General features: G+C 40.4%; 1 protein-coding gene across 1 annotated transcript; it reads right to left on the bottom strand.

Annotated features, from left to right (window-relative positions):
• Positions 1-779: 779 nt before the first annotated feature.
• Positions 780-65,788, bottom strand: prss56 (serine protease 56). The gene is made up of 17 exons (XM_043702383.2): positions 65,625-65,788; positions 63,726-63,884; positions 57,326-57,520; positions 56,983-57,036; positions 45,562-45,748; positions 44,434-44,542; positions 40,658-40,817; positions 36,074-36,216; positions 30,443-30,602; positions 27,484-27,672; positions 18,844-19,014; positions 16,389-16,482; positions 12,743-12,902; positions 12,290-12,428; positions 10,593-10,682; positions 6,652-6,758; positions 780-3,124 (listed from the first exon to the last, which is right to left on the bottom strand). Exons 1-17 carry the CDS (start codon positions 65,722-65,724, stop codon positions 2,951-2,953), a joined length of 2,391 nt encoding a protein of 796 aa, XP_043558318.2. The 5' UTR covers positions 65,725-65,788; the 3' UTR covers positions 780-2,950.
• Between the last annotated feature and the right edge of the window lie 56,108 nt (positions 65,789-121,896).

Here is a 121,896-nt window from a genome sequence, read left to right as displayed (position 1 = left end):
GTTGCTTTCCTATTTCAGTCTTTGAAATCTGCATCCCCACTTAATCAGAATGAAATAACTGCACAGAAGCTGGTATCCCATCACAAAGTCACCCCTTATTTACTTGTGCACAGCACACTGGCTGCAGCCAGCCAGCTTGAAGTTGTCGCCTAAACTGAGGAGATTCTCACCTGGTTATATTTATTTCCAGCCAGCTCAGAGTCAGTCCTCAACTGAGGAGATTCTCATCTGGTTATATTAGTCAGTCAGGGCTTTCCAGATTTGGCCTCCAATCAATGACCTTGCATTCGATAATGTCAATCTGGTTCCAATCACTACATAGACCCTCCAAATTATGGAGTTCCTGGAATAAGTGTACTCCATAAATTCTGATGAACAACCAATCTTGTCCACCACCAAATCTGGCTTGACTGTCAATCATCAGTGCACCTCACTCTTCTTGATCAAATCCAACTACTCCAGAGTCAATAGAGTGGAGAATAAATGAGAATCTGTAACCCCTGTTCTGAATGAAAAGCTCTCTAACTTCCTTCACAGCTGAAGAAACTTTTTCAATATCCAAATCTGGAGCTAAACTTTCAATAAACATTCCTACTATGCTGCAAAGTAATTTGTTTGCCTATTGTCTCCTCTGTAAGGCATCTGGATATGGTTCCCACGACACAAAGCTATATAAATGCAAGTCAGTGGCAAAATGAGATGGCAGCATTATTTTAAGGAATAATCAAGTTTGGTCTGGGTGAAATTCAAGGTCAATTAAATTATCAAGACTGAGGACATTTGCTTTACTAACCCCTTTATTTTCAGTTATGATGGCTTTTCAGCACAAATGTAAAGAAATTGCATCAAATACATTGAACAAATAATAAATAAGTGTCTTCACAGCAATACCATCATAGCAGCAGTGATTCTGTCATGTTGCACTTCAATCTATCAACAATAGAATGGATAAGTACCATTTATACATATTTATATACACAGTTTTTTTTTACAAAAGGCAGAAATGCTTTGAGAAACATTGCCCTGCGCTGCCAGCCTGTGCTGACTATTGCATTTACTACTTCAAAATTTCTCAAAGTGACAAGAATTTAGCAGCTTTCTAAGAAAATAAAAACTAAACAAACCATAAACCGGGACTAATTTTCTGGCAAAACCAAACTATAATCCAGAGCTGTTTTGAGGATTGAAGTTGACTTGTTTTATGGATTGTATTTGTTGAGGAAGCTCAAATATATACATCCTTTTGAGTTAATGATCTGATGACTTAGAGTCTACTTCGATTGGATATGTTACCTGTGATCATCGGAAATCTGTGGAGCAACTGACTGATTTTCAAATGCATGAGTGTGGTTGCCAGTTTAAGGTGTGAAGAGGGGGTCTACTTGATGCAATTTTCAGGTGTAAATGCAGATGGACGAGCAACATGACCATGGTCTATTTCAATCGTCTTGGGGAGGTGTGTGTGTGTGTGTGTGTGTGTGTGTCCGTCCGTCCGTCCGTCCTGCGGTGAAGGAAGACAACTTCCAAACACACCCCAAAAGGTCTACTTTTAAAAATTCCACTTACATTAACATGATTATTCTCCCTCAATTCTGCCTGAGATCAACACAAGTGAAAAATTTTTAACCCAACATTAATGTTACTATATTGTACTTGAATGCATTTTGACTTATTAACCTCATCAACCAACTATAAATATACAAGAAGTTATATTTGTACAATGTAGATAGCCCAAAATATCTGAAAAATTAGTAATGTCAGAATATGTGGGTTGTAAGCATTTACAATTTAAAGTAGCAGGTAGATTTTTTTTTCACCATTTGTAGTCAATAATTTGAAGTTTGTCAAAAATTTAGGGTTATTCTACAGAATGAGGTTGATTAACCATTTTGGAAACATACTACAAAAGATCCCCCATCATCTTCTAAGTCACCAAGTTTAACCAACTATTTTCCACACTATTTCTTGTATTTAAGTACAAATGCAGGGAAAATATATTAATCACAAATTTACTCCACACAATGAAGTTATGTTTCTCATATCAAGGTGACCAAGCTTGTAACAGTACTTGTTTTAGGAAAACTAACAATACTGAAGACTAGCTCTGACAAAAGACATTTAACTGAATTTAAATTTAAATTTGTGCCATATTAATTTCTTCATTTCCCTTAATTCTTCCCACAAGATATCTCTAGTGACAAATAATTGTACAGCTGATGTATTTTGTGATTAAAGAAATGAACACAATTGGTGTTCCAGCAAAATAACTTCTGATGGCTACCCAATGGGTTTTGTTGGGTGGTAGACTAGCTCAGTTGGCTGGATAGCTGCCTTTCAATGTAGAATGATGCTAATGGCCTAAGTTCAATTCTTATACCATCTGAAGCTATCATAAAGGACTCTCATTCTCAACCTCTCTCCTTGCCTGAAGTAATGGCCCTCAGGTTAAATTCACCACTAGCTGTCACTCTCAAATGAGCAGGCAGGACTATGGTGGCTTTTCTATGGTTGACATTTTTCATAACTTATCAGGACCAAAAACGAGATATTTAAGATATTCCATTTTTGAATTTTGGTCAACAACATAATTAACTTTACTCCTTTAGGTTCCAAACTGAGTCTGCATTACTGAGAAGTTCTAAAATCTTTGAAAAGATAATCCAAACATTTCAATTTAATACGAAACCTGTTGGTACATTGTTTTTGACCACACAGCAGTCACTGCATTTGAAAGTAATTCTGTGAAAGGCTTTGTAATGTTTCATGAAAGTTTTAATTCCTTCCTCATTTTCCAACTGCTAAAAGTTGTGAAGGTGCTGCAACCAAAACAATATAGTAAATTCTCCCTACATTGTTGAATTTTTCATATTACTGGAAACATACGCGGATGTTAACATCAGAATCCCAACAAGAGAAACAGAGTTGCAAATACCCCATTTATAGCACTGCACTATGTTTGTAAAGCATCCAAGCCCTGGCCAATAACCCGTGCCATGCTTCTGTAAAAGGAGTCATTCTCCAATCCAATCAGACTGTTAAAGGTTGTAGGCCGATCTCCAACCATAGCTTTCACCCGTGCCTTAAACAGCCCTTTCTCATTTTTAGAAGCCATGTCTACCAGAACCTGGACAAGAACACAAATGCATCAAATAAAGTTCGATTGAGCAAAAAATGCATTTATCAACTGCTATTTAATTAATATAAAACTGACTGAGAGAACCATAGCTATTGTCTACAAGAATCTATGCCAGATGATTAGTGTCTAATTCAGTCTAGGATTGTAGAAATATCAGACAAAGCTAAATTACTAGAAAAGAGAAACAATAACACAGGAGAGTGCATACACACATTTATCACTCTGTAAAAAAGCTATAAATGGCAATGGAAAGGTGCCAGATGATGAGCAAGAAGAAATCATGATGATAGAAGAAAAAGCAAGAGATCTGAGAGGAAGGTAGCCTCTGAAAAGGATTTGCTGCTCCTCGGATGCTGCCTGAACTGCTGTGCTCTTCCAGCACCACTAATCCAAAATCTGAAAAGGAGTGGGTATAAGGGAAAGTATATTTGATTGTTTTGAGCTTGTTATAAGTGATGAAAGACAAAATGATGAATATATAAACTAACAGAATGTACAGTGAGGATAATTATAATTCACTCGATGCCATGATACAATACAGTGCCATGTGTCAGTATTTAAATACATGGTTTGTATGCATTAGACAACGTTTTGCTTTGAATTTGTTCATGGGACATGAGTGTAGCTAGGAAGGCCAGCATTTATTGCCCATTCTTAATATACAGGAACCTCTATTTATCCAAAAGAGATGAGCTTGCACTGTTTCGTTCGGATCATCGATTTATTTGGTTAATCGATTCAATGCCTTTCCTCTGGGGCTCAGAGTTTTCTGTAAAGTCTGCTCCCTGTTCAGACTAGGCAGCAGCACACTGTGCGTGAGCCCCCGCCCCCAACCCATCCAACACTGCCCCTCCGCCTGTCCCCGTCCAACACCGACACCCACCCCACCCCCACCCCATCCAACAACGCCCCCTGCCCGCCCCAAATCTTTCCAACACTGACCCCTGCCCCCAACTCCATTTGCTCCCCAACCCGTCGAACACAGACCCCGCCTGCCCGCCCTCCCAACCCTGCTCCTTGCCTGCCCCCAACCCTGTCCAACACAGACCCAGCCTGCCCCCCCCAACCCTGTCCAACACTGTGCCTCCCCCCCCATCCACCTCCATCCCCATTCCCACACCTTAAGTGCCCCTCCACTCCCCCCCACCCCCAATCCACCCCCTCTCCGGGGCAGCCGGACTGGACGCCAACAACAAGGCTACTGCTGCTGCTACTGCCTTTTGGAAGGTGAGTCTGCAAATAGTGTGTATATACACACAGACACGCACACTTTACTGCAACTTTTTGACAGGTTCCACCTTTGCCCTGTACAGGACAATGTTGAGAGATTATCTGGGGAAGGGGTGGTTTAGGGTACACCCCTGTGTAGAATTCCAGGGAAAATGTGGGGAGAGAAAGAGGGCGGGAGGTCCGTCATTTAGAGACGGAGCCTGCGCTCCCATCAGTCTAGGATTGTTTTTGGCAGCACTGAGTGCACTTTTAATCACTGTAACCTAAAGACGCGATCAGTGTTAGAAACACGTCTTTGATGTAATGTTTCTGTCGGGACCTCAAGATCTCCTTCGGATAATCCAATATTTGGATAATCGAGGTTTCACTATACTCCTTTAAGAAGGTGATAATGAGTTGCCTTCCTTTACAGCTACTGTCTGAGGTATTGATATATGTAGAACTGTGAGGAAGGGTTCCAGGATTTTGACCCAGTGACATGGTGAGGTGACATATTTTCTAGTCATGAAGGGTTGTGATTTGCAGAGGAAATTGTAGGTTATGGTTTTCCCACCACAATGTTCTAGATGGTAGAATTCATAGATTTGGGAGGTGCTGTTAAAGGTGAATTGCTATAGTGCACCTTGTGGATGGCACACACTGTGGCCATTGTGCATCAGTAATGGAGTAGGTGAATGCTTAAAATGAGGGATGGGGTGCAAGTAAAGCAGAATGGTTTTCATAGATGGTGTCCAGCTTCTTGAGTGAGAGCTATGATGTCATAGAGCATAGTGCTGGAAAAGCACAGCCGGTCAGGGAGTATCCGAGGAGCAGGAGAGTTGACATTTTGGGCATAAGCCCTTCATCAGGAATGAGGCTTGTGGGCCAAGGGGACTGAGAGATAAATGGGAGGGTGAGTGGGGCTGGGGGAGAGGTATTTGGGAATGTAATAGGTAGATGAAGGTGGAGGTGAAAGTGATAAGTTGGAGAGGAGGGTGATGCAGATAGGTTGGAAGAAAGATGGACAGGCAGGACAGTTCAAGAGGGCGATGCTGAGTAAGGAGGTTGGGATTGGGATAAAGTGGGGAGATGGGAAATGGGGAAACTGGTGGTGAAATCCACATTGATCCTGTGTGATTGGAGGGTCACAAGATGCAAGATGAGGCATTCTTTCTCCAGGCATCAGGTGGTTAGGGTTTGGCAATGGAGGAGGCCTAGGACGTGCATGTTTTTGGCAGAGTGGGAGGGGGTGTTAAAGTTTAGCTACAGGGCGGTGGGATTGTTGGTGTGGGTGTTCCAGAGATGTTCTCTAAAACAATCTGAAAATTGGCGTCCTGTCTCCCCAAAGTAGAGGAGACCACATCGGGTGCAACGGATGCAGTAGATGACATGTGTGGGGGTACAGGTAAATCTCTGTCGGATGTTGAAGGATCGTTTTGGATCTTGGATAGAGGTGAGGGGGGAGGTATGTTTGCAGGTTTTGGGGAGGGCATTCACTTGCTGTAGGGTTCACAGGCTGTCCATTTATGCTGCTCTTGGCCCTACAAATGTAAATGAAAACTTACCTGCAGAAATCCTCTTCAGTTGATACTGGATGGAGTGTGTAAGGTACACTAGACCCAGTAACAGAAAATACTTTAGATAGAAAATCAGAGGATGTCCAAAAATACTTCACAATTAAGTGCTTTTCAAGTGGATTTACTGATGTAATTTAAGAACATAGCTGCCAATCTAAACACAGGGCAGTGCCAGAATTAACAATTTAATGGTGACTATAATATCAGTTATAGTTAGTTGAAGGATGAGTATTGCTCAGGATATTGGATGTAACATCTTCACTGTTATTTTGAATAATATCACAGAATCGTTTATTTTTGTTTGAGGGGACCTTGCTCTGACATCCCTTGTGGAAATGCTACCTTCAACAATGCAGCAGTCCCTCCATACCACAGTCTCTGGAGCTGGAATTGAACCTAGAACATCTGGCTTAGTGGAGAAAGTGACCAATATCTGACGAACAGTATCATGCTGGAATGCTAATCAAGACCTTATATATGTCACAGGAATTAAGCTTACCCACTGTAAATCTATCACTTGACTTAGATGGGTGCTTAAATCGTAAGCCCTGAGAAGACATGGAGAGCCACACATTTGGCAGAAAATAGGCTGTAATTTATATCCCTCCATGTTCAAGGAGTTCTTTACCATTTCACATTAACAGGAAAAACTCATGAATATTTCAAATTTTAATTTGTACATATAAATCCTGTCAATTAAAGCTTTTATGCATTAAAATTGATACATACCTCTTGAAATCTCATTGACAATTTCTCTGTTGGTATAGATAGAATCCATTTATATTCATCCATCAATAAACTGACATTAAACAGTGATTCATTGATGCTCTGACAATCTAAACAGTGAAAAAATTAAAATGATTATTCTTTGTTACTGACTCAAATGGGAGAGTACACCAATTATCTCTAGTGAAAATGTGAGAGGGAAACTAATGGTATCAAAGGCTAATAAGTCCCTTAGACCTGATGGGATGCATCCTAGGATCCTTGAAATCCTGATATTCTGGAAAAGACACAGAATTGACAACCTGCTAATGTAACACCAAGAGAAAAAGACTAGTTATCTTAGAGTCTATTATAAAGAATGTGATGATTAGAAATGTGATGATTAGAAATGCTCAACATGATAAAGCAGAATCAACGTGGCTTCATGAGAGAGGTTACATGCCTAACAAAGTTGCTGGAATTCTTTTGAGATAACAAGAATGATGGATAAAGGGGAAACATTACATATAATACATTAAGATTTTCACTCCCTTCATAAGATGCCACACATTAGGCAACTTAATATGAAAAGAGTTCATAATATTGTAGACAGTATATTAGCATGGATAAAGGATTGGCTAACTAATAGAAGACAGAGTTGAGATGAGAGAGGTATTTTGAGGATGACAATTTGTAACGTGTGGTGTGCCACTGGGGTCAGTGCTGAAATCACAATCACTTACAAATAGAATAGGAAAGTGAAAGTACCTATAGCCAAGTTTGCAAATGACAGAAGTAGATGGGAAGGCCAGTGGTGAGGATGACCAAAATAGTCTGAAGGATATAGATAGGTTAAGTGAGTGGGCAAATACTTGGCCGGTGGAATATATTGTGGGAAAATGCCAAGTAATGTCCATTGTCAGGAAGGATAGAGAAGCTGAATATTATTTATATTAAGAAAGGTGGCAGAAAGCAATAGAACAGAGGGATTTGAGTCCTTTCCCATGAATCACAAAGAACTTGTATCCAATTTCAGATGGTATTAGGGAAAGCAAATAAAATGTTGACATTTATTGCAAATGGAATGGAGTTTAAAGGTAGGGAGGTTGTGCTGAAACTTCACCAGTTTCCTAATACTCCCCCCCACCTTACCCCAGTTCCAACCTTCCAGCTCAGCACCGTCCCCATGATCTGTCCTACCTGCCTATCTCCCTTCCCACCTAATCCGCTCCACCCTCCCCTCTGACCTATCACCTCCATCCCCATCCCCCTTCACCTATTGTACTCTTTGCTACCTTCTCCCCAGCCCACCTCCCCCCCCCCACCTCACCTCCACCCCCTCATTTATTTCTCCACCCTGGAGGCTTCTTGCCTCTACTCCTGATGAAGGGCTTTTGCCCGAAACATCGATTTTCCTGCTCCTCAGATGCTGTCTGACCTGCTATGCTTTTCCAGCACCACTCTGATCTAAACCCAGGTTTTGCTGAAACTATAAAGGTAAAGTCACCATAGTCCCAGAGGACCATCAGGCTAATATCTTATTAGAGAAAGACGACTGCTGGTAAGTTTAACCTGAGGGTTACCCCACCTCAGGCAAAGGGCAAGGTTGAGAAGATGGAACCTTCATGGTGAATTCAGCTGGTATGGGAACTGATCCTGTGCTGTTTGGTGTCAATCTGCATCACGAACTAGCCATTATACAGGCTACTGGTCAGAACATAGCTGGAATAGTGTGAACAGTTTAGGGACCCCTATATGAGTATTGGATGCGGTTCAAAGAAAGTTCACTGGGCTGATACAGATGGTCCTGTGAGGACATGTTGAGTAGATTGGGCCTGGCTTGTTGGAATGTAAAAGAATGAGAGAAGTCATTATTGACACATCTTAGATTCTTAGGGAACTTGACAGGGTAAATGTAGAAATGTTGTTTTCTCTTGTGGGAGAGTCTAGCATCAGAGGGCATAATCTCAGAATAATGGGTTGGACATTTAAGACAGCGATGAGGGGGAGTTTCTTCTCTCACAGATTTGTGAATCTGTGGAATTCTGTTGAGGCTGGGTCATTAAATATATTCAAGGCTGAGATAGATGGATTTTCAATCAGTAAAGTAACCAGGAGTTATGGAGAAAAGGCAGGAAAGTGGGTTTGAGGATTATCAGATCAGCTATGATCCCATTGAATGATGGAACAGACCCAATGACTGAGCTGAATTGTCTCCTCCAGCTCCTACAACTTCTGATCTTATAGCTATACCCATTCTTGCAGAAATGACACATTTATCTGGTTGGTCAACCAACATCTGTTACAAATCACAAAAAATATTGTGAACTATCAGCAGTTCTTGGTAGTTATCAAATTCCACAAAATATGCAAAACTGGATCAATTATTTGGTCTAATTGGTCTGTGCAGTGTTTATGCTTCACGCAAACCTCTGCTCACTCTTTTTCACCTAAATTTATCAGTTAAACCTGCTTTTCTTTAACACCTCACTTGTTTATTTATTTTCACTTTACATGTGAAATAACCTATTCATCTTAGTTGATGCTGAAGTATGGAAAGAAATATATTGTTTTAAGTCAGTTCTTTCTTAACTATTTAAGTGACTGGCCTAGAAATTCCAATGGGCAGATAACAGCTGGAGCAGCTTGGAATGGCAATGCATGTTAATACCAGGCAGAATTTCCTTTGCAGCTGACTCCGAAGGAAATTGAATGTTCCAATGATTAATTCCCCTACATCGATAATCATCTGAAATAGCCCGTCATTGTTGAAGGTTCCAGAGGGCTCTGACAATTAAGCTTAACAATAACCCAGGAAAAGGTAGAGGATTTAAAACTTGTCTAACTTATGGGTAACTGCTAAAGAGGTCCCTGACACACCATTAATACTCCTCTAAATGTTATCCTTCCCTACGTCCAACCACCATTGTGCCTGACTCAATCCTTTTGGAGCCAATGTTTTCCCAGCCTGACTCAGGTGGGCCCAATCATCACATCACCCCCACCAACCACCCCCCCACCACTGCCCATCCTCTTCCGTTGATCCAACTCCACTGAATCCAGTTGCTACCAACCCTCCCGGCCTGACCATGCTTAATCCGATCCCCAATGTATCCATCCAACCTGACCCTCCTCAGCTAACCTCTCACTACCCTCGATCCCAACCTGACCCACTGATTCAATAACTCTCTGCCCCTGAACCTGGCCCCAACCCACCACCACTGGCTCACTGATCTGACCTGACAAGATTGGCACCTACTGCCGTTGACTCAACTGACCCACCCAGTTCAGCCGTCTGGTCTTGCCACTTTTATTGCCAATATATAATCTTTTTATTCACAGCATTGGCCTTTGGCTATGTGCAGAATTTGTCTTTAGATTGAACAATGATTAGAGGTGTTAAATGGAAAATAACTGTTTAATTCTAAGAATTCTGAGGATGTAGACATAACTGGCAAGGCAATGTGGTTCATGTTGATGATATCACAATATCATTTATTTTTAAGAATTTTCGGGATTTTAATCCAACAAAGATAAAAGGATGGTGAAATCCCAGTGGTGTGTGACATGGAGTAAACATGATGATGACATTTCCATTCACCTTATCAAGGGAAGATGGATAGGCTGTGCGAAGTGGTCACTGGCTGACACTTGTGAGCCACAATGTTCTCTAGGATTTAGGTATTGGATTAGAAAGGCTTTTAAAACAAATAAATTCAAATATTCCTGCATTTTAGGGGCTAATTAGTTGTGCCTCCCTCTCAGTTAAGTAGAAAAGCCATGCTCAAGTTCACATTTAATGTTGTTCTCCAGTTTATGTCTAACTTTGATGCTAGTCTCACAACTCAGACCCAAGCAAAGATTACATTCAGATTTGAATTTCAGTGAAAGTACCTTTTCCTCTAAGTGATGATCCCTTTCAAAATTTGCTGACATGTTTGTTTGTATACAAATTGACAACTCACCGTTGGCTTTCAAAAACCCTGCAGAGTTTGGTACAACATTTAAATCATCTTGTTTCTTCACCCTCAAGTCATTTTTAGATGAATTCAGTCCTATTAAAAATAGTTGCTTTCAGTTATATTTCTTTTATAAGCATTTCTGAAGTATTTTCAGAAATAATGAAGCCATGGCTTTTATTTCAAGTCAGCAAATGAGTTGAATTTAACTTTACTAAACTTGCTAATCCTTTTGCTTTCATGTCATTTCACTTCTGCAGTTTAAAGGACAGAGAAGTGACCACAACCTTTCTTTATACAGTTTCTCTCTTGGTTCGAAAGACAAGTGGATGGAGACCACTCTGGTTGGGAGAGGAGGCCAAACAACCCATACTGTCCTCCAGCTGAAGAGAGGGATGACTAACTTCATCAAATCTGAGAACACAAATGAGACAAAGATAGTCTCCTCACTCTTCTGGTTAAAATTTCTCACTCTGTTACAACTAGGTAACAGGTTGGTGTGCCGCAAAGGGTAAAGGGTTAATTCTATCTTCCCTGTAAGGATAACCACTGAGTATATGCAAACGGAAGCATGTCACCATAATGCCAAATCACATGGAACTGAAACTTTGGTCTGTAGGGCATCAGAGGCATATTGCCCAATACCACACCTTGTAAATACCTTTGTTTAATAAAGTCTTTTGAAGTTCACTAATATGTGTGCAAACCTCTTGCATGCTTTATTAAAACAAAGTGTCAAATCTAAGTGGACAGTCCTGATACCTCACTCTGAAGAAGAGTCACATTTGACCTTTTCAAATTAATTTTTGGGATGTGGGTATTGCTGGCTAGGACAGCCTTTTTTACCCACCCTAATTGTTCTGGAGAAAGTGGTATTGAGCAGTCTTATTGGGCTGCTTTACCCACAGCGTTTGTAAGGAAGGGATTTTGACACAATAATAGTGAACCACCACAGTCCAAGTCAGGATGTTGTATGGTTTGGTGGAACTTGTAGGTGTTGGTATTCCTATTATGGTGATGACACAAAATGTTAAGTCTGTTTCTCTGTCTTCCCAAATATAAGCATATCAACAGATAGAAAATCCTTTATCTGAAATGCTCGGACCAGCTGTTTTTTGGAATTTGGAACTTTTCAGTTTTCAGAATAAGTGAGTTTAATGGTGAAATTTTAAAAATCTGACTGGAGGAGCAAACTTCTAAGTAAGAAGTTTGCTCCTTCCCCCACCCCATGTCGCATCTGAGTGACACGCATTGAGTGGGTGTCGACTTGGGGGCATTCAGAGAAACCCCAGGCCTGTTGGTGCTTGGCCACACCCTCACATCACATCTGAGTGACACACATAGAGTGGGTAAACTGTTTGCTTGCCATTAACAACTGTTTGCTTCTCATTAACAACCTTGTTAATGAGAAAAAAACTTCAGAAAAACCTTCAGATTTCCAAGCTTTTTGGTTTTTGGATGTTCAGATAAAGGATCTTCTACCTGTACTAACCTTTCCCAGCATGTGCAGTTTTAATTTCTGATTTCTCATTTGCCGTATTCAAACTTGATTCCTTCTGCCTAACAATAATACAGACTGATAAATTCACAAACCATCTTATCTTTATGTGGATGAGGCAATCTCACAAAAGAGAAAGAATGTAAATGTAGAGTTGTTGAATTAAGTTCAACAAATAGTGTGACTGGAAGTTTTTAAAACATACCATTATCTTTCAAAAGTGTTGGAGACAAACTCTCTGCTTCATTTGGAATTTTCTGCATATAGGATAGTATCTCATCTATCTCAGGCTGGGAGCTCAAGCTCCTCAACAGACTTTGAAGATCTCCTTTCAGTGATTCCATCTGTTTTTTGGAATTTTAAAATAAAATATTGGCAAACATCCTTCACAAACATCTTGTGATGAATAACCACTCCATTTACCACTTAAAAGGAATAATGAAGAGTTAGGAAATAATAGAGGGAAAAGAAAAGGAAATGGGATGAGGAAAACCAACACTAGCAGTGCCAAGGCAGACCTATCCGTCTTGCATGCTATAAACCTAGTGTCTATAAAATTTACAATGTTGCCAGATACTGGCTGTACTCTATACTTGTAGAATTATTTGTGTTCAATACTACTACTGCAATGGAACTATGAAATTCCTGGCTACTATACCTGGAAAAACAGTTGCCCTTCTTTTCTGCCTGTATTGTCCCGTTCTCTGTCCTCATCAGTGAAATCTATGTTCTCAGTAAAATATTTGATCCAATTGTCCAAATCAGGTCCAATACCTTTGAACAAGTTTTGAACTTCTATTGTTCCCATTTCTACAGTTCTTGAAAAGAGAGGAATTCAGGTAAATGTGTGTTTGTGTTAGCCAATAGTTACCAAATAAAAATAGTGAACAGTCTTCTACTTTATGCCACTAGACAACATAGAAATTACTTACATATAACAAAAGTAAAACTTGCATAAGTTGTGTACACAGCATTTTCTGCATAGGAAAATGACATATTCAGTGTAAATGAATTCCGTGCAGGCAATTTTGGGAGAGCAATCTTTGATCATTGTTCTATGTATAAGTTAAAACTTTTTGTAGAAGGTTGTGATTTATCGGATTGCAAGTTCTAGGTGCAAGCAAAGAAACTCCACCTCACAGTGTTATGGTCATTGCTAAGCAATGGGCGGAGCTGCCTTCCAACTGGAAGGGTAGTCCATTGTGCCAGTTCTCATAAGGTCAGTGAAGTCAGTAAGTGAAATTCAGCCTGGAGCTGATACCTCTCTTTCTCACCCAAAATGGGTGGCCTTTGTCCCTGCTTTGGATCTCTGCCACTATTCTGGAGATGCTGGCCTCAATAGGGTTACTGGCATTACTACAGCGACATTGTTACATAGAACATTACAGCTCAGTTATGTTCTATGTAATAATGTGCCCTCGATGTTGCATCAATCTGTGAAACCAATTTGAAGCCCATCTAACTTACACTATTCCATTTTCATCCATATGTTTATCCCATGACCATTTAAATGCCCTTAACATTGGAAAGTCTACTACTGTTGTAGGCAGTGCGTTCCACAACCCGACTAGTCTCTGAGTAAAGAAACTATCTCTGACATCTGTCCTATATCTATCACCCCCAGTTTAAAGCTATGTCCCCCACCGTGCTCGTCATCACCTTCTGAAGATAAAGGCTCTCACTGTCCACCCGATCTAACCCTCTGATTATCTTACATGTCTCAATTAAGTCACTTCTCAACCTTCTTCTCTCCAATGAAAACAGCCTCAAGTCCCTCAGCCTTTTGTCATAAGACCTTCCCTCCATACCAGGCAACATCCCATTAAAGCTCCTCTGAAACCTTTCCAACGCTTCCACATCCTTCCTGTAATGTGGTGATCAGAATTGTACGCAATACTCCAAGTGCGGCCACATCAGAGTTTTGCACAGCTGCAGCATTGACCTCGTGGCTCTGAAACTCAATCCCTCTACCAATAAAAGCTGACACACCATATGCCTTCTTAACAACCCTATCAACCTGGGTAGCAACTTCCAGGGATCTACGTACATGGACACCAAGATCTCTCTGCTCATCTACACCACCAAGAATCTTACCATTAGCCCAGTACTCTGCATTCCTGTTGTTCCTTCCAGAATGAATCACCTCACACTTTACTGCATTAAACTCCATTTGCCACCTCTCAGCCCAGCTCTGCAGCTTATCTATGTCTCTTGGTAACCTGTAGCATCCTTCAGCATTATCCACAACTCCATCGACCTTAGTGTCATCTGCAAATTTATTAACCCATCTTTCTACGCCCTCATTCAGGTCATTTATTAAAATGACAAACAGCAGTGGCTCCAAAACAGATCCTTGCGGTATGCCACTAGTAACTGAACTCCAGGATGAACATTTTCCATTAACCACCACCTTCTGTCTTCTTTTAGCTAGCCAATTTCTGATCCAAACCACTTAATCACCCTCAATCCCATGCCTCCATATTTTGTGCAACAGCCTACTATGGGAAACCTTATCAAACGCCTTACTGCAATCCATATATACCTCATCAACCATTTTACTCTCATCCACCTTTTTTAGTCACCTCCTCAACGAACGCAATAAGGTTTGTGAGGCATGACATACCTTTCAAAAAAACCGTGTTGACTATCCCTAATCAACGTCTACATTTAGAGCACAGTGGCATAGCCCAGTATGTGCAGATCTATTCCACCTTTGGGACATATGTTGTCAGTAATTGACATCACCATTTGCACGTTCACAGGCAGCCAGGTCAATGGCCATTTGTACATTTTGAGCTATTCACTCTATTTATAAAATTAGAAATCTGTGGTTTATTATAAATACCAGACCACAAAGAATCTATAAAACCATATCTTATGTCCCAATAACTCAGATGAATGGTTCTCAGAGATAAGATTTAGCATAGTTAATGTAAACTGGCAATAGTATAGTACTATCAACACTACCAACACAAATCACCGAAAGAAATGACTATTGTGTCTGCCCCTTACAGAAAACAGCTCCACAAGGCTGGAAAACTTCAGCCCAAATAATGGAACAAATATCAAAAGCATCAACGGTTTTTCCCTCCACAAAACCTGCCAGTCCTACTAAATACTTTAACATCTTCCACTTTTATTTCAGATTTCCAGCAGCCACAGACCCAGGTTGACTGCAGAGAGATGGAAGAGAGCTTGGCTCCACGAGACTGACCTTTAAAAATGGCTGCCTGGACATTGGATTTTTGGTAGGGTGGTGGGAAGGGCAGGGGAAGTTGGGGATGAGGGCCCCAGAGGTTTGAAGGCTGGCTACATGGCAGACCTAGCTTGGGAATCGTGCCCTGTGTCTTAAGTTTTGAAATAAAGAATAAAACATGAAACATCCCTCTACTCCTCTTTCTTTACATTACCAACATTCTTCATACCCTATTGATGTCAACACTTACACCATATGCCCCCATTTGCTCCAAAGCATGGTGTCAGTCATGCCAAAGTATTCCCCCTAAAGAGCCACAATGGGCGCCATGCTCTCAAGGCCAGGCCATGCCACCTTGTACTGCCCCTCATACCCTCCATGCCAAGGTACCTCTCTCCTCAACCATCCACATCCCACACCCCACATGTATTCTATGTCAATTTATGCTCCTCCATTCACCAGTTGAGATCTATATACCAACTTAGTTCTAAATTATGGCAACCCATGGCCCTCATCTAGTACATTTACTATCCATAAACTAAATAATGCCTATAACAATGTGAAAAGGAATGTTTCACCTGGTAATGAATTGTGATTGATATATCAAAAGTATTTTGAAATTAGGCAATATCTCAGATTTCACCTCTGTTGTTCTTGCTGAGCTCAGTGAAAGTAACAATAGGAAACTACAACTTTCTAGACAACGAGGCAGGAAATGTACCTGTGACACTGTTATTTTTGCTATCCAATCACTTCTGTTGGAAAGTTAGTTTGTGTGAACATCATAAAAGGACATAAAAACATCACAACTTAAATCTACAGAAGGCCATGTGAATCGTTGAACCTACTCCTCTCAATAAAATCATTGCTGACCTATTTCAACTCTCCTTTCTCACCTTATCCCTATGTTCCTTGATCCTTCTGAAATCCAACAAGATCAGAATCAATTCATATAATCCAACAAGATTAGGCTTTGTTGGGATGCCCTACATCATTAAATAACTTACTGAATATGAAGTCTAAATTCAAACATGAAGAAATACTGTTGGGGCCATTTGAGATGGTTTGGGAAGGGAAAGGAATTTAAGTAGTAGAAAAATGTGCTCACCTGTTGCTGATATTCTGCTGAATATTTGACTCTAAATTAGTTTCCAGCGACCGTCCATGTCTTTCTTCTAACAGATTATTTGTTTGTATCCATTCTTTTAATTATTTAAAATGTATATATTAATTAACAAATCAAACTTGAAGCATAATTTCACTTAATAAACTTTATAACTTGGTAACTGGGATTTGAAACTAGATTGTATATCTTATGGTGGCCTAGTAACAATGAGCAATTACAAATAAGAACCTAATTCTTTAGCTCAGCCAAAGCACTGATGGAATGGCTACTGGTTCTAATTATAGCAAAGGTCCTTTCAGATCATACAGAAGTTTCTGGACTCTAATTTATTTTTTAGCCATCCAACTCTGGGCAGCTGGAGGACAAAGTTCCTTTTTTAAATTATTCCAAATATTGGGACAGGGAGGAGAAAACGATTGGCCAATTATCAGTTCAACTTACTAGGAGTGTTTAACATTTCAATCCTTGACTTTACTATCCAATATTGGCTCCCAAATGCATGGGAAGCCTTTGAACCTAGCATTGTGTAATGACACTGGTGGGAAATACATTTGTTACATATTCTCATCGTTTCCACTGGTCAAAATGGCCTTTCTGTGCATGCCTCTGATGTTATAGAATCCCTACAATGTAGAAGCAGGCAATTTTGTCCAATAAGGTCACACCAACCCTCCAAAGAGGGACCCACCCAGACCCATTCCCCTGCCTTACTATTTTACATTTACTCCTGACTAATGCACCAAACCCACACATCCCTGAACACTATGGGCAATTTATCAGGGCCAATTCACCTAACCTGCACATATTTGGACTGTGGGAGGAAACCGGAGCACCCAGAGGAAATCCACGCAGACACGGGGAGAATGTGCAAACTCCACACAGACAGTCGCCTGAGGCTGGAATCGAACCCAAGTCCCTGGCGCTGTGAGGTAGCAGTGCTAACCACTGAGTCACCATGAGCTCTTATTTTAAAGTTTGGATTTTGGTGTATCTGAACATCCTACTGTGGAGAGAAAGGATGCTTCATTAATATATTTATATCATGTTCTCACAATGCATTTGAGATTGCAGTTTCAACTTTGTCATTACTGTACATAGTGTCCAGTGAAACCCAACAGTGAAAGGGAATATAATGTGCACCTTTTTTGATCCAAGGGAACAGCATTTCTTGTCATATGCCCTTCAGACATTTCTGATCTTCCACACCCCTGCTCACCAATAAAGTCATAAGAACTAGGATTAGGAATAGGCCATAAATATTGCTTCACCATTCAATAAGATTACAGCTGATCTGATTGTGGCTTTAACTCCACTTTCCTGCTTGTGTCCATTAAACTGATGATCAAAAATCTCTCCATTTCAACTTTGACTATATTCATTGATGCAGTCTCCATTGTTCTCTGGGGAAGATAATTCTAAAGATTAATAACTCTTTGAGAGAAAAAATTCTCCTCATCTCAGTCTTAAATGGGAATCCCCTTATTCTTAAATTGTGTCTTTAGTTCATCTCAAAATTTACTGCATTAAGCCCACTTAGAAGCTTATATTTTTCATTATGGTCATCTCTCAGTTTTCTAAGCTCCAATGATTATAAACCCAACCTGCTCAACCTTTCCTCAAATGAAAACTCCTTTATCTAAGGGATCAGTCTCCTCTGAACTGCTTCTAATACTCCTCGCTCCTCAGGTAAGGAGACCAAAACTGTACATGAGATATAAAGCGTGTCTCAAATACCATGCACAATTATAAGAAGACCTTTCTATTTTAAGACTCTGTCTTCCTTATTAGAAAGGTCAACTTTCCATTTACCTTCCTAATTACTTGTTGAACCTGCACACTAACTTCTTGCAGTATGTGTTCCAAGTCATATTTTCCCACCAGCTCTAATCGACACCCTCACACTACCAAACATGACAGGGAACTTCCCTCCAGCCCTCCAAGTGGCATGGTATCCTCCCTCTCCTGCTGTCAATGCATTGTTTCCCTGGACAAACTCACCAATTGCCACATTAAGGGATATCCCTAATGAAAGGCAGAATTGCAATTATATTGTGCCTTTTGTGACCCACGGCATTCCAAAATTCGTCACAGCCAATTAAATACTTATGAAGTGTATTCTCTGTTATAACACAAGAAATATATCATCCAACTAATTCAACATCGCTAGGGAAAAATTCTGGAACACTCTTCCTAACAGCATCATCTGTACGCACACCACATTCACTGCAGTCGTTCAGAATGTTGGCCTGCCACCACCTTCTCAAGGGAAATTAGGAACAGATAATAAATGCTGGTCTAGTGAGCATACCTACATCCAGTGAATGATTAGTAGAAGTATCAGAGAAGCTCTTTTGTTTGTGCAATTAATGTGCAAAATCTGAATTAAAACAAAGATTATCTTTGATAACCCACACAATCCCATCACTTCATTGTATACCTTTCTCATGATTTGCTAAGTGCTGTCCTTGGGACGGAAAAATGTTTGTGTAAATGTTCTCCATGAATTTTGGAACTGTCTCTGTGAAGAAGGAGAAACTGTCTCGAATGCGGATAAATTCTTCCACTGGGTGAAGCAGGTCCAGCAGTTTCTGCAAAAATGTCCTGAGTTCTGAAATAAATAATGTTGAATAAATTGAAAACCACATGAAGACTAAAGCTAACAATAATTTAAAATAGGTACCTATTTCTTTTCATGACTATATTCTTTTCCAAAAATATACCTTATTCATAAAATTTGTGAAAGTACATTAATAGACATTTTGATTGAAAATTCCAGAAAGTGCAACAGACAAGAAAGTACCGTCGCTATTATTGCCAAAAGTCAATAACATTACCAGAAATATGCAGAGGCTGCTATTCAAATTCTCGTGTTACAACCCAAGTATATTAGAATGTCTCCGTTATGTTTGCTGACATTAAAGACAATTCATGAAAGCCTTCTCATAATCTAAATTCTTAGTGTTATAAATACAATGAAATGTAGTCTTGGCATACATAAAGGATTGCACCCTTAGTAAACTGTGCCGATGATAAATGTCATGACCATAGGTCAAAATCCCAAAATACTAAGGACATTTTAAATTTTTAATTCCAAAATATGTGTGGATATGGGAATTAAGTAGCTGTCTGAAGAGATAGATACATAGAATATCACAAGTAAGGATGTGAAGCTCCACCAAAATGGCCACAGTATTAATCTGTTTTCACAATCACTTCATACATTGATCCATATATCTGCTTTTTATAAATTTATCCTTTTGGACTTACCTCTTATTTCTAATCTGTATCTATGTGTGTTGCATTACTAATTATTCTTGTGTGATGGGTGAATAAACAAGGAGGCCAGTTCACCCGGGAGCTTAACCATTTGGGGCATGCTGTCTGGAACCATAACAGATTGGGCAACCTCACCCACCCCAGTCTGGGAGCAACAACCATCATAATATTTGATTTCACTTGGAAGCCATTTTATTTCATTATGTCAATTGGCACATGTTGAATTAAGTGGCTATGAGGCTTGGATCCATTCAGAAATGCCAATTTATATTCTCAACGACTCTCAAATCAAAGGGTCATGTCATAAAGTAAGAACTGTGACCCAGTACACTTGCATCAGGGGCTGAATATTCAATTACAAATCACATTAGGACAGAATCCAGACATGCAACAATTAAACCAGAAGGTTTGTGTAAAGATTTGTAGCTTGGGTGTTGGTTGCCGTGGTTGTGGGTATGCTTGCTGAGTTGGGAAGTTGATTTGCAGATGTTTTGTCCCCTGTCTAGGTGATATCTTCACTGCTCTGGCACGGCCTGTAAAGTGCTGCCATACTGCGCCTTCTGGAATTTATTTGGTTCCATTCCTGCTGCTTCCAGTTGCTGGTTCCCATTGTTTGTTGTAGTGGCCGGTATATTGGGTCTATGTCCAAGTGTTTGTTGATGGAGTTCATGGATGAGTGCCATGCTTCTAGGAATTCTCTGTCTGCCCTCTGTTTTGCTTTTCCTGTGACTGTTGTGTGGTCCCATTCAAATTTGTGGTCCTTTTCATCTGTGTCTATCACTACTAAGGACGGCTGGTCAGGACATTCAGTGGCAAGTTGGTGTTTGTGGATGCGTTTTGCTAGTTGTCTGCCTATTTGTCCTATATAGTGTTTCGTTGCGTCTTAGCATGGAATTTTATAAATTACATTTGTCTTGCACATGATGGGTTTAGGGTCTTTTGAACTGGTGAGTTGTTGTCTGAGCTTGGCTGTTGGTTCATGGGTTGTCATGAATCTGAGTGGTCAGAGAAGTCTGGCTGTCAGTTCCAGGATGTTTTTTATGTAAGTAGAATGGTTAGTACGTTGGGTCGTGGCAAGCTCTCGTCATGTTGTTTGACTGGTAAGCATTTGCGAATGAAGTTGCAGGGATATCAGTTCTTGGTGAACATTCTGCAGAGGTATTCTTCTTCTCTTCGTAAGTTGGGAGTGCTGCAGTGTGTTGTGGCCCTTTTGAACAGGGTCCTAATGCAGCTTCTCTCAACCACCCAAACATACACTCCAATCACTTGGATTCATGATAGCTCATAATCCGACAGCCAAGCTCAGACAACAACTCACCCTGTATGCATCATGTGCAAGATAAATATAATCTGTGTGATCTTGCACTCAGCAGGACATAAAGAAGAATGCCAAATTTCAAACAATCACAGTACATTATATTACAAGAGCTCAAGTACAGTCTGCACTCTGCCTTTTATGATAAGTTGAATGAACATGTTGCCACTGCATAGTACAGTGAAAAACATGAAAAGTAGATGCAACCATCAATCTGAAAAATGTTCTGTCTACCACACAATTGAGAAAAGTCAATTATAAATTTCAGTGTCAGTGCAATACCAAACACATTGACCTTAATTCCAATGATTGGTTAACTGAATAAAGTAGGCTCCTGCCCCACTGAACTCATCGCTGCATACCTTGACATGGTCCTGTCCCCCTTAGTCCAAGAACTCCCCACCTACGTTCGGACACCACCCACGCTCTCCACCTCCTCCATGATTTTCGTTTCCCCGGCCCCCCACGCCTTATCTTCACCAGGGACATCCAGTCCCTATACACCTCCATCCCCCATCACGAAGGCCTCAAAGCCCTCCGCTTCTTCCTTTCACGCCGAAACAACCAGTACCCTTCCACTGACACCCACCTTCGACTGGTCCTCACTCTGAACAACTTCTCTTTCCAATCCTCCCACTTCCTCCAAACCAAAGGAGTAGCCATGGGCACCCGCATGGGCCCCAGCTATGCCTGCCTCTTTGTCGGATATGTGGAACAGTCCATCTTCCACAGCTACACTGGCACCACCCCCCACCTTTTCCTCTGCTACATCGATGACTGTATCAGCGCCGCCTCGTGCTCCCACGAGGAGGTTGAACAGTTCATCCACTTTACCAACACCTTCCACCCTGACCTCAAATTTACCTGGACTGTCTCAGACTCCTCCCTCCCCTTCCTAGACCTCTCCATTTCTATCTTGGACAACCAACTCAACACGGACATTTATTATAAACCGACTGACTCCCACAGCTACCTAGATTACCTAGACTGACTCCCACCCTACCCCCTGTAAAACCGCCATCCCATATTCCCGATTCCTTCGCCTCCACCGCATCTGCTCCCAGGATGACCAATTCCAACACTGATCAACCCAGACAGCCTCCTTCTTCAAAGACCACAATTTCCCCTCAGACGTGGTTGACGATGCTATCCACCGCATCTCCTCCACTTCCTGCTGCTCTTCCCTTGAACCCTGCCCCTCCAATTGCCAGCAGGACAGAACCCCACTGGTCCTCACCTACCACCCCACCAACCTCCAGATACATCGTATCATCCTTCGTCATTTCTGCCACCTCCAAACAGACCCCACCACCAAGGATATATTTCCCTCCCCTCACCTATCAGCGTTTCGGAAAGATCACTCCCTCTGTGACTCCCTCATCAGGTTCACACCCGCCACCAATACAACTCCACTCCCAGCACCTTCTCCTGCAACCGCAAGAAATGCAAAACTTGCGCCCACACCTCCCCCCTCACTTGCCTCCAAGGCCCAAGGGATCCTTCCATATCCATCACAAATTCACCTGCACCTCCACACACATCATTTACTGCACCCGATGTGGCATCCTATACATTGGGGAGACAGGCCGCCTACTTGTGGAACGTTTCAGAGAACACCTCTGGGACACCCGCACCAACCAACCCAACCGCCCCGTGGCTGAACACTTTAACTCCTCTTCCCACTCCTCCAAGGACATGCAGGTCCTTGGCCTCCTCCATCGCCAGACCATGGCAACACGACGCCTGGAGGAAAAGCGCCTCATCTTCTGCTTAGGAACCCTCCAACCACAAGGGATGAATGCAGATTTCTCCATCTTCCTCATTTTCCCTCCCCCCACCTTTTCTCAGTCCCAACCCTCGGACTCAGCACCGCCTTCTTGACCTGCAATCTTCTTCCCGACCTCTCTGCCCCCACCCCCTCTCCGGCTTATCACCCTCATCTTAACCTCCTTCCACCTATCGCATTCCCAAAGCCCCTCCCCCAAGCCCCTCCTCCCTACCTTTTATCTTAGCCTGTTTGGCACACTCTCCTCATTCCTGAAGAAGGGCTTATGCCCGAAACATTGATTCTCCTGCTCCTTTGATGCTGCACTTTTCCAACCACACATTTTTCAGTTCGTAACTGAATAAAGTAAACAATCAATTTGTACTTGCAAGCTCAAGACAAAATGTCTACTGTTGGAGGTGATTCCCCAAAAGAACAACACTTGCTTTCTCCATGATAATACTTTGGTCAATCAGTGTCACCCTGCCAAACAATCAGCACCCTTGTTCTCTAGTATAAATTGTAGTAGCTGTTTGAAATTTGCCATTCTTGAGTTTGTTCTAAGTGTTAAATCAAAAGCCTCAGCAAAAAGTCTCTCTTTTCAGCCAGTGTTAAACTAGAAAAGAAGTTTTCAGTCAGAGGCAATCATCCTCATTAAAGTATTTAAATAACCAACCTGGAAGCAAGGTTGGTTGTCTGACAGCTGGCCAACTTCTGACAAACTCAGAAGTGGGTAGTTTTGGTTACTCATTCAAAGTCATGGACATCACGGGCTGGGCAAGCATTTATTGCACTCCTAATTGCCCTCAAAAAAATGGTGGTGATGCGCCTCCTTGAACCATTGCAGTCCATTTGGTGCAGCGACCACCCAGCTGCTGTTGGGAAGAGAATTTTAGGAATTTGATCCTGCAATACTTAAAGAATGGTGATATATTTCCAAGGTTGGAGGTGAATGTCTGGAAGGGTAACTTGTCAGTGGTAATATTGCTATCTATCTCCTGTCTTTATTCTCCTAGATGGTAGCAGTCAAAGATTTGGATGGTGTTATCTAAGGAGTTTTGGCAAACTTCTGCAGAGCATTTTGTAAATGGTACATACTGCTGCTACTGTGTGAAGTTAGTGGAGGGAATGGATGTTTGTGGATATGGTGCCAATTAAATGGGCTTCAAGATGCCAAGCTTCTTGAATGTTGTTGGAGCTGTCCTCATCCAGGCAAGTGGGAAATATTCCACAATATTCCTAACTTGTGGTTTGTAGATGGTTGACAGGCTTTTGGAAGTCAAGAGGTGAGGTACCTGCTGCAGGATTCCTAGCCTCTGATCTTCTCTTGTAGTTGCAATATTTGGTGTTCGATTTGAGACTTTCAAAATGTTAACATCTGATCTGATCCCAACACACAAATTTATGCGATTAAAATGTTCTCCCTAGAGACAGCCAGGTTGTAGAACTAGATTGTTGCATTGTAAATCCAGGTGGTTGATTCCTCATTATCAGTGGGGCAGAGTTCAAGTTGAATATGCTATACATGGATCGGGTTAACAAAAGATTTGCATGCAGGAGTAAATATGATTAACTACATTCACATAGACTCATAGAGATATACAGCATGGAAACAGACCCTTCAGTCCAACTCGTCCATGCCGATAAGATATCCCAACCCAATCTAGTCCCACCGGCCAGTACCTGGCCCATATCCCTCCAAACCCTTCCTATTCATATACCCATCCAGATGCTTTTTAAATGTTGCAATTGTACTAGCTGCCACCACTTCCTCTGGCAGCTCATTCCATACTTGTACCACCCTCTGAGTGAAAAAGTTGCCCCTTAGGTCTCTTTTATATCCTTCCTCTCTCACCCTAAACCCATGCCCTCTAGTTCTGGACTATCTCACCCCAAGGAAAAGACTGTGTCTATTTATCCTGTCCATGCCCTTCATGATTTTATAAATCTCTATAAGGTCACCCCTCAGCCTCTGACATTCCAGAGAAAACAGCCATAGCCTATTCAACCTCTCCCTATAGCTCAAATCCTCCAACCAGACAACATCCTTGTAAATCGTTTCTGCATCCTTTCAGGTTTCACACCATCTTTCCGATAGGAAGGAGACTAGAATTACACGCAATATTCCAACAGTGGCCTAACCAATATCCTGTACAGCCACAACATGACCTCCCAACTCTTGTACTCAATACTCTGACCAATAAAGGAAAGCATACCAAACACCTTCTTCACTATCCTATCTATCTGCAACTCCACTTTCAAGGAGCTATGAATGTGCATTCCAAGGTCTCTTTGTTCAACAACACTCCCTAGGACCTTACCATTAAATGTATAAGTCCTGCTAAGATTTGCTTTCCCAAAATGCAGCACCTCACATTTATCTAAATTAAACTCCATCTGTCACTTCTCAGCCTATTGGCCCATCTGATCAATATCCTGTTGTAATCTGAAGTAACCTTCTTCGGTGTCCACTACACCTCCAATTTTGGTGTCATCGGCAAACTTACTAACTATACCTCTTGTGCTCATATCCAAATCATTTACATAAATGATGAAAAGTAGTGGACCCTGAACCAATCCTTGTGGCACTCTACTGGTCACAGGCCTCCAGTCTGAAAAACAACCCTCCACTACCTTTCAGCCAGTTCTGCATCCAAATGGCGAGTTCTCCCTGTATTGCATGAGATCTAACCTTGCTCACAGTCTCCCATGGGGAACCTTGTCGAACACCTTACTGAAGTCCATATAGATCACATCTACTACTCTGCCTTCATGAATCCTCTTTGTTACTTCTTCAAAAAGCTCAATCAAGTTTGTGAGACATGATTTCCCATGCATGAAGCCATGTTGACTATCCCTAATCAGTCCTTGCCTTTCTAAATCCTGTCCCTCAGGATTCCCTCCAACAACTTGCCCACCACCAACGTCAGGCTCACTGGTCTATAGTACCCTGGCTTGTCTTTACCACCCTTCTTAAATAGTGGCACCACATTAGTCAACTTCCAGTCTTCTGGCACCTCACCTGTGACTATCAATGATACAAATATTTCAGTAAGAGGCCCAGCAATCACTTCCTTACCTTCCCACAGAATTCTAGGGTACACCTGATCAGGTCCTGGGGATTTATCCACTTTAATCTGTTTCAAGACATCCAGCACTTCCTCCTTTATAATATGGACATTTTTCAAGATCTCACCATCTATTTCTCTACATTCTATATCTTCCATGTTCTTTTCCACAGTAAATCCTAATGCAAAGTACTTGTTTAGTATCTCCCCCATCTCCTATGGCTCCACACAAAGGCCGCCTTGCTGATCTTTGAGTGGCCCTATTCTCTCCCAAGATACCCTTTTGTCCTTAATGTATTTGTAAAAACCCTTTGAATTCTCCTTAACTCTATATGCCAAAGCTATTTCATGTCCCCTTTTTGCCCTCCTGACTTCTCTCTTAAGTATACTTCTACTGCCTTTATACTTTTCTAAGGATTCACTCGATCTATCCTGTCTATACCTTACATATGCTTTCTTCTGTTTCTTAACCAAACCCTCAATTTCTTTAGTCATCCAGCATTCCCTACACCTACCAGCCTTTCCTTTTACCCTAACAGGAGTATACTTTCTCTGGATTCTTGTTATCTCATTTCTGAAAGCTTCCCATTTTCCAGCCGTCCCTTTACCTGCGAACATCTGCGCCTGATCAGCTTTTGAAAGTTCTTGCCTAGTACCGTGAAAATTGGCCTTCCTCATACTGTGCTTTGTTAAACCCATAATAAAAGAGTGAAGTTGGCCAGGATGCTTTGACTTTCACATTGAAGGTCAGTAAATATATAAAGGAATTTTATTCTAACTACCTGGGCAGTAATCGAGTGGAACATATTTATTTATTACAAATGTAAAGTTCCTATATTCTTACCAGGCCATAGAGCTGTTCTCTTATTAGAGACATGTGACTCGTAGTGGTTTAACCTGAGTGTCACTATGCCTCAGGCAGATTATGAAAGAGAATCCTTCATTTTGACCTCAGCTGGTACAGAATCTATTGGCTTCAATGGAATAATTGAATTTGATGGGTTGAAAATCAGATAGATTCTATCTTGAGTGATTGCTCCATTTCACCAGTTTATGGCTCAAGTTATAAAGATGAAAATTGACCTGATCATAGAATCATAAGCAGACAAGGAAGACATTTGGCTTATTATTGTTGCACCAGCTGTTTGGCATAGCTATCTAATTCTTCCCTTGCCCCTATTCTGTCTTGATAGTTGAAACAAAAAGATCTTTCCCTTCATTGTATTTATTCAATTTTCTTTTGAATGCTTATGTTTTCTATCATACCCTTTCAGTCAAGTTACAGATCAAAGTAATTTGCTGCATTAAAAAAAATTCCTTATTTTTCCTCTTGCTCTTAGTCGATCATACTCAATCATTCTCCACTGGTTATTTCCAGTTCTGGAATTAGAAACAATTTCTCCTTATATATTGCCTCAAAACCTTTCATAATGTTGAACATGTCTGTCAAACCGCTTCTCAACTATCCCAACTTCAAGGAGAACAATCCAGCTTCTCCAGGATCTCCATATACCTGCAAATGTTCTAAGTGTCGATGTCCTCTGTAACCTTTGATCTCCTCAATCATCCCTCCCACTCATCAGAAAATATCAAAATACACCTATGTTCCAGCTTGCCTTTTTTTAAAAAGTTAAAATGCAGAAACCTACTTACCACATTTTTTCATTTTCACTTTGCATCTTTCCTCAATGTATCGGCTGCAAGCTGTTGTTTCTGATAAAGGTGGGCAGAACCTACGATAGAATGCACAGAGTCGGGTAACTTCAGATTTTCGCTGTGCATTCTGCAGCTCCAAGAGTTTTTGAAAGTTAAAGCAGGTTGGCTCTCGGCTTCCAGGAGATTCTGGAAGGACACCAGACAGGACATTAATTTACTGAAATAATCCCTACAAGGGCAGGAGCATACCATAAGCAGAATGTTCTACCACCGCAAAGTATAAAAATCTGGTTCCTCAAAATTATTTATTTTCTGTTACAACTGGATCTTGAACCAGCACAGAAATCATTTTTACTCACAGTGGTTTCTTTCCTAAATTGTAATACTCAGTTGGAAAAGAGTTGCAGCTTGATGAAATTAATCTCTGAGTTTTGCAGTTTTCATATTTCTTAAAACTATCCACATATCAAAACTCATTTCATGTTAATATCAGTTTTTTAAAACTCTGTATTGTAAAACATAGGAATTATAAATTGTTCTGAAATATGCTCTGGCAGTTCTGAGAGGTATAGAAATTGACCTCTGGTGGTCACGGTAAAGTGTTTTAGTTATTCTGTCTGATAGACGTACATTAAGTGCAGGTTATTCACTGTACTAACTCACTTACTTTCCAGTGGCAAGACAAGAATATAAGAGGGCAGTTCAGTTAGCTTTTGGTCTTTTGCTGAAGTCATACTTTAGTGTTTTACAGGCAAAAGGCAAACACCCATTGAAGATTACAGAACAGTTCTCTTCAGATGTGAGCAGAAGTTTAAGCATTGCCTAATTCATCATTAGATGATGATATAGACTAAATACCTAACAAAGTGGAAATGCAATGTAGAACTAAGCAGAATAACAGAATTCTCCTCCCAACGGTTGTGATTCATACAGTTGCCAGGGCAACCAATGAACAGTAAACAAAACAATGTTGCATCAACTCCTAAACTCTTGGCTGGAATTTCTAATTGTATTCTCTTTCCCTTCTACAGCAGATATGTAGTATGTGCACATTAATATGAAACTATTATAACCTACAATAGTTCTCTGATTGCACAGCTTGGCTTTGTACATTTATACACTTTAATCTTCAGGGGACGAAATGTTTGCAACAAAAACTTCCAGCTCGGCGAACAGAACCACAGCAACGAGCACCCGAGCTACAAATCTTCGCACAAACTTTGAACTTTAATCTTCAGTATTTCCTGCTGTTGATCAATGTTTGGGTGCCCAGTCAGTACATTAATGATTTTTTGACAACCGCCCCTTCTGACCAGTCCACTCTCCCAACATTACAATCTCTTAGCCCTGGCTCTTTTACAAACACATTGCACTTCTAATATTAGCAGCAGAAGCAACATTGGCCAATTCAGACAGAAGCTGCCAGATTCAAGTAAGGTGGGGGGAAGGGTAGAATGGAAGAAGAAGGAAGCAATGAGTATCAATAAAGAAATTGAAGTAGAAATAATTTGGATGGAAAGAAAAGGTGATTGTGGATGGCAGAAAGAAAATGTTTGGGACAATGGATGTCAATGAGGGTCAATACTTGGAAATAAAAGTGAAATATATGAAGAGGGAGAAGTTGCAAATAGGAGGGGAGAAAATAGGCAGTACAAAAGATACAAAAGAAGAGGGAAATGGATATTGGTGAAGAAGAATAGAGGTAATGAAGGAGTGAGGAGAAGGTAGAGGGGAATAAAAATAATGCTAATGATGGGATTTTTGATAGAAATAGAAGAAAGAAAATAATTGCTTATAAAAAATGAGAAGGAAGCTAAAGCAAAAGCGAAGAATGCAGAATGAAGTTAGGGAAAGAATAGTAATGTCAATATTACTAGGAGTAGGAGAGAAATGTCAGTTTGAACTGAGGAGAGAGAGTTGTATCTTCAACAGAGTGTAAGGAAGATGAGAGCAAGGTTGAACAGAGTGTGGAAAAAGTTGCCATTTTGAATGGAGTATGTGGAGATTGCTATCATGCATGGAAGAAGATGAAAACCAACTGAAACCTGGTTGTAGGATGAAGTATAACATTGAGTTGAAGGACAACAGGGAGAAATTTGCCGATATGAATTCAAACATTTGAAGAGGAGTGAAATACAAGTGTGTGGTTGCAATGTTCCCTATAAGCTGTGCAGATGCCCATTGCAGCACTGATTTCTGGTTCTGGAGATCGATGTCACACACAGGCCTTGGAGGCTCGCACAGCTGGTAAGAAAATTTGAGGGAACGGTGGTTAGTTGGGACAGAGCACTGGAGCAGTAAGGGAATGATGGGGGAATTTGGATGTGAGAGGCTGTCTGTTATAGAAACCTCTAGGATATTATAATTTGCTTGTTTAGTTGAAATTCCAAACATAATTAGATTAAATATGAAATCTAACAGCACCTAAAATGAATCAGAATGTATCAAATTAATGTAAACATAGAGGAGCATGCCATCAGATTCTCCTAGAAATACATTGCTTGTTTGTACATAGAACATTCAGTTTTCTCATTTCAGGTTTTCATGTCTTGCCATCTTTTTGCTTTATTGCAATTTGAGGAATATTGGGTATACTATATATAAAATTACTTTACATTTATCAGCTTGTAACCAGGTTATTCTTGTCAGTTTTCTGAGAGATGCTGTCAACATTTTGAAACTCTCGGCTACCTTCAGATGTTTTTCTAGGCTGACATTGAATCAATTTTTAGAGCACAGAAAGAAGCTACGTGGCCGAGTATGTTTGTACTGACTTTGAAAAAGCTATCCAATTAGCCTACTCTCAGTCTTTTCCAAAGGCCTGCATCATTTCTCTTTTTATAGCACGTTGGCTTCTTCCATATGTCATCAGAAACAACTTTTTCCACAGCTCACAATAGAGTTTAGATTAGAATAATTGTAAAAGAAGCTTGTGATATAATATAAAGATATTTACTTTTTATTTCATTGTTGATCCAGTTTATGAAACTTGGTACCCTGGAGTAGACCCCTGGTTTTCCTGGCTGTCCACAGCCATCACCCCATGATGTAATCCCATACAGATAACACTGATTAGATACAGGATCTATGCAGGTCAGTGGTCCTCCAGAGTCTCCCTATAAAAGGACAAGACAACAGTATATATGATTCAAGCATTAATAATTATTAAAGATTTAGAAATAATCTTTGTTCAAATCAAGTTTTTCCCTCCTTTTCACTTTTAAAGATAAATTATTTCTCCAAGCTACAATTATCTTACAATCCCATGGCTCGCCCACGTTATTTGTATTGGAGCCCAGACAGCAATTGTCAGGAGTCCATTCAAGTTTTAGTTTAACATGGAACTGCCCTTTAACTATCTTTAAAGATGTGCACAGTTCCAGGAAAAGCTGCAGTTGTGTAACCAGGAGCCCTGTTTGCTGTCCCAAATGAGAGCTGCTAATATCAGTTCTGGTGGTGATTTTGGCAATTCGTTATGAACAGCTAACTCAGTAGGCAACAGAAATCCATCCTGAATCCTTATGGTCTGTATGACTCAGCTGGTCACCAAACCTGAAAAATGTAGAGAAAACTCAATCTTGTCATCTATTCACAACAATAATATTTTTAACAGTAAATTTATGTCAAGTATATACTATTTTAGCAACATAATTTACATCATCATTCTGTTCTCAGAAATAATATGACTTGATGTTGAGCAACACATTCAATTCAATTTATCTTCCAATGACTCTACTGCACAATTTAAATTGTGATGGATTTTACGCTTGATGCTTTGCAATATAAAATTTTATTGGATGGGAGCCCATTGTGAGAATTTGGATGCAAAGCCTTCTGAATTCCTTTTATATCCATTGCAAACAAATTTCTCCCATGATATTAGACAAGATTTGTGACTTCTACCACTAAGAAAAACAACAGCAGCAATCCCATGGAATGTCAGCACTTCCAAACTTCCCACCATCCTGACTTTGATATACACCCTCGTGTCTTCCTTAAAGCTGGGTCAAAATTACAGGGCAACCCCTTCTCTTCCCAACACAATTGTGGGAGCACCAACACAAAAGGACTGCAGTGATTCTTGGAGAAGGCCCAGAACTACATTTCTGTGGTCACTGACAATGGCAGTAAAAGTACAAGGTTGCCAGCAACACCTATATCCTGACAGTAAGTGTTTGAAACTGGAATGCTCTTGCCCAAGTGTCTGACTTTCATAGCATGAAACTTGAACACTAGGTTGTGAAATGTGGTCTCAAAGTGTTACATTTTTGGGTTAGTTTCTGTAGTATTGTTTCAGATTCCAGTATCTCAGCTCTTTCTAAGCAAACCTTTGCCCACTATGTTTTCAAATATGTCTTTACCTTGCAATTGTGCACAGTTTTAAACTCAATGCAAACTGAAATTGATTATGAGGTTTATTGAACTTTGTAATGTAGCAGTCTGCTGCTGACTTGACAGGGAGCCTTTCTGGCTCCTTAATATCTCACTGCAGGTTTGTTGACTGCTCTGGTGAATTGCCCAATTTATGAAATTAAAATTAAATTTGATCAGGACAAAGAAAATTGAATATGTTTCTTCATTAATAAAAAAAAGACCGAACAGATACGAACTAAAATTCACAAAAAATTGAGATTAATGAGATTGCCCGTCTCCTAAATGTGTTTCATTGTTAAATACAAATGTTGTTTTTTTTGTGCATTAAAGCATACTAGGCCATTATTTGAAATGTGGTGCTCGAAAAGCACAGCAGATCAGGCAGCATCCGAGGAGCAGGAGAATCGATGTTTCGGGCATAGCCCTTCATCAGGAAAGGCTTATGAAGGGCTTATGCCCGAAACATCGATTCTCCTGCTCCTTGGATGATTCAGGCTTGGGGTGTGAAGTCATACAATGAGCCGTAGCCTTCATTCACAGATAATGGGAGAAAGTGAGGACTGCAGATGCTGGAGATCAGAGTCAAGAGTGTGGTGTTTTTCCAGCACCACACTCTTGACTCTGATCTCCAGCATCTGCAGTCCTCACTTTCTCCCATTATCTGTGAATGAAGGCTACGGCTCATTGTATGACTTCACACCCCAAGCCTGAAGCCTCGATCACTGGGAAACATTAGAAAATGATGGGCACAATTTTCCCCTCCGCAGATTGAGATTGGTGTGAGTGCAATGATTTATTCAGGCAAGTGTGCAAAAGTCAGATTTTGGCTTTCAAGTTAAGCTTTCACAATTAAGCCCTCCCTCATCATATGGAGAGATCAATGTCTTGTCATTAGGTTGCAAGAAGACTGTATACATATTCTTGCATCTCATAATTAGCCTTCTCACCAAAATTAAATTCTGCTTCCCAATTAACTGCTGCCCACTTGAGATTATGGTGCTTCAGAAACCCAAGTTTAAAAACCAAGCACATACTTAGTGTCTTTCACTCACTGCCTCCTGGATGTTGCTGCAAAAATGGTTCTTGCATTAAAGATATTTGAGTCATATTCCATGGTGGATACTGCAGAGTTGTTCCATATCATGAGACTTTTCCTGATGCACCTTACATCCTCAATCACCCTGCAGTGCGACAGACTGCAATGAGGCCTGAGCAAACTCTCACTGACAACTTTTCCAATACAATGGGCTGCAAAGTGTGCACCTGTTTCCTCCACTTAGCTCCACAACAATGATAAATTCATGTGAGTTTACCATTGCCCACCTCACTGCCTAACATTCTAACATGCCTCTGAGAACCCCAGGCACATGACAGACCTTGCCTTCCTTGAGCCAGTAGATACATGAAAGATTCCATTGTTGTCTCATAGGGTGTGTGTGCGGCATTCAATGATTGGGCATCTTAAAGTCTGGTTCCTCCACAAGACTGTATTGTTACACTCATTGTTCCTGAGATTCATCTGTAGTGCCTTGACTGCAATCCCCACCAAATAGGTGTGTGGCTCCTTGATGGATGAGTCGATCTCTAGTCACCCACTTTGCTGTTTAGGACAGAGGTTCCAATATGTGGCAGTTATAATAAAAGCCTCCTTTTTCTGGTTGAAGTTTGTTCCATATATTTCAATTTGGAGAACCTTATCTTGTCCAATTTAGACAATAAACCCAGAATAGATGGTAAAATACAGCAAATGAATATATATTTACAAATTTGTTTATTCTGCACAATGATTGAACACCAACATTTAAAAGGCATCTGGATGGGTATATGAATTAGGAAGGATTTAGAGGGATATGGGCCAAGTGCTGGCAAATGGGACTAGGTTAGTTTAGGATATCTGGTCGGCATGGATGAGTTGGACTGGAGGGTCTGTTTCTGTGCTGTACATCTCTGTGACTCTATGCCATTGATGTGACCTCTGAAGTTTGTTTGACTCCTTGAAAAGATGGTCCACTTGGAGTGAGATTGGAACTGAGCACCCATGGCTAAAGTGATGGTGGGCAAACTCGGGTGCATATCTAACAACCACTGAACATTCTACTGGCTCTGGGTCTCCCTTTCAATGGAGGCAGCCAAGTATTGGAGTCACTACAATAGTGAGAATGTGGACTGTATCCTCTATCTTTCAGTCCAGCCTGCCGAAGGTCTGTGCCACACTTGCCCTGCCTCTTCCTGCACATTTTAGATCAGAGTGGTGGTGGAAAAGCACAGCAAGTCAGGCAGCATCTGAGGAGCAGGAAAATCAACGTTTCGGGCAAAAGCCCTTCATCAGGAATAGAGGCCCCCACACGTTCTTAGAGACTGGAACTTGGATCCTGCACATTGTCAGTCATGGCCATGTAAAGAGGCATATTTACTTCAGGAGGCTGAGCAAATGCCTGGTCTTCGACAGTGTCAGAGACCATGGATATTTATTCCACCACAGGCTGTGGATAGCTGTCAGTGACATGCTCACCAGTTTGTTTAATCTAGGTAGATTATACATTGAAGTGACAGTCTGAGTTGCTGGCATTTGCATATGAATGTCATCCCAGTGCATCCTTGAGGGTTCACAGGCTTCCTCCTCTGAGGTGAACCTGGCACTGAGAGGCTCAGGCAATGGTCTTTTACACATTGAGAATTCCTGGGTATTACTTGCGCCTGTACAAGAGAATGCAAAGTATTAGTTAGTGAAGATGCAGAATTGATTATGCACAGCAAAGTATTTGCCTTTGTGTCCATCCAAGAAGAGCAGAGCATAACCTTGCTTACTTGATTGTTGACCCATTGGTATCTTCTCATTTCAACAGGAAAGGTTCTGGTCTTCCTTCAACAACCCAACGGCTCTTTACTCAAACTTGATAACTGGTGACCCCACCATCTTCTTCCATCTAGGCTCCTTTGGCCTGATTGTGGGCCAGCTATTCCAGCAAGGAAAGATAAGAAGTATGATTGAGTGTGATGGGAATGGGTGCGAGAGCAAGTTGTGAGAATATGTAATCATGTGACATGATGAGCCATCTGTTGGAAGCATTATGGGCAGGAAGGGTTCATAGTTTGAGAAGATTGAGTGAGTATGAACCCTTGAGAGGACTTCTGTGATGCTAAGGCTTATAGGCTATGACCATTTGTGAGATGCCTGTGCAGTGGCAGAGTTAGACTAAGTGATGCCCTGTAGGTGTGAGGTAGCAGAGATGGTGCCACATACCCTTGTGGAGCACAGGAGATCATTAACTTTCTTGTGGAGCACAGGAGATCATTAACTGTTTTCCAACCCTTTTATGGAGCCGGTAGCACTGACCCACACTGCAATCTCAACACAGGTTGGATGGATCTGATGGAATGGCTTTCTAATGTGGTCACCCTGAAAGAAAGTGTCCCTTCTGTTAATGACACCATCTAGCTACATCCTCCAGCTTCAATGAAGCAGGAGGCTGGCTTAGATTTCTTAGGAGACATCTCTGGGGCAGACTGAGGGGAAGTTCCTGGCTTGCAGCATCTGAAGTGGTGTCCAATTGGCATCTGAATCTTCGACCCACCTTGCTCATCATGTGACTTGGCAAGTAATTCACGCAGCACCTTACTTGCACCTGTGCATTCCCAATAGTTTCAATCCATTAATCGATCCTGGGGAGCTTGCCCTTCATTTGCTGATATGTGCTCCCAATAACCAAAGTTCTCAGTCTGGACGGTATTTCATCCAATCAACCTTCTTTTTTGAACCCTCTTTATATTTTGACAGAAACCTGGACTTGCACATATACGTAAATCTGTATTAATTAGAAAAGATTCTTCAATGCTAAACAAGACCACTTGGCCGATTTTTTGTGTTACCACTAACATCACATTAGAACTATCCATTTTAATCCCATTTAACTCTTTAACAGTCAGGTTTTAAAAATGTTAATGCAATGAAAAGTGTAGTTACATCCTTTTCACCTTCCACTGTCACATGTGAACCAACCCTTTTGATATTTTAACTAAAACTACGAGATGCTGGGAAAATCTCAACAGATCAGGCAGTATCATTGGAAAAACAGAGTTTATGGTTCAGATTGATTAACTATTACTGTGAATTCTGTCTCCACAGGCACTACCTGACCTGCTGAGTACTTCCAGTGCTTTTGATTTTATTGCACATTTCCAGCATCCTGTGTTTTGATGGTTGACAGCTTACCTGGCAGGAATCTATATTGCCGGATAGATACCCAGCACAGAACATTTGATTGGTGACCAACTCCTTCCCCAGTGCAGATTTACACGTACTCTGACCGAGCAAAGGCACTTTTGCTTCTACCAGCACATCTGCATATGGTCCATCTGTTTATGTGAATAAAAGAGAACCAAATTCAACAAACATGTTTATTGTTTCATTAATGGAGTATTGTCAATCCAGGTGCACAATTTTCCTGAAGTTAGTTGTAAGTACAAAACTTGAATATTTTTAAAAATAGAGATTGTTTGCACTCACAAAGACAAATGTAAGAATATCAAATTTCAAATGATCACAATAACTCATACAGCAGGAGAAAATGGTGTTGATTACAGGAGACATTACTATGGAGATAAAAATGGAAACTATGTGTTCTCATAATTCATGGGTAATTCAGAAAAGGCACAAGGGTTAAACATTCTTCCTTAATTTGCAGAGAATGCGTCCCAGTGTATTCAACAAATGTTGCCCAAGTACAGATTTACATCTAACAGGAGACCTTTTGCTTTGGGTTTTGTGAAATGGTCTGGTTGAGTATTGTACATACCTACCACTGAAGAAACATTCCATTTGATTTAATCAAACAATAATCATCCATTAAGATGTACATCCTTCGTACCTAGCATTATACTGTCACTGAAATTCATATGTATGGTCTGGCTCTATTGTGTGTTTAACAAAACATTTTTTTGGTCTGATGGTAGTATCCTGGTAATGGAACATTGAATCAAGTAACAATTGCATCGCAGCAGCATGGAACATCTTGCATTATCTTTTGGAAAGTTTTGAGTTTTTTTGCCTTTCCAGGGCAAATTGAGATGACTGGATTCACGTCAAAAGAAGCAACCTTTTGGTCCATTGCAAGTTTGTGCAATTTCACAGCAAACAATGATGTGATCAGGACAGCCACTGATCGGCAGGAGAGCTTTGATGTGCCGGAATTCTGCATCAGGCTGACAAGGTGAGCAAATGGTGTTTTTGTTTTAACAAGATTGTTGATATGGCCAGTCTTATAACAAAGAGAGTTAAAATTTAAAATAATCCATTGAGTTTATAACAGGCTCATTTATACTTCCTGGAAACATAATGTGCAAGGAGCCAAGGCTGACGGTTGACCTTATAGAGGTTTATAAAATCATGAGGGGCACGGATAGGATAAATAGAGATGGGGTAGGGGAGTCCAGAACTAGAGGCCATAGGTTTAGGGTGAGAAGAAAAAGATATAAAAGAAACCTAAGGGACAACTTTTCATGCAGAGGTTGGTACATTTATGGAATGAGCTGCCAGAGGAAGTGATGGAGATGAGTACAATTGCAACATTTAAAAGGCATCTGGATGGGTATATGAAGGGAAGGGTTTGGAGGGATATGGGCCAGGTGTTGGCAGGTGGGACTAGATTGGGTTGGAATATCTGGTTAGCATGGACGAGTTGGACTGAAGGGTCTGTTTCCGTGCTGTACATCTCTGTGACTCTATGACTCTATTTGGGAAGCAAAGAGAATATGCTCAAGCTTTTTGTCTTTACTGAATTGTATAAACTTGGGAATCCTATGGTTCCTTGTTGCTTTCTCCATGGCAACATCTCAGCCAATTAGATTCAATTTGCCATCCAGTCGGTGTCAGTTTCTCCTCCAACATAAATTGTGGTCATTTGAAATTTGCCATTCTTGCATGCATTCTGAAGAGTATGTGACAAAAAGTGTTGGCAATGTTTTTTTCAGAAATTTTCCTTCAGTTCATGGCACTTTTAATATATAACTAGCTTCAATGATGTCAATGATTCACATATTTTTGTAAATCAGAACACACATTTAAGCAAACAAATATTTCCAAAGAGTAAGTGGGTTGGGAGAAGGAGGAAGGCGGGCGTTCAAAGTTACACTACAACTGACATATAGGAGGAAAAAATGAGGAAGGGGGCAGAAAGCAGATCAACAGTCTTTATTTGAATATCACTCTCAAAATTATGTTATAATGTACAAATCCTTATAGCACTTATAAACATATAAACATTTGAACCAGGGGAAGCTGTAGGCCAGTCAGCTCCTTGACCCTGTTCTGCTATTCAATAAGATTACGACTGATCTGATTACTCCATATTCCTAGTTAAAAACAAAGCCTGCAGATGCTGGAAACCAGAGTCTAGATTAGAGTGGTGCTGGAAAAGCACAGCAGGTCAGGCAGTATCCGAGGAGCAGGAAAATTGACGTTTCAGGCAAAAGCCTCCATATTCCTGTCTACTTATAACAACCTGTTATTCATTGCTTAATAAACATCTATCTACCTCAGCCTAAAATATATCCACAGACTCTGCTTATACTGCCTTTTGAGGAATAAAGCTCCAAAGGTAGACTTATGTCCTAATCTATCTTAAATGTGTGACGCTTTATATTATAACAGTAACCTTTAGTTCTAGACTCTCCCCCAAAACAAGACATCCTTTCCATAAGCATCTTGTCAAGCTTCTCAAGATCTTATGTTTCATTCAAGTCTTCTAAAATCTAATTGATACAAGCCCAGCCTCTTCAGTCTTTCCTCATAAGACAACCTGCCTTCCCAGCCTTACTCCAATAAATCTTCTCTGAACTGTTTCTAATGCATTTCCATCCATTTTTAAATAAGGTGATAATATTTTACACAGTGCTTAAGATGTGGTCTCACAAAGCCCTGTACAATTAAAGCATAGAACATAGAACATAGAACATAGAAGAATACAGCGCAGTACAGGCCCTTTGGCCCTCGATGTTGCGCCGATCCAAGCCCACCTAACCTACACTAGCCCACTATCCTCCATATGCCTATCCAATGCCCGCTTAAATGCCCATAAAGAGGGAGTGTCCACCACTGCTACTGGCAGGGCATTCCATGAACTCACGATTCGCTGAGTAAAGAACCTACCCCTAACATCTGTCCTATACCTACCACCCCTTAATTTAAAGCTATGCCCCCTCGTAATAGCTGACTCCATACGTGGAAAAAGGTTCTCACGGTCAACCCTATCTAAACCCCTAATCATCTTGTACACCTCTATCAAGTCACCCCTAAACCTTCTTTTCTCCAATGAAAACAACCCAAGTGCCTCAGCCTTTCCTCATACGATCTTTCTCACGGTCAACCCTATCTAAACCCCTAATCATCTTGTACACCTCTATCAAGTCACCCCTAAACCTTCTTTTCTCCAATGAAAACAACCCAAGTGCCTCAGCCTTTCCTCATACGATCTTCCTACCATACCAGGCAACATCCTGGTAAACCTCCTCTGCACCCATTCCAGTGCCTCCACATCCTTCCTATAGTATTACGATTAAAACTGCACACAATACTCCAGATGCAGCCGCACCAGAGTCTTATACAACTGCAACATGATCTCAGGACTCCGGAACGCAATTCCTGTACCAATAAAAGCCAGTACGCCATATGCCTTCTTCACCGCACTATTTACCTGGGTGGCAACTTTCAAAGATCTGTGTACATGGACACCAAGATTCCTCTGCTCATCCACACTACCAAGTATCCGACCATTAGCCCAGTACCCTATCTTTTTGTTACTCTTACCAAAGTGAATCACCTCACACTTAGCATGACCTCCCTAATTTTGTATTCAGTTTCATTTGCAATAAATAATAACATTCTGTTAGATGTCCTAATTACTTTCTGTATCTGCACGCTAGCCCTTTGTAATTTATGCACGAGGAAATCCAGAACCTTTTACATCCCAGAGCTATGCAATCTCTCTCTATGTTGATAATACACTTCTTTTTTATTCTTCTCGTCAAAATGGATAATTTCACATTTTATCACATTATATTTCATTTGCCAGATCTTTACCTACTCACATGACCTCGCAAATCCTGTTGTAGTATCCTTATATCTTCTGCACAACTTACTTTTCTATTTATTTTTAGATATTTAGAGAATTTAACAACTTCACCTCAGTATCTTCATCCAAATTGTTTATGTAAATTCTAAAGAGCTGAGGCCACAGCATGGATCCTTGCAGCACCCACTTGTTATATCTTGCCAACTATAAAATGACCCATTTACACCTACTCTTTGTTTCCTGCTTGCCAGCCTCATGCCAATTTGTTGCCTTCAACACCATGAACTTTTATTTTCAACAATAATTTTTGATGCAGCAAAAGTATGATTTGTAAGTGGGTGCAGCCATTGTGGATAAAAATTAATATGAAAAATGTCCTTTCACAATGACAAACAAATGACTGATGTAGGTACTACATGAATGGGATTGCGATAACTAAGAATAAACATTTGAACAGATCCAGTGGTATTTGTAATTTCAGTGCTTAACATAATGACTTTGAAATAACAATGAACACAGCAAATATGTTATTAAATGAAATTGTTAAATCAGTACAGCACAAGAAGAATAAACTCGTAAGTCCTTAGATGTCTACATGGCAAAAGGAGGCCATTTGGGCCATTGCGTCTGTGCTGTTCTACAAAAGTCAGACTACACTAATCCCATTTTCCAGCAGTGAATATTATGAGAATTAAACCAAAAACAGTCTGTCAACAATTCCATCTTACCTTCATAAAGTGACCCCCAGCCAGCAATGTAACACATTGTCCCAGGAGGAAGCTCTCCAACACTTTCTGGCAAACACACAAAGTTCACATGCTCTGATATGGTTATAGGTTCTGTCAGTTCCAGGAGGGCAATGTCATTGTTGAATGTCCTTTGATTAAACTAGAATAAATAAACATATAACAAGGTAGATACATTGAATATTTGTGGTGAATCTCACTCTGAATTCAGCATTTTCCATGAACATGAACTGTTTCCTCACATTCTGAGTTAGCTTTAATGCTATTAACCTTAATCCAGACATTGTGAAAGGAGTTTTAATTGGCCAATGGGAGAAAACATGGGAGCAGGTATGCTTTGAAAATTACCCTCCTGGCTGGCATGTCTATGCCCTGACATCTCTGGAATGCTTTAGAATTTTCAAAGCAAGATAATTGGTGAAGTCAGAAATCTAATTGACTTCAATTAATGTTCCATATAAGTTATTTGTTAATGGGCTGTGAAGATGTAGAAGACATTTTTCAATATGTAAAACATCAAACTTGAACGATATGGTGCACAGCAATACACAGTTGTTGAGTTCAATGAATTAGGAAACCTTTTGATGTGAAGATTACTACATTTATTTTTCAGGAAGTCATAGATAACAGAGAATATGATGTGGTTATTATTATGGAATCATGTGTGATGGATAATGAGTGAACATTTCAAGTTGCTGGGAATAATCAAGGACAGTCAATATAATGTTTTCAAAGCAAGTTTCGCTGGTGAGTATCTATGCTCCGCTCATATATGTCACCTCAATGTGAATGGGTTGAACAGTCATGAAAAGTCCAAACTTACTTTCATTTTTAAATTCCAATTCAGATATGCCATCCTAGACCTTTTATGAGAATATGAGAAAGTAACAACATGAGAAAAAGGTGCAGGGAAGACCAGACATCTCATTTAGCTTGTTCAGCCAATCAATAAGAACATGGATGATTTTGAGATTTAACTCCAGTTTTCTCCCTATTGCCCATATCTCTTGATTCCCAATGAGACCAGAAAGCTGTCTTTATTAGCCTTCGATATATTTGTAATGAAGCATTCAATTTGCTTGAGTACAGATTCAAAAAGATTTGCATCCTTTCCAGTGAAGAAACTTTCTCTTATATCATTCCTCAATGATTGGCCCCCTGGTTTGATACCTGTCCTGTCAAGTTGCTTCATAAGATCACCTTTTACTCTTCTAAACCCTAGAGAATAACAACCAAATTTACTGAACCTTTCATCATAGGACAACTGTCACATCCTAAGAACCAATTTGTTGAGCCTTTGCTGCACTGCCTCTGGTACAAGTTATTCCTCCTTTCATTATGGACAGCAAAACTGCACACAGTTTTCAGGTAATGGTCTCAGCAAACCTTTGTGTCATTCTGAAAAGACTTTCTATTCTTGCATTGCAATTCCCTCTTAATAAAGGCCAATTCTTTGATTCCTTGTCTGAGTTACATCTAACTCTATCTGAAAATCAGCATTTACAAGTTCAGGTTTTTAAAAATCACTTTTCTTGTTTTGAGACCAAAGTGGATAGCTTCACATGTTCCCACATTTTATTCCATCTGTCTTATATCCACCTATTTAAATTGTTATTTTTTGTGCCCTTCACACAGCTTGTGCCTCCACTTAGCTTTGTATCATTATTACATCACTCTCCATCTCTTAGTTTAAGCATTTAATATAGATTTAACAAGGCCTCAGCCCCAATCCATACAGCACTCCATTGGTCACAAGCTCCCAACTTGAAAATGCCCCATTTATCTCTCTTTCTATTTCCTGTTTGTGAACAATCCTCTATTCATGGATAACTCCCAACTCCACAAACCTTACCCTGAGTATTAATATTTTGTGTGGTACCTCATCAAATGCCTTCTGAAAGTCCACATTTGCTACATCTATTGGTTCCCCTTTATCTTACTGGTTACATCCTCGCAAAACTAATAAACTTGTCAAACTGATTTCTCTACCATAAAACCATGTTGACTTATTTTAAATAAAGTATGCTCTTCTAAGTGTATTGTTAAGACATCAAATTCCAACACATTCCCAATGATTGACATCAGTGGTAAGGGGCCCATAGTTCCTTTCTGTCTTTGAACAGTGGTATTACTTTTACTAACTTGTAATCTGCTGGAAGTGCTCCAGAATCTAAGGACTTTTGGAAATCATTGCTAGTGCGTCCACTATCTTAGCATCCACCACTTATAGAAACCTAGGGTAAAGGGCCTGAGGTCCTGGGGATTTGCTGGCTTTGAGTCCATTAAGTTTCCCCAGGTTTGTTGTTCTATAAATTGTAATCATGGAGAACTTTATTTTGTGCAATGGGAATACTTTTAACAATTATGGGCCTAAATTCTAAAGCCCACTTTTCAAACAGCTGGGAGACACTGGTTGTGAGTGCATTGCTTTTACCTACCTAATCCTCATTTCTGTATCCTGTTCAGCAGCCTTATGTTGTATTCTCTTGATACTGAATGGTAGTGATATAGTCAATCAGTGATAGTTGTAAATATTCTACTCAAAATATATTGATAATGTTTAATGCACATCATTAACATATGGGTAGTCAATCAAATAAGACTTAAAAAGAAACATACACACATAGTGTAATTATTTTGCAAAGTCTTCTTCTCAACTTTTCAAAGGGCCTTTTTTGTACTAAGATGGCTGATCTTCCTCTCTCTGTGTATATAATGTGTTGCTATTTAAAACTTATAGTATGCATGCTTGGCAATGACAAAGGCTTTTCTTGTTCATTACATGTCCACAAATCAAGCACCATCACTTTGATAATGTTGTTTCTCTTGGAATAAAGCCTCAAAGATCCCTAATTGTGCCATGCTTTTCTTTATAGTGTTTTCTTTTAACATCTTATCACTAATTCAAATTCTACATGCAGTGCATTTTATTTCCCCAATTCCTTTTAACTTAATTAGCAACTGAAAGTTTCCATTAAATTGGTCAGATTGGTCACTTTCTTTACAGTCAAAAACTCAGGGATCCTCGAGTGGATAGGATAAATGGACAAGGGCTTTTCCCTGGGGTGGGGGAGTCCAAACTAGAGGGCATAAGTTTAGGGTAAGAGGGAAAGGATATAAAAGAGACCTAAGGGGCAACTTTTTCATGCAGAGGGTGGTGCATGTGTGGAATAAGCTGCCAAATGAAGTGGTAGAGGCTGGTACAATTGCAACATTTAAAAGGCACCTAGATGGATATATGAATAGGAAGGGTTTGGAGGGATATGGGCCGGGTACTGGCAAGTGGGACTAGATTAAGTTGGGATATCTGGTTGGCATGGACAAGTTGGACCGAAGGGTCTGTTTCCGTACTGTGTGTCTCTATGACTCTATGACACTAAGAGGCCAGATTTGCAAATCTGCTTTCATAGCTCTGTGTCTTCTGACTACCAGAATACAACCTATACAGGAGAAAGAAACTCTGCCCATTAATTTCTCCAGCTGAAATTTCACCTTAATAGCCTCGTATAGGCCGCTTTATCAAATACATTTTGGAAGTAAAGACAGATGTAGGGCTACAATCATTTGACAACTTAATGAAGGTTCCAAAATATTCAACCAAATTAGTGACACAGAACCTGCATTTCCAAAAGCAATCCTGCAATTCCCAATTACCTATAACTCTTCCCCATATCTGACTAGAGGCTTTCCCACCAAATATTGAATTAATGTTCAAGTCAATAAAATTCAGGGTGCAAACTTTGAATGAACCACTTTACCTTGGGGTGTGTGATAATCCGGTTGATTTGCAAAATTTTTTCCTCAGTATCTTGCTTTTTCAAGTCATATTCACCAATGACTACTTGCCAGTAATTCTCATTTCTGTTCCTGAATGAAAAAGCAAACAAAAGACTTGCATTTATGTTGCACCTTTCACAATCTTGGGAATCCCAAACTACTTGACAGACAATGGAGAATTTATTAAGTTTGGAGATATCATAGGACAAATGGATATATACCTTATTGAACAGAATAGGGCTCTTTTTGCTGTAGTTTAAGAAAAGGAGAAATGCCCTTATGGAAATATATGGCCTTCCTAGAGGGGTTGACAATATAGATACTAAGGCACTTTACCTTGCTGGAGAGTCGAGAGTCAAAGGGCATAGCAAGGGGATAAGGAGACAGCAGGTTAGAACTGTGATGTGGGGATATCAGTGGGTTGTTAACCTTGGGAATTGTCTACCTCAGTGAGATATGAATGTTCAGACATTAAATATTCTCTAAATCTCAGGACTCATTTAGACGCCACATGCAAGATCAACAAGAAGCAACTGATGTATTCCAGAGACTGCCCTCTAAGATTGATCTGTCATGACAAAGATGTCCTATGACAAGAAAAACATGGAGACATTGTGCCTTGGGAGCCACAATATTTATTATGTATCCATAGCAGGATAGCTTAAAAAAGTGTAAACTTGTCTTTTTGATTCCTAATCTACTTGTTTGTTGGGTTGGCCTGGTAGGTAATTTATTGTCCCATCTCATTCATGGCTCCGAGTAAAACAGCAGTGGGGTCACATTTCTTTCACGTGCATATGTTAAAAAGGATCCCTGTTGGCTTTGTGTGGGTTCTTGTTGCTTGTTGAACACAGCAGTTTAAGCTAGGACCAGGTCAACTCCTGGGGACTCCAGGATGGGTAAGTAACCTCGGAAATTTCCATTGGACAGGTACCTGTACCGGCCAGACCATCTCCCCATGTAAACTTGCTAATGTCAGTAAACTGGTAAATGACATTAATCAACTTACAAAGTTACAAGGATATCAATAAATAATAGTTCTTTATCAGCTTTTGATTCATATTAAATTTATTTCTGGTTGTTCTCAATAGCATTAGTAACAATCTCACCCTGTGAAGCAATGTGCTGCTGTAATAATCCATGAATGCTGCACCAACACGCCTCCACACATCACATTCCCATTCAGTTTTAACAATACCAGCCATGGCCAGCTCCCAGGAGCTGCTCTGTTCCCACCAACAATCCTCCCCATGGCAACAGTGTGATTAGTCGTCGTTGCTTTCTGACCACAAGTGACTGAAAGGAAGAGAATACTTCCATAAACATATCAAACATGCTGCATCCTAATACAAAAATTACCCCAACCCCACCTCACCTAAAAAAGCCCAACAGTGTAGCTTACTTCCTCCCATAGATTATGGAAACCCATTTTTATATGCTGGTTTCATGTTGTTAATGGTTTTGTTATCTTTACACCATAGTGAGGTAAATGCATCCAGTTGAAGCTATTGTCATCTTATAACATCAACAGAGACACTTTGGATCATTAAGGAAACTAAGTGAATGGGTCCTGCAGCAGGTGCAAATTACTGCCGATGCAGGAATCTGCACTGAAAACAACAAATGCTGGAGATCACAGCAAGTCAGACAGCATCCATGGAGAGCGAGCGAGCTAATATTTCGAGTACAGAGGACTGCATAAGAGCTGAAGTGAAGTGTATAGGGGACAGCATTTTTGCTACATTTAGTGGGCGGGGGTGGGGTATATAGTGCTGGGGGAGAAAAGATGTTGATAGTTCAGATTAAGTGATCGGAATGCGAGAATGGCAGACAATGGTGTGTCTAACTGCTAGACTTGAAAGAACAGACAAGCGAAAGTGAGAACTGCAGATTAGAGTCAAGAGAGTGGTGCTAGAAAAGCAAAGCAGGTCAGGCAGCATCTGAGGAGCAGGAGAATCAATGTTTCGGGCAAAAGCCCTTCTTCAGGAATGAGGCTGGGAGCCTCAGGGATGGAGAGATAAATGGGAGGGGGTGGGTTAGGGGGAAGGTAACTGAGAGTGCAATAGGTGGATGGAGGTGGGGGTAAAGGTGATAGGTAGGAGGGGAGGGTGGTGCAGATAGGTGAGAAGGAAGATGGACAGATGGGATAGGTCATGAGGACAGTGCTGAGCTGGAAGGTTGGAACTGGGGTAAGGTGGAGGGAGAGGAAATTAGGAAACTGGTGAAGTCCAAATTGATGCCCTGGGGTGGAAGTGTTCTGAGATGGAAGATGAGGCGTTCTTCCTCCAGGTGTCGGGTGGTGAGGGAGTGGCAATGGAGGACACCCAGCACCTGCATGTCCTCGGCAGAGTGGGAGGGCGAGTTGAGGTGTTTGGCCATGGGGCGGTGGGGTTGGTTGGTGTGGGTGTCCCCTAAAAGCTAAAAGAAAGGGAAGAAGTGGGAGTTGGTTCAGAATATGTAGGTACTGAACTCAATATTAAGTTGAGAAAACTATAAAGTGCCTAATTTGAAGATGAGATGCTGTTCCTCCAGTTTGTGCTGTGATTCACTGGAACACTAGCATACTGAGGACAGACAAGTAAAGAAACAAAAAAACTGCAGATGCTAAAATCCAAAGTCGACAAGCAGGAGGCTGGAAGTACACAGCAAGCCAGGCAGCATCAGGAGGTGGAGACATTGACGTTTTGGATGTAACCCTTTTTCCTCAGTGGGCATGTGAGCCCACTCTGTGTTAAAATGACCGGCTACGGGAAGTTCAGGGTCATGATTGTGCACAGGCAGGAGGTGTTCTGCAAAGTGGTCACTTTATAGCCTACTGGACTTAATATTGAGTTCAACATCTACAAATTGTGAACCAACTCCCATTTCTTCCCTTTCTTTTAGCTTTACTCGTTACATTATTTGTCACCATGTCTTCTCTCCCCTCCCCCAAATGAGTAGGACTGTCTGTTCTTTCAAGTGTGGCAATTTGACACACCATTGTTCTGCTATTCTCACATTCTGATCACATTAATCTAAACTATCAACATCCTCTCTCCCCAGCACTCTACGCCCACTCCAAACCCCTAACTATAGCATAAATGCTGCTGTCTCCACGTTTAACTTCAGCTCTGACACAGAGTCATCTAGACTCAAAACTTTAGCTTCCTCTCTCTCTCTCTATGGATGCTATGATCACCTGCTATGATTTCCAGCATTTGTTGTTTTTAGTACGGGCCCTGTAACAGTCCTTCTCTCCTGAAGAGTTTTCAGACTAACAATATTAATAGGATATTATAGCTGAAACCAACTTGCTTAATTTAAACATTAACAGCACACAGAATCCTAACTTAAGAATTCTAGGATATTGTTATCTATTTGTGGGTTGTTGAGGATTTAATGTTTGCTTATGAATATTTATAATAAGAATCAATTCTAGATTACATTATACTTATGAGTATGTATCATAGAATTAGTAGCAATTAAAGATATTCATAGCCTGATAATTCTATTTTAAATGGACACACAATCTTCCAATCCACTCGTGAAAATACTAGATATTCCAAAAACTATGTCACAGTTTAGTGTAATTTCTTGGTAAGATGATTCAACAGCCAGATGAGATTTTCCGTTAGTGAGCAGTGAGAGGCATATTTGCATGTATTAGCATGTATTAAACTCTCATTATTATCTAATCTCACCTCATTAATATGCAGTTTCTCATCCTCCCACCCACCAGATAGAAATTAAAAGGCAACAGTTCCCAACATAAAAGTCGGAGCAGTTACTTGGCAAATCCAGCTCACCACTTGCTTCCCCGATATCCATCCTGGACACCAGACATCAGCATCTCAAGGCATGGTCCTAGGGCAATGATTGCATAAACTACCATCCATGATTTGGAGATGCCGGTGTTGGACTGGGGTGTACAAAGTTAAAAATCACACAACACCAAGTTATAGACCAACAAGTTTAATTGGAAGCACACTAGCTTTCGGAGCGACGCTCCTTCATCAGGTGATAGTGGAGGGCTCAATCCTAACACACAGAATTTATAGCAAAAATTTACAGTGTGATGTAACTGAAATTATACATTGAAAAATTGATTGTCTGTTGAGCCTTTCATCTGTTAGAATACAGTGATAGTTTCGCTTCTTTCATGTGTAAATCACAAAACCTTTTTTTTATAAGTTGCATTCTCCGGTTAGCTGTTAACAATGGTGATAGCTAGACAATATGTTGAAGGTGTTGGCCCCCTGTGTTCGCTGACTACGCCAGGATGTTTAGATTGATTCTAATCTAAAAAGTGAGATAACAGAGTTTTACATAAATTCATGCAGTTTTTGAGCTCAGAGTTCTACATGAATGCATGCAGTTTTTGAGCAAAGTAAATGTAATTCTGCAAGTACAAATTCACCCCACAAAATATATGTGTGCATGTGGGTCTTTGTCTGTGTGTGTGTGTGTCTGTCTGTCTGGGGTGGGGGTTGTGAGTGTGAGAAAGTGTGTGTGTGTATGTGTAGTGAGTGCAGAGTGTCTTAAGTCTGTGAGGGGGTGCATGTGTGAGTGTGGGAGTGTGTGTGTCTATAAGAGTGTGTGTGGATGTCTGTGTGCGTGTCTGTGTGTACCTGTGTCCGTGTGTATGTGAGAGTGTGTGTGTGTAGGAATATCTGTGTGCGTGTATAGTGCAATGGTGATCACCTGTAATGTGACATGAACCCAAGGTCCCGGTTGAGGCCCTCCCTATGGGTACCGAACTTAGCTATCAGCCTCTGCTAGGCCACTTTTCTCTGCTGCCTGTCCTGAAGTCCACCTTGAAGGATGGTCACCCGAAGGTCTGAGGCTGAATGTCCTGGACCACTGAAGTGTTCCCCAACTGGAAGGGAACCCTCCTGTCTGTTGATTGTTGTGCAGTGCCCATTCATCCGTTGTCGTAGCCTTTGCTTGGTTTCCACAAAGTACCATGCCTCCGGGCATCCCTGCCTGCAACGTATAAGATAGACAACGTTGGCTGAGTCACATGAGTACCTACCATGTACAAGGTGGGAGGTGTTCCCACGCGTATTAGTGGTATCTATGTCCACAATCTGACACGTCTTGCAGCATCCACCATGACAGGGTTGTATGGAGTTGTCCTGAGAGCCGGGCAGTTTGCTACGAACAATGATCTGTTTGAGGTTTGGCGGTTGTTTAAAGGCAAGTAGTGGAGGTGTGGGAAAGGTCTTGGTGAGGTGCTCATCCTCATTGATAATGTGTTGCAGGTCACGAAGAACATGGCGTAATTTTTCAGCCCCTGGGAAGTACTGAACAACGAAGGGTACCCTGTCAGTTGCAGCACGTGTCTGTCTCCTGAGGAGGTCATTACGGTTCCTTGCTGTGGCACGTTGGAACTGGCGGTCGATGAGTTGAGCATCGTACCCCGTTCTTGTGAGGGTATCCAGGTGTACTTCCAGGTGTCCGTCACGTTCCTCCTCATCTGAGCAGATCCGGTGTATGCGTAGGGCTTGTCCATAGGGAATGGCTGTTTTAATATGTTTTGGGTGGAAGCTGGAGAAGTATAGCATTGTGAGGTTGTCTGTGGGTTTACGGTAGAGTGTGGTGCTGAGGTGTCCATCCTTGATGGAGACGCATGTGTCCAAGAATGAGACAGATAGTCATGAGTAGTCCATGATGAGTTTGATGGTGAGAGGAAACTTGTTGATGTCACTGTGTAGTTTTATCAGTGACTCCTCGCCATTGGTCCAGAGGAAGAAAATGTCGTCAATATACCTGGTGTACAATGTTGGTTGGAGATCCTGAATAGAGAAGAAGTCTTGTTTGAACCTGTGCATGAAAATGTTGGCATATGGGGTGCAAATCTGGTCCCCATGGCTGTTCCGTGTGTCTGGCTGAAGAACTGGTTGTCAAAGGTGAAGACGTTGTGATCAAGGATAAAGCGGATGAGTTGTAGGATAGTGTTTGGAGACTGACAGTTGTTGGTGTTGAGTACTGAGGCTGTTGCTGCGATGCCATCATTGTGGGGGATGCTGGTGTAGAGTGCGGAAACGTCCATTGTGACGAGGAATGTTCCCTGTTCGACTGATCCGTGGGTGCTGAGTTTCTGTAAGAAATCCATAGTGTCGTGACAGAAGCTGGAGATCCCCTGTACAATAGGTTTCAAGATGCCTTCCACATAGCCGGAGAGATTCTCACATAGGGTCCCATTGCCCGACACAATGGAATGTCCCATTGTGTTGGCTTTATGTACCTTTGGAAGGCAGTAGAAGTCGCGGCACGTAGGGAACTCTGAAGGACTGGATCCAAAGTTCTGATCAGTGTGTTTAATTCTCGGGTGTGTTCTTTGGTCGGATTAGCTGGTAGTTGCCTGTAGTGTTCCTGGTTGTTCAGTTGTCGGTACACTTCCTTGCAGTAATCTGTTCTATTCTGAATGACAGTGGCTCCTCCTTTGTCTGCTGGTTTGATGACAATGTTGTGATTGGTTTTGAGAGCCTGGGTGGCATTGCGTTGTGAATGGGTGATGTTTTGCTCTACTTTGTGGGTACGGCTGATGATTCTGGCATTTATATATTGCCTGACAGTTTGAGCATACATGTCAAGCCCAAGGCAGTGGCCCTCCAGTGGGGTCCATGTTGACACCTTCTTTGGTCGCTCCTCTACAGATCCCTGTGCCAACATTTTTATGCACAGGTTCAAACAAGACTTCTTCTCTATGCAGGATCTCCAACCAACATTGTACACCAGGTACATTGACGACATTTTCTTCCTCTGGACCCATGGCGAGGAGTCACTAATAAAACTACACAGTGACATCAACAAGTTTCCTCCCACCATCAAACTCACCATAGACTACTCATGACTATCTGTCTCATTCTTGGACACATGCATCTCCATCAAGGATGGACACACCTCAGCACCACATTCTACCGCAAATCCACAGACAACCTCACAATGCTATACTTCTCCAGCTTCCACCCAAAACATATTAAAACAGCCATTCCCTATGGACAAGCCCTACGCATACACCGGATCTGCTCAGATGAGGAGGAACATGACGGACACCTGGAAGTACACCTGGATATCCTCACAAGAACGGGGTACGATGCTCAACTCATCGACCGCCAGTTCCGACGTGCCACAGCAAGGAACCGTAATGACCTCCTCAGGAGACAGACACGTGCTGCAACTGACAGGGTACCCTTCGTTGTTCAGTACTTCCCAGGGGCTGAAAAATTATGCCATGTTCTTCGTGACCTGCAACACATTATCAATGAGGATGAGCACCTCACCAAGACCTTACCCACACCTCCACTACTTGCCTTTAAACAACCGCCAAACCTCAAACAGATCATTGTTCGTAGCAAACTGCCCGGCTCTCAGGACAACTCCATACAACCCTGTCATGGTGGACGCTGCAAGACGTATCAGATTGTGGACATAGATACGACTATTAAGCTTGGGAACCCTCCCACCTTGTACATGGTAGGTACTCATGTGACTCAGCCAACGTTGTCTATCTTATACGTTGCAGGCAAGGATGCCCGGAGGCATGGTACATTGGGGAAACCGAGCAAAGGCTACGACAACGGATGAATGGGCACCACACAACAATCAACAGACAGGAGGGTTCCCTTCCAGTTGGGGAACACTTCAGTGGTCCAGGACATTCAGCCTCAGACCTACAGGTGACCATCCTTCAAGGTGGACTTCGGCACAGGCAGCAGAGAAAAGTGGCCGAGCAGAGGCTGATAGCTAAGTTCGGTACCCATAGGGAGGGCCTCAACCGGGACCTTGGGTTCATGTCACATTACAGGTGATCACCATTGCACTACACACACACACACAGATATTCCTACACACACACACACTCTACGATCGAGCCCTCCACTATCACCTGATGAAGGAGCGTTGCTCCGAAAGCTAGTGTGCTTCCAATTAAACCTGTTGGATTATAACCTGGTGTTGTGTGATTTTTAACTCTTTACTACCATCCATAGACTTTGCCATTTAGCTTGTTCAGCCTCACTGCATCATTAAGTCACGGATCCAGCCAACATACAATACAGTTCTGCACTTCAATGTTGCACTTTGGAAAACACCAGCATGGTTCAATGCGATGTGTGTGCCAGGGCACCCTCTACATGGATTCGGTTGGAGGAATTGAGCTATAGGGAGAGGCTGAATAGACTGAGCTATTTTCCCTGGAGCATCGGAAGCTGAGGGGGTGACCTTTTAGAAGTTTATAAAGTCATGAGGGGCATAGAGAGGGGTAATAGCCAAGGTCTTTTTCCCAGGCTAGTAGTGTCCAAACCTAGAGGGCATAGTTTTAATGTGAGAGGGGAAAGATTTGAAAGGGACTTAGGGGGCAATTTGTTCATGAAGAGGATGTTGTTGCAAATATGGAATGAGCTGCCAGAGGAAGTGGCAAAGGCTGGTACAGTTACAACATTTAAAAGGGATCTGGGTGAGTTTATGAATAGGAAGGGTTTAGAGGGATAAGAGCCAATGCTGGTGATTTAGATTAATTTAGGATATCTGGTTGGTGTGGAGACTTTCCATGCTGTGCAGCTGTATGACTCTATGACCAGGGTGCACCTCAGAAGTGTTCATCAGCTCCCTTACTGCTCACTCTCTTTGTGCCTACTTTGATGCTCACAGAATTCCTGCCTTGCCCTGTCTTGCCTTTTTGCACTTTGCCCTCTCAGTCAGGCCTTAAGTGCCCACAATTGTTCTGACTTGTCTTGCATTTTACAGCGGACGCAAAGCCAGGTAGCTTCAAGGGACAATTACATCAATTACTCGCACAGAACACGGTGAAAGCATTGCACCCTGTAAGGGAAATGCAAACAGTGTCCCTATGGGGTGTAAATGCTGCACACAAGCTATCTTGACCATTTCATTGGTATTGCAGCTAGTCATCTCTGTGAAATAATCACAGATATTTGAGGACCATAATGCAAAACTCTCATAGGCTGCACAGGGGCACAGAACTGATTTCCTCTCATGATTTGGAGACGGTAAATGTTAGCTATAAATTCTGTGTCTTACAATTTTGTACTCCACAAACACCTGATGAAGGAGCAGTGCTCCGAAAGCTAGTGCTTCCAATTAAACCCATTGGACTATAACCTGGTGTTGTGTCATTTTTAACTTTGATTTCCTCTCAAATTGAGTCGTAGTATTTGCCAACCTGCCCTTATATGCAATGATGCCTTTCTTGAGTGACGTGAGGCTGGGAGGAGAATGTGTCATTACTCATACAACACTGACAATGTCCGTTCACAATATCCTATGACATAAATAATGCTGCATTCAGCAAAGTAAGGTCCTATGTCAAAGTTCCATGAAAACGCTTTGCATGGTACTCCTTGTTGAAGTGCTGCATGTCTCACTATTGGAATATGTTAATTTGTCATTTCTGTGTGATGTGAATGCTGACAGCACAATCCAGACAGCATGCTGGGCTGTTTACAACTGGAGCAGGCTACGTGGGGGTATGATTGAGGTGGACGGACTGGGAGACTGGTAGCAGCCTTCCATGGAGGAAGGTAAGGACACTGTGCAGTAGGAACATCATCTTCTACCTGAATAAAAGTGAACGTTTTGAACTTTTTCAGCATATGATGGTCCCACATTGAGAAATGAGAAGGTGCTGGGCTTCACTGGACATCAGGAAAGGGTAACACTGACTTAGTCACGATTGTAGACATTTTTACAACCTTGTCATGGATGGTATAACATACTTCTGGAGCAGTTGGGATTTGAACCAGGGATTTCTATCCCAAAGATAGGGATACTGCTCCGAGGCCACAAGACGATGTAGACATGGCTATAAAATGGGATCAGGCTAAGTACAGGTAGGCTGTGCCACTTGGTTCCTAAATAGCAATAGAAGTATGAATGTGCACTTGTATGTGCAACAAAGAGTCAACTGTGCTACCACTGTGCCCTGAGGAAGCATTGGCTTGTGGTCATTCTCCCACCATGTGCACAATGAATGGTACCTCTGGACTGCCAACATCTGACCAGGTAACAGCTGAGGTTTAAAGATGGCATTAGTGCAAGAGATCCTGGAATATCCTGTCAGTGGCAAAAACACGTGGCCACAGTAAGTAGTAGAATACAAGTGAAGCACCATTGAGGTAATGAGATGAGTTTAGGAAGGTAGTGTGAAAGAATTTGCTGAGCCTTGTGAAAGAAACTCTTCATGAAACCCACCAACATTGACACTCTGGTAAGACTCAGCTACTGTGTAATCACAGATTATGGCTGTCCTAGTCTGAGTATGTGTGCTATTTTTATTTCATTCTACCTTTAAGAAATTTGAATTTTGTCTCTATTATAAAGAAATAGTCTGCAATTGTTTATTGTAAGATCTTATGAAAGACAGATGTTCTTTGGTGGATCACAATAATCTCTTTTTTTAATAAATCTTGTTGGAGTAAATGCCTCGATATGTAAAAGGTCATTTGCAATCACACCTCCCTAACTGCCTGCTTTGCTGTCTGACAGCGTTCTCCTGGCAACATTTCAAATTCTCATATTGCTTAGATGCAGCTTTAAATTGAACATGTTAATTGCTGGATTAATTTGGTGATTTTTCTTTACAATGCAACATTAGTAACTAACCTAATTATTATCTTAGATGGCTGGCTGTGAGGCGATCAGTGGAGAGAGGTAGTAAATAATTGAAATGACTAATGTTGATGTTTATCTCATGGGTCTGGAATGCAATGAGGTGGTATAATGTTAATTGCACAAAGCTCCAGTTGGATATTATCTGCAGAACTGAGTTCAGTTCTGGAAAACCTGCTTCGGCTCTTGAGGGAAAGTAGCATAGGTTCAACAGCATTATACTGGGCCTAAAAGAATAAAATTATGGAGACATTTTTCATGGACAATATTCTTATTCCCTTGAATATAAAAGAATAAAAGGTGATCGAATTAAAGTGATTAAGATGAAAAAAGAAATTAATGGAGCAAATAGAGAGTAAATTCTTCCTCTGGTGGTAGAACCCAGAACATGGCATAATATGAACACCAGAGTTATGTTGTTAAGGTTCACAACATGAAATATTTCTGCCCAAAAAGTGCTGTAAGGCCATGGGATTCTCTCCCCCAGAGAAGGTTGGTCATTTGAAAATTTCAAAACTGAATTTGATCTTTCTGGGCAGCACGGTGGCTCAGTGGTTAGCACTGCTGCTTCACAGCGCCAGGGACCCAGGTTTCATTCCGCCTCGGTCGACTGTGTGTGCAGGGTTTGCACATTCTCCCTGTGTCTGTGTGGGTTACCTCCAAGTGCTCCGGTTTCCTCCCACAATCCAAAGATGTGCAGGTTAGGTGAATTAGCCTGGCTAAATTGCCCATAGTCAGGATAAATATAGGGTAGGGGAATTGGTCTGGGTGGGTTACTCCTCGGAAGGTCGATGTGGACTTGTTGGGCCGAAGGGCCTGTTTCCATACTGTAGGGAATCTAATCTAATCTAAAAGAAGTATAGCGGGGGACCAGAGTGGTTGAGTAAAGATACAGATCAGCTATGATCTGAATGAGTGGCAGAACAGGCTTAAGGATAGGAATGCTCTTACTAATCACTTAGTAACAAGGAGCCATTCTCTCCCTTTCACACTTTTAGTTACACCCTTTTTATATCTCTTTCTCTGCTCTGTTACTCAGGCTTTTGTCTTTTGTAATGGGCCTCAATACTGTCTTTTTTTTGGTCCTTCTCTGCCTTTTCAAAACTATTAAAACAATTTTCCAACACCTTTCAGTTTTGAAGAAGTGATATGAGGAACAACACTAACTCCATTTCACTCTCCACAGATGCTGCCAAACCTTGCTGAATTTCTCCAGCATTCTCTGTATTTATTTTAGATTTCTAGCATCCACAGTATTTTATCTTTAAGTGGAATGGTCTACTCCAGTTGCTATGTTCCACAGGATATTATAACTTAAATCACACGGAGAGTAATTGTGAAGGGAAACCATTCACGTCTAATTAGTTTTGAGACTTTGCTTAATACTTCCCATATTTTGAGGAGGAATATTTATTTGCTTTTTATTACTGAAAACATTGTTTTATTGTGCTGCTGTTTCTTTCTCTATTTGTTATGATTATATTTGTACCTTCATTTACATGCTAAGCAATTTTTAATAGATTGTTTTTCAGATCAATAACATAATAAAGATATGGGCAAAGATATAAGTTTTGGTATTTCAGGTAAACAGAGATCCATTTTACCAGGATTTCCATTGCAATGTGACGTATAATTTAATAGGCTACAAGATTAATTGCTGCCATATTCCTGCATTAATATGGAGGTGTTGGTGTTGGACTGCTGGTGTGGACAGGTTCAGAAGTCACATGACACCAGGTTATAGTTAAATAGGTTTATTTAAAATCACAAGCTTTTGTAGCGCTGTTCCTTCATAACCTGATGAAGCAGCAGTGCTCAGAAAGTTTGTGATTTTAAATAACCCGATTGGTCTATAATCTGCTGTGACTTCTGACCTATTCCTGCATTGTGATTCCAAATATTCAGAACTTAATTCTTACCTTTCCTTTCTGATTTTAACATGGAATTCAGGCTCTTCATGTTGTCTGTCTGACCTGTAAAAAAAATAGTCACACTATAACATTTGTTATAATATTGATTGTCTCTAGTACTTACTGACCATTGTGTATTCTTTTATTTAAACTGCTTTCTCATCATCTCATCTGTGTAGAAATGGTCACAAATGCAACATAGAGTTTATTCACCTGAACAAATATTGATTTCTATTGTCAGTACGAGAAGTCTCAGTATAAGTGGGATACATGTCCAAGCAGATCCAAACCACCCCTCCAAATGCCTGGCATAGTGATACTGGTGCAAACTGCATTTTTAGTTCATACATACTGCACAGAAGTATCCGGGCATGACAGCGTTCTTCCATCTGTTTCAGACAGCTCACTTTACGATACCCTCCTTTTGGACAGAACGTCTGATAATACCAACAGGCCTTACTCAGCTCCCAATGACGCTCAGACTCAGGTTCCGCCAATTTTGCTCTTAAAATAGTCTCACAGTTGGGCTCAGAGGTAGGCATGACTCCTGAAACAAAAAAATAAATAAAAACCAAGAACCAATTTGGTAGAAGATGACATTGAAAGTACCAATATCAGTAAAACAGATTTTACTTGAGTGTGAACCTGACCTGCCCCATCTCCTGAGGCAAATTAAAATTGATATTATTCAAGAATGTTGTCAAAGCTGTTCTTCAGCCTATTATGTAGTAGATATGATGCAGAGTTTTACGTTCTTAATCAGAAATTTCTTGCAATTATCTCCTTTTAAACATGGTGCTAATCCACTGCTAAATGCTGTACAGAAATTGGCTAATCAGAAAATTGTCTCTACCACCTAAACTTTTGGTTAAGGGTTATGAAGTTAAAATGGTTTTTGCAGAGAAAGAAGTATCGATTTAAATATCAATTCCACGGTCACTATTCCTGACCACAATGTCATTTGTAACTGATATTTCAGTCATGTTAATGGAGTGGTGCTCCAGCAGCTTTAAAAAGTTCCCAAAACCACTTGTGCACAAGTCACACGAAGACATGGGCGTGTCTAAAAGCCCTACTGTGTAAGACAATCTCTGTTTCCAGGGTAAGGAAATTAGGAGCCAACCAAACTGCTATAGGATACAGGGGGAGATGTTGATAAGTGGTAATGTCATAGGACCATTAACTCAGAAGCCTGGGGTAACGTTCTGGGGATCTGAGTTTGAATTCCATCATGGCTGATGGTGAAATTTGAATTCAATTTTTAAAAATCTGAATTCTTTTTTAGAAACTAACAGAATTGTAAACTTGCTTGATTTTATAAAGCCACATCCAATTCATTCCTTTAGGGAAGAGAATAAGTAATGCCGGAGATCTTAAAAAAAAGTAGATAAATCTCTTGGAACCTGATCAAGTGCATCCTAGGGCATTGTGGGAAGCTAGGGAAGACATTTCAGGGCCCCTAGCAGAAATATTTGTATCATCTATGACTGTGGCTAAGGTGCCACAAGGCTGGATATTCGTTAATACTGTGGCTCTATTAAAGAAAGGCTGCAAAGAGAAGCCTGGGAAATATAGACCGGTGAGTTTGACATCAGTGGTGGGTAAGTTGTTGGAGGAGATTCTGAGAGACAAAATTTATATGCATTTGGAGAGGCAAAGACATTAGGGATAGTCAGCATAGCTTTGTACATGGGAAATCATGTTTCACAAACTTGATTGAGTTTTTTGAGGAAGTGATCAAGAAAAGAGATGAGGGCAGAGTGGTGGACATTGTTGACGTGGGCTTTAGTAAGGCCTTTGACAAGGTTCCATGAGGTGGACCGGTTAGTAAAGTTAGGAGAAAGTGAGGACTGCAGATGCTGGAGATCAGCATCGAAGAATGTGGCTCTGGAAAAGCACAGTCCCCACTTTTGGTGGCCATACTCTAGCCACCAGACGCCCAGAGGAAGAATGCCTCATCTTCCGTTTTGGGACTCTCCGACCACATGGGATCAATGTGGATTGCACCAGTTTCCTCATTTCCCCTCCCCCCACCTTATCCCAGATCCAATCTTCGAATTCGGCACTGCCCTCTTGAACTGTTCTACCTGCCCATCTCCCTTCCTACCTATCTGCTTCACCCTCCTCTCCGACTTATTACCTTCACCCCGACCTTCATCTAACTATCACAATCCCAACTACCTTCCCCCCCACAGCCCATCTCTCTCCTATTTATCTCTCAGTCCGCTTAGACCATCCTCTCATTCCTGATGAAAAGCTTATGCTTGAAACATCGAACCTCCTGCTCCTTGGACGTTGCCTGATTGCTGTGCTTTTCCAGCACCACACTCTTCAACTCTGGTTAGTAAAGTTAGATCACATAGGATTCAGGGAGAGCTTGCTGATTGGATACACAATTGGCTTGACAGTTGGAGGCAGAGGGTGGTGCTTGAGAGTTGTTTTTCAAACTGGAGGCCTGCAACCAGCAGCGTTCCAGAGGGAACGGTGATGGGTCCGCTGCTGTTTGTCATTTATCCAAATGATTTTTGAGAATATAGGAAGCATGGTTAGTAAGTTTGTGGATGACATCAAAATTGGCTTGACCAATTGGGCCAATGGGCCAAGGAGTGGCAAATGGAGTTTCATTTAAATAAATGTGAGGTGCTACATTTTGGTAAGGCAAACAATGGTAGGACATACACAATAAATGGCAAGGCACTGGAAAATGTTGTTGAACAGAGAGACCTCGGGGGATCAGGTACATAGTTCTTTGAAGTTTGTGTCACATGTAGACATGGCAGTTAAGAAGGTATTTAGCATGCTTGCCTTCATTGCTCTGACCGGGAGTGCTGTGTGCAGTTCTGGTTGCCCTGTTATTGGAAGGATATTATTTGGAGAGGATGCAGAAAAGATTTACAAGGATGTTACCAGGATTTGAGTTAGAAGGAGTGGCTGGAGAATAAGAACAAATAACAAAAGAGAAATACAGCACAGGAAGTGTGCCAATCATCATGCGCTAACTAAACTGAAAAACAAGCCTTCTGCCCTTATTTGATCTATATCCCACTCTTCCCTCCCTATTCATGTAACCATCCAGATGCCTCTTAAATGTCGCCATGCGTTGTTTCACCATCTCTTCTGGCAGTGCATTCCAGGCTCCTACCACTCTGTGCGTGAAAAACTTCCCTCACACATCTCCCTTAAACATTCCCCCATTCACCTTGAACCTGTGCCCACTTGTAATTGAAACTTCAATCTTGCGAAAAAGCCTCTGACTATCCACTTTATCTATGTCTGTCATAATTTTGTATATCTCTATCAGGTCTCCTCCCAGTCGCTGTCTTTCCAGTGAAAATGATCCTAGTCTTTTTAACCTTTCCTCATAGCCAAAGCCCTCGAGACTAGGCAACGTACTGGTGAACTTTCCCTGCACTCTCTCTCCCCTAAATGTCTATGTACTGCTGGTAGTGTGGTGACCAAAACTGCACACAATGCTCCAAATGCGGCCTAACAAAGATTTTATATTGCTGCAACATGGTTTGCCAACTCTTGTACACCATGCCCCGACCAATGAAGGCAAGCATCAAGATTAAAGTGATGCTGGAAAAGCACAGCAGGTCAGGCAGCATCTGAGGAACAGGAAAATCGATGTTTCAGGCAAAAGTTCTTCATCAGGAATCAATGAAGGCAAGCACGCTATATGCCTTCTTAATCATACTGGCCACCTGTGTTGCCACTTATAGGGAACTGTGGACCTGCAGACCCAGATATGTCTGTACGTTAATGTTCCTAAGGGTTCTGCCATTTACGATATATTCACATCTAAGTTCGATCCTCCAAAATGCATCACCTCGCATTTGTCTGAATTAAACTCCATCTGCCATTTCTGCGCTAAAGTCGCCAATCTATGTCCTGTTGTATCCTTTCATAATCATCGGCACTATCAGCAACTCCATCAATTTTTGTGGCATCTGCAACTTTATTAATCAGACCAACCAGATGTTTCTTCAGATCATTTATATATAATACAAACAACAGAGGACCTAAGACTGATCCCTGTGGAACACCACTAGTTACCAGTCCCCATTCTGAAAAACACCCTTCCACTGCTACCCTCTGTTTTCTATGACCAAGCCACTTCTGTATCCAACTAACCAGCCCACCCCCAATCCCATGTGATTTTAGATTTTGTACCAAAGCTGGGACTTTTCTCATTGGAGAGTAGCAAGTTGAGGGGTGACCTTATAGAGGTTTATAAATAACGAGGGGCATAGATAAGGTGAATAGCAAAGGTCTTTTCCCTGGGGTTGGGGAGTTCCAAATGAGGGGGTATATTTTTAAGATGAGAGGAGAAAGATTTAATAGGGACTTGGGGGCAACTTTTTCACACAGAGGGTGGTTCATATGTAGAATGAATTCCCAGACAGAGTGGTAGAAAAGGTACAGTTACAACATTTAAAAGACATTTGGATATGTGTATGAATATAAGGTTGAGAAGGACATGGGCCAAGTGCAGGCAAATGGAACTAATTTAGCTTGGGAAACTTGGTTGGCATGGATGCATTGGACTGAAGGGTCTGTTTCTGTGCAGTATGACTTTATGGTACTAAGACTCATCCCCAGCCTCCAATTAAAAATGGATTATTTAGTTGGACATTTTGCTTCGTAAGGCACAAACACTGAGCACCTTCCTGGAATACTGTGACAACTCCAGGTCACTCCTGATTAAAAAAAATCTCTCCACAAATGCAAGGGTTTGAAGCCACGATTTGATCAGATACAGTAATCTCATGATTACAGTACTGAACAAACGGCCAATGTCCTGAAGATATAAATCATCATACTGACAACTAGCACATAGATAAAAGTCAAGTAGCAATTGACTACAAGCCTGCTTCTCACTTCTTACATTTGTTAGTTTCACCTCTGAGATATTTTCAGATGAAGAACTCCTACTATTCCATAACAGACATGGTTAACATTTCCCTTAGCCTAGCTGTATAATATTATACTAGTGTATAATATTAACTCATAAATGGAAATTCATCGTAGATGCCAAGGTAAAAAATTAAAGGGCACTGACACCTATTCAGAATCCAGAACGTTAGCTGGGTAGTCAGTGCATTCAACTTTTAATAGTGAAATGTGCTTCAGGTTCATTGAAACTGAGAGGTAGTTTTCCAGGCCACGGATGTGGAAGTGGCTGGGAAAGTTTTACAAAATGCCTGGGACAGGTACGCTGATGCCTTCTCATCCCCACTTTCCAGCAGCTGTCTGTACATACTGTCAGAAACCCTGCAGTGGTGGCAGGAATTCAATTGAGCAAACTGTGGAATATTCATGGTGTTACATGGGAAGCCAGAGAGGCAGGAGAGTGTGATACAACTGAATATTATATGTGGAAAACAGTAAGTCTTTGATCATCCCCAAGCAGAGGCTGGGCAATGCATGACAAACCCCTGCAGATTTTTTGTCATGAATAGCGCTCAGGGTGAAGAAACTGTCGTCAGTTCCTTCATCTTTAACTCATACCCATTAATTTCACTTTGCTCTCACGCACCACACACTTAAACAGCAACTTCACAGTGAAGACTATCGTTCAATCTCCTAATCATCGTCCTGCCCTCTTCAACCTTCCTGCCGTTCTGAAATGCATTGCCTTTCCAGAGCTGGGATCTTAATCAGGTATCTTACAGAAGATGAAACTGGAAGCCTCACTACTTTCGGCTCTGCTTATGAAACTGGAAATTTAGCTGCATTTCTTTTAAAAATCAAGGTTTTAAAAATTCAGACCCTATTTCCTTTTTAAACAAGGCTTACTTCTCATACTGTCACTGAGAAACCTGCACAAGCAGGGTGATTGAGAAATTGTTTTGTTGTTGGCTATGACCTTCTTGAGCTGTCAGCAAGATAATCAACAGATTGCAGTTTGAGCTCAAGAGGGCGATATTACTCTGACACTGTGCCCCTGCTCAGTCCGTTGCGTGTGCATGATGCTGGAAATCCAGCTCAGCTCTGTGTAGGGGCATGCCGCACTCAATGAGTGGCATTTGGCAGGCTGTGTTTTATCTGAGGGACCATCTTCATAATCTGAGCATGTCCTTATCCAGTATTTATATTCATATGCGTGCAGCATTTTTAATTGTAAACGATTTCTGTCCCATTCCTCGTGCTGTAAACTGGACACAGATAAAAGTCAAATAGCAATTGACTACAAGCCTGCTTCTCACTTCTTACATTTGTTAGTTTCACCTCTGAGATATTTTCAGATGAAGAACTCCTACTATTCCATAACAGACATGGTTAACATTTCCCTTAGCCTAGCTGTATAATATTATACTAGTGTATAATATTAACTCATAAATGGAAATTCATTGTAGATGCCAAGGTAAAAAATTAAAGGGCACTGACACCTATTCAGAATCCAGAACGTTAACTGGGTAGTCAGTGCATTCAACATTTAATAGTGAAATGTGCTTCAGGTTCATTGAAACTGAGAGGTAGTTTTCCAGGCCACGGATGTGGAAGTGGCTGGGAAAGTTTTACAAAATGTCTGGGACAGGTACGCTGATGCAAATCAGAGTCCCTCCTACAGTCACAGCCAAGATCACCTTAGTTCAGAACATAGCACTCACTTAGTTTAAAAGCACAAAAACTTCATGCCTTCGGTTTGTTTTATATAAATTATTCTTCTTAATTTTATTTTTGTTTCATATTCAGGAACCCCCTCAGACTGTTTCATGATTCGATTGGGAGTGAAAAGTTCCACCTACCACACTGAGTAGTTCTATCTCCACAGTTGTTAAACAGACATGCTGGGCAATAATTGCATTCTTCCAAGTGGCGATTCCTGTTCCTGAGCACTTCATCTAACTTCAATAAAGCATGTTTCAGGGCTGCTTCCAAAATTATTGTGCCTTTTTTGGACAATTCTGCAGAAACACAGGGAAAAAAAAGACATTTATTTTAAAGCAAAATAATCTGTTTTGTTTCAAGATTTTAAAAAAAGGTTCTGGCAGGCTATGTGAAATACTCCACTGTACTGTTCTATGTTGCAACACTGCAAGAGGACTTCATTAACTATAAAATGTTTGGAGCATCCGAGATCATGGAAGGCACTGCAAATCCAAACCATTTTTTACTTTTTATTTTGATATTGTTTGACAAAATCTCTGCTTTAAAACTGAAAGCCTAATATTTTTCAATATATAACAAGACTCAAGAAGGTTTTGGAAGCTTGGTCATTGAACATGTTCAAGAAAGAGATCAATAGATTTTTAGATACTAATGATATCAAAGAATGTGGTGATAGCTCAGGATAATGTCATTGAGTTAGATGACATTATCCAGCAGGTGCAAAAGGCTGGATTGCCTACTCCCACTCCTATGTTCAAAATACTCAACAACTAATATCACTTGGGGTATCATTAACTCATAAAAATAGTTTTGTGCTGCACCAAAGCTTACTTTAAACATTTTCAAGGTTAAACTGGTGTTAAACAATCCATTCCATATGTCTCTAAACCAGCCTTAAATACCTTTGAACCTTGAACTATTCAAAACATGGGAGTGTGCGTGGGGTGGGGGTAGGGGTAAGGTTGATCCACACCAGGATCATGGAATGGGATCGTAGCAAATTGCCAGCTGACATTTCACACCAACTTGTTATTCTGCTGAAGTTCATGGAACTGCTATTCAAACACATTTCCTTGTCTTGCGATAATTTTTACATGGTTTGAAATTTAAAATCTTTGCAATATATTTTAGGTCAGTGAAAACAGAAATTGGAATGGTGAAAAGTCAAGTAGCAATTGACTACAAGCCTGCTTCTCACTTCTTACATTTGTTAGTTTCACCTCTGAGATATTTTCAGATGAAGAACTCCTACTATTCCAATACAGACATGGTTAACATTTCCCTTAGCCTAGCCTAACCTCAAACAACATGTTATCTGTCTGCTGTACAATACACAACACAAATCAGAATCATTCCTAATAATGAGGAATTTATAACTCAGGGACTGAACATGTGACTTACTTTTGATTAAGTGATGTTTTAGTTAAAGATTGACATGTAATTCTCTGTAATAATCTGAAAAACTGCAGATATCAAGTGTGGTCCTGAGTCTTAATGTCAGTGGGAAATTTTGACACTTTGTACTGCACAAGAATAGATCAGCATCTTCCTTCATTCATAAATGTCTCAGGTATTTAAGGGCTTGAATGTTATTGCTTCCTTTTATGTTTTAAATAATAGCATCTTCACTTTGGTTCCAAGCAAATAAGGACTCAAGTTTTCAATAACTTCATTTTTTCCCCACACCTACAGCAATTCACCTCTAAATATCTGACTGAAAGGTGATGCATTGATGCATACAGTCACGTATAAGTGTTTTGAAATGTTAGCTGGGTTTCCACATTTATAGTATTAATTTGTATCTACTGAATTGCTTGTGTTTTCAGTTAATGAGTACTGGCAGCAATATTATGCACGCTCACGTATTTTTCATGTATGTTGATTTCTAAATGAATATATACATGTGTACCTGTACAAATAGTCCACAAGAATTCTTGTACACAACAGTTATAAGTAAAGTTTTTTTTATAAAAGCACAGAATAATTTACATGTCAACAATGTCTCTGCAGTGTCACAAAGTAAAGGATAGCCTCACCTTCCAAGGCGCTGGGTGGCAACTTATATACATCTCTGTTCAGTGGAGCAGCCAAGCTAAGATCCACAGCTAGGAAGAAATACAGCAACATCCTCCTCATAAACTTTCGTGAAGGGTTTGATTCCTTCAGATTGATTTTTAAAAACTTTTGAGATTCTAGTTCCTTTGTACTGGCAAATGATTCTTATTATTTGTTGCTGAAGTTTGCTTTGCACTGGTTTCGATGGTAGTAGGGACTGCAGAGTTTTATATATACATATAGGCTGAGGGGGAGCAGGAGTTTCCCATGAATTACAGACAAACAATTGAATTCATTACTGCAGAGAGTGGAGTTTGTAGAGCTGGCTGATTGTGGGGTGTCTGTCCTCCTTTGAATAGCTGCATTGTGCTCAGAACACAACCCAAACGGCAGCATCAAAGCTAAACTAATGATCAAGAGGCTGGGCGCTCGCATTGATCATTTTCATGCTTTTGTCTTCGAGAATAAAATATTGTCAGTTTGGATCGCTTTTGTCCAGGGGAATATTCTGCCAGAAAAATTAAGGCGAACAAATCATTAAGCATGCTAGCCTGATCTGAAACACACATATGTAATTAATTACTAGCGGTCAACTGTTTTAAAGAGGCACTTCAAATGAACACTAGAAACGTTTCTTATTCCAAACTTTATGTAATCACCAAAACATAATAGAAGAACCAACAGGCCATTTTTGTGGTAATCACAGAAGGCTTTGAAGAATAAATTGTGTCATTAAATTAGACTGCTTAAACTTTATAGTATTAAGACTCTGCTAAATCATTGAACAAAAAAGATTTTAATCTTATACTTGTTAAGCAAAGCTTAGTAATACGTAGAATACTGATCAAATATGATTTGCAGGTGAGGAACATCTCAGCTTTAATTGAGTTTTTCATGTGCAAAAGTTACTTCAAATATTTTGTAGTGTTGTTCATAATAACTTTCTATTCCCAACTCATTTGGTTCTTTATTAAAGCTAAGATGTTAAATGAATACTTTGCATCTGCATTTATCAAAGAGGGATATCTGACCCAGGCCATGGTGGCTGAGGAAAAACCTCACTGGAAAGAATCAAGATTTGTAAGTTTGAAGTGTTGAATAGACTATTGGTACTTCAAGTTGAAAGGCACCAGGTTTGATGAGATGCATGAAGGAGTTTTAAAGAAGTGAGTGAAACTTATAGGTTACTGAGCATAATCTCAGTTTTCAGGGGAGGTTCCGGAAGCCTGCAACATTGTAAAACATTGTGGCCCTGTTCACAAAAGGTTTCTCAGCTAAGCCAAGTTCAACTTCAGTAGTGGTGAAGTATTTTTTTAAAAAACAATTATTCTGGATGGAATTAGCAGTCACACAGAACTAGGTGGGTTGATCAGGAAGAGTCTGCATGGATTTCTAAAGGGGAAAGTTGGATTAACTTGGAGATTTTTGAAAGGTAACATAAATGTCTGATGAGGGTAACACCATTGATGTGGTGTACAAAGCCTTCCGAAGGGGTTTAGTACAGTGATACACAATAAGCATGTAAGGAAAGCTTTTGGTGAGGGAATAAAATTGAAACTGCAATATGGATACAAAATTGGCTGGGTTGGGAATCTGAGAGTAATGGTCAATAGATATTTTTCAAACTAGAAGAAGGTTTGTGGTACAGTATTTGGAACCTTGCCAATCCAGAGATATTAAAGATCTAGGTATGCAGGGGACAATATCAAAGTTTGAAGATGACACAAAACTTAGAATTGTAAACTAGGAGGAGGATAGTGTAGAACTCCAAAAAGGACATAAACTAGTTAGTGAAGTTGGCAAATAGTTGGGAGATGGGGTTCAATGTAGAGATGATGCACTTTGGTAAGAAGAACATTGAAAGACAGTATAAAACAGGGGCTGGAATTCCAAAAGCTGGTCACGAGCAGAGTGATCTAGGTGTGTAAATGCACAGGTCACTGATAGTGGCAGGACAGTTTGAGAGAACAATTCAAAAGTTTTATTAACAAGAGCATTCAAACAAGAGCAAGAGATGATGTTGAACTTGTACCAAACACTTGTTAGACCTCAGCTGGAGTATTGTGTACAGTTGTGGACACTAAGTTATATTAACAATGTAGGGAGTATAGAAACTATTTACAAGAATGGTTCCAGGGATAATAAACTTCAGTTATGAGGATGGATTCAAGAAGTTAAGACTGTTCTTCTTGGAGAGGAGGAGGTTAAAATGAGATCTGATTGAGGTTTTCATGATTGTGAGTGGGTTTGATGGTGTAGATAGGGAGATGTTGTTCCCACTCAAAAAAAGGTCAAGAACCAAAGGGCACAGGTTTACTCTGAGTTGCAAAAGAAGCTAATGTGATATGACGCAAACCATTTTCAAACAGTGAGTTGTTAGGGATAGAACATATTGCCAAAGGTATGGTGGAGGCAGAGTTAATTGAAGCATTCAAGACAGTATTGGATGACTAGTTGGATTGAAATAATTGCAATGGTATGGAATATGTTAGCAACCAACCAGCCCTCCAAAAACTTTCAGCAGGAGATTGGCTACAGATAATAACATTCACCGAAGAGCCAATGCAGGCATGATGGGCTGAATGGTCCTCTTCTGCACTGACGATTCTGTGATTATGTACAGGTGCACTCTAGCAATCCTAACACTTTGTACAGATTTTACCTGGGATTCACACCAGCCACATCATCAATGTATACACAATGAGCTGACCTGTGATTTTCTTTTGTGCAGATTGTACAGGTGCACCACATCTCATATTGATGCAAATATGGTGCCGTTTATCACAAGGAAATTCAGAACCCATGTGTCAGCAAATTTCTCAATCATAGTGGCAGCCCAACTGCGATTTATACAGCAACTTCAGTGTACAGATATTCTAATGACACAATTTACCACAGGAGAGAACAACAAGTCAGTGCATAAAGAAATACCTGCAGTTTTAGATAACTAATTTACAAGCCAGAAGAACGAATGCTGTATTTTGTGAAATACTTTGCTCTTTGGCTATGCATTGTAGGATCATATCCTAGGTCTTGTAAGCAAATCATGACAATAACCAGGACCACAGATTTTGGCTCTATGAGCCTTTAAAAAAACAATTGTGGTTGTAGCAGTAAGTTGAAGTTAATGCTCAACTCAATGAGTCAAGTAGATTGACTAAATAATTAGAAGACATGCCCTATCAATTTTCAGATGGCAGTTCTGCCAGAGAAAAATATTACATTTTTGTTTCAAGTTTTATAGTCTCTCTGTTAAGAAGTGTATTTTTAGTAGGGTACTTAAAATATTCATTGTTTTAGGCTGTACAAAGTGTGTACAATTATAATCATAACCTTAACCATCCATCCTGGAAATTGATTCTAACTTTGTAATTCGGCATTCTTCATTTGTCTTGATGAGTATAAGACAAAGAGCATTGTCAACATATCTCTCCCTTGACATCTGTCAAAAATAACAAAACTATCCTTTTCCTGTTTAAGAAGCCTTTGTGAGGAGACTGAATGATACAATAGAACTCTTTCAGTTCTCAAACTGTTCTGCAGTCAGTTCAGAATGAAGGGATGGAAGTATCTCCTATATATACAGATGCTGAAAGTTTTTGGAGTGCTGACAATGGAATGCAAGCTCAAATGAATTGTTTACAGGCTGGTTGGTTGCTAACATATTCCTTGCATACCAATTGAAGTTGAATTCTACCACCTGTATTTCTTTCCCAACAGCAGCATCTATCAAATTGTGACGCAATATTGCATAGATTTCAAAATGGCACTCTACCTTTGTCATGCTGCCTTCTAGCTATCACAGGCGACACTATTCAGATGTATTATGGCACAATCTGGAACTGGTAAGACTCAAACCCAGATTGTCTGGCCCACATTACCACAGTTGCCACAAGAGCCCTACTGTCTGGATTGTATTCTTATGTGGGTTACTATTATATTATGAACTTAGTTGACTGGCTGACTACCAATTGTGTGTACAAAGAATAAGATGGAACCTTTTATATTAGTGTGTCATGTTATAATGTCATTGAGTTGTCTTTAAGGTATATTGCCTACCTGAGATCTGTGCAATAATAAAATATCCCTCTTTATCCCTTTGATGAAAAGGAAACCTGCTGTGGTAAATATATATTAGGATGCACATCGTTACATTATCTTTTATACATTAAGATAACACTTTGGTGGACATGCATGTGGAGTTAATCCACATATAATTTGGATAACTCAGTTATTTAATGTCACTCTGTGGTGTGAAAGGATTTGAATCTTACTCTCAATGTCTGGTTGCTGACTGGTATGATCCTTTCAGTTTCAGAGTCATCATCTCGCATGATGGACACTTGTTCATGTCCAAATTGGATGTGCTCTATGTTTCACTGGAGGATTTGACCACTGTTCATGACAACATTGACCTGAGCTGGACAACAGCATTGTGCTTTTTTGTTTGCTCTATCAACCTGCCCTGCCATCTTCTGTGATCTGTGCACATCTACATCCATGTCGTTTTGCTCCTCTACACACTTCAGAACTAATTCCCTGTTTTGTATTGACCTCTATTCAGACAGAGGGAGATAATTTTAAATAGAATGTATTATCACTTTTATTTGGATTATTAAAACAACTTATGACAGTTTTACCTTAATACTACTGCAGAATATTTCAGATAATATTCTGCCTAATTAGTATCCAGAAATGTATATGGCTGGCACAGGAGAATAGTAAGCCAATAAGTATAAGGTGACAAAATGGCAGCACCAGATCAGTGACATGCTGCACATCCTGCCTATTTCTCCTTTTTTTAAATTTAAATTTAGCATATATTCAATATCTTCTTTTAAATTTTGTACCATTGATTTTTTTCAATAATAAAGTTATTACTTGTTCAGTCTGTAACTGTTAACTTTTAATATCTTTGCCATACAATTGGTGGATATTCATCTCCAGTGTGGTTTCCAGATATTTTATTCCAGGTTTTAATTTTAAAACAACTGGTAAACAGAGTGGTGTTGACCACTTTGCTGACTATATGGCCAGCTGTTACAATGATCAGTTTATCTTCCTTCACTCTTAATTAAACTGAGATAAACAGAGCACCAGCATGTGCTTAAAATGAAATTTCCCATTGAGGGAGAACAGTGAAAGAGAAAGTTGTGCTGTAATCCAGAAATTTTCAGAAGTTTTCACAGACTGTTCTATTCAGCATATTGATCTGATAACATAAACTTATCATAAATATTATCATATGTTATAATGCTGAAGGCATGGGTAGTAGCATGCTCTGATTATTTGGTATATTTTTCAAAGGGTCCAAGTGTATGTTGAATGAAGGTGCATGTTAATAATTCAGTGTCCTTGCACCCTTGAAAAGACTGAAAATGTTGTTGTTCACATATCCAAATTCCTATAATGTATTCTCACAGGGAAATCCTTTGTTTGTGGGCATTTTAAAATCTTCCCCACTGTGAAAATTTGTGTCAGGCAGGGGTTTCTTAATATTTGGGATTTTCTTTGTTAGAAATCATTCTGGAATTTGTATTGTTGCTAAGCAATACTGGGTTATATAATTAAAACCCCACTGGCTTATTTACAATGTTAATCCCAAAAATATTTACCAGTATTTAACAATTCATCATCAGTACCAGACACAGTCAAATAATATTTCTTTTTATCATATGATCAACGTGTGTCTGTGAAATTTTCAGTTCGGTTATATGTTTACAATGTGTTACTAGGAAATATTCCACAGCTGAAGCTCATTCTTCATTCAGTGAAAGTACAGAAATTTCTTTAATATAAACATTTTTATCTATATTTACTTTTCATGTAACAGAATTCTTTTTCAGTTATTGAGAGTGGGGAGTTGTAGTTTACACATCTCAAAACTTAGTGTGCAGTCCCAATACACATGCGACATGTATCTTAAGGGTGGAATTTTATTTTCACCAGCTGGACAGTAATTTGGCAAAGCAAATTAACCATCTTTTATATGTTTTTCATTTTCTAGAAAAAACAACCACAGGAAGAGGCCATTCAACCCATCATGCCTAAGCCATCTGAATGAACTAGCTATCCATTCTAATCTCTCAGTTGCCAGCTCCCAATCTGTAGCCTCACAGGTTACAGTGCATCAGGTGCAGATTTGGTTTCTTTTCAAGGGAGTTGAAGGTTTCCACCTCATCGATCAAACTGGGCAGCAAATTCCAGACATGAACCACCCTCTGGATGAAAATGTTTTTCTTCATGTCCCCTGTAAACCTTCTACCAAGACCTTAAATCTGGTAATTGAACTCTCTGCTGAGGGAAAACAGTTTTTCCTGCCCACTCTATCTGAGCCCCTCACTATTTTGTATACCTCAATTAAGTAACCCCTCAGTATTCTCTGTTCTACCCTACCTAATCGTTCTTTATAGCATTTTCAAGTCTTATACTGTCTTTAAAGCAATTATGTTCCTCTTGTAAGGTGATGACCAGAACTGTAGACAAAACTCCACTGGTCTAACTAGTGTCTTATATTGTTCCAGCAACACTTCTCTACCAGTCCCATAGAAATCTCTGGACATGCACATGAAGGGCTCTCATTGCATTTATATCCTTCTAATATCCTCCCACCTATTTTGTATTCCCCAGCTTTGTTTGTCCATTTTAAATGCATAAACTCACAATTCATCAGATTGAAATCCATTTTCCACTTTGCCACCCATTCAACCAAACCATTGACATCATCCTGTGGTCAAAGGGATCTATAATGCAAGGGCAATCTGCATCTCTTTCTGGGTATGTAAACAAAAATTGAAATCGTTATTGCAGTTCTACAAAGAAAGCTATTTTGTTGTTTCATGGCTATCGTGGCCAAGAGAAGGAATCCAACATATAAGATAGAATTCCTCAAAAGTATTTAGATATCCATATCTATATATCACAAAATGCTACCTGTAAAGATTAATGGAGAATGGAAAGTAAGTAGGTCAATGATGTTGAGATACAGACCAGCCCATGTAACAGAGGATGAAATAGACTGTTTCTATATTCCTACAGAGGAATTATTTTGTGTTTCTCATGTGTCAATAAAGCATCGTGTCAATAATGTAGCTACTAATGTGCCAGGTTGTACTACAGCCAACCCATTTAATATTGAGGTACATCCAGATACATAGCAGACTTGATTGAACCCTGGGTCAGACGGGAACCTTTAACAAGAGCTATCCAGGCTGAGGCATAGATTTTTCTGTCACACAGGAACCAGAACATGGCAATAAAGAATGAGCAGGTAGGTTTAGGGGATGGGGGAGAATAAAGGGACGAGGATGGAGAGTAGTCTGGCTAGGGGAAGCTGGTTTTGATACAAATGGTCAAGTTTCTAATCCAGTGCAGCTAATTTTCTTCAAGGCATTACACTCAGGCTAAAGCACCAAGGGCTGTCAATAAATAGATCTCAGCAATGGTTGAAGCAGTTCACCAAACCCATCAGCTGCAGACAGCAATTTACATTTGGAATACTGTAGATCCAGAAGCATGGGTCACACTCTCAGTCAGATCTTAGTCACTGACTGGTCACCATAAGTCAAGGAACATCCATATTTTCATAAACTATGACCCATAACCTTTCATGCAGATTTTCCATTATACCAAGTATTTACTTTGTTAAATTCACCAGCCTTATTTTGAATCTTAGTTTTACAAGGTTTGCATCTGACACCTGTACAGCAGAACTAGAATGCAATCTTTTCTCTGGTATAATTACAGCAAACTTCCTTACATCCAGTCTAGCTTTTGCCCACTTGTGCCCAATGGTAGAGATTAATGTAGAGCAGGAATTCTAAGCTTCAATTATGATTGTCCATGAGCTGCTGCCTGTCACAATGGTAATAAGTGCCTCTTCATCCTCTCCTGCCTTTTCCTGTGAGGTCAAAGTGGCTCTTCTTCCTTTTCCAATCCCTCTCAGGGGAGTGGAGGTGGATCTTGGCTCTGGGAGCCTCCAGTAAAAAATCTAGACAAATTAAGGGGCAGTATGTGTGATCATTGTAAATAGATCTTTGCAACAAACCATTTGAAGCTTGTGAATATAGGCTTGTGGATCAAAGACGGAGAAACGTTAAGGATATGTAAATAAATTGGAGTAACCACATACCTCTATGTGAAATACCCTCTACTCTATCTCTGGCCACACCTTCTCTAGTCCAATCTCAATCACAGCCAGCACTACCATTACAAGGAGAGTGATGTCATGCAGTTGAGCTTCCCCTCCCCCCAGTCAGAGCCTATAAATGCCTGTTACATGTTGTTTTGTTCTGAATGAGAAAGGTGGTGGTTATAATGAATGTTATAGTAGATGTATGCGATGTCTCTACTACAAACCAACCGACTCCCACAGCTACCTGGACTACACCTCCTCCCATCCTGCCCCCTGTAAAAACGCCATCCCATTCTCCCAATTCCTTCGTCTCCGCCGCATCTGCTCCCAGGAGGACCAGTTCAAAATACGTACAACACAGATGGCCTCCTTCTTCAAGGACCGCAATTTCCCCCCCGACGTGGTCGACGGTGCCCTCCACCGCATCTCCTCCACTTCCCGCTCCTCCGCCCTTGAGCCCTGCCCCTCCAACCGCCACCAGGACAGAACCCCACTGGTCCTCACCTACCACCCCACCAATCTCCATGTACAGCGCATCATCCGCCGTCACTTCCGCCACCTCCAAACAGACCCCAGCACCAAGGATATATTTCCCTCCCCTCCCCTATCAGCTTTCCGTAGAGACCACTCCCTCCGCGACTCCCTTGTCAGATCCACACCCCCCACCGACCCAACCTCCACTCCCGGCACCTTCCCTTGCAACCGCAGGAGGTGCAACACTTGTGCCCACACCTCCCCCCTCACTTCTCTCCAAGGCCCCAAAGGAAACTTCCATATCCGCCACAGATTCACCTGCATCTCCACCCACATCATCTACTGCATCCGCTGCAGCCGGTGTGGCCTCCTCTATATTGGGGAGACAGGCCGCCTACTTGCGGAGCGATTCAGAGAGCACCTCTGGGCCACCTGGACGAACCAACCCAACCACCCTGTAGCACAGCATTTCAACTCCCCCTCCCACTCCACCGAGGATATGCAGGTCATTGGACTCATCCACCGCCAAACCACAACAACGCGACGGTCGGAGGAGGAGCGTCTTATCTTCCGACTGGGAACCCTCCAACCACAGGGGATGAACTTGGACTTCACCAGTTTCTTCATCCCCCCTCCCCCCACCTTGTCTCAGCCGAATCCCTCCAGCCCGGCACCGCCTTCCTGACCTGCAGTCTTCTTCTTGACCTCTCCGCCTCCATCCTACTCCGACCTATCACCCTCACCTTGACCTCTTTCCACCTATCACATTTCCAACGCCCCTCCTCCAAGTCCCTCCTCCCTACCTTTTATCTTCTCCTGCTGAACACTCTCTGCTCATTCCTGAAGAAGGGCCTGTGCCCGAAACGTCGAATCTCCTGTTCCCTGGATGCTGCCTGACCTGCTGTGCTGTTCCAGCAATAAAGTTTCAACTGCGATGTCTCACATAGTTCAAGATCATTGTGAACTATGTGATGCATGCTTCAGAAGGATGTATTGGTGTGAGGTGTGTAAATTTGAGAATAGAATTAGAAATTGAAAGAAGTGTGTTGGAGTTGTGATAGAGGTGGTGGTGCATTGAAGTATATTTGTGAGATGGGATATTATCGCAACTACTCATGTCAAATTGTTGCATTTTTGGCTGTGCTGGTGACATGTCTTCAGGGCAGCGTCTATGATCTCCATAGTTATTTCTTTCTATATCAACTACATTATTTGCCTCTGTGGTCTTCTGTTCCTCTGAACCTCCTCCATCTAAGAACCTCCTCCTCATCTTCCTCCAGTCCTGAGCCATCCTGATATATGTCATTGTCTGTCAGACAGGGCAGTTCATATCATCAATGATAATGTTTGTAGGAAGGCTACATATACTGGAAAAAAGGTGCGGAACTGCAGCAAAGAAGATGGAGAAGAGGGTTGGTGCAGTAACACTACCTGGTTTGGCCAAGTATTCCCTGAGATAGAGTCTGTGGTGGTTTCACCGGGAGGATCATTGATTGTATTCCTTTATGAATGGGGAAAAACAGTGACAAATATCTGAGGGCAGTGAAATTCAAGAAGGATACTGTGATGAAAGATGTCTGACTTATATATCTTAACCTCATTTTCTTTTGGAGTTTAGATTTTAAACTAGTGGCATAAGGATGTTGTTCTCTTTTTGTGAACATGTTAATAATTAACTAGGTCAATCTTTCTGGATTTTAAACGTGGATATGCCTCTTTGAGTGTTAATATTTTTTTTGTATGTAACATCCACTGACACTAATGATCTGATTATAAATTCTGACTGCATATGCTTATCTCTGACTTTTTTAAATGCACATTTGCATACACATGTGCAATATCAAGCCAATTTTTAAACTTAAAAAAAAAACTACTTTGATCACAGTGTTATTTTGTTACCTATCTCCCTTCTCATTTTTCTTTCATTTTTAAGGGTTTGATAGTTTATTTCAAATTATTTCAGAAATGTTGCCACTATGCAAGCACTGGATGTCAGCCAATGCAGCCTTGTTTGTATTGTGGGGTTTGAAGACAGGAGAAAGAAAGCATCAAAAGACATGAACTTGCTTTTGGGTTTAGAATAGCCGAAGATTTAAAAGAGAGTGAACTCAGAGATTAGAAAGCTCTTGGCTAGCTCAAAGGATACCTAATGTAGTTAGATGTGCGTATTGGCTGTCCAAAAATAAAAGGAGATTGCTCAGAACAGTTAAGGAAATAAGTCACTTGATGAAGGAATGTGGCTTGTGGAAACTTTCAGGCCAGGAGTGTTTGATTAGAAGTCTGCTTCAGCAACTCCAAGCTGAGAAAGTCTTAAATCTCAGTTGTATGGGGATTCAAAGAAAAGATTTTGCATCTCACAAAACAGGAACTGGGAGGAAGCAAGAAGCTAAATTAAACCTATAGATTTGACAGGGAAGAGAAATTTCTCTGTTTTATGAATAACTGTGAAATGATGGCATTGCAGAGACTTTGTATTGTCATGTGTTTCGAAGTCTTTCCATCTGTATTACATTTAGATAGCTTGGTTTGGTTACTTTATGTTTAATTCTCTTCCGCAGTATAATTCCGTTTTATTGTTAAAACCAAATCTGTAGCCTTGTACATTTGTGTTTCAGTGATAGACCGCCACATTAAATCATTAAATTAAGAAAAACAAAATATGTCATGCCAGATTTCATTCTGGGACCTGACTTGTCCAGTATTAACATCAATTCAGATTATAACAAAAATCTATACGTCTTCAAGGTCATGAAATTGAAAAAGGCCAAAATTCTGTAGCTAGTGCAGTTTCTTGCATTTTTCTTGGATTTACTGTGGTTTGTCATATCTGTGGTGCCTCTCAAAGGCTGAAGACTGTATTGCACCTCTGAAAGGAGCTCTTCAGCACCTAGGAGGAGTTTATGGAGGGCAACTCTTGCAATGATCATACTTGTAAAACTCAGCTGGGATACGCCTATGTCGTTACTGCAATACGATTGTCACCACAATGATAACATTCCTTCAGCAAAATACCCACAGGCCTTGAGGTAAACTACAGAAAAGATGGGAATTTTTCAACTTACATCAGCTTCAATTCAAACCTAAAACCATTCCAACATCAGTCATTGAGCTTCATTTTGCAAGCGATGCTCAGACGATGCACACTCAGAAACCCAGTTCCAGGTCCGAGTCAACTCCTTCTCCCAAGCATATAAGAAAATAGACCTTTCACTGAACACCTACAAAATTAAAACATTCTCTTCTGAGCCGTTTCCACGACATAACAACCCTCCATTTAATAAGTTCAATGGTGGGATCCAGGAAAATATCGCTCACTTTCCATAACTTGGAAATCTCCCCGTAATGAAGCCAGACTTGTCTATGAACTTTTCTTCTCCACCAAAGTGCAAACTCAGCCTTTGGCCAACTGACAAAAAGAATATCTGAGGAACAGGATCTCAAACCAGAGACTAATGCCATGGTTTACTAGGCAGCAGTGAATCCAATACTCCTAGATTCTTCAGTGATTTGAACAACCTAGAGCAGACCCCCAAAGCACTAAGAAGTATCTCCAGCATTGCCTTGTTGAGATCCTCCAAATCTGATGACAAGAAATACAATCAAAAATCATCCTCTCCTGAGCTAACATGGCCAGCATAGTTTCTTAGTAACAGAAGCAGGAGTAGGCCATTTGACCCATCGAGCCTGCTCCTCCATTCATTATGATCATGGCAGATCTATGCATATCACAGCTCCTCCTACCTGCATTATCTCTATAACCCTTAATTCCCCTACCATGCAAAAACCCACCCAACGGCATCTTGAATATATTTAATGAAGTTGCCTCTATTGCTTCGTTGGGCAGAGAATTCCATAGATTCACTATTCTCTGGGAAAAACAGTTCCTCCTCATCTTTGTCCTAAATCTACTCCTGCTAATCTTGAGGCCATGTCCCCTAGTCCTAGTCTCACCCATCGGTGGAAACAACTTGCCTGCCTCTATCTTATCTATCACTTCCATAATTTTATATGTTTCTATAAGGTCCCCTCTCAGTCTTCTAAATTCTACTGAGTACAGTCCCAGGCAGCTCAACTTCTCATTGGGTAACCCCCTCATCTCCGGAATTAACCTGGTGAACCTCCTCTGCACCAGCTCCAAAGCCACTATATCCTTCCTCAATTAAGGAGACCAGAACTAAGCACAATACTCCAGGTACAGTCTCACCAACACCTTGTACAATTGCAGCACAACCTCCCGGCTGCTCTTAAATTCCATACCTCTTGCAACGAAAGTCAATATTCCTTTTTCCTTCCTGATTGCCTGGAGCACCTGCAGATCAACTTTTCACAATTCATGTACGAGCACTCCTAAATCTTTCTTCACAACAGCATGCTGCAATCTTTCACCACTTAAATAGTACTCTAACCTACTATTTTTACTTCCAAAGTGGATACCTCACATTTACCAACATTGTACTCCATCTGCCGGACCCTTGCCCACTCACTTAACCTATCTAAATAGAGTCATAGAGACATAGAGATGTACAGCATGGAAACAGACCGTTCGGTCCAACCCATCCATGCAGACCAGATATCCCAACCCAATCTAGTCCCACCTGCCAGCACCCGGCCCATATCCCTCCAAACCCTTCCTATTCATATACTCATCCAAATGCCTCTTAAATGTTGCAATTGTACCAGCCTCCACCACATCCTCTGGCAGCTCATTCCATACACATACTACCCTCTGCGTGAAAAAGCTGCCACTTAGGTCTCTTTTACATCTTTCCCCTCTCACCCTAAACCTTTGCCCTCTAGTTCTGGACTCCCCCACCCCAGGGAAAAGACTTTGTCTATTTATCCTATCCATGCCCCTCATAATTTTGTAAACCTCTATAAGGTCACCCCTCAGGCTCTGACGCGCCAGGGAAAACAGCCCCAGCCTGTTCAGCCTCTCCCTGTAGCTCAGATCCTCCAACCCTGGCAACATCCTTGTAAATCTTTTCTGAACCCTTTCAAGTTTCACAACATCTTTCCGATAGGAAGGAGACCAGAATTGCACGCAATATTCCAACAGTGGCCTAACCAATGTCCTGTACAGCTGCAACATGACCTCCCAACTCCTGTACTCAATACTCTGACCAATAAAGGAAAGCATACCAAACACCTTCTTCACCAACCTATCTACCTGTGACTCCACTTTCAAGGAGCTATGAACCTCCACTCCAAGGTCTCTTTGTTCAGCAACACTCCCTAGGACCTTACCATTAAGTGTATAAGTCCTGCTAAGATTTGCTTTCCCAAAATGCAGCACCTCGCATTTATCTGAATTAAACTCCATCTGCTCCTTCTCAGCCCATTGGCCCATCTGGTCCAGATCCTGTTGTAATCTGAGGTAACCCTCTTCGCTGTTCACTACACCTCCAATTTTGGTGTAATCTGCAAACTCACTAACTGTGCCTCTTATGCTCGCATCCATATCGTTTATGTAAATGATAAAACATAGAGGGCCCAGCACTGATCCTTGTGGCACTCCACTGGTCACAGGCCTCCAGTCTGAAAAACAACCCTCCACCACCACCCTCTGTCTTCTACCTTTGAGCCAGTTCTGTATCCAAATGGCTAGTTCTCCTTGTATTCCATGAGATCTAACCTTGCTAATCAGTCCCCCATGGGGAACCTTGTCGAACGCTTTACTGAAGTCCATATAGATCACATCTACTGCTCTGCCCTCATCAATCTTCTTTGTTACTTCTTCAAAAAACTCAATCAACTTTGTGAGACATGATTTCCCACGCACAAAGCCATGTTGAGTATCTCAAATCAGTCCTTGCCTTTCCAAATACATGTACATCCTGTCCCTCAGGATTCCCTCCAACAACTTGCCCACCACTGAGGTCAGGCTCACCGGTCTATAGTTCCCTAGCTTGTCTTTAAATGCTTCTCTTAAACAGCGGCCTGTCTACAGATCCTCCACATCCTCTGCACAGTTTGCCTTTCCACTCAATTTAGTGTCATCAGCAAATTTGGATACATTACACTCGGTCACCTCTTCCAAATCATTTATATATATTGTGAACATTTGAGGGCCCAACACCAACCCCTGCGGCATCTCGCTCACCACTGATCTCCAACCAGAGAAACACCCATTTATCCCAACTCTCTGGAGAAGAAAGTGAGGTCTGCAGATGCTGGAGATCAGAGCTGAAAGTGTGTTGCTGGAAAAGCGCAGCAGGTCAGGCAGCATCCAGGGAACAGGAGAATCGACGTTTCGGGCATAAGCCCTTTTTCAGGAAGAAGGGCTTATGCCCGAAACGTCGATTCTCCTGTTCCCTGGATGCTGCCTGACCTGCTGCGCTATCCCAACTCTCTGCTTTCTATGGTTAACCAGTCCTCTATCTATGCTAGTACATTCCCTGCAACTCCATGCATTCTTATGTTATGGATGAGTCTTTTATGTGGCATCTTATCGAACGCCTTCTAGAAATCCAAGTATACAACATCCACCTTTTTCCCACCTTCCACCATGCTTGTTCCTTTCTCAAAGAGCTTCAGTAAGTTTGTCAAACACGATTTTCCTGTTCTGAATCCATGCTGTGTCTGCCTGATGGAACCCTTTCCATCCAGGTATCTCACTATTTCTTCTTTAACGATAGTCTCCAGCACTTTCCTGACTACACATGTTAAGCTAACTGGGCTACTGTTACCTGCTTTTTGCCTACACCCTTTTTTAAACAGTGGTGTGACATTCACTGTCTTCCAGACCACCGGGATCTGCCCAGAGTCCAGTGAATTTTGGTAAGTTACTACTAATGCATCTACTATAATTTCTACCATTTCTTTCAGCACCCTGGGATGCATTCCATCAGGACCAGGGGACTTATCTATCTTTTGACCCTTAAGTTTGCTCAACACTACCCTTTTAGTGATAACAACTGAATTGAGATCCTCACTTCCCTTTGTATCCTTAACATTCTTAATAGCATATCCTTCCTTGGCATGTTGGACACATCTTCCACTGTGAAGACTGACACAAAATAGTTATTCAAGGCCTCGGCCTTTCAGTATTACTCAATATTCATTCTCCTTTCTCATCCTGCTATGGACCTACATCCACTTAAGCCACCCTTTCCCATTTTAATTTTTATAAAAACTTTTCCTATCTGGTTTTTATATTCTGTGCTAGTTTGCTTTCATTATCTTCTAGGAGAAACTGAGGACTGCAGATGCTGGAGATCAGAGCTGAAAATGTGTTGCTGGAAAAGCGCAGCAGGTCAGGCAGCATCCAAGGATCAGGAGAATCGACGTTTCGGGCATGAGCCTTCCTGAAGAAGGGCTCATGTCCGAAACGTCGATTCTCCTGCTCCTTGGATGCTGCCTGACCTGCTGCGCTTTTCCAGCAACACATTTTCAGCTGCTTTCATTATCTCTTTCCTTTCTTTAGTGCTTGCTTCGTGGTTCTTTGTTGTTTTTTAAAGTTGTCCCATTCTTTCTGTTTCCCACTATAATTTGGCTACTAGTAAGCCTGGGGTTTTAATTGGATGCCTCCCTGTATTTCCTTTGTTATCCAAGGCTGACTCTTCCTACCCTTGCTATCCCTGTTTTTGACCAGAATATACTTTCTTTGAGCACTGTGAAAAATCTCCCTTGACTGTTCCACCACGTAACTTGTGTTCCCTGTCTAATTTAGCCAACTCCTTCCTTATCCCGTTATAATCTCCCTTGTTCAAAGCATAATGACCTGGTTTTAGATGATACTAATTCACCCTGCATTTTTATCCAAAATTCGATCATACTGTGACCACTCTTTCTGAGTGTTTATTACTCTGTTGCACAGAACCTACTGTATATATTATGGTCAGGTGACCCATGACCTCCAAGATTGATACAGAAATATTGATTTTCTTTTCATTCGAAGCCAAGTTGAAACCGAGCTGGACTCTGCAATTTGCAAACTGCAGAGGTGATCACAGTAACCATGTATCCATGCTTTGGACAACCAACTGCCTGTCGAAACCAGACAGATCTGGAACTGCCTGACCAGGTGCTAATGGCTACATTGTTTAGCCCTCCAGTGAACCTGCTTTGTTAGAAGAATACAACATAGACTTGGTGGCACCCAGTTCAGTAGGAGGCCAGAGGCACAGCATGACAAGGTCAGCACTTGACAGTTCAAGGTTCAAAATCATGTTCTGCAATCTCCCAGCATGGAAAGTAGTCACCTCATTGGATCTTCCTGCCCCCACTTGATGCTGGAATTGGACGCAGGCCACAGAATCTTAGAGAAGGTCATGAAGATGGGCATAAAAGGGGCAACATGGAGATCCAGCTGGTTCTTACTTTGCACCTTCTGCAATGGTGTCTCCAGAGAACCCTTTTGATTGGCAGCTGAGTATCTAGAGTTCCTTGTACCTCGTGGCAAGCACGGTGTCACAGTGGTTAGCACTACTGCCTCACAGCGCCAGAGACGCGGGTCCAATTCCATCCTCAGGCGACTGACTGTGTGGAGTTTGCACATTCTCCCTGTGTCTGCGTGGGTTTCCTCTGGGGGCTCCGGTTTCCTCCCACAGTCCAAACATGTGCAGGTTAGGTGAATTGGCCATGCTAAGTTGCCCGTAGTGTTAGGTGAAGGGGTAAATGTAGGAGAATAGGTCTGGGTGGGTTGCGCTTCGGCGGGTCGGTGTGGACTTGTTGGGCTGAAGGGCCTGTTTCCACACTGTAATTAATCTAATCTAATCATCAGACTGACCAGACTCAGAGAGACTACCTCAGTGAGATGACCCAAAGACCAGAACCAGCTGTATACGAGTGTAGATCCTGAAACATCAGCCAACACTCAACGATTCAGGGACAACCTTAATGATGGATATTATTGTCTTTTCAGGCCAATAGTTCTAATACAGAGATAGTGACCTAAGGATTGGGTGTAGCGAATCCTCGGAAACGCGTGTCAGAAGTAGACAACTAATGTAGATTTGAGGCTGTTTACTTAGAGATTTAAGACATCTAACCGAACAGTTCTGTAAAAAAAATTGATAAAGCTTAATTAAAGTAAAATAGTGGAATTGATAAATGCTGTTTTCCCTTGATAAAGTGTTCAATAAAGTTGTCCCCTGACTCTTAATGCTTTTGTCCATCTCACCATATAATGTGACTAAGTTAAAAAGGGTTACTGCAAACTGGTCAAGGTTAGTCAGGGTACATTACCCATCTTTCACTTTACAACAATATGTCTGATAGGAGATTTGTGGAGCACAGTGAGATACTTCACAGATATTCTCAAAGCATCCCCGAAGAAGTGAAACCTCCCTGTTGACTCTTGGTTGGAGAATTCTTGGTTTATGGCTGACCAAAATGGAGAAGATTCATTTTTTGAAAGCACTCACAGGATGTGGGCCTTGCTGGTTGGGTCAGCATTTGTTATCCATTCTCATAGCCCTTGAGAAGGCAGTGGTGAGTTGACCTCTTGAGCGCCTCTGCAGTCTATGTGCTGTAGGTTGACCCACAATGCTGTTAGGGAGGGAATTCCAGGATTTTGACTCAGCGACAGTGAAGAACGGTAATATAATTCCAAGACTGGATGGTACATGGCTTGGAAAGGAACTTACAGGTTGTTTTCATGCTCTGCTGCCCTTGTCCTTCCAGATTAGAGTGGTCATGGGTTTGGAAGGTGCAAAATAAGAAGCCTTGATGAAGTTCTGCTATGCATGTGTAGATGAAACACACTATGCTACTGAACATTAGTGGTAGATGGAGTGAATGTTTGTAGGCAGTGCTGATCAAGCAGGCTGCTTTGTCCTGGATGGTGTCAAACTTCTTGGGCATTGTTGAGTTTTAGTGATTCAGGCAGAGGTAGATTTCGCTGGGAACATGCAGAGGCAAACCTGAAAAGGATTCACCTGCCTGACCCTTTGAGCACTATCTGCCAAGAATGTGGCAGAGTGTCCACATTGTGTTCAGACTTATCAGCCATTTCAGAATCCACTGAACCAGGATGGCAGCAAGTCACTATCATCTCCAAGGAACCAAGAAAGAGAAGAAACATACTTCCCAGGAAGATTGCACTTTACTGATAAATGTTTCAGTCTCCAATTTACCATCTTCAGGCACATAGCAATCATAGCAGTCACCAATTAGCTTCAAGATCACAAGCTTTAAGCAAAAATGTAAACAGACATGATGTATGGGCAAAGCACCTACTCCATGTTTTAACATTTCCAACCTTCCCCAAAACAGTATTAACGCATGTGGTTGGAAAAGAATAGCTGAGCCATTGTTGAAGGTCCATAGTATAACTCTCAAGTCTCATGATTTCAACAAAGGGAAACCTTACATTAATAGATTAATAAATTAAACTTATCTTGACAAAAGGCCTCCAATCCTAAAGAATTATCAAAGCCAGGGGTTTAAAGACAAGACACAAAGCTAGTGAGATAAATTCAGCAACAGGAAATCAAATCTCGTTAATTTAAGAAGCTAAGATGAACATCCAGAGCATCAGAATAATCATAACTATATGAAACCCATTAGGATTGGTGTATGTCAAGGGTTAAACAAGGGTTCTGGTGGGGCAGTGGTGTTATTCCTGCCTTTGAGTGAGACCTGGGTTCAAGTTTCACTTGCTCCAGAGGTATGTAATAATATCACTGAATGTATTAATTAAAATAAATAAAAGGTTGATTAAAGAAAGAAAATTAAGAAGGGATAAAACTTAGCTTTGCATTTTAATGGAAAATAGCCAAAAATTACAATTAATTTGATAGAATGTACCCATTGCGGAGAATTACTCTACAGCCACCGAACCAAAAACAGGAAAGTCATTGCTAAGGCTTTTATTTTATAACTTTCCTGCCATGTTGTCTCACATATTCTAACTCCAATGCAATTCCTCTGGTCTGGCATTCTCCATTCATGGTTGAGCTCACAGCATCAGCTACAGTTTATCTATCAAAGAGCCCTTAGACAATGTACAGCCACTCCAGCTAATATCAAAGACAGAGAGGCCCTCTATGTCAAAGCATTCGTCAATGCAGAATATTCAGCTTGGGATGTCGTGCACACTCCCTGGTAATTAAAGATGATATGAAAAGAATCATCGTCTACATTAATTTAAGAGAGTTGTTGGCTGATGTCACCATATTGTGTTGTAATATTGTAATTGTAATCTTTGTTTATTGTGCTAAGCCTAAAGTAATCATTCTCAGAGACAAAACTGTATTGTAGAATTTTATCTACTGCAAAAGTACACAAAATTTTATTCAGAACACATTCCATAAAGCACTATTTTAGCTTTTGCCATATTAACTGTGTACATCTCCTTCAACAGATAAAGAGTTATTGTTAAAAGCTTCCAAACATCCTTTCAGTGAAGATATATTTTTAAGTACTTTTTCATCTCTCAGAATATGAGGTCATTTATATATTGCTAAAAAATGTATGTCAAGATTGCATTTCAAATTTTGTAAACATAGATACAAGTGCGAATGCAAGGAAAATTAAACATTTATTTTACTTAAGTTGCATGAGGATAATCTTTCTGAAGAGATTTTGACCCACTATATTCATTAAAACAACAAACTCCTTAAACATAAAACAAATAAAAATAATTTGGCAAATTTTCAATTGCACAAACAACGATATTTGTTTTAGTTAAGGTTCATTATTGCTATTTCTATAAGTACATAATTATGATAACTTGAATGAGGAATCACTAGTATCATTCAACTCTCCAATCAGCTTTCCCAAACAGTTGCACTTGTTTGACTGTGGCCAGGACATACAGCATCAGTTAATTAATCACTTTGACTATCTTAAAATCTTGCATCCTCACAATTACATGAGAAAGTTTGTTCTGTTCAGAGCCTCTTTATTTTAATAAATGTCTTTGAGAAGAGAGAACTGTGAGGTTATACAATTTAAGAATTTTTAAAATTGCTTTCAAGCAATAGGAAACTATACATGGATGAGGAAGCTCAGCTGATTGACACATGTTGAATTCATTGAATCTACGTGGTTCAAACATGGCAGCAAAAAATTCCATTTAGCAATCATCTTAATGTTCAAAATATTAAAGGTGAAACAAATAGTGACACTCTTTGAAAACCATGATGTGGACTTGCTATGGATAACAAAGAAAGGGAGTTCACCAAGGGAGATCATAGAGCAAAAAAAGTGAAATACTAAAGATGGTGAAGATTGGAGAGGTTCAGCTATATTTTCTAGATTCCTAGTTTTACATAGAGACAGGACCTGTGTAAGGATATATTAAAAGGACCATAACATTCAGATAATAAAACTGAAGAGATCAAAGGAATTTGTTAAAATCATACACACTCAAAAAATAATTTCTCCAGCACTAAATTCTGACAAAAGGACATTGTTCTACTTATAGACGTGTTTTGTTTTAGCCATGGTATGACCTCATTGATCTACTGTGACCTTGAACCTTTCATCTCACAGTTTGTTCCATTAAACAGCCACTAATGACTTATAGTCACATAAAATAAACTCAGAATGTGTTATAGGCCTATTCAGAGAAGATGATTACAAAACGACATATGGTCTCACTTCAATAACACATGCAGTTACAGTTTACAATGTTACTGTTAGTGAAATAAAAGTTTACTTTCTAATCGTGAAGTAAAATATTATTGTTATGCCATGTTAAATGTGATATTTTAAAAGCTGAAAGCTAAAAAGACTTTTCTTCAGAGTATGAAGTTTTAATTCAGTTAATAACAACAAAAAGAGTTTAGATAAGAATTATTCTAACTAAGCAGCATTTGTTTTCTTTGTAAGGTCAAGTTCCTGTTCAAGAAGTACTGTTATCTAGCTAAACTTTGCACAATTTGCTGAGCTTGTAAACATAGTACATGAAATGCTGTCATTGTTTGTGTCATGGAATCATCCTGAAAATCACAAATCAGTTTTGTAAGAATATGTTTTATTATTTTACAAATATAATCAAGTGCTTCATATTGTTGAAAAATCATCTGAAAAATGATTACACTAGAAAAGATAAATAAAAGTAAAATGAAAAATCACTTTCCTGTTTGCTCTCCTTCTGTCTAAACCAACATTCTTCCCTCAAAGCCAACATATCTGGCTACTCATCTTATTTACTTTTTATGAAACACTGAAGCTAAAAGAGATCGCATTTGTTAACTATTTTTCATCAATTCACCCAAGATAAACAACAATATTCCATTGTATTACATATCACAGCTGAAATTGTAATGAGTCTTAACAAAATTTTGTGTGTTATAATATGCCTAACATATAACAAGTTCAGAAGATAGTCTCAAAACGTAAGAAATGTTATGCATAAACTCTTGGCCTGCAGTTCTGTAGGTTTTTATAATTACTTGCTCTTTACTAATATCACACATTTAGAAGAATTTATCTCTAGGATGTAAATTTATTTCAAAGGTTCAAATAAAGTTCAGTGTTAATTCAATCTGTGACTGTAAACTCTGTTTCATACAGTTTAACGCTGATCAGGTAACTGACAACTGTCCATATTATTTTAATTAGCACAGAACCAGAATAATGTAGTCTAATCAGGCCCAACTTTCTCATGGTTGGTTTAAACCTCAGACTGCACCCTTTCAAAGAAATAATTGCAATATTTTCCCAGCAGGAGACAGGTGGCTGACGCATATTCACATGGGGCTTTTGGTTCCACACACAGTCATCACATCATGGCTTTAGAATTGGTATGAAGAGATGCTGGTGGTACATATCAGTATGGGTGAATGAGCAACTAAATCATTTTACCTCACTTATAAGTAATCAACTCTTTTCAAATGATCGAATTAAGACTTGATTGTCAAACTATAATGAAATAAGCTTGGATTAAAATGCAAACAAAAGTTTAATACCTATGTCTTGCAATATTAAGATGTATATCTTATTTATTATGAAGTATATCAAGTCAGGAATAGTTTCTAAATTCTTTTTACCAGGTATTTTTAATGGCTGTAGCAGATAAATTTTTGAAATTTGGGAACTATTTATCAGCTACAACAATTAAAAATATCTGGTAAAAAGAAATATTTAATTGTCTAGATATTATTTATATACATACAATCATTCCCAAGATTATAAAGAGAATGTGATCTTTGCAGAAGGTGTAGAAGGTGCAGGGACAGATGCACTTTGGAGTTCATGTGCACAGATTCTTGAAGTTGAAAGGTCATACTGAAGTCAAAAAGTATGGTGTTGGAAAAGCACAGTAGGTCAGGCAGCATTAAAGGAGCACGAGAATTGACGGTTCGGGCATAAACCCTTCATCAGGAATGTTGGGGGGTTGGGGAAGGGGGATGAGAGATAAATAGGAGAGTGGGGGTGGGGCTGGGGAGAAAGTAGCTGGGAATGTGATAGGTAGATAGAGGTAGGTCGGAGGGAAGGGTGGAGCAGATAGGTGGGAAGGAAGATGAACAGGTAGGACCATTCTAGAGGGTGGTGCCAAGTTGGAGGATTGGATCTGGATGAGGTAGGGGAGGGGAGACAAGGAAACTGGTGAAATCGATGTTGATGCATATTGAAGCACTAGTTAACAACTTACGTGGGATGTTGGTCTTCATAAAGATGCTGAGTAGAAAAGAAAGGAAATTACACTGAATTTTTATCATGCCCAATTTAGGCCACAATTAGGGTATTGCCTCCAGTGATCAGTCCCACATTTTGGGAGGATGTAGATGTCCTTGAGATTTTTTAAAAATTCAATCATTCATGAGTGTCACTGGCTAAGCCAGCATTTATTGCCCATCCCTAATTGTCCATAGGGCAGTTAAGAGTCAACCACATTGTTTTGTCTGGAATCACATGTCGGGCAGACCAGGTAAGGATGGCAGCTTCCTTTCCTAAAGGATATCAGTCAACCAGTGGATTCATTATCACCATTAGACTCTTAATTACAGATTCTTAAAAAAATTAATTAAAATGCACCATCTGCCATGGTGGGATTTGAACCTGAGTCCCTGGAACAGGGAGGATTTGCCAGAATGCTTCCAGGGATGAGTAATTTTAGGTACCAAGTCTGACTGGAGAAATGGAGGTTGGACTCCTTGGAACAAATGCTGAAGAGATTTGTCAGAGATATACAAGACAATGACAGCTTTAGGCAAGTTGATTAGGGTATAACTGATGGTTCCTGATGAAGGGCTAATGCCCGAAACATTGATTCACCTGCTCCTCGGATGCTGCCTGACCTGCTGTGCTTTTCCAGTATCACACTCTAGATAAGGGATGGTATGAAGAATACAGCACACAGATTTAAGGTTTTGAGCAAGAGATACAGGGACCCAAGCATATGGGGAACAAGTAGCTAGAACTTATAGGATCAAGGGTGGTGGAAGTAGAGGCAATGAATGATTTCCAAAGAAAATTAAATGGTTCTTAAAGGAAATAGACTTGCAGAGCAGATGAGCAAGACTAATTGAATTGCTCTACAGAGAATCACTGTGGACTTGGGCCAAATGGCCTCTTTCTGACATACTGTATGGACTCTATGACTGTAAGTGGTAGAATGATAAAGTAAACATAGAATTTGCTGTAAATATTCAGCTGGTTTAGCAACATCTGAGGACATGGAAATGTATGACCTTTCAGATTTATGACCTTTCATCAGAAACTCTGATAAAATCGCTTCAAACTGAAACCTCGTGCAAGATCCTCAAAATGAGGATCAAATGAGAGTCCTGATCCTACTCTCTGTTGAGAACAGTCACCCTGCAGCGAGTTTCCCTGAATTGGTCAATGAATGGGCAGTGTTGCAAATGGGATTTTGAAGTTGGAGGGCCATTACAATGTCCATCTCTATGGAAGGAGCTGCATGCAGTACTTTGGGTAAGGATTTAAAGTTTCACAATCAAAACCAAAGTTGCTAGGAAACCATTGTGGAAGGAGAATCTTGCACAGGGTGTACTGTGGTTGCAGTAGTAGCTAAATAGGCATGAAGGGCTGTAAGTCTGTCAGGAGGGCTGACACACTGATCTGTGGCTGGCAGGCCCACTCTCGGGGGTTTGTTTGTTCCTGACTCAGCAGGAGGCCCGCAGGCATTAAATGGCCTATTCTTAATTTCCTACCCACCTGTTGCAGATTTTCCATTCTTCCAACTATAGGAGGAGGATTGGGAGAAGTGATGGACGCTGACACACTGGCACAAAATTATTCATTCACTAGTCTCTGTTCTTACCTAGGCAAAAGTAAGCACTGCAGATGCTGGAAATCAGAGTCTAGATTAGAGTGGTGCTGGAAAAGCACAGCAGGTCAGACAGCATCCAAGGAGCAGGAAAATCGACGTTTCGGTCCTGGTGAAGGGATTTTGCCCGAAACGTCGATATTTCATATCCTCGGATGCTGCTTGACCTGCTGTGCTTTTCCAGCATCACTCTAATCTAGACTCTGTTCTTACCTGTTGACTCCATTTTTCTCTCCACAAACCTGCTGAGTATTTTCTACTTTTTTATTTCAGATTTTCTGCCTTGGCAGTATTTTGCTTCCGTACAGACAGAGATTCACCCAAATTGGAAACCACCATCCCCTGCAACGTGAAGACGGAGAATTTTAATTTCCAGGCCCCATCTAATCTGGTTATGTTGTCACTAATCCTAATACAAAAGTAAAACTAAATAAATCACATGCCATATAAAAAGCATAATAATCAGCTGACAACTCACTAAGGTTCAGGTCAAAGAATTGCACACTGAGCAGATATGATCTTCTGTTGAATGCTCTTCACCTCCATCCCCAACCCTTCTATTATTTCTTCCAGTAATTTGACTTGCTCTACAAAGCTTCTCTTCATTCTCCAAGCATTGCTGCATTCTGAGGGGAATGTAAACCATGTCTTCATTGTGCAGAACATTTGAAAATCAATTCTCATCATCTCCAACTGTTGATAGATCCTTGAAAAAGTCCAGAATCAGAATGTGTCTTAAATCCCATTGATTATATACAAACATCCGAATGGGGAGCAGGAGTAGGCCACTCAACCCTTGAAACCTTTTCAACATAATCATGGTTGATCTGATTACTCCACATTCCTACCTACCCGCAGTCACCTTTCAGTAACTTGCTTATCAATAATCTGTCTACCCGTGCTCTGAAAATATTTAATGACTCTGTTTCCATTGCATTTTTGAGGAGGAGAGTCATAAATTCTGGCATTGAGATGATAATGTAGAAAATTGCTCAGCTATGTCCTGTGCACAAACAACTGGATAGATCCAACCCAATCACTCTTCTATCAGTCTGCAGTCAAACATTAGTAAAGTATAGAAGGGGTCATCAATAGAGCTATTGAGTGCCTTTTTAAAAAATTCATTCATAAGTTGAGGCTAGGCCAGCATTTATTGCCCATCCCTAATTGCCCAGAGGGCAGTTAAGAGTCAGCAATATTGCTGTGGGTCTGGTGTCACATGTAGCCCAGAGCAGATAAGGATGGCAGTTTCCTTCTCTAAGGGACATTAGTGAACCAGATGGGTTTTTCCAATGTTTGGCAATAGATTTGTCATCATTAAACTCTTAATTCCAGATTTTTATTGAATTTAAATTCCACTACCTGCATGGCAGGATTCAAACCCAGGATCTGATTATTGTTGGCCTTGTTTGACAATGAACTGCTCATGGATTCCATCGTGGCCACTCTATTTCTGACTTTATTACAGCCTTGGTCTAAATATGGACAAAAACATTTAAGTTCCAAAGGTGAAGAGAGAGTGACAGCCTTTGACATCAAGGTTGCATTTGGCCAAATGTGGCATGAAGGAGCCTAATGAAATTGGAATTGATGGGAATCAGGAGAAAGTCTCTGCTGGTTGGAATCATACCTGGCAGATGTGAAGATGGTTGTGGTTCTTGGAGGTCAGTCATCTCAGCTCCAGAACATTGCTGCAGAGTTCTTTAGGTTAATATCCTAGGCCCAACCATCTTTAGCTGCTTCATGACTGAATGTCCCTCCATCATAAGTTCAGAAGTGGTGATGTTTACCAGTGATTGCACAATGCTCAGCATGATATGGGTCTCCTCAGTTACTGAAGCAGTCCATGCTCAAATATAACAAGATCTGGACAAAATCCAGGCCTGGAAGACAAGTAACACTCATGACACATAAGTGCCAGACAACTACCATCTCCAGTGAGAGAACCTAGTAATTTCTCTTTGACATTCAGTGGTATTTCATCACTGAGGAGTCTCCCACTATCAGCATCCTGAAGTTAAACTAGAAACTGAACAGGACTAGCCAGATAAATACTGTGGCTCCAGTAAAATGGGTCTGAGGGTAGGAATCCTGCAATGAGTACCTCACCTCCTGACACCCGAATGCCTGTCCACCATCTGCAAGGCACAAGTCAGTTGTGATGGAATACTGACCACTTCTCTGAATGGGTGCAACTCCTGCAATACACAAGAAGTTTGACACTATCCAGGACAAATCAGCCCACTAGATTGACACCATATCCATAAAGAATCATTCCCTCCACCACTGATGCTGAGTAGCTGTTGAGACAGCACTTTCCAAAACGATGACCACTTGCATCTAGAAGGACAGCAGCTACATGGGAATACCACCATCTGCACATTCCCCTCCAAGCTGCTCACCATCCTGACTTGGGAATGTATTGCCATTCCTTCACTGTCACTGGGTCAAGTTCCTGGAGCTCCCTCCCTAACAGCATTGTGATTCTACTTACAACAAATGAATGGCAGTGGTTCAAAAAAGCAGCTCACCACCACTTTCTCTAGAGCAACAAGGGATGGACAATAAGTGCTGTCCCAGTGAATGATACGTACATCTCATGAAATAATTTTAAAATGACTCACCGTTCTCTGTCAGAAAATAATTCTCTTTATCTCTGTCTTAATGGCCAACCCATTAGTTTTAAATTGTGACACCTATCTCTAGGTTCACTGTATCTTGCTATTGTTCTTTGAAAGCCATCCATTAGCTTTTGATATATATATAATTTGCAGACAAGCAGTGACAACCTTCAGTGTTAGTGGCAATTAAACTCAGTCATTTAAATTAAAAAAAAATTCAATCTATTAACTTAAAAGTCACTTCTTTTGGATAAGTGAAAGGAAAACATACAAATACCAAACTTGAAATAAAATAAGAAGTTGTTCGCAATCCTGGTGAAAGATCTCAAAAAACAATGTAACTCCCTTTTCAGAACTCGTTTTGATCCACTTTGAATATCCATCATTCTCTATTTGTCTGGAACCTCTTACTTGTGAAACAACATTGAACTATCACTGTTTCAGTTCAGTATCATGTTCATTCCAGATGATGCATATTCTTTGACTCTGAAATCTGTTGACTACCTCTGACACCTTTGCAGCCTCTCTCGAAAGGTCACCACTGACCTGGAGATCAGTGGAGAGCACACAGCCTCCTAAAGACTCTGTAGCCAGTGTTTGACAATAAAGGCCTCTGCAAGTCAACAAACATCAAATTCTACGAGAAACTGCCAACTCCTCACCACTGTGCTACTTGGAAACCTTGACTGTGTGCTAGCAACTCATAAGAACACTAGGAAATTTCAATTAGCGATGCCTCTGCTGCATCCTCTTCCTTTCCTGGGAGGCCCGTGAAAAAAATGATGGTCTTCTTCTTGAAGCTAGCTTGAAAGAATTCAAGCAAAACTGCAGAAAAATCAGATTCAATGGAGTGGACACCGTACTCCACTGGTCAAAGACTGCCTCCCCGACCAGATCCTGTTTTCTCAATTCCAAATGGGCAACATTCAATTTTGAGACGCAACAGTTTAGCAATCTGGCAGAGCGGCCCAAAGAAAAGGAATGAAAATGAAGCAAACCCTGCATTCTAGAACCCTCAGTGAAGTCCTGCCCCACATGCCCAAAGATCAGTGAAGGTAAAGAACCATTTACGTCAGTCAAATGAAGACCTATGGTCAAATCTTGTAATCCCCCAATAGAGGGACAATCAACACGGTTCTTTGAAAAATAATTATTTTGAAGAGTTGGTTAGTTGCCTTTTTTCTGCATTCATGAAATGTCTCAGAGGTGTAGAAAGGCATGAGAAAACATCCAGGAATGATTGAGAAAATAAGTAAACTGGAATATTAACTGCATCTGAATGTAAATGGTTAGATTAGTGACTAAGTCTGCCCACTAGATGGCACCAGTTACTGCAACAAGTTCATTCAGTATTTACAGAGAGAATAATTTGGAAATGCCGGCATTGGACTGGGTTGTACAAAGTTCAAAATCACACAACATTATGTTATAGTCCAACAGGTTTATTTGGAAGTACTAACTTTTGGAGCGCTGCTCCTTCCTCAGGTGGTTGGTGGAGCAGCGCTCCAAAAGCTAATGCTTCCAAATAAACCTGTTGGACCATAACCTGGTGTTGCTTGATTTTTAACTTTACAGAGAGAATCAATGATTTAATATCCAAAATTTCTTCAAAGGTACTTCTGTCCCAACACTGTACTTATTCAGATGTGCTGAAAAGCCTCTATTTCCATGTATATGAGTCTCTCACTACACCTCTAGTGAATTTATGGTCATGGAGGAGACACTGTTTTGAGGAAATTTGTGGTTAATGCTCCAGATAACCCTCGAGAACAAGGCAGACCAATAGGGGAAAAGAATAGGCTGTTTTCCCTCCTCTTTCATTGCTGGACTCTTTACACCCTCCACACCATCATGGATCTCTTTCTTCAAGGAAAAGTTTACAGCTTCTGTTGACTCAAACTAGACAACCATCATCCACAGTGACATTCACAAAAGGTCAGCACCCAATATGCCCCAGTTCCCTTTCATGATGTTTCCCTACAAACACATTTCCTGGCATCAAGACCCCAAAACATGCTCCATCTGCATCTTCAGCAGCTCTCTGTGTGAGATGTCGCAGATCCTCCAAAATTCCGAGTTAACCTGCAGCCATTCTTTCTCTACACATCAGCACACAAGATGTAAGATGGGAGGAGCATATCACCTCACTGAAATGTCATTCATGGGCCACAAATGTGATACCCATATCCAAGGAAAATAAAACAAACTCCCCAGTCAAAGCTGCATCCCTGATGGACTATCGAATTTAAGGGACATTCATCATACAGTCTGTTTGCACAGGACAACTCTAAATATTTTTAATCAACTTGTTCGGAGTTATTACTAGACATTTCTGGAGGAGGTGGGACTTGAAGATGGACCTCCTAGCTCTGAGGTAGAAACACTACCATTGCACCACAAGAGTCCTCCACATGTCTGCCGTATTCCTACCACAATTAGTTCCTGGAACTGCTTTGGGTCAATGTGTCTCAGGCATAAATCACACAACTATGGCCAGGAAGCTTTTCGGTATGATATTGTATTTCCATCCAAATACTCCCACATTCCCTCCCTCTCTCTGTCCTGTTTAATGCAGCTATCACCTTGTAAAAAAGCTTTGAAATGTCTCTCTGCAAGTTAGATGAACCACAGGCAGCATGTTTATTATTTTACACTGAACACATCAAGATAACAGCAAAAATCTTTATTTAAAGCATTTGGCACAAGCTGATTGTGTTATGCGAGATATCGAGGCAGCCATGACTGTAGCGAGATGCAGTGTTATTTTGTCAATCTGAAATCACAATTGCCAAGGAATAATAACTAAAATGATAGGAGTATCAGTTCTTGACCGATTAGTAAAAATAACAATAACTGGGATGAATGGATAAGATGACGGGTGATAGACTGCAGTTCTCAATGACTGGAGACTGGAGGACGACACAAAAAAAACTTGGGAGGGGATTCAGAAGAACAATCAAGAAAAGCACCTTCAAAGACTTGGGTTGGGGCTCTGGAGAGGGCTCAAGAAGGGGTGCAGTGATGGTTGGATGAGTGCTCAGAAAATGTTTAGTAGAGGGACGATGAGAGCTCAGGCTCAGGAAGAAACAGGCAATGGCTAGTACCCATGTATTACTGTTTCTGTCAGTCAACTGATCGGCATCAGGACTTACAATGCATTTACATAGCATCTTTAATATATGAAATCTCTCAAGGGATTTCACTGATATATAAATCCTCCTACCAAAAGTAAGGGAACATATAATGCAACAATTAATTGAACTGACAATTGATTCAAAAACCTTTTAAAAATATTTTCTTACCAGACTAGAAATGTATTTCTCTTCAAGCAACCAGTGGTTATAAATTGTGGATAATAACCTCATGTACCTTGTTAAAAAGTCACAAAACAATAATTCAGCTGAAGAACAAGTTAACATCCTCCTGGGTGCAGAAGATTAGTCAGCATAAAATTGCTTGTTGCTTCCCTCGATAACTACATTTGACTTCTGCTTCACTAAATAAAGAAAGCTGCTGTTTGTTGTCTTGGCTAAAGATCATGTCTTTTGTTTGAAGAAAACCTAATTTCTTGGCTGAAACGGTCACACTGACTTCACAGTTGAAGAAGGTCAGTCTTTACCAACTTCCTGCTTGAAATGCTGCACCCAGACTCCCTTTTGGGTTTGGTCCTATTCTGTTTCCTTGGCCATAAAATGGCTAATCCTGTGAATGTGCCAAACTGTAGCTCTGATGACAGCCATCTATTATAGCCCATTAAATGAGATTACATTTAGCTTTCATGAGTTGCAATTTTTAAAAAAACTTTATCTTAACTCCAAAAATTTCACAGAAAGGAGATTGGAATCTGCCCTCCTGAAACTCAGTTGAAAAGTAATCTTTTCCTGTTACTTGAGGGGAGAAAGATCATGTGGAGGCAAACATGTAGGCAGAAGAAAAGGTAAGAAGCATAAAATAAGAGAAATTACTTCATATTCTGTAATGTTCCCTTGTACAGTTGCATCATGAACATCCGATCATTTAACTCAAAATATTGTCTTATCTTTGGTAAAATGCCACCATCTGTTCCCATAACAGCTCATAGAGTCATAGAGTCATAAAGATGTACAGCATGGAAACAGACCCTTCGGTCCAACCCGTCCATGCCGACCAGTTATCCCAACCCAATCTAGTCCCACCTGCCAGCATCCGGCCCATATCCCTCCAAACCTTTCCTATTCATGTACCCATTCAAATGCCTCTTAAATGTTGCAATTGTATCAGCCTTCACCACATCTTCTGGCAGCTCATTCCATACACGTACCACCCTCTGCATGAAAAAGTTGCCCCTTAGGTCTCTTTTATATCTTTCCCCTCTCACCCTAAACCTATGCCCACTAGTTCTGGACTCCCCCACCTCAGGGAAAAGACTTTGCTTATTTACCCTATCAATGCCCTTCATAATTTCGTAAACCTCTATAAGGTCACCCCTCAGCCTCCGACAATCCAGGGAAAACAGCCCCAGCCTGTTCAGCCTCTCCCTACAGCTCAAATCCTCAAACCCTGGCAACATCCTTGTAAATCCTTTCTGAACCCTTTCAAGCTTCACAACATCTTTCCAATAGGAAGGAGACCAGAATTGCATGCAATATTCCAACAGTGGCCTAACCAATGTCCTGTACAACCGCAACGTGACCTCCCAACTCCTGTACTCAATACACTGACCAATATTTCACTCATTATTTCACTTAGTTTGCAATTAACATTTCAGCTTCTTGTACTTCTTCATGCGCTTATGTAGTGATTGGAACCAGGTTAACCTTATTGACCAAGAGGCCATTGATTGGGGTTGTTAATCTGAGCCAATAAGATAAGCCCTATTACTATCATAACTAGGAGATCTCTACAGAAAAGGCATTTCAAATAGAAAGCTTATCTCGGACCTAGTACAGAAAGTGAGATCTCTGTAGCTCTCTCAACAAATTTTCCACAACAAATTCTCCCATGCCTCTCTTTGAAGATTTGATGATACAAGTGAACACCAAATTTGCGTGACATAGTTTGAAATGGTTATGCAAACTAACAAATAAGATGAGGTTCAGATAAATAGATGCCAGTCTGCCTTGGTCTGGTGACTGATTTTGTAAGTGACGACCAGTACCTTTTGGAGTATAATTTACAGTGTATCATTCATCATAAGTAAGGTTATCTCTGATACATTTTGGATGCGTTGAAATGAGTGTCTGCATTCTTAATTGGAATGTTTAATTTGCCTGTGTAAAGTAATATTGTTGATGATTTAATGTTTTATCAATATTCAAATTTTTCATTAAATCTGATATAATAATAAAAAATAACTAGGAGATCACCCTGGAGTTGTTCAGGGAGAGGTGGGTGCCGTAGGGAGTGGAGTGCATCATTTCTCCCTCCAACTCTATTTTGATTTAGTCCCTACCCTCCCCCTCACTGTTTTGATCACACAGCACTGCCCTCTGATGTGAAGGAGCAGTGTTTGTCACTGGCCACCCGGGTGTTTTCCTATCTTCCTGGTGGTGGAAATTGAATAAAGATTGGTGCACTTTGTGTCTTTCACTGTGTTTCACACGTATATACACACACCATGGGTGCTGGGGATAAAATAAGCACTACCGCACTTAGGTGGTAGTGTGGGGGTTAAAAAAAAAAAAAAAAAAAAAATAGGGGTTCACACAGCATTGTCCTTTGATGGGAAGGGCACTGCTTGTCACAGGCCACTTGGGTGTTTGCGCAAGGACTCTCCTTGAAGGTGACTATCCCTAGACCAGCTGCCCTACAGAGGGAGAAGGAGAGACCAGCACTCCCACTGCTGGTCTCTGGGACCCCGCCCAGACTTGCCTCAGCTGTTGCTGCTTGGGGCCTACCTCACTGCTGCTGCCTGGGACTTGCCTTGGGGCCCTCCCAGGACCTCCACCACTGAAAAAAAAACAAAAAAAAAACTAGGAGATCACCCTGGAGTTGTTCAGGGAGAGGTGGGTGCCGTAGGGAGTGGAGTGCATCATTTCTCCCTCCAACTCTATTTTGATTTAGTCCCTACCCTCCCCCTCACTGTTTTGATCACACAGCACTGCCCTCTGATGTGAAGGAGCAGTGTTTGTCACTGGCCACCCGGGTGTTTTCCTATCTTCCTGGTGGTGGAATTTGAATAAAGATTGGTGCACTTTGTGTCTTTCACTGTGTCTCACACCTGCACACACACACACCATGGGTGCTGGGGGAAAAAATAAGCACTACTGCACTTAGGTGGTAGTGTGGGGGTTAAAAAAAAAAGAAAAAAAAAGAAAAAAAAAATAACTAGGAGATCACCCTGGAGTTGTTCAGGGAGAGGTGGGTGCCGCAGGGAGTGGAGTGCATCATTTCTCCCTCCAACTCTATTTTGATTTAGTCCCTACCCTCCCCCTCACTGTTTTGATCACACAGCACTGCCCTCTGATGTGAAGGAGCAGTGTTTGTCACTGGCCACCCGGGTGTTTTCCTATCTTCCTGGTGGTGGAAATTGAATAAAGATTGGTGCACTTTGTGTCTTTCACTGTGTCTCACACCTGCACACACACACTATGGGTGCTGGGGATAAAATAAGCACTACCGCACTTAGGTGGTAGTGTGGGGGTTAAATTATTAGAAAAAAAAACAGGAGTGTAAAAAAAAATTAAAAAAAAATAAAATAAAAAAATAACTAGGAGATCAGAAGGGCAGTGTTTGTCACTGGCCACCCGGGTGTTTTCCTATCTTCCTGGTGGTGGAAATTGAATAAAGATTTGTGCACTTTGAAAGAAAAAAAAATAAAAAAATAAATAAACAGGAGATTCCTACCCTCCCCTTCACTGTTTTGATCACACAGCACTGCCCTTTGATGTGAAGGGCAGTGTTTGTCACTGGCCACCCGGGTGTTTTCAAAAAAAAAAGAAAAATAACTAGGAGATCAGAAGGGCAGTGTTTGTCACTGGCCACCCGGGTGTTTTCCTATCTTCCTGGTGGTGGAATTTGAATAAAGATTGGTGCACTTTGTGTCTTTCACAGTGTCTCACACCTGCACACACACACCATGGGTGCTGTGGATAACATAAGCACAAAAAAAAACTAGGAGATCAGACCCTCCTTTGTTCAGGGGACTGACTGTGAGCTGGCTGGTCTGTGTGTGCTGTGATACTGGCCTCTGTGCAGTTATTTCAACTTACATTACTTTATACAGGGAAAACAATGTTTTAGGTTAGTGCAGCAACACTCCAACCTTATTAACTGTAGAATGTTTGATACATTTCAAGCAAGGATAAAGGTGACAAGGCTAATCATGTAACTGTCCTAAATTAGTAAAATTACATTTTCAAAAATTAGAAACTCCTTTTAGTCGTTCATAGAATGTATTAGAATGAATGCAAGCACTTCTAAAGCATACCATATTGAAAAAATGTAGGATTAACATTGTTTTTCTGTCCCTGCTTGTTTCTCCATTATAATCAACCATCATCCATGGCAGAGTCAATTGTCTTTCTGCTATGTTTTATGCAGATAATCTATTCTTCGTGCAGAATATCTTAACACACCACACATGTGTCTGCTGGTTTGTTATGCTTGTAGAATTTCATATTGTGGTTTTGCAAAATCATATTTTAACAAAACATGTAAATGTGATTTTCTAAAATAAATTAACATTTTCGTGTTTGCAAGGTTTTAAACACAGCTGAGTTAATGGCTTGTGAGGTTGTGGTTATAAATAAAACACATGTCAATGAACCATTAAAAAGTATAGTCTGGATTATCAGTCAGCATACTTTCCAGGAATTGTGTGATATCATTAGCTATTAACCAGTTTGCAAGTCCACATGTCAGTTGACTGTCTCCATTAATTGCCATAAACTGATACTAGCTGAAGTATAATTCAGTGGAATTTATTGAACATTTAAATTAGTAAAAGTAGAAATAATTCAAAATATATAGGAAAATATGCATGATTGAAAATAAAGCAAGCTATCTTACTTCTTTAGCAGAGGTCAAGGGTCAGAAGTAGCCCACCCAATAACTCGTCACCCAGGTAGCAATTCTTCATCTGGGAACTTAAGACAGTGACTGAAGCTATTCAACCACATAGACACTCTTGACAAAAGTTCACCCTTCCCTGAACACAGCAGGGTTTATCAAACTGTTTAATTACTTCAGGATCTGCAACTGTGACGTGGAAGAACATAAACCTTGGTCCCAAGGGCTGCTAAAATGATGAGAAGTGAGAAATAGGAAAGAGTTTAAAGCATTGAAATGTTACTGCAAACCATTAGCTCAGATCCTATGTTTAACCAGTCATGTTTTTATTTCTATTTTTATGCTGAGTTTCCAGAATCAAATTTTAATACATTTCTAATTTTAGTGAATAAAGATTTTAAAGATGCAGATACCCTTGGAAGATAATTATGAAAAGGCCTTAATTCTGACATATAATTCTGTTGGAGAATAATTTGTCTCATTACTCACTTGTAAGAATCCTTCATCCTCATCAATCAGATTCAGTAGCAGTAAAAAGTTTGTCATTTCACAAGATATGATTGATTGAGAAGCTTCATAGTTCATTGTGGTGTAATAGTTCAAGGCATGTATTCTACTGCACATTTCCGAGATTGAACGTCCCTAGATAAGGAATTTAAATACATTACATAGTTTATTTTTTGATGATTGAACCTCTATTATCATTAATGTTTAATGAGAGACCAAGATACCATGACAATGAAGTTTGGATGAAATTGTAGTCAGCTTAGTGACAAATAACAAAGGTGGCATGATGCCAAGAACCTGTGTTCAATTCCAGCCTTTGTGACTGTGTGGAGTTTACATATTCTCCCTGTGCCTGTGTGGGTTTCCACCAGGTGCTTCAGTTTCCTCCCACAGTCCAAAAATGTGCCCGTTAGATGGATTGGTCATGGTAAATGCAGTGTTACAGAGATGGGGTGGTTCTGGGTAGAATGCTCTATGGAGAATTGGTGCAGTCTCAATGGGCTGAATGGCCTTTTCCAAACTGGACGAATTCTATGACAGATACTTTAAACTTTCACTCCAGCATTTCAGTAACATCACAGAATCATACAGTCCTCACCATTACTAGAGACACACCTCACATGATCTAATATAATTGCAGGAATAAATTATATGGCCTAGAAACTCAGCTAAGCAAGGTGTACCTAAGACAGCCTCATTTCCCAAGCAACACGCTGGAGTCTAGAAAAATGAGAAGGCAACATATTCATCAAAGGATATAAAATTCTGACGTGACTGCTCAGACTGGGCGCAGGGATGATTTTTCTCTTGGTCAAGGGATCAATAACATGCATAGTCTGCATTAGGGTATTTTGGATTTAGATGAGGAGAAATATCTTCATTCAAAGAGAAGGTGGTGAACCTGTAGAAGTCTCTACCACAGAGGTTTGTGGGGGTGAAGTCTTTGAATATACTTAAGAAAGGAATAGATTTCGAGGAGTGAAAGTTATCGAGGGCTATGGAGAGAGAGACATTGAGACAAAAGTTATGATCCTGTTGAACGGAAGGTGGGGCTTGATGGGCCGAATGGCCGACTTCTCTCCTATATTCTATGCTTCTAATTCTAAAGCAGGAGATAGATCCCTCATTGGGACAGTGACTAATGCATGTTTCTGAGGGCCTTCATTTTAATGTAGCTGTCCAGCACAGCACACACTCACTGAAACATGCCACCTCTGGTCCACTCATTGATGCATTTAAGGAGACGAAAGCTGAAAATGTGTTGCTGGAAAAGCGCAGCAGGTCAGGCAACATCCAAGGAGCAGGAGAATTGACGTTTCGGGCATGAGCCCTTCCTGAAGAAGGGCTCATGCCCGAAACGTTGATTCTCCTGCTCCTTGGATGCTGCTGACCTGCTGCGCTTTTCCAGCAACACATTTTCAGCTCTGATGTCCAGCATCTGCAGTCCTCACTTTCTCCGAGAGTATTTAAGGAGAAGCCAAATAAAAATGAGGGAGAATGGATTGGAAGAATATTTTGATGAGATTAGATGAAACAAATTTGAGGAGGCTTATTTTTTGAGCATGGACAGTTACTATACATGGCAGGTCAAATGGTCTGATTCTTTGCTGTAATTACCTTGTTTTTTATTGTATTTTGTAATAGTTATATGAAGGTGGCACGGTGGCACAGTGGTTAGCACTGCTGCCTCACAGCGCCAGAGACCTGGCTTCAATTCCCGCCTTAGGCAACTGTCTGTAAGAAGTTTGCACGTTCTCCCCGTGTCTGCTGGGTTTCCTCCGGGTGCCCCGGTTTCCTCCCACAGTCCAAAAATGTGCAGGTTAGGTGAATTGGCCATGCTAAATTGCCTGTAGTGTTAAGTGAAGGGGTAAATGTAGGGGAATGGATCTGGGTGCGTTGCTCTTCGGAGGGTCTGTGTGGACTTGTTGGGCCGGAGGGCCTGTTTCCACACTGTAAGTAATCTAAACAGTATCATTTTCTATAGCTTTGATTTTCCTACTGCTTTTCTTATAAAACATTGGAAGCTTCATCAACTCTTATATAGTATGGGTTCTGGATACATTGACAGTCCTGGTTCTTCATCCAAATTTCATGTAAACCTGAAGCTCCCTCACCTGACACCTAAACACAAGCACTGACTTCAAGGAGGGGTTTCAAGAACCAAGAGTGAACTGTCCTCTCCCTGAACTGAAAGTTTAATATATCTTATTATTTATAAAAGCCACTTATTTGGTGAACTTTAAATAAATGCAGCCATGTATGCAGTTACAAATTGAATGTTGTATCTGATGTGGATGTGCTCGCATTTAGTTACATAGAATTTGAAATTGTGTCTGCAGAATTCTTTATTTAACACCAATGTGAACTTGCACCACATTGCTATTGCGGAACAACACATAAAACATTCAGTCATATAAAGTGCATAGTTCACTGAGTCATCCTGCTGAAGAGGGACTGAGTGAAGACTAAGTGATTCTTCATAGGAGACGGACAACTAGGTCTTCATGTCTCTCAGGAACATTGGTTATGGCCAGGAAACAGGTTTCTAAGTCTTTGTCAGAGAAGGAACATAGCGCTCAGGAGAAAAGGAGCAGGTCAGCAAACAATCAGACAACTCCATAAAAAAATGAAATAGTGAGCAAAAGCTGACTGACGGAAACACAGTCTTGAGAGAAGCCTGCTGGTCTCATAATGGGCCACATTCCAGTGAGGCATGGGGGAAATGTAAAGAAGAACATTCTTATGCAACTGGTGCTGATGACCTTTCACATACTGCTTATGACAGTGCTAGGAGTGGAGTTGATGAATGATTTTCCAAGAAAATTGGATGACCACCTAAATGAAATAAACTTACTGCTCTGTAATGATACAGCAGGAACTTGATCAATTGGATTACTGAACAGAATTAGTGAAGACATGATGGGTTAAATGATCTCCTGCTTTAATGTAATGACTCCATAGGTAATTTGATATCCTGCATAACCTCATGGCACTGCATAGGTAATGATTCAATAGCACCATGAATTGGCACTCAAAACACAGAAAAAAGTACTTGCAATAGAACATTGGATTGAAGCCATGTTACCTAGGGCCCCCTGTAACACAATCTGCATAGTGATAAAATATAAGCACTTGTATTTGATTGCCCTTCAACTCTGAAGCATATTAGTTATTGCTGTTTGTTTTAAGTTATTTTATCATATAAATTTGCAGAGACTGTGCCCAAGTAAAAAGTCCATTCAATGCCAATTTTGAGCCAACATTTGCAGAAGAAATTAAAATCTAAAATGTTCTGGAAACTTCAACACAAATCTGTAGATGTTTACACATAGTCCCCTCATCTGATGTAAGCATTAGTGATAATTGAGTCCTTGAGGGCAGAAAAGCTTTTACAGCATAAAAATTGTACACACTACCTCATTGTAACTATGAAGCCACATACTCGAACCAGCTGATTAAGTTCATTTATCTAAAACAAGGCACATTCATTCTGAACCAAAAAAATTAGGAATTTACTTTACCACACCTACTACGCGATCTCAAAATGGTCAGTTGTGTATTAATTTGTTAGCAATTTGCTAAGTCTGGTAGAAATCCAGTAAATAGGCCCACCAATAAGGTCTTAAATACCAAAGTAAGAAGGATTGGCCCAGAGTTCATGGTTAGTGATGTAGTGATGTTGCTTGTTGGTCTCAAAGAAATCTGTAAAGATCTAGCAATTCTTTTGATGAGACCTTCCCTTTCCCATTGTCAGCTCGAAGCTAACACCAAGTCAGAATGATCACCAGACATTCAACAAAACTGATGTCATCAACCGAAGTTAGCGGCGAATCACATCAATGTATTCTCATAAAGGGCAATCTAGGAAGTCTGAAATTTTCTTTCTAAGCAAAAAATAAAATTAGACATACAGATGGGATTAAGAACTAAGCAAACTTTTAAAATAAATTAAAATATCTTTTTTATTGTAATGGAGAAACTTGACATTCCACAAATGTAAAATTAGCTTTCCAAGGCTAGTTTAGATATTGAAAAGCAATTATGATCTTAAACACCCCAGTTATATCTCATTTAACAGGTTGCAATTTGTTCAAGGAGTTTTACAACAAGATTCATCACATAAAAGGGCATGCTTTTGACAGCTCACTGATTTTGACTTGATATCTACCTGCCTAGGGCAGTTCCTCATCGCACTCAATGAAGAAGCTGGAACTTTCAGAACAACTTCTGGATTTCCTTATTTGACTATTCATATGCAAATTCCAGAAGCTGTTGTTAGTTTCAGAGGAATAACAATGACAAATGCATTTTCACCATCATCACTATCGCAAATTTGGAGGTCATTAGCATTTATCACTTAAACATTCACTGGAAGATTTTAGCACATCAGTCTGTGGTGTTCAAATGTAACAGTTGGCTATGATCCTGATTCGGAGATGAGAGCAAAAGCTTCATAAATGACATGCAATTGTGGTTTATCAAATCAATAATTGTCAGGGCAAGCAACCTGACATTGGTGCAAACATACAAAACATCACTGGGATGAATGAGACCAGAACAAAATTCAGGAACACAATTGAACCTCACAGGAATGTGTTCTCACAGAAATGGATGAGAGACAATCTAAATATGGATCAAATATGTCCTAAGGAGATATTTGCCTTTAGAACTCTGACTCTAAGTTGCCTAAATAAAGAATTGTATTCATGGTAATCTCTGCCATCATCAAGATAACAAGCAGAAATCTGGCTTTAACACATGGTTCCATTTATTCCACTACGTCTTAATATATCACACAAACCACTGTATATGTACACACATATCTGTGCTGAAAAATGTGTTGCTGGAAAAGCGCAGCAGGCCAGGCAGCATCAAAGGAGCAGGAGAATCGACATTTCGGGCATAAGCCCTTCTTCAATGTTCAAACATCTGTTTGTACATTTTATTTATGTACATCTATGAGGCTGAAAATCTGATGGTCAGTGCCTCACTTATTAGGAAAGACAACCTTTGACCACACTCAATGCCTTACTAACAACGACTGTCTAAAAACTGTGCAATGGACTTACTTTTGGCAATAAACCTTCTGAATTTGTGGGCTATCTAGGCACAAATGCCTCTGGGTTTGTTGTGGAGAAAATATAGAGAATCACCAGGAGACGCAGAGAGTTCTTCAATAAGAACGTCTTTTATTTGCAAACAAAAAACTGTGACACTGAGAAAGCAAATTCTCGAATGCCCCCGAACCTCAGGGTCCGTGGATTTTTATATTTTTTAATCATGTTTCTGTTAGCTTATCAGCATGTCCAACTATATTAATCAAAGTACCTCACTCTAGCTACACAATAAACCATTGATGTTAGTTCCCATTATCTCTTTAGTTGTACATTCTACTTAATGTTATTCGAATGTCACGTTTAGATATTTATTGGTACTCTGCTAACAGTGATCTTCCATTCAAGTCTAACCTGTCATGATAGATATTTAGCTATTCCATCTATTACAATAGTCTCCTGTCTCAAGCTGACTCTATTAACTATTAATTAGATATTTTAATGTCATGTCCCAAATATTTATGATCCCAATCCTATCATAATAACACTTAACAGAGAAACTTGCTTTATTACTTGTGTTATCTTATCTTTCCATAGTGACCTTTCAGCCTTAACCTTACTCTGCTAATTTGTGTAAGAGCATTCCACTATTCTTATCCCATCCTGCCTTCCACAGACCACAGATTGCCAGTGGTCTTCATGCTTTAACCCTTCCCATGCTTTCATGTTCTTTATTTTCCATAGGTTCACCCAACCAAACCTTCTTGGCCAACAGTGTCCACTCCCAAGAATGCCTACATGTGACTGTGCCAGCCTAAGGCCTAATCTCATGTCCACACAAGACTTATCAAGAATTGATGTCTATGTTGAGAGGCTGCTGCAGCATAGAAGTAAAGTGAACAAGATCTATATGGGTCAATGCTTCCTACTGGCACTGTTGCCCCTCCTCTACAATACCTCCATTTGTTCTCAGGTCTGAATAAATGGTCAGCGAAGTTGAGGCAGTGAACTGTACAGCAAACAGGGAGCCAGTACACTAGGATGTGAGAGGTTGGAGGGCTTGGGTATTCCCCCACAGGTCTATGTCCTATGCAGTGTTTGGGTATGTTATTGCCCTCTAAAGGCCTCACACTAGTGAGTCTCAAAGCCCCTTCCCTCACAGATGAAACACTTAACCCACACACTCTGGGTGTGGGCGCAGCCATTTTTTTTCTCAATACTCACTCTTAAATTCCAGCATTGTGGAAGGCGAAATGATATACACTTCCGGCAGTGGTTTCAAGCCTCTGTTTCTACATTGGGGAGGACCAAACATCCAGATCTCCATCATGGTACCCCTTCCTGTGAACACCATAGACATGACACTTCCTCAAGCCCCCAGCCAACATGTCTACATAGGCCTTCACCTGGCCACTTTTCCACATGAGATGACCATGTGTGATCAGATAATGACCTGCCCTGAAGCAAGGGTGTGCTGGCCCATGGATGAAATTCCATCCCACAGGAGATCCTTCCCTTTCATGCTTTTCTATATGCCTTCCTTTCAAATACAATTGCTCCCTCTTTAGAATTAGCATCCTTCCATCCCCCAAGCCTTCAGCACGCTTGCTACAACTGCTGCATCTGATATAGCTTTCCGAAAGTGCTCTGTTCAGCAGTGACTATAATGTATGAGATTAATGTTGTGGTTTGGAGTCTTTGGAATTGCAATTGATGTACTTGTCACCTCATGAATATGTAGATATATCAACATTATGTGAGAAGACTGTTTAAAATGATTAATGAGATATTGATAAACCAAAGCTCAGAAACTATGCTTCAAATCTGTGTTGAAAGTTTCTGAGAGAAACCAACCAAATCATGAATTTGCTAAAAAGAATTTGAAGGGCTCTCAACAAACAATGAAAACAAGAGCAGGTTTAAAGGTCAAAATGCAAAATTTAGTTGCAGGAAATACAGTTTATTGCTGCTACCTGTCTCTGGGGAACTATTGAATGCGAGTTCACTGAGCCTTATCAAATCAAAAAGTAATTCAATTGTGTGAAATGGGTAGTGAGCACTCCAAACAGGAGAAAGAGTGAGTGTGTCGTGACTAGCCTTTAAAGACAACATGCTTTGTGATTTTCTATATGTTAGGCCATGTATCACATATGATGAAGACTGGTTACTTGTTGAGACAGATATTAGTTTATTTCAATACTATTTATAATGCTGCAATATCGTAGACTTAAATGCATAGTCTGTGTTCAAAACTTCCTGATATTTCTGTACATTACACACTCATAACTGACTGATTCCATTGGACTCCATTATAGAGAGACTAATTGATGGTGAGGTGGGTACATTTATACCAGAACATCACATGCTGTGATGTCCTGTAACTGGCTTAAAGATCCAAGCCTCTCTGTTCTTGAATCTCTGCTTTAATACACAGACTTCATCTCCAATTTTAGGCCCTCTCTCCAAACATGCTGATTCCCTGGGAGACCAAAAGAAAATTAGTCTATGCTAGCTTTGCATTTATTTTATGTTGGACACTCCACAATGTTCTCTGATTTGTAAAACCCTTGAGTGAAAAACTGTCTCCTCATCTCTGTTCTAAATGGTTGAAGCCTTATCTGAGACAGTGTCTTCGTGACTTAGATTCCCCATCCAGTGGAAACAATCTCTCAGTGTCTACAGTAACAAGCCCTTTTAGAATCATGCATGTTTCGATGAGATCACCTCTCACTTTTCTAAACTCCAGACAGTATAAATGCAATTTGTTCAGTCTGTCATCATAAGACAATCCCCTCAACCCAGAGACTAACTTAGTGGACCTTCACAATACCGCCTCCAATGCAAGTATATCATTTGTAAATATGGCGACCAAAACTGCACACAGTTCTCCAGATGGGATCTCACCAAAGTCCTGGGTAATTGTAACACAAATGATTTATTTTTATGCTTCAACTCATAACATTTGCCTTCCTATTTGCTTGCTGTACTAAGTTTTTATGAATCTTGGACAAGTCTCTTTGATCAGCTTTACTAGTTTCATGCCTTTTCAACAATGTTCAGCTTTTCTATTCTTATACCAAAATGAATAATGTTATACTATCCTAGATTTGAAACCACCTACCAGCTTGTCACCCACTCACTGAACCTGTCTACATCTCTTTGCAATTCCTTTGTCTCCTCCATAGATTATCGTTCCACCTCATTTTATTCACCAGAAAATTTAGATACATTAATCTCTACCTCATCATCTATGCCATTAATATATATTGTAAATACCTGAGGCCCCAGCACTATGGCCCCACCCTATTACTCACCAACAGCCAACTTGAAAATGCCCTGTTTATGCCTACTTTCTCTTTCCTGCCCATTAACCAACCCTCTATCCATTCTAATGTATTATCCCCAACGACATGAGCTCTTAGCTTTCCCATTTTAACTGGATGTACCAAATTATTTCTAGAAATTTATGTATACCACATCTACTGGCTGCCCTTTATCTATCTTACTCCGGTAAATTTGTCAAAGAAGATCTTCCTTTTGTAGAATCATGTTGACTTGTTCTAATCATACTGTGCTTTTTGAAGTGCATTGTTAAGATGCCTTAATAATAAATGTCAATATTTTCCCAATAATTGATGTTAGGCTAGGTGGCCTGTGAATCAGCTTCTCTCTCTCTGTCTCTCTGAAATGTACACACATTTCTTGAAAATTTATGTAACATTTGCCAATTTTCAACCTGAACCTAAGGAATTTTGGCAAATCATTACTAGTGCATCAATTATCTCTATAAGTATATCTTTTAAAACTTCTGGTTCTGGGGATTTGAGTTGGATTTTTGTTGGATTTTAGTCCTTTAACATTCTCCAAAGCATTTTCTGCATTGATATTAATTTCCTTAATAATTTCACTTGTTTTAGCCCATTTGCAATCTGGTCTGGAATGAACTTGCATTTTCTGCTGTGAAGACAACCAAAAATGTAATTGTGCAATGTCTGACCTATGTTCTTATTCCCTGAGACAATCTCTCCTGTATCTGCTGTAAATGAGGAAACATTTCTTTGAGCTAGTCTTTGTCTTTTATAAACAAATAAATTCTCTTAGAACACCAACCAAACACTGCTCCATGGTGCAGTCCATAACTGTCATTGAGTCAACCACCTCTTCCAGTGAGTTAGTACATGAGCGATCCCTTCCCTCTGGTCTTGCTGCAAACCTTACATGTCTATGACTTACCACCTACAAATTCCAACTTTATAAAAGTTTCTACATGCATGCCAGCATCTGAGCTGGTGAATGTGATTGTTAGGTCAAATGATGGTGCAACCATCATTGGTTTGGATTTCTGTCTCCTCGTGGCAATGACCCACTTTCTCCTGTAAAAGAGAGGGTGGAATGTCAGTAATTGTGTTTGGGTGATGTGCCTGTCATAGCGCGTGTGTGGTTCATTTTGCAAACAGTAGGCATCGTCCTAGAGGCTGGGGAGTGCTTCTGAGTGAGTGAGTTGTGGATGTTATGTTCATTGAGCAGTGAAAGGAGCTGGTGATTTGGTGATTATCAAGAATGATGTGGGATGCAGTCATTGACCTTGACTATCCAGATGAGGTCCTTAAAATCCTCCTGATATGCTGCTTCTTGTGGGCAGGATTTTTTGCAGTTTTCATGCACTCCCTTAGGAGGAAGTGGTTTGAAGGCATTTCAATGCATCCAGTATATCACAAGTTTATAATCTTTTTAAGAGCTGGAAGCTAGCTAAAACATGGGTTAGCCTCACATGCTCTCCGGACTACATTGCTGCATGTCATCCTCAGCTGCATACTAGAATCATGTAAATGAGGATGTAGAAATGGGGAGCAATGTGGGCAGACCACAATTGCAATCCTGTGCCTGAATAACAGCACAATCACATTTTTAGCCATGTCTATGTATTTTATATCCTTCATTTTATTATTACTTTCACAAAAGATTCACCTGACTGACTGGTTCCAGAATGCTGTAAGACTCCAGTTCATTACATTTTCAAAAGTAAGCAAAAGAACATTACTGGTTTGTGTGGTTCTGGTCATGTTCTGGGTCACTCACTTAACAACTTTGAAGAATTAGTAATATATTTCTCCTCATTCCAGTCATGTTGCCTTTCTAAACATGATACATTATGTGCCTTGTCTGGGCACTGACTTCAGGTCTATGCTCTCAGGAAATTGTAAAAAAAAAGAACATTCCATTTGGCAGTGGAACTATTGGATTCCTGTCTGCTAGAAAAATGTTGTGTGTTCCAAGAAAACATTAATCAAATTGACTCCCCGAGAACATACAGAAACTTGGTGGAGAGGGAAATGAGAGACAGTACAGATATTATTTTATTTTTTAATTTTATGCTCATTAGTTTTTTTAGTTTTACTTAAATATTTAATGGGGTTGTAACTGTCACAAACCAATGTGCCTCAAAACATGTGGAAGATGATAAGGTGTAAAACATGTTTCTTTTCCTGTTCTATTAACATGTATGATAAAAATATATACTTAGAAGTAAAGGTTTGGGACACCAAAATTACCATTTTGCTAGAATTGTGCAATTTCACACAACCTCATTATTTCAAACTTTGTATTACTCAGGAATGCTTTGGGAATTATTTATAATTATCTTCCTCAATACAATAAATGTAAATCCATAATATTTATTACTTCATAAATGTGATTCCATGACTGGTACAAGTTTGACAGAGGTACTTTCATACAATTGTTCATAATGTGCTATAAAGTTAGTTGTAAGGTTACTGGAGCTCATTGTTAATTGAGCACAAATGCTACAGCAACTTCAGAAATGGCACAGGTTGACAGTTAACATAAAAATCTGAATTGCACCACTCACTTAGTTTTGTGAGAGCAATAGCTGATAAATGTCAACTGTTATATAAGGCTATGGTTATGAAGGAATTAATATTGTGTTGCATTGAGTTCCACTCATTCTGAAGACATCACACAGTCTTTGTATGAAGGCAGTTAAGATCTGCATGAATTTCTTAGAGGAGCAAGGGTATTCTGCACAGCTCTGATAGTTCCAAGTAATTATACTTAGCAAATTAATATAAGCTGTACCTATTTCTATTATGCAATAAATAACCTTGTTATTGAAGAGAAGTGCTTCTTCTGTTTAACTTCACCAGTAGTCTATCCAGACCACCAATAATTAGAAAAGCTATAGACTTAGCATAGAGAAAGCAGTGTTTGTGACAACAAACTACCCAGACAGAATACGACAACCACTGCCTCTCAGCATTTCTGCTATTGAAACCTAACAATTCCAAATGCAGGATCTCATTCCTTCAGGTTTTAATTGTCAGAAATATTAAAGATGACATCAATAGTGTGAAAACTGGTGGAGGCCATAATACAGGATAAGGTAAATATACACTTAGAAAAAACTAAGTTAATACTATACAGTCAACATGGCTTTGTCAAGGCAAACCATGTCAGATATAAATATTGACAAGGTAACAGTGGATAAGGGTGTGCTGTGGAAGTGTTTTTTTGGAATTTCAGAAAGCAGTTGACACAGTGCCACATAGCAGATCAGTTAACAAATTAGAAATGTTTGGGATTGATGGATCCTTGCAGCATTGATTAGAAGTTGGCTCAAAGATAGGAAACAGAAAGTAAATATAGATGGGCATTTCTCAGTGTGGAGACAAATTGAAAATGGCATTCAATGTTGTGACCCTTGCTTTTTCTGATTTATGTACATGATTTGGAGATGGGTATCAAGGGCAAAATCTCCAAGTATATACTTGATATTAAGCTCAGGAAAATAGTGAGTTGTGGGAATGATGTTGAGTGATTTCAGAGGGACATTGGCAATTTGGCTAAATGGGCAGACACCTGGCAGATGACTTTCAATGCAGATAATTGAGGACGGCACAGTGGTTCAGTGTTTAGCACTGCTGCCTCACAGTGCCAGGGATCCAGCCTCAATTCCAGCCTTGGGCAACTGTCTGTATGGAGTTTGCACATTCTCCCCATGTCTGTGTGGGTTTCCTCTGGGTGCTTCGGTTTCCTCCCACAATCCAAAGATGTGCAGGTTAGGTGAATTGGCCATGCTAAATTGCCCGTAGTGTCAGGTGCATTAGTCAGGGGAAATGTAGAGAAATGTGGGAATGGGTCGGGGTGGGATACACTTCGGAGAGCCGATGCGGGCTTGCTGGAACAAAGGGCCTGTTTCCACACTGTAGAGATTCTAAGGTCTAAATGTGAGATAATACATTTTGGTAGGAGTGACATGGAGAGACAATACAAGCTCAATGGGACAACGTTGAGGACAGTATAGGAGCAGTTTCAAGTGCATCATTCTCTGAGAGTGGCCAGGCAAATTAAACAGGAGCTAAAAAGACTTATACGATAGGTGTATGAACTGCATTCAGTGCTGGAAGGATATTAAAGCCCTGGAGACAGTTCAAAGGAGATTTGCTTGAATTATATCAGGAATGAGAGATTTTAGACACAAACCAAGATTAAAGAAATTAGGCTTATTATCCTTGGGAGCACAGAAGTTTAAGGGGTAACCTTATTGAGGTGTTCAAAGTTATGAACAATCTTGACAGGGTAAAGAAGGACATTCTGTTTCATAGTTGGTGTTTCAGTAACTATGGGTCACAATTTCGAATAGTCAGCAAGAGTATTAGGAATGAGATGTTCACTCAGAGAGTTGTTAGGATTTAGAAAGTGCTGCCTGGGAGAGTGGTGGAGGCAGATTCCATAGGAGGTTTCAAAAGAGAGCATGGATATATGTTTGAAAGTGATGAAGTTAGAGGGCTACGGAAATAGGGCTGGAGAGTGGGACTAACTGGGTAGTTCTTTCCGGAGCTAGGGTACAGACAGATTGGATCAAATGGCCTCCTTCTGTAAAGTCTATGATTCTATTTGAAATGTTAACTTACTTTTACTTTCCTTTTCCATCTCTTTTTCTCTATCTTAATTGAACCTTATTTTTCCTCTTTTCATTTCTCTATCTGTACCCAATTTGACATTGGATTCACCTACTCTAACTTACATTTTCTTCCCAGTCCTCAAACAGTTCATTTTACAATCCTTCAGTCTAATTGGTTACAAATATTCCCAGATGACTCCCAGTACATGCAGATTCCTGATATTCTCCCTACACTACTGTCAGCTTGCAATTTCAGCAAGGCAAAAAGAATTAAAAACCTGAATATGCATGAGCAATTCCAACCTACAGCTGTTAAGTTCAGTCCAACAGCTAATTATGGCCCCAAAATATGTATATTTTTGTATATTACTTTACAATCAATTTTAATTAAGATTACATTATTAATCATGAGATTATGCCCAGGTACCTGCCTTCTTTCACCCTCAACATTGTTTCTGCTCCTCTGTCGAAAATCTAATTATTATTCTTTACTTTTTTCCTGTTCTCTCTCCCTCAAAATGTCGTATAAACATATACCTTCTTCCCACCCAGTCTTTGGGACTATCTGCCCAAATACCTACCCAACAGTACAGTGGGTTCCAATAAATAACTCATGAGGTTCTGGAGAAGTTGTAGGAATCGAAACATTAACTTCCTTTTTCTTTCCACAGACGCTACCAGAACGGCTGAGGTTTTCCAGCAATCTGCTTTTATTTCAGATCTTTAACTTCAGCAGTATTTTGCTTTTATATGATCAACTCTACCTCAATCAGTGAGACTCACCTCCTACCACACTCTAACTCTGCACCTTATATCAATAGTTCCAGCCTCTCCATAAAACCAGCAGATTGGTGGTACCACAGTTTCATACATCAATAGCATAGTTTCTATACATCCCAGTCTAAATGTGTTTTATTTTATTCACAGGAATGCTAGTTCAGTACTGAAAGCATTTTAATATCCATCTTAAATAATAATCAAATTTAATAGTTTATGTACCCGCAGTGTTTCAGAGTTTACATTGCTGCCATATCCCTGTTACTAGCATGTAAGGGAGATTCTCTCACTTCTATCCAATAAGGAAACCGGGAAACATAGTTATGTTTCAATGCATTTACATTATAATTTTTTTTGTCTGTGCTGAATAGTCCAAGATTTAATTCCCATAAATTGTTCAGCAGACATGATTGAGCTTTGAAAATGGAAATCTCTGAAAACTTGTAGCTGATTATTTTCATTGGGCGTGGGATCTCCACCTTGTTTCAAAGCATTACACAGATGATTGCAGAATTGTTCATAAGTGGTGAAGTAAAGGGTTTATCCAATCTCAGTAGTAGCATTAACGTTCAGGCCTTGTTGAGTTTGGATGGATCCAGATATGTGAGATGACATTTATTTTCCAATGATTTTGGCAGTTGAGTTTTTTTCCTCTGATGGAGTCCATAATTGAATCATGCAGATCTGTTAATGAGACCATTTCCAGAAATCTTGCTGTTTTCGAGAATTAAATAAATATTCCATTTACTTTATTTTCACACAACTGTCTTCACCATGGATTCCCACAATTAAAAAAATTGTTTCCAATGGGAAATACCTTATGGATAATTAGCCGAAACTGCATGCCCAGACTAAATGGACAAAATGAAGGTTATTACAATATGTTTGACATGTGTTTGGCAATGGATTTCAATTTTGAATAGTGCTTCTTTGTTCTTAAGCAGTTATGACAGACCAGTTCGAATGAGCATGTTTTAGTCATGAGTCTTCTTTGGAACTACCAGCTGCCAACATCAAAATCTTAACTTAATGAATGGCAGAAAGTTTCCATTTATGTCATAGATAGCTGGAAAAATAGAAGACAGAATTGAAGATATATCACAAGTTTGTACAAACTTCTCTTATTACCTATTTGTTCCCTCTTTTTACCTTCCCCGAACCCCATCCACATCCTGCACTGCATTAGCATGCAATTTACTGTGAAATTTCATGTGACGCATCATGTTGTTGTTCTGATTTTGTGTAAAATCATTCCCTACCCCGTGAGATGAAGAATGGCCAGACCTATGCAGCTTTTCGGCATGTGTGATTAAACAAATGTAGATATTACTCTAATAGTCAATCTTATTAGCGCTGCCTAATCAAGACTGAAGAGCAGTTAAATCAAAAGCGATGGTTCTTTCACAATTCATTCAAGTCTACCTTTCCATTTCTGCCTCAAACAGAAAGTCCAGTTAAAAATCTTGGACACTCAATATAAGTATTTAAATACATTTACTCTGAAAATGTTTTCATTCTTCAACCATAACTTTTGCAATTGCTCTCTGAAATGTATTAAACATCTTTCAAGGGTTTGACAAACCAACATAGTGCCAGTGTTTTATTTTTATTATCTTATGTCAGATCAGGCTGTTTTCAGTTTTCAAACATAAAAATAACAACTTGTATTTATATAGCACATTTAACATAAGATATACCAATGCACTTCACAGGAAAACTGAGAAACAAAATATAATATAGAGACACATAATGAGATTTTAGACCAAATGATCAAAACCGTGGTCAAAGAGGCAGGTTTAAAGGAATGCCTTTAGGGAGAATTCTGAACAAGTAAATCATGTAGAGAGGCAGAGAGGCTTATGGGAAGTATTCTAGAGCTTAGCATCAAGGCAACTGAATGTGGTCTCCACTGGCGGAGTAATTAAAATCAGGGATCCAGAAGAGGTGAGAATTAGAGGATACTTAGGGAATTATCTGTTACAGATATCTCAGATTGGATGTTGGATTGGAGGAAGTACAACAGTAGGGATAAACGAGACCATGGAGGTAATTGAAATAAAAATGAGAATTTTACACTCAAGCATTGTTTGGCCAAGAACCAATATAGATCAGTGAACAGAAAGAAGGCAGATCAAAAAGACTTGGTGTGAGTTAAGACACAGACTAACTTTAGGTTTACAGTGGGCAGAAAGTGGAAATGTAGCAATGAGTGCAGTAGAAGTTGAGTCTCAATGTAACAGAAGTTTGAATGAGAATTTCAGCAGAAAATAAGCAGAGACAGGGACAAAGTAGAGTGACATTATGAAGTAGAATAGATCATCATTGTGATGATGTGAATATGAGATTGAAGTTCTCAAGATCAAACATGACACTAAAGTTGTGAATAGATGGACTTAATAGACTGTTGTCAGAGAATTATGGAGTTAATAGCTAGGAATTTGGTTTGGAGTGGGGAATAAATTGTTAATTAGAGAAACATTTTGCTCATCCAGTACTGGATGTCAAATGAGAAATCTGATCATCTAGAAATAGTGGATGAGTCAAGACAGATGGAAATACCTGAGTATTGTCAGTAAACTTTGGAATCTAACACTGATTTCATGTCACTGAAGGATAACATTTGATGAGAAATAAGAAGGGGGTAAGGATAGTTGTTTGAAGAACACCAGAGGTTAATGGTGCGGAAGAACAAAATGAAGCCATTGTGGGTGATTGTTTGGCTACAATTAGATAAGAATAAAACTGGTTGAGAGCAGTGCGATCCTATTGGAGAACAGTGGAGAAGCACTGGAGGATGACTGTGTTATTAACTGGATTTAGGACTGTAGACGGCTGGAGAAGAATAAGGAGGGAAAGCTTACCTTTGTCACAATCACATAGGATGATGTATGTCATATTGAAAGGAGCAACTTTGGTAATATGAAGGTAATGTGACTGAGTCCTGTGTATCATCTCAGCCATTTGATAATGAAACTTGCTGAGAAAAAAAGCAGTGATGGATCACCAGCTGGGATTTCTCATTTTAAAGCTTCAGAAGACATATTGCTTTTGCACAATTGTTGTAGTTTTAGATATTTCCTAATCGATTGGGCAGCACGGTGGCTCAGTGGTTAGCCCTGCTGCCTCAGTGCCAGTGACCCGGGTTCGATTCCACCCTCAGGTAACTGTCTGTATGGAGTATGCACGTTCTCCATGCTGGTTTCCTTTGGGTGAGTTAGTTTCCTCCCATACTCCAAGGATGTGCAGATTAGGTGAATTTGCTGTGCTGCATTACCCATGGTGCCCAGGGATGTGCAGGCTAGGTAGGTTAGCCATGGAAAACACAGGGTTATAGGATAGAGGGATGGGTGTGGTGGGATGCTCTTCAGAGGGTCAGTGTGGACTTGATGGGCCAAATGGCCTGTTTTCATGATGAAGGGATTCTATGATCCTGTGGCCCGTTCAGAGATGTTATTGCACACTTTCGGAGCAGGTGGGACTTGAACTCTGGTCCAGGGGTAGGCATAGTACCATTGAATCTCAAAATCCCCTCATTGTTTTATTGTCATTCCTCAATGATGTTAATTAAGGGCACAAGCACAAAATGAAACCACAAGCTTCCATACAGACAGGGATTTGCAACCTGTGACTGATGAGTTACATGCAGCTCTTTAATATTTTATTTGTGATCCTAATTTTTTCCAGTTAAATCACATGAATATAAAAAGTCCAAAGTAAAATTGATTTGAGAAAATTTTTTTGTAGAAGTTAAAGTGAATCATAACCTGTCCAAGTGGTATAATTGCACCATGGTTCTAAATAATGTCCTTTATTTGAGGAACAGGTTTAATTGTTGCAACATTATTGTGTCTAATACAGCTGAGGCAATAAATTATAAGGGATATTTATTTCTTTATCATGAAAATCGATAGCTGACAAAATTGTTTTAATTCTTGCTGCTAAAGTTCAAGTTGATTTTAAAGATAACTTTCTGACAAAATTCTCACAGGAAACCATTAAACAAAATCAAACTTCTACAGAATGCAAAGAGAATGTAAGGACTAATCATAAGCTATGACCACAAAGCCAATTAGACTCAAGCCACCACAATGGATAGAATTACCTTACGTTTGCTTAACTGTTATGGGACCTGCATTGGCTCTAAACTATGAATGAGAAAGGCTAGAAGTTGTTAAGGATATAACAGGTTTTAAGAAAATACAGATGCAGTGAAAGGGGCTTAAGAGACAGTCTATAATACACTGGAATGAAGAAGTAATTAAATGTCGAAACGGATGATGGAGAAAGGCAAAAGAGAATGGTGAGAACAATAAGAAAAAGAAATGATGGGTCCAGATGGCAACAGTAGAATCATTACCAGTCCTAGTCTTGGCATCAGTAAAAAATGATGGTTATGATAGAAATCTGATCTATGATGGCATGTGGACATTTTCCATGCTCCTCACAGAACACTATAAATCTAGAAGCTTCTGTGTGGTTAGTGATTAATTTGTATTTTCAAAGGAAGCAACAATTTCCTTATAAACTTAAAAGGTGAGCAGAATGGAAAGAGACTATAAATAATCCCAAAGAAATGGATTTGTGCTCCCTTACATTCCACCCCAATTTAGTCATTGTGAATGACTGGATTTTGTTTTTCTTCTATTGCAGTGTTAGATTGATCTCAATGTCCTGTTACTGTAGTCAGCATGCAGTAATGTAAATGCCTGTAGTTCATCTTGAGACCTTGTGATATATTAATGCGAAGACACTTATTGTCTGCTACTTAAACTACAACATCTTGAAGCAACAAACCTCCCTTGATTGTTTAAACAATTATTGTTTATTTGTAGCTGTCTCTCCAATGTTCTAGGAGGAGTTCTGTAAAAGGAAACTATCACTTTCTTTGTTATCTTTGTCATTCAGAATGAGAGTTCAATTTCAACCTCAGCTCCTCCCTCATAGATTTGTCCCCAGGCTTTTTCTGAATGGGGTGGTTGCATTTTTAAATTGTTTTGCAATGATAGTCCGTTGACACAGCAGAGAAGTGTAAACCACCTTTAAAAATTATAGACTCAGGAATGTGCAATGATCAGTCCTGTAAAATGTCAAGTTTAGTTTTTATGGAGGTCAGCCCAGTAGAACTGTGTCTGCGTTTATTTGGAAGTACTTCATTAGCAACTTCTAGTTTATCCGGTAGTTCAATGATACAACCAAATTTAGCATGTTGATATAATCATAGTTTGCCTTGTACTCAGTAGTATTGAGGATATTTTAAACAAACAAGACAGGAGGGCGTTATTAGGATGTGATAATAAAAAGGAAAAACAAATTGCACAGAAGATTGCGAGAGTCAGAAAGCTTCAGAGTAAGAAAAGTTCAGCTATATGTGAAGTCAGAGCAAGAGAGAATGCAATAAGATCTAAATTAGGTTCATGAGGCATGTATGTAAATGAACAGAGCATACTAAATTAGGTTTTTGAATTGCAAGTACAGATGGCCATGCAGAAAGAAGATATTGTGAAAATAATGGAGACATGTTTCAAAAAATGGCAGGACTATGTTCTAAATATTCCTGGATATAAGGTATTCATTAAGATAAGGAAGGAACAAACACAGTGAGGGAGCTCTTGTGACACAGTGGGTAGACAAAATTAAAAATCACACAATACCAGGTTATAATCCAACAGGTTTATTTGGAAGTACTAATTTCAGAGTGCTGCTTCTTCATCAGGTAGCTAGTGGGACAGGATCATAAGACACAGAATTTATAGCACAAGATCATGTAACTGTTAAGACTTAACAGCGATCTAGGTTTGACCAAAATATCGCATCAGTTGAATGACACTATGAGCTTGTGCTATAAATTCTATGTCTTATGATCCTACCCCACTAGCTACCTGATGAAGAAGCAGCACTCTGTCAGCTAGTACTTCCAAATAAACCTGTTGGATGATAACCTGGTGTTGTGTGATTTTTAACTTTGTCCACCCCAGTCCAACATCAGCATCTCCTCATTGTGATACAATGAGTACCATTCCTCCCTCTGAGTCACAAGTCGTGGAATCAAGTCTCACTCCACACCATGGAAGCTATGTTTGTAACATGGTTAAACAGGTAGATTATCGAGATTCAAGATGGCAGCGACCCAGCAAGTCTGAGTCTGTAGTGTTCTGCCTAAGACTTGGGCAAAGTGGGCACCCGCCTTCACCACACCCTTTTAATCATTTAAAATAGCTTTTGCCCAGCGTAGTCAGTCATTTTACATCAGACTTGGATAGTTTGGTGTTGTTTTAAAATGACTAAGGGCAAAACTTCCCACAGTTCGCAACAGACAGGAACCCCTTCCATACCCCCTCCCGTAGCAGCAGAGATGTCCGCGGCCACGTCAGGGGATTTACCTGCGGAAGCGAGCCTGATCTCCGGGATCAACAAACTCCAAGAGAAGATCGACACCTTCATTGAAGAGTCCAGGAGCAAGTGGGAGTCATTCTCAGTCATGCTGCAGAAGCATGACCAAGAAATCGAAAAACTTGAACAGCGCGTCGGAGGAGCAGAGCAACGGGCTGCAGCCTCGGAGACTGCTGTCAAGTCTTCTGTGGGTCAGGTCTGGG

Source organism: Chiloscyllium plagiosum, unplaced genomic scaffold (assembly GCF_037043375.1).
Source record: "Chiloscyllium plagiosum isolate Xiang-an unplaced genomic scaffold, Cpla_swu_hap1 HiC_scaffold_13, whole genome shotgun sequence".
NCBI classification, from domain to species: domain Eukaryota; kingdom Metazoa; phylum Chordata; class Chondrichthyes; order Orectolobiformes; family Hemiscylliidae; genus Chiloscyllium; species Chiloscyllium plagiosum.
The sequence above is the reverse complement of the archived record's forward strand: the minus strand, read 5'-3'. Positions and strand labels throughout refer to the sequence as shown.

Excerpts from the sequence above, each read along its gene's own strand:
- prss56 (XM_043702383.2), bottom strand. The coding sequence starts at position 65,724 with ATGAGGAGGATGTTGCTGTATTTCTTCCTAGCTGTGGATCTTAGCTTG. Across the intron at positions 27,673-30,442 it reads GATCAACAATGAAATAAAAA|AATCTCCTGGAAGCCGAGAG; the intron begins GTAAATATCTTT and ends GTGTCCTTCCAG. Across the intron at positions 6,759-10,592 it reads AGGGTTTTTGAAAGCCAACG|ATTGTCAGAGCATCAATGAA; the intron begins GTGAGTTGTCAA and ends TTCACTGTTTAG.